Source organism: Bos javanicus, chromosome 10, assembly GCF_032452875.1.
Source record: "Bos javanicus breed banteng chromosome 10, ARS-OSU_banteng_1.0, whole genome shotgun sequence".
Lineage (NCBI taxonomy): Eukaryota > Metazoa > Chordata > Mammalia > Artiodactyla > Bovidae > Bos > Bos javanicus.
In genome coordinates, this window is record NC_083877.1 from 61,631,541 (window position 1) to 61,745,993 (window position 114,453).

A 114,453-nucleotide genomic window follows, 5' to 3' on the forward strand; every position below is an offset into this window, starting at 1 on the left:
AGGACTGAAGAGAGAGGGTTAACCCAGGCCTGAGTTAAGTCCAAAGGTGTCAGATTCAGAATACAGATATCCTGCTTCTTACGCTTTGCCGTTTCCCTTTTCCCTTCCTAGTCATCCTTCTGAGGCCAGAGTCTGACTTGAAATCCTAATCTTGAACCCCAGCTTTAAACAACCTGCAAATGAGTGAGGCACCTGATTGAAATTTTCAGGCTCACATCTGATAACACCACTGCAGTGTGATTTTAGTGACTGAAAGGAAAAAACAAGACCAGAGCAAACGAATTTGAGTGCTTTTATTTCAGGTTGACTTTTTCCCCCTTCTATTTTTTATCAGTTACAATAAACAGTCACAATATGTCAGGGAAAAATAATCAACGCATCCATCAGAAAAAAATTTTGGTAGTTTTTAATATGATTAAGTATTGTATGAATACTAACAAATTAAAAAAAATCAATACTTATATATTCCAAATTTGCAAATTTTTCTACATCAAATTTTAATTATCTTTTAACTCTCTACAATCATTATATAAAGTAACTAAAAATATGATTCAGGATATATTTCTTTATAACAGTTTGAAAATGTGTGATATTGGGTTTCCAATTAGACATCTATGAAGACTTCATCTATGCTAACCACTTAATTAGAAAAAATATTCAAAGTAATAAAATGTCTAAATATTTAGTAGGGAAAGCAATTAAAATTTATATATTAAGAACAGAATATATTGCATATTTAATCAGAATATATTTTGCTTCCTCTTTCAGCTAATATATTTTTCAGTCAGCCCCAAATTGAAGCTGTATGTTGTCAGCAATTGCTCAGATCACTCTCAGTATATAATCTGTTATATTAAATAACCTTACTTAGGTAAGTGTTTTAAACATTGTGGAGACTCAGGTTACCTCTTAAAGTTTTTAGTTATTGATTTTCAAATCTTCTTTGTGAGTGTAAGCTTCTCAGAAGGCCAAGTATAATCATGTTTCCTGCCCAGTTGGTCTTTTCCTTTGATAACCACCCATGGTTACTATACCAGCCTGTCAATAAGCATTTAATGAGAAACTGCTGTGGGGCTGAGGCCACTACCAGGCCCTAGAAGCAAATAAAAGATTAGGTGTGCCTGGAAAAGCTTACGATAAGTTGCGTTTTCACGGGCGTAGTAAGGCAGCATATGTTTGCTTAATTTTCATGTTTTTAAATAACATTGACAAGATGTTTTTCTAGGGGTAGCATTGGCTTTGACACCCCCTTAAACTGATTAAAAAAATAGTTCCCATTAAGTAATAATTTAAAAATGGCAAAATTTACTTGGAAGCCTATAGGATAGTCTTCTAGGTTTGAATATCCACAGATCACATTTACAACATAAAGTACTGGAACTTGTTTCCTAATTATTCATACTGTGTTCTAATCCTTTATCTTTAAGGATAAAGATCTTTTAAGAGTAAAATGTCAGGACATTTTTGTGATTTCCTCTAACTAGTAAGACAGGAGGGAGGTTCTTCGTGAGGATTTCCAACCAAGCCATGTACAACCAATCTGATATAGATCCTTTTCTTGCCACTGGAAGGCTCCTGACAGCATGCAAGAAAAATAAAGAACAAACATGACAATTAGTACCAACATAACATCATTAGCTATCTGAGCTATATAATAACAAGTAGCCTAAACCTTATATATGCCTCCTCCACAAAATGAAAGCACTGAAATTATTTTGAATATAGATGTTAAACTGAGATGTTTCTCAGATAATACAAATATTTACAAACCAGAAAAATAGGCCTGGACATTGTAATAGAATAGAAAGTGTGAAAAAAAGTAAAAGTGTTAGTGGCTCAGTCATGTCTGACTCTTTGCCACCCTGTGGACTGAGGCCTGCCAGGCTCCTCTGTCCATGGAATTCTTCAGGCAAGAACACTGGAGTGGGCTGCCATTCCCTTCTCCAGGGGATAGTCCCGACCCAGGGATCAAACCTGGGACTCCTGCATTGCAGGCAGATTCTTTACCATCTGAGCCACTAGGGAAGCCCATTAGAATAGAGGCAAAGCATAAATAGATTTTCACTCTTTAAATAAAAAATGTGATCAACCAATACCTCTCCCCGTTTTTCTAGGGGTGGGGGAAGGATTTTTGCTAATATTTTAGAGCTCTTATTATATTTGGGAGAAATAGCTATTTGGGCTCTATCACCCAACTCAGGAGACCAGTCTATCTCTTAGATGAATGGTCTTCCAGTGTAGACCTTGCTTGAAGACATACTTACCCTTGTACCTAGGAGTTAGATCATGAGATATAAATGTGAAATTGCTGGTTTTCTTGTTTAGCAATGAATCTTTAGATAAGCATTCTTATTTCCAGCAGGTATGCCCCTAATATTTGTGGGGTGGAGGACAAAGAGTGGAAATGGAAAAGCCCACTCTTTTTTCTCCTGCCCTGGCCTCTTCCCACATGGTAAGGAGCCTTGAGAACATGCCATGGACTCCACATCTCAGGAGCAGCTATCCAGGGAAGGGGCCTGTGAACCTTGACCAACTTGGGGCTTAATTGGCAGGGAATTCCAGGGTCAGATTCCTAGACAGAGGTCTAGACAGGGAATGAGGGTTCTAGGTGTCGTGTGTCCTGGCCCTTTGGGTGGAGCATGTCTGGAGTAAAGTCCATATGGAGCCCTCTAAAGCCCGTGGGCCCCATTGTCTTAGGGTGGTATTTATTTTCCCACATGTTCCAAATTTAACTTTTCCACCCGAATAGTTTTGGGCTTTTATATTGATTAACCCATGTACCTGAGATTTCTCTGTAACAGTCTTAAATGTCTGCAATGATACTTACAGGACTATGAGATTAGCAGCTCTTGAGTGCTCCTGTAAGAGTTCGTTCAGTCGAACTTGGCGGTAACTCTGTGGACAACATTCAGATTTTGTTGAGGGCGGTTTCTCAGAATTATGAATGAGAATTTACCTTTTTTCCTCTAATTAGAGACAAGTAGGAAAGCCTCATTTAAAAAAAAAACAAAAAAAAAACCTTTTCATTCAGGTTTGGAAACTTAGTGTTTTAGAAACTTGTGGAAAATATTAGAAATATAAAGAATAAGACCACTGTGTTATGTTGTAAGTTGCTAAGTCATGTCCAACTCTTTGTGACCCCATGGACTGCAGCATGCCAGGCTCCTCTGTTCATGGGATTTCCCAGGCAAGAATTCTGGAGTGGGTTGCCATTTCCTTCTCCAAGGGATCTTCCCGACCCAGGGATTGAACCTATGTCTCCTGCTTTGGCAGGTGCATTCTTTGCCACTGAGCCACCTGGGAAGCCCCATTGAGGTATAGTGGCTTATTAAATTCTAGAAAGAAAAAACAAGCAAGCAACATGGATAACAGTAAAAAGATGAGAATGGCCAGTGCTGGGAACAGGTTTGCTGTGGAAGAAACCTAACCTAATCTTGATACTAATTTGGTACGCTAAACACACAGATTATACCCTAGTCTAATCTTTCTTTAAACTCTGATTTTTACCAGCACAGGAGACTGGTTTCAATGAAAGAGTCACCAAAAGACTCATTTGGAAAAATAACTACATTAACTATTTTGTAGTGATGAGAGTAATATTTATTATCACATTTCACCGGTTCAGAAGCCAAAGCTTAGATAAGTGATTTGCTCAATTATATGAAAAGCTTTTGTTAGAGCTGGGCACTTTGTCACACAGAGTTTATGATTCTTAGCTCAGTATTTTTTCTACTAAATTTGAAAGGTTTTTAATATCTCCTGCTCTAATCTGTTCCAACTTCAGCTCCTAATATGGCTTATTTAAATTTTGTAATTTAGAGCTTCTTGAGGTCCTTTTCTTTGAATGTCTAATCCAATTCAGATGTTAATTCTTCTGCCTTATTCTTATATCCTTGCCCTCTTCATCATCCTCACTGTTGCAACTTCATTCAGTTCAAGCCAGATGCAGGTAACTCCCGTCTTATTGTGTTCTCTAGAAAAGCTCACCATTTCACATCCATCCTACAAGACGTTCCAGATCCAACTTGCATATTCAGTGTTCCAGTTACAGATTTTCTCAGATCCCTATGTAAGTTTTTATAGCTATATCAGGTTAAAATTCTTTTTATTGTGTCAAACTGTGAGCAATCTATATTTACTTTGCATATGTATTGACTGAAATTATTTTAGTCTGATGGGTCTGTCTCCTTTTCTATAAAATTAAATTGGAAAGAAGACTTCGCAATATGTATCAACAGCCTGTTTTCAACTTAAAACACTTGATTTTATACTAAAAAATGAAAGCAGTTTTCTAAATCCTCACATTCACTAATATGATTCAAAAAGGACTTGAAATATGCAGAAACCCTAGATCGCGAATAAGTGAAATTCTATAATAGATACATTACTTCTTGATCTTTAAATCAACCACTGTTTTCTTTTTCAGCTAGTTAGATAGCAAAGTAAAGATTAAGAAAGAAAAGTCCTTACCTTTTCCTTGACTGCCTCCAGTTCTGCATCTGTAATTTTCCACGGAGTTTCTCTCTTTAATTTCTCAGCAGTTGTTAAATCTTTGCAGCTTTCATGGAGACGATATGGTTCAATCATTTCTTCAAAGACTTTCCAGCTGAAATTGGAATTATAAAAGAGGCCTCACAGTGGGAAACTAACTCATTATTTCACAGATACTCCAGGTGTGACTGGGTACGCTGGCTGCAGAATCAGAGCTGAATGTCATGCAAATCTTCTAAGAATTATCTTTGCAGGAGACTGTGAGTAAAACCATGGCTATCATAGTGCTTCCCTACCCAAGGAAAGACCTTAAGGGGTATGAGGCCTTGATAGCCTACTAGGTATTATTAATAAATCCTCAATATAAACACACAAACACATAAATGGTAATTACTCTGCAATTACACGTTCTACATAGTATAGTCAAAGGCACAGTTTTAACATAGACACTTTAGCCCATAAATGAGTTTCCATTTGCTTATTTACAGGTTCTATGGGAGATGTTCATGAATTAATGTAGGAGATGAACCAGCATCCCTGAGAGTTAGATAGGGTTGCCCTCCTCACCTTTAGCCCACATGGCAGCTCCCACCTTATGGCAGGAGGCTGTGGGTAGGTCGGAGAATAGTAAGTGAGTGAGTTTAATGGCTATAGAACAATCTGAATGTTTGCTGTAAATAATGCTGCCTTTGTCCTTCTGCTGTCTGATGTTGCTGCCTGAGATGTTCAAATGGCTATTGTTCAGGTGCACATTAGAGGAAAGAACAAAAATCAATAACATTTTAAAATCTGAGGCCATTTTAGAGCAATTAAGAAAAAATCATTGACTAGAAAATTAGGAGCAGTACCTCAGAACTGTAGAACATTTTAAAAATTGCTGAAAAATCTCATTCTTGTCTATCATAAGAATCTCATAAGATTTATTTTTAAATGATAGCACAAAACAAACATAATTTATAGGAGTAGTTGTCTTCCCTGTGCTACTATAAGATGATCTCAAATATAAATAGTTTTCTTTGGTTTTATATATCGTGGCTTACTTAAAACTTAATAACTTTGGAATGAGTGATAATTAGAATTAATGTGCTTTTAGGTTAAGGAATTAAAGCATGAAGCAATGATTTCAGTTTCCCAGATGGTGCAAGTGGTAAAGAATCTACCTGCCAATGCAGAGATGTAACAGACGTGGGTTCGATTCCCTGGGTTGGGAAGATCCCCTGGTGGAGAGCATGGCAACCCACTCCAATATTCTTGCCTGGAGAATCCCATGGACAGAGGAGCCTGGAGGGCTCCAATCCACAGGGTCACAAAGAGTCAGACATGACTAAAGTGACTTAAGTGAAAGTGAAAGTTAAGTCGCTCAGTCATGTCCGACTCTTTGCGACCCCATGTACTGTAGCCTACCAGGCTTCTCTGTCCATGGGATTCTCCAGGCAAGAGTACTGGAGTGGGGTGCCATTTCCTTCTCCAGGGGATCTTCCCAACCCAGGGATCGAACCCAGGTCTCCTGCATTCTGGGCAGACGCTTTAACCTCTGAGCCACCAGGGAAGTAAAGTGACTTAGCACAATGATTTCAGTGGTCTCATCAGTTTTCCTGATTTAGGACTTGCAGATGAAAGTACAGAGATTACTAAGGAGTAGTTTGTTCCCACCAGTGTGCTGCTGTTAACAGATTGAAGAGATACTTAATGCAGTAGATTTCTGATGCTTTGACTTATTCAGAATGGTAGACAACGAGTAGGAAAGAATAAGACTGATATGCCCAATTATTGTTTCAACCATGTTTTTTATCTGCTATTTCTCCCAACAGTGCTGTGCTTTTAGAGACCTTGGTGGTCATCAGTGCAGAGGTGCTGGTCTAGGAGAGAAGAGCCTGGGTTCTTGCTCCAGTTCTTCCATTGTCCTCCTTGACCTGGATAACCTAGCCTATAACAGGGGTAACAATGGCTGCTCAGAGCTGGTGTGATACTGATGCGAGTGTTAGTAGGATGATTTGGATGGCCATGCTCTGAAAAGTATGCAGTGCCCTTACAAGCAAGACATTCATTTTACTCAACAACCATGGGACTGAGGTTAGCAGTTGACGGTTTCTCTGTTTAAGCTTTACATACAGTTATTTTGATGAGGGATAAGAGTTTTATTTGCCTCTCAGTCCAGGTGCTTTTTGGAAAGACCACTTCAAAAATAGTTTCCTAAGAAATGGAAAGTGGAATAAAGATTGTTTGCTTGTCCCCCCAGGCATCCATACTACGTTTCTCCATTGTAGTTTGGATGAGAATGACTCTATCCTCAATATCAGCCAGTCAGCACAATTCTATCCCTTTTTCCAGTCAGATTGGCTAAGCTGGGCACATAAGCCAGGCAAGCTTGATCTAGCATTTCACTGACTGCAATGAGTGGCTCATAGCTTGGTGGTCCAAAGGTCTTTTTAGATTTCTATTTTGAGTCTCTATTAAATCTGCTCATTCTTATTGTTACAGTTGTTATTTAGTTGCTCAGTTGTATTTGACTGTAGCCTGCCAGGCTCCTCTGTCCATAGGATTTCCCAGGCAAGAATACTGGAGTGGGTTGCCATTTCCTTCTCCAGGGGATCTTCTTGACCCAGGGATCAAACCTGAGTCTCTTGCACCTCCTCCATTGGCAGGTGGATTCTTTACCGCTGAGAAACTAGGGAAGCCCATGATCATTCTTATTATATCTTAAAATTGATTCTAGAATAGTTTAAGTATTCAGCTCAGTTCAGTTCAGTCCAGTCACTCGGTCGTGTCCGACTCTTTGCGACCCCATGAATTGCAGCATGCCAGGCCTCCCTGTCCATCACCAACTCCTGGAGTTCACTCAGACTCACTTGAGAATGAATTCAATTAAAAAAATTTACTTATAGCTTTCCTGCCTTTCCCATCCTCGTTCCTCATAATAACAAGGTTAAACTGCATAAAAATTTCCCCTAAAATTCATATAAAATTTCTTCTCACACATTAATGTATTTGTTGTTTTTGTGATCACACTAGCATATTTAAACTAAATTATCTAGTTAATTGCTTCCAGTTTCTCTTTGATTTCTGTTTAATGATTGCTGTCTTTTTGGCCTATGACTTTTAATTCAGTCTATACAATAAAAAAGAATTTAGCCACAAGAGCTTTTCAGTTTCCCCGGCCCAATTGTTTTCTCATTAACTTAGCTTTTTCCTCCCTTCACCCTTACTCTACTGTATTTATAGATAACGTTTCTATGATAGAATGTCTCCATCAAGATTTACTCATGTTTTATGAGTAGTTGAAAGCTCTATTAAAAGCAGCTGAAGGACATTTAACATTAGCCTCCAACATGGAAATCATTGATGGTGAACTATTGCTAACATTGTGTGAAAAAGAGTGACCAAGGAAGAACAGCAATCAGGAGATGGTTGTTAATGGTAGACCAGGGCTGTCTAGCCATAAGGCCCCTGTGAAAGCTGAAGTTGAGCCAGGGTTGTAAGGTTTGAGCCCTGGGCCTGGGGTTGCATCAGGCCACTGAAGAGTTCTGTTTCTCTTATTAAACCACTCCGAGGATTTGCCTTTTAAAAATTATCACAAAGGTTCCAGGTGTGGTCAAGTGTGAAAGTGTTAGTCACTCAGTCATGTCCGATTCTTTGCAATGCCATCAACTGTACTTGCCAGGCTCCTCTGGCCATGGAGTTCTCCAGGCAAGAATACTGGAGTGGGTATCCATTCCTTTCTCCAGGGGATCTTACCTACCCAGGGGTGGAACTTGCGTCTCCTGCATTGCAGATGGATTCTTTACCATCTGAGTCACCAGGGAAGTGGCCATTTGTGAGATTTACTGAATGACCAGTCTCTGTTCTAAAACTTATCTTCAAATACTGGAAAAGGCATCGCCAGCATCAGACATGTGGCTGTTTTATGAAGTAACATGGCATCAGTTACAGCCGAAACTGAAAAGAGAAGGATGGTACTTCTAGCACACCTCTTCTTGGTCACCTTCTGTCTTCACATCAGGATACATTAACTACAGTTATTCTGCTAAGAATGTTCTTTTTCCTTGCATCTTCCCCAACACCTTGATATATCACAGAGAAAATCTCCAGAACTGTGAAAATGAATTAATTTTTTTTTCCTGAGAAAGGGAAATAGATCTCTTCATTGTAGGATGCAGAGCATATGTAATCAACACCAAGTCAGAATGGTGTCTAAAGTCAAATTTAGAGACCAGGACAAAAGTACAAATGCCTTGGTCCTTTGTTTCTTATGACCGTGCATAGAGTTTTCTCCTTGAGAAGAGGAAACCATGGAACAAAGGTCAGGGGTACGAAGATGAAGCACATCTAGGCTGTGATGGACACTCAAAGAAGGAAGAGGCATGGTTAGAGATGCAGCAACATCCTCCGTGATAGAACAGAAAGGATGGGTATACAGGTGACCATGGCTGCTGGGCAGAGACTAGTACAAAACAGAGGGAAGGATACAGGGACTTGGGTAGAAAAAATCATATTGATGGGTAAAGAGGCAAAGGATATAGAAACAAATTAATCAGCAAGCGCAGACAGTCCTTAGCTGCTGCTAAGACAAATACCAGCAAGAAGAATTCAGTTACAAGAAGCAGGTGACTGACTGATCTGTGGCCAGCATTGAGCCAGGGCTTATAGAGAATCCCAGTTCAGTAGGGGACACTGTGACTACACTCTCGTTGTCGTTCAGTTGCTAAGTCATGTCTGATTCTTTGTGACCCCCATGGACTGCAGCACGTCAGGCTTCCCTGTCCTTCATTATCTCCAGAGTTTGCTCAAACTCATGTTGGTGATGCTGTCTAAGCATCTCATCTTCTGTTGCCCCCTTCTCCTCCTCAACTATGCTCTAGACAACAGTAAACAGTCCCGTATTGGCAGAGAGCTGGCAGGCTGTGGTCTGGTGCTAAGTGGCACATACTGGGGAATCATTGTACCTGCTGTGTTATAGAAGAGAATGTGTTTCCTCCAATTAGAGCTATCAGATGAGCCTGTTTGATCACATTCCTGCAAGTGCCAAGGGGCAATGACTTAGGAGTTAAAATTCTTCAAATGAAATGTGCAAGGCTACCAGAGGTTACTGCATGACAACTTAGTTCATATAAAAATCTTAATTCCATTTACCAAGGAGAATGGTAAATCTGTTCTTAACTTTTCTTAACTTTATAACTGTAGAAATATAGGAATGAAAGGCATTAGTGGTATTTATGATGTAAGGAAATATTACATCATAATAATCCAGGTCAGCCCTGTCAATCCTAGCTTTCTTATTTCAGTTAAGACATTTTGTAAAGCTGTTTTAACTGACGCATAGCCTTAGAGGAATCATGAATACCCTCAAATGACATGAGGTTCAAGGTTGCCATTTTGTCAATAAGAATGCATCTTAAATCTGGATAATTTTCAGTTAGTTACTAAGTTCATCTGGGATAACAGTGAATCAGAAGAAGGATAGAGCAAGAAGGTTTGAGGAATGTGGAGTTGCAACTCATCAAGAACTACAGGAGGAAGGAGAAATGGTGATCAACAGGAATGAGAAGAGGTCTGAGTCTAGCAAGGACCTATGCCATACTGAGACCTTTGTATCTCCTGTTTCCACCCTTGGGGAACCATGCCACACCAAATCAAATGTACTAAACTGCATACAGATGCAACACTAAACATGATTTTGAACTGTAAACAATTGAAAATATTTTATAATTGTGAAGTCATTGCTCTAAATATTTTAATTTATGATCTGTTGTAATTTCCAGACAATCTTCTTATACCTCTGGGAACTCCTGTGAAGATCTAACCTACAAATTGTTTTCAAATACCATGGACTTCACAAATTTAAAAATTAATGAGGTTAAAGTGATGCTGTTTTGAAGGCATTTAAACAATTATTTCAATTTTTTTTTTCATTTTAAAATTTTGGAACCAATACCTTTCCTTGCCAGGCTTCAGATAGTTTTAGAAATCCCCTTTGGAAAAAAAAAAAAAAGAAATCCCCTTTGGGGGCTCTCATAGGCTTCCCATTCAGAATGCCCCACCAGTAACTTTAAATAATGTAAACTTACCCTGACTGCTCAGGTCAGAATTTTCTGAGCCTATGCTTCCTGCTACTGTTACCACCATAGAAAGCATAACGCGAAAGGCAATTCTAAAATGCTAACTAAACGATGTTTCCGCAGTTGTTCTTCTCAAGCTCATCTTCACCTTAAAAACTTTTCCTTCCGTTAGAACCTGATAGCTCTGTGTCATGATTATTTAAAATCCCCTTTTATGTCATCCTATCAGGAAGTCACAGCAGTAAACTCGTAACATTTTAACCTTCTAATAATCAACACAAAAGAGGGGAGAGTTTACCATGGATAAACTGCATCTGGTTAAATATTCCATACCTTTCTTTGTTTGGCTTAACGTTGATGTCACCAATGACATGGATGTCTGCAAATTTTATCCTAAATTTGCTCAGAAGGGAAGCCATTCTGAAAATACAAGACAGAAATGCCTCATCATTGAATATTTAACTATTTTCAATCAAAGAGTTTTGTGTTTAAGACATCAAAAGCAATCATGTCTTATTTCAGCTTAGCTTTTGGACAAAGGCTTTGGTTAGTATTTGATTTCCACTGTAGCACTTGATGAATATGGATAAATGTGGACCAGATTATTCTACCAAAGGCAAAGAGAAATTTCTGTAGGTGCAGTCACTGGAAACAGCAAACCCAGCTCTGCATTCATGTTTCAGGGAAAAGGTTGTGGCACTGTCCACTCTTCCTTATCATTTGGGAAAAAGAGAACAAGTCTCAATACTTATTGATGATTGCTGATAATGTTTATAGAGTTACTGACAATCTACTGACAAACCAATAATTATTATATATTATATCATTGTAGATTAAAAGTTTTTCCCGCTAGCAACTGAACATTTTGATATAATTTCAAAGTTACAAAACATTATAAGAATAGTGTAAAGAAAGCTCAGATTCACCAGTTGTTTATGTTTTGCCCCATTTGATTTGTCATTCTCTTTTTCTCTGTCTACATCTCTCTATATTGTTTTTGCTTGCTGGCTTTCTACATCCTACTTATCTGCCATTTTAAAGTAAGTTACACATATCAGTCCCCTTTACCTCTAAGTACTTCAGTGAATATTTCCTAAGAGCAAGGACATTCATTCTCTTTTATAAACAGAGTACAGTTTCTGAAATCAAGAAATTTAACATGGATGCCCTGCTACTATCTTATCCACCAACCTTTTTCAAATTTCATCACTTGTCTCAATAAGGTACAGAGGCTTTAAGAAAATATAAATTATTGTAGACCTCATGTTAGTTTCCATTTTACTATAATTTTCTTTAAGAGGAATTAGATATATATAATAACTTTCTAAGAAGGGGGAGACAATGTGAAAAAATGACTAAGAGCTGAAGAATTGATTCTTTTAAACTGTGGTATTGAAGAAGACTCTTGAGAGTCCCTTGGACTGCAAGGAGATCCAACCAGTCCATTAAAGGAGATCAGTCCTGGGTGTTCTTTGGAAGGACTGATGCTAAAGCTGAAACCCCAATACTTTGGGCACCTGATGTGAAGAGCTGACTCATTGGAAAAGACCCTGATGCCGGGACAGATTAAAGGCAGGAGGAGAAGGGGACGGCAGAGGATGAGATGGTTGGATGGCATCACTCACTTGATGGGCATGAGTTTGAGCAAGCTTTGGGAGTTGGTGTTGGACAGGGAAGCCTGGCACACGGTAGCCCATGGGGTCGCAGAGTCGGACACGACTGAGCGACTGAACTGAACTGAACTGAAGAGCCAGTCATTATTTTGTGATTTCTGGAAGTAGCCATTCCAGGAAGGGCTAGGACTTAGGCATGCCATGAGGGACTACGGGCTGCCAAAAGTCATTCTCTGGATTTCCTCCAGAGATCTTTGGATGCACCACACTCTTGGCATGCTTGTTGCTCTCACAACTAGAGATCAACTCTCCATGACTAAATAAATAAGAAAGGAACAGACTTAGCACCATGGGACTTGGCTTATTTATTTATTTTAATCAGAAGAGTTACCAACAGTCACCCATTTAAACACTTTCAAACTACAAGTGAGAAACTTGGGGAGGACCCAGACAGGTACAGTAACTGTTGCAAAGCCCTGCGTCTTGTCAGTGGCAGAGCTGGGGCTTGGACAGGGTGCCATCTCTGTTCTCTTCTAAGTGTGCGAGGCTAGAGGGACTGCCTCGAATTAACAGGTTTGACTCTCCCAGAAGAAACTGGACAGAATTTGGACACAGATGCCTTCAGGCTCTTCCTTTCTTGGATGCATTTACTAGTCAGAAGAAAATAAACATTATACAAGATAATGATGCTCTCACTGAAGACTTGAGAAGGGCTTCCATGCCAAATGCTTGTTGAAAGCATTTGTGGAAGGGGATAGAAGGACTTGAAGACAATGATTAGAAAAATTACGCAGATAATTTATTGACAGAAGCCAAGCAAGCCTAAGGCCTAGCGTGGTGACTTTTTGTCTTTAAATTTATTGTGCCTCAAAGACGCTTAAAGTTTTTTTAAAATTAAAGCATTCAAGCAACAAACATCAAAAACGCTTCAACACAAGTGATAAATTACTTACGCAATTTTTTCTTCTTCAATGCGATTGATCTTCCCTCCAACATAGATTCTTAATTTACAGTCTTTCCATTTTTTTCTGAGAGTCAAGATATAGGGGATAAGGAGTATTAACCCTGAAAAAAAGAGTAAATTATGACAGAAAGGATGAGCATATCCAATTGAAAGGAAATGAATAGCTTTATATATGTATTCATTCCCACACTCATAGCTCCTAAATAATTTAAATCTTTAGAGAACACGGAAATGTTATTCTTTAACTGATACCGTTTTCATATACCTTCCCATGCAGTTTGTTAAATTTATCAACAAGAAATTCTGCTCTCTAGTGTATATTCTGGAATTTTTTACCTCCATCATCAAACAACCACCAAACATCAATTGTGCCTTTTCCCTGCTTCTTTTTAAATTGGGTGCTGGCCTCCACCAGTTTCTGGTTGAACTCCCCAACGTGCATTGACTGGATTGTGTTAATGCTGCAATCTGTAATGAAAGAGAAAGTAGTACATCCATTTGTCTTTTGAGGAAAGAAACAAAATAACTTGCCAATAAATCTATTCAGGAAAATAGAAGAAGGATCATGACTTTGTGTTTTTTATACTTATGGGAAAATAGTGAGCCCTATTCTCCACAAAAGAAAATATAAAGGTCAAATCCCACAGTAATTTAGATCACCTTCCATAGTTCAGAGAAATTTGATATTGATCTTATGATTACCATTTTTATTATAGAGTAGTGAATTTTTTCAGATCCTTAGTAATCTGTCTCAGTGCAGAATTATTATTTAGACATGTAGCAATGCTAAATTATCTGATACAAAACCCTAAATATCCTCATTTTCTTAAATTTCATATATAACTCAGGTTACAATATCAGATGTACTTAAAAGTATTAATAGAACATGTAGTTATTGGTTTTCTAGAGATAACCAAAGAATCAGAAGTATTCCTTCGCTAGACAATATGTTCATTTGAGCACAGTTTTGGTACGAATTCCAGAAATGTCTGGATTATAAAGGTTGCTAGGGACCTTGAGCATCTCAACTCTCCATGACCCTTTGGTCCTAACATGGACCTGGCTTACTCTTCTGCTTTCTTTTCCTGGCATCTTGTGAGTCTAAGGTAAAGCCACTTGAGCTATTTGAATCTCTGCGAATGAGATGAAAAAGCCAGGAAATATGGATTAAAATTACCTCTTCTTGAGTTACAGTTAAGGGTGTACATAAAGTACTTAAAAATATTTTAATGCTATTTCCGCCCTAACATGGACACAGTGAAAGTGTACCAGGGAAGTAGGGCAGTGTTTACCAGAACCCTCATTCCTATTCGCCAGTAGGTATTTCTTTGCTACACCCTATGTATTATTTCTCATTTCCACATCTTTGAAAGTTGTGACTTCATTGCTCTATTTCAAAGCGGTAGTGTCAGCATCGTGCTTAGAGCAGAGCTGACAGCCTCGTTAGAGCTTCCTCTCTGATCTAAGAGGGTCTCAGGATGCTTTGTTCTGTCTTTTGCTGTTTCCAAGGTGGAGCTGGTCAGTTCTGAAGCAATTATCTCATATTGTTTCTATCTCAGGACTGCTAAAGGAGGAAGTAAATATCTTTACCAAGTGGACCAAACTCTGCCGCTACTTACAAGCAGATCAGAGCATCCAGAGGACTCCTGTATGAGTGCCTGGAGGCCGAGCTGGTCCTGATCTAGAACTCCAAAGAGTCCTCAACTGACAAAAGCCCAGAGCACTAAAGGGGCCTACTATCAGAGCTGTGCTTGAAAATTTAGGCATTGAAACAAAACATAATTTTGCTTTTCTGAACAATGAGACTTGTTGACTTTCAGAGATGTATGTTTTTGCTAAAAGTATTGTCATGCAGAAATGGGGTTCCAGAATAAATAAGTTCCACTTTCACTAATAAGGACCTTATTACTTCTCTCCTCCCCAACAGCTAGAGAAGAGTATGGGCTATGACTTCTACATTTTCCATTGCTTCTCAGGTTGTACTGTTGCACAGAGCAGATTCAATGGGTAGTTAATTCTTCTCATGACTACATCAAACAATTGAAAAGGAAAGATGATAGTAGTTAGCATCCAGAGGGTCTCATTCTAATATTTATACCTGGAAAGAGACTTGATGTACCTCCAACTTAAGATTCAAACACATCATTTTTCTAGAAAATGTCATTTTAAGGAAGGTAATACCTAGTAGGTTCTCCCCTAGGCAATCAAATATTTCTGGCACCCAAGGGTACCTCTAAGTATTTGAAGGGGAGAAATGTTTGGTTTTCTCATAATGCTATGTAGATATACAAAAATGTTGTATTACAGGTTAAATTTGGTCCTTGGGTCATAGTAGGAAAATAAGAAAACTGAACCAAACCTCTTCCAGAGTAAAGAGATGGCCTCTTTGAAAGATTGGGTCCTATCAACCTAGACCAGCAGCCTGCTAAGTCTCAATTTGGATCTTGCTACTTGACTTGGAGACCTTGCCAAAGAAGTAATATTTCCTGGGCTTTACACCAGTGAAGGACTTCGTGAACTACAGGACTATTTGTGCGTGAAAGAAATGAACCTTAACATTCTAATTTTCTACCAGCAGAGGTCGCTATGGACCTCATGAAAAAACTGTTTCTGCAAAGAGAGCAATTTTCAAAAAAAAAATCAGTCATTTGAATCACCTATTTATAAAACTAATAACAAGATCTCATTCTGTGGTCCTCCATTCCTGGGATGTACACTGAACATTCAGAGATAAGTGTACCATCTAGCCAAAATCTGCAGGTAATTAGTGTCTATGAAGTTCCAAGTCCAGCATTCTGGCTTGTGATAAAGATGGTTTTGAAATTAGAATTCTACCTGGATCCCTTTCTTGCCTGTACCAGTCGACTTTCAGTCTCCTGAAATGTCTGCAAGGTGTGTGTGTGTATAGATAAACCAGTTTCGGTATTAGGTCATGAATTTCTATCCCCTTTACATCTTAACTTAGAACTTTTTTTTTTTTTTGCTTCTTATGGCATTCAATCTGCTTACCCACTATATATCTTAGAAACTAAATATTATTTTAAAACAGAGAGTTTTTATGGTAAGATGTTACAAAGGGGTGAATGTTGTTAATAAGTGACAATAGCTTCTACCTTTTAGCCATACTGTCTTCTCTAAGGAAATGTCTTTTAGTCCTTACCTACACACAATGCCTCCAGTATCTTAGATATTGACTACTGACCCCTGAAGATTCATTTTGGCTCATTTTGTAACTTTTCTTGTAAATCTTAAAAGCACTTACCTTTCTTAGGAGTTGGCTTAGTAATGTTCAGCTTGCCAGCTTTTTTAAACAAGCCTCGGATGCCTCCATTTCCTTCTTCACTTTCATTGTCTTTGATGGTGGCTTCCAAAGCCAGCCGCTCCTGTTCTAATTTCTCTAATTCCTCTGATGAAAGAAGACAAAAATCACTTACTTAACTCGGGACAACAAAGTTTCCAGAAACGGTCTTATTAATGATTTCAATATTGAAAATGGTGTGACTACGCAATTAAATGATTATTTATGCATAATATGATTTTTCTGAATGGTTTTTTAGAAGTAACACATATCAATAAATTGTATTCAGAAAGTAACAACTAGCTCAGAAAACTGGCTCTGTTAAGTTATAATACATGAGGACACTGAGTTTTTTATTTGTGAGGGCAAAGGAGGAGGATTATTTAATGCCATCTTTATTTACTACTGGCAAAACAAGATACCAGATCCACTGTATGTAAGATCTTGTACACTGAAAGCTACTGATTTACTGATCTGAGCTACCAGATATTTTACAACTAGGAGTAACAAAATTACAGAAGTATGCTGGGTGTATATCAGACACACAACAGTGCCTCCTGAATTGAAACATGAAACTAGAGAATAAGAATTAAAGAAAGAGAACCAGATCTGATAATAAACTTACAGTGAAAAATATTTACCACCACCAAGTCTTTCCAATAAGTAAAATACTTTCTAGAGTGAGTGACCAAAGCAAAAGAAATAAAAGCTGACATTTCTGTGCACCTGTCAGAGTCCACATTACTAAAAAGGGCCTCATGACACTTGAGTCTGCAATAAGAGTCAAGCTGTATAAAATGTCCTGTCCAGGATTTAGACCCGTTCTCTAAGCTTTGATGTTGGGTCTGGATGCCTTTTGTCTTTCTTGGATTCTGATGGTGACAGAAAGTTCCTAGCTGCTAGGTAATGCATTGCATCCCTTGCTGGCCTCAACCTGCATGGATCAGGGCAGTCATATGACTGTGTTAAAGACTGATGGACATTCTTGCTTACAGTGGTAAGGTAAGAGTCTTGTCAGATCCCTTCATCTTCTTGCCTGCTGAGAACAGAACCTTAGAAAATGAGCTAGGTTTGGAGGAAGAGTAGAAAACCTAGATTCAGTGTTACAAAACACTGGAAGGGCTTCTGTAAATGTCAACCCTTGGAGCCCATTGCCTTTTCTTTCTGGGAAGTGAAGCTATACAAACTCTAGATTTATCAATTATGTACTAACTAAATCTGTCAGGACAGTCACATCCCTAGACGGTGCTGTTATTCAGCTACACAGAATTGTCTGGCCCCTTTCCAGGTCCCTGCGATTAATCTTTTGCCAGTGGCATGAGATTTAAGGTCAAATCATCCATGTGATTTCCCCAAAGCTTCAAAGGTTCTCAAGATCAGCAGCTATAGAAAATCTAAGAAATTAGATGAATGGCATTAAAGCTTAGACAAGAGTTGCTTACGCCTGACTTTCGAAAGGTGAACACACGCTGTGTTGCACTGGCGTCCTAACCAATTACAGCTCTGCTGCTGGCTTCATGTGACATTGGGCAAGTCACTTACTTTTCCTATGCCTCTGATTTCCTATCTGTGAAATGGAAAATCATAACCCCTCGCCTTTCCCACTCCCTAGCTTTGCAAAAAGAATAAGCAACAAGCCCTGCATGGTGCTTTGTTGCTCCTTAGAGAACAAAGCAATGAGTACATTTCTATAGGCGGTGTATTTATGCAACTTCTAGAAATGGGCTTAGGCATGCAAAGCATATCAAGGACTTTGAGAAGCCTGGGAGTTATTTTAGAAGTTAATTATTATTGTACTTTCTTCGGGTGCCAGGGTCTATGCTGCATATTATTCATTCCCAAACAACTCTGAGAAAGCTACTATTATTATCCTCATTTTGTAGGTGCAGAAACTGAGGCTCAGAAAGTTTAGGTAATTTGTCTGATGTCACCCAGCAAATCACAGGGTTCCAGTGCAAAGGAGTCTGCTGCTGCTGCTAAGTTGCTTCAGTCGTGTCTGACTCTGTGCGACCCCGTAGATGGCAGCCCACCAGGCTCCCCCATCCCTGGGATTCTCTAGGCAAGAACACTGGAGTGGGTTGCCATTTCCTTCTCCAATGCATGAAAGTGAAAAGTGAAAGTGAAGTCGCTCAGTCGTGTCCAACTTGTAGCGACCCCATGGACTGCAGCCTACCAGGCTCCTCCATCCCTGGGATTTTCCAGGCAAGAGTACTGGAGTGGGGTGCCATTGTCTTCTCCGCAAAGGAGTCTGCTTGACTCCAAATTCTGCATGCTATGCAATGTGAAGACCTTCTGCTGTTGGCTTCTTGCTATTATTTCAGAGTTGTTTTATTAACCTCCACTCTTTATCCTTAGATGAACCTAAACACTCAGGTACATGGTGTAATGCCAAGCTAATTCCCCAAAACTCTGGTCTCCTCCAAATTGCCATTTTAAATAGAAGACCCTAAGGATACAGGTACATATGGCAGGCTGCCCCAGAGCAGCAGCTTCACTGTCCTGGGTGATGGGCCCCCAACTGTCGCCCACTCTGTGGGGTATTGCAAGGGGTCGGCTGTAGGGTAACCTATTCTTTGCAGTCATCTGGAAGGCAAGTATTTGCTGAGCTCCTCTAGGGGCAACTGCAAAGTTTGCACTGGAGAGAGGATTCTTTTCCTTTTCTTTTCTTGGCAGGCTCCAGCATACCCTGTGATTAGCCACTAGTTGCCATGTTTTTTTGTCCTCTAATTTGGACAAAGGAAGGGAAAAATAAATTCTCCTTTGTAAAGGGTTCGGCTGGCTAAGTGAACCGGGAGCTGCTCCAATAATGTGCTCGGAAAGTATGTGCAAAGCCCATCCTGGACAGAGCAAACTGCAAAATCCCAGGCCTGCGAGACAAAACCAGACTTTGTGTGAGCAAGTCAGATTCAGCAGTTTCCTCAAAGACAACAGAGACAGAGGTTGACAGAATCCATTCTAAAGGCTAAAGTCTGCCTGCTTGGACATCTTGGACTTTCAGATCCACACAGTGGTCACTCAAAGTGATTTTGCAAACTCTTATTAAAGTTAATTCTTAATTATGCACTTTGTAGGTGATCTAAGGCCTCCTTCTGTGCACTCCCTCCTTTTCTCTTTTCAGTGCTAAGTAGAAGTGACGTTTTGATTATCTTTTCTCCTGCATTATCTATGTGGCCCACCGCTTGCCTCTGTTTGCATGCGAAATCACGAGTAGAGTTTGCCAAAACATTTCTTTCAACTGGAGCACTGGCTAGCTGACTTGTAAAAGTGTGCCTTTAATCACCGGAGAGATAAGGCAAGGGAATAGGAGTGGATAGATGTGATGATTGCCATAAGGCTGCCTGAAAATTACTCGTTTCATCACCGCTACCATGACCACCACCACAACCATGACATTGTGATACTCAGGATTCACAGTGCTCTTTCCAATAGTGCCTGATTTCATCCCAGCATGAGTACTAGGATGAAAGCAGAGCTAGTAACATTCTCCCCATTCCCCCCTCCCCCATTTTACTGTGATGGAAACTTGGGTTTAGAGAGTTCAAGTGATTTGATCGAGGTTGCACAGCTGGTGACCCCCGTCTTCTGTTTCCAATTCTAGTGTTCATCCCTCTACTGTCCTTCATCAGTAATCTGCTCTGACTTCCAATATCTCCCTGATGAAGCAATACCCAGTCTGCATGTTTTGAAAAAAAAAACCATCCTCAAATTTCTCAGTCAAGAAATTTCTATAACATTTCATATTTTAATAATATTCTTCTTCAAACTTTATTCCACTGACTAAACTATGTGGCATGGAATAGAGTTTTAAGATACGTGTCTATTGTAACCCCACTAATTTGTAAACTCCTGGAGGGTAGCTTATGTCAGATTTCATTTCCACCACTTATTGAGAGTTTACTTTGTGTGAAGTACAATGCCAAACACTGTGCAGCCATCATATCCTTTAATCCAAAACAACAAACCTGTGAGGTAGGTATTACGGTTATTCCCATTAGAGTAACTGAATTTGAATCCAGACCTATCTGATTCCAAAGCCTATGCTTAGGCTTCCCAGACTCCTGCTCAAACATTCTTAGATGTGTTCATGCCTCACTAGTGCCCATCACCGCAATCACTCAAGAATATTTTGCTGAAATAAAAGAACAGGTCAATTCTGTTTCATGTGGTGGGATACACTTGACAAAGTTATCTCTATAAAGGAACAAAAACAAGTGAAGAGCTGTCAGGGGTGGGGTGTGTATAGCGTGTATGCATGGAGGGTGTTGGTATAAAAGACAACGTTTGAAAGAAGGAGAGTTCATGCCTTGTACAGAGTTACAAGAAGAGGGGCTGAGAGCAGCTAACAGTACAGATCAGGCTGGCACATGACAGAGGCAGGGCATGTGGGATTAACCCTAAGGATGAGAGATGAGGAAAGGGCTCCCTACCCTGGAACTGGCCACCCCCTGGGCACTGGTACGACTAGGAATCTTGCGTACTAGATAGTTTCATATTATATCATATTTACAAAGCCATACTGCTCGGGAGAGAGAGTAAGAGCCTGCATTTCTCTCATGCCAAGATTAAGAGAATCCCTGGGGTTCTAATGATGGGGGAGAAAAGTATAGACTTTCAGGATCTATCCGTTGAGCGAGAGTTTCTGACCAAGGCTTCCTACATACCCCCAAACAGTTCTCACAGGAAGAACAAAGAGTGAAGCCTGAGCTGTAACCTCATGCAAATGCCAAAACCACTTGAACAGTAGTTGGTTTATTTTCAAGTGCTTTATAAATTGATTATATAGTAACCAACTGCAGTGACTATTTTGAAATTCAATTTAGTTGTCAAGATTGCCTCGAATGGTCTATTTCCAGTCTTTTTTTTTCCCCCTCTTTTAACATGTCTTTTAGAAATAGGCAGGATTCTACAATTGAAATTCAGTCTGAATCTTCAGGATAGAGAGTAGTCAATTACCTGACAACAAAAGAGCGAGCAGGGAAACCCACTGAGGAGTTGCGTACCCTCTGACTTCACAGCATCCTTTTTCTTTATTAATTATTAAATTATGATTCTTTCTTGGTCAATCAACTCAAAGCTGTAAATGCTCACATGAATCAGTGTGCCGTACCCGAGGTGAAGTTTAGCTGAATTGAAGGCAGGAAGCAATCCTGCTGTGGTCGCCTTCCAATCAAGTGATTATTTACTACACTGCCATCTGTCTTTATTTTGCTAAGCCACTCCATCAGACACAGCAGAATCCTCACGCTCCAAGATGGTCATAAATCGTGCAGTACTTCCACGGAACACTTGACCGCAATATATTGCGAATCACGTCTCATCACCTTATTTCCTACCAGTACAATTTGGACTCTATGTTGTAGTTGGCAACTTGCTAAATACCCCTGGGAAGTGAGCAATATGAAATATTGCATTTTTTTGTGTGTTGTCAGGCAATAAATTAACTTCTTAAGAGAAACTATCAGCCATCAGTATTGGATGAGTTGCTGCAGTATACAAGTTATAATGCTATGAACATCAATCTTATTTACATAAAAAATTATTCTCCTCACATAAGCCTGTGACACAGTATAGAAATAATTGTCATTAGCTGGTAAATTACCTATAAAGTTGATTTCTATTCACTGCTTTATTAACTACACTATATGAGCACTCTGAATTGCTAATATTTCCTTTAAATTATAATCTGTGATGACACCGTGGTGTTGGTGTTGGAAAAGCTATGATGATAATCATTAACATATTGTAATGCAATACTTAAGATTTATCAGGCTCTTATTAAGCCCTGTATTACAGTATAATACAATGAAATGAAAGCTTATTTCTTCCAATTCAAAATCTAATATGAAGGTTGTGGCATAAATTACATAAACTTCAAAACAATGCATAGAAATGTGGGGTGAAGTTAATTTCTATCATTATGCCGCTGTTTTTCTGCAGGTTTATGTATTTGTGTAATGTTGTTTTGGTTTACTCTAGATAATTGGTACTTATAATTATTTTATTAGCATCCTACTGCATTTTTACTTCCTAAGAAGCAAAAATATTTCAAACATCAAAGTTGATATAAATCAGATAATTCCCTTGGGAAATTAAAAGGGGATGCAGTTCACTGCCAGGATTCTTTCAGAAATATACAGAATTTGCTGGCTATATTGCTTTATAGAACTAAATTGACAGGGCATTTTGGCAGATGGAGCAGTGAGGGGTGGGAGCCGCATCACATCTTTCAGCCTGAAGAGATCAACATACAAAGCAAATGTGTAATTTAATACAAATTATAGTTTGCATTCTTATTTTTTAGATGGAAAAACAGGACAACTCAAAAGGCAGGAAAATTAAACTAAAATGTAGAAGTTAATAAACCAGGTCTCTTAGTATTAGGTTCTTGTGATTGTCCTCAGCGTCATGTTTATCTTACCATAGTCAAACAGCCCCTACGCTGGGTTTTTTAAGGAACGGATAGAAACAGCTTTGTTCCATTCCTACCTCTCAGATTTCACCACTGCTTCTCGTTATGTAAGTCATTGTCCTCTAGTTCTCCTCTTTTAAAAGGTAGAATAGAGGCTTCAAATAGACACAGGTTTGAATCTTAGCTCTACCAATTACCGGTGCTGTGAATCTTAGTTAAGCCTCAGTTTTATTAGCTGTAAAATGGGGACAATGATCGTATTTGCCTGATAGGGGAGTTGGTGTGATAACTGTTATAATACATGTGAACATGAAGCATAATACATGGCACATAGTAAGTGCTCGGAAGTGTTAGCTATTATTGCTATTAATGCATTACATTCTATTAGGAAGGAATATGAATTAATCATGACTACCACATAGAATTAGTATATCTGACCTGAAGATGTAAAAGGTCCATGAAAAAGGAAAAGGACATAAAAAGGAAGGCTGAAGGCATGAAAGATAACCTTAACACAACAATTTTACATAGAATGGATTCTACTCTGAGTTTTAAAGTTCTTCATGCAGAATTATAGAGTATACATATCAGATACTGATTCTCCATCTTATAAAAATGCTTGATTTCTAATTTCTTCTTCTTTCTCTTGCTCCCTTGCAACAAAAGAATTGTTACATCATAAAATTCACCTGATTCACTCATGGTCCCTTCTATTAGGATAACACAGAGGTGAGATGGCAAAAAAAAAAAAAAAGACTCTGAACCCATCAGCCACTTGCACTCTCAAATCTCTTGCAGGCTTTTCATTTCTGTGACCCTACCCAGCAAAACCCCGATCCTCTCAACCCCAGAGATCAAATGTCACTAGAGAAAAAGCAGACAACTAGCAAAATTACTCCAGCTTCACAGAGAGAATTGAGAATATTGTGAATGATCTTCCTCAGTTTACCACTCCTGCAAATCCACATAACTCTTCATCAATCCTCACTTCTTTTACTCCAATTTTAGAAGATGAAGCAGTTTTCTTCTGTGTCACACCAACTCTTCCATCCATTCCCTTCCTTTGATTCTTCCTGCTCCTCCAGGATCTTATTCCATGGCCATCTCTTTCTTTGCCCTCATCTTCACTCTCTCCTACTCTCTAGAACCCATTTCTTTTTTTCACCTAGAAACAAACACTTCTCCTATTCTAAGGTCTATATAGACCTCCTCAACCTTATTCTTCTCCTCGGCTCCTAAAGTGGGCCATATCCACATTCTCTGCTTCATCATCTCGCATTCTCTCCCTAACCCACTGCACTCTGGATCCTGTCAACACTGCTCTACAGACATTGTTCTAAGATTGTCTGTGCCATGTCAATTATATTTCCTTTGCAGTTTACTGGTATTTATGCTGATGGTTCACATTCTGAGCACTCTGCTCCCATGACTTCCATGACAAGACAGACTCCTGGTGCCTTTTTGTCTCTGGCCACTCCTGCCTTGGTCTTCCTTTGGGACCTTTGTCTTGTGCCTTGGGGCTCTCAACTCTTACACACTTTTTGCGTTGTATTTTCCAGTGTCACAGTTTCAATTATCATCTTAATTCTGATGTTCCTTGTATTCGTTTGGTAGAGCTGCCATGATATATACCATATATATATGGGCAGAACACAACTGAAATTTATTTTCTCACAGTTCTAGAAAATAACACCAAGGTCAAGGTGTTGGCAGGGTTGGTTCATTCTGCGGCCTCTCTGGTTTGCAGATGGCCATCTTTTCCTTTTGACTTCATGTGATCTTTCCTGTGTGCTTGTCAGTGTCCTAATCTCTTTTCATGAGGACTCCATTCACATGGGATTAGGACCCAACCAGGGACCTCATTTTACCTTACCTATTTGATTAAAGATGCTGTCTCCAAATATAGCCACATTCTGAGGTTAGGACTTACAACATACAAATTCTGGGGGTATATAATTTGACCCAAAACATCTAAATCAACATCTCCAGTTCAGATTTGTTCTTTCAGCCTGGGACTATCTAACTGCCTATTGGACATTTCCAGTAGGATTTCCCGTAGGACATCTCTTCATTACACCTACTACTCTTCCTCGTGTGGTTCCCATTTCCACTAATAGCACCACCATTCATTGCCAGCCAAGGAATCAAGGAATCTTTTTCCACTTGTCCCTCTCTCACATCCCACACCTCCTATCAAACCCAAAAGTCTGCTTTTTGTACCTCCGAAGTACACTGTCCTTTTCTCTCCATCCCCTGAGAGGGGCTGCTCTAGTCCAGGCTGTCACCTGCTCTGACTTTGATTATGAAAATCTTTTTGATTTATATTTCTGTCTCTGGTCTAGTCCTCTTCAAGTCCACCCTCCATGTAACTGAAAGAGTAGGAGATCTAAGACTCAAATTTCACCATATTACTCCCTCCCTTCAAATCTCTTCGGCGGTTCCTCATTGTCCATAGAATATGGTCCATGCTTTTTAATATGGCAAATGAGCCTTTTGAAATGAGGATCTTTTATCACAAGCCTTATATTTCACTATGATCTGCTTCAGTAATATGAATGTGCTTTCGGTTATCCATATTCCTCATTCCTCCATAGTCTCATACCTTTGCTAATGCTCTCCTCTTTGCCAAGAATGCTGTTGTTCAAATTCTCATTGTTCTCTCTCCAACCATTGCCAAGTTAGCTCCTACTTGGCCAGAAAGCCTTCCTGGAGTTAAGTGCCCCTTTTCCCTTTTCCATAGTACCCTATTAATATACCTATTATCACACTAACAGTGCACCCATTTCCCTTACAAGGCTATGAATCCTTGTCGATACAGACTCTTAGTAGTCTTAGTCTGCCCAGCGCTGCAGTATACACCATACCTGGCACACAAGAGGTTACCCCCAAATATCCTCCTGTTGTAGTGTCATCTTGTCAGTGGACTCCATTGTGAAGTTCAGCTAAAGAGTGAGTCAAGGGTCAGGGCCCTATCCTAGTGTTTTACTGACTCTTTAGATGTGTCCTTCACTTTACACACAAGAGGGTATATTTATACTCTAAGATTTAACAAGGAGTTTCTGGAATCCTCTACAGGGAAAAAGCAGAATCACTAATCTGAATTAGTGTTTCTGTCCCTGACTTAGATTAGTGATTCACAGCATGATACATTCAGGCTCATTTCCATATGAGCTACAAACCTGATCATAGACTCTAAAACAAAATACATGGGTTTCCAAGGAAATAATTAGTCTTCATTTTTTGAAACATCTTGCAAAAATTAATTTGGCAGTTTACTTCACCAAAAGTACTTATTTTTAGTGATACTAGGTTTGTGGTTTTGTGATGAGAAGACTGATAACTGCCCTGAATTATTCTATATTTCTGGTGAGCCAGACAAACACCGCTTATGTTAACAATGAGAAAAACACAGGGAAAGGGTACACAGCTCGTGTCAGGGCAAGAACGCTGTCCTGACAAGAGCTCTGTTGTTAGCAGGTTTTGTCTGTGCTGGGCTCTGCACTATCCCCTCGCACCTAGAATGATGCCAGGCGGGAAGGAGGTGCTCAATGAATATCTTCTTGGTGAATAAAGAAAGTACGTACCTTGTACCTGAAGAACCTGGGAGATGTCAAACCCTTGGCTGATTCTGACTATGACAACACCAATCTCAAAATCAAATGCATCGCTGAAAGTAGAAACAAAACGGTTAGCGATTTAAATGACTCACTTAGCCCTCAAGATTTGGACCCATACTAAACTTCTATGGATTTTAATGTAATTAAACTACAAAAATTTACTTTTGAACATAGCCAAGAGTTGATGCTTTTTCTGTTCGTTTGTTTTCCCTTTATGTCTTTTAAAAATGTATTCTGAGGAAAGGTAACTAACTCTTATTCAAACAATACTATCAACTAGAATTTTAAGATTAGAATTTTGATTATTTAAAATATTTCATTCTTTTCTAATGTAAACAAAGCTATCATTGAACAGAAGTTTCAAGGCCACAAAGACCCTTTGAAATTATCAGCCAGACTACGTACCCATTGAGGGGGAATCCTACAACATTTTTGACAGCAAGTTCCAACTTAAAAATGTCTCCAGTTCCTCTAAGCAACTTTCATTATTGACTTTAGAGAGACCATTTGAAGTAACACCTTTTCAGAGCAACTGTGTCCTGTTGAAGTTAGCTATTGTATCTTCTCTAAACTCAACCCAATGGAATTAGACTATCTAGAAAGGAAAGAAACACTAGCTCTTTTATCTCCATCCTAATAAAATACTTTTTCCCTCCCCTTAAATATCGAGCAGACCAACTGGTACTTTGAGTTCATTTGAAATATTCTCCTTGGGAGTTCCTTTGTTTAATCTTTTATGGATCTGAAAGCCAAAGAGACTTTTCATTTGGTCACCCTTTCCCAGAAACTATGGAGATACGCAAAAAAAAGTCTCTTGCCAAAGTAAACCTGAATTTTCAAATAGTAATATAAATAAGTTCAGTATTTATTATTCAGTATAGTAAGAATATCCATTCAGAATTTGAACCATAAGTGAACTTCACTTAAAATAATAGATCCATTCTAGCAAAAGTTCCACAAAGTAATATCCTGATAAATCCTGTTTCTAAGTGTCCTTGATTATAAAAAGTGGACAGTGTGTTCCACAAAAGGTATCTGAATTCTGTGTTAGGCAAAATTATCCAGGACCAGGATACTAGTATAATGACAAAGGTCCTTAAAAGTAAAATTTGGAAGCAGAGGATGAGGTCAGAGCAATGTCGTGGGAGAAGGACATGACCCATCAAAAGCTGTAAAGATGGAGACAGAGGCTATGAGCAGTGGGAAGCCTCTAGAACCTAGAAAAGGCAAGGCTAGGAATTCTGTCCTAGAACCTCCAGAAGGGAAAACAGCCCAGGGAGTTGGTATAAGACTGTTTTTGTTTTAATCGAAGTATAGTTGATTTACAATGTTGTGTTAGTTTTCAGTGTATAGCAAAGTGATTCAGTTATATATTGATATTCTTTTCCATTAGAGATCCAACCAGTCCATTCTAAAGGAGATCAGTCCTGGGTGTTCATTGGAGGGACTGATGTTGAAGCTGAAACTCCAATACTTGGCCACCTGATGTGGAGAGCTAAGTCATTTGAAAAGACCCTGATGCTAGGAAAGATTGAGGGCAGGAGGAGAAGGGGACAATAGAGGATGAGATGCCTGGATGGCATCACCGACTTGATGGACATGGGTTTGGGTGGACTCCGGGAGTTGGTGATGGACAGGGAGGCCTGGTGTGCTGTGGTTCATGGGGTCGCAAAGAGTCGGACACGACTGAGCGACTGAACCAAACTGTTAGTTTATTACAGGATATTAAATATAGTTTCCTACGCTATACAGTGGGACCATGTTGTTTATTTTATATATAGTAGTTTGTACCTACTAATACCAAACTCCTAATTCATCTCTCCCCTACCTCCTTTTTCTCTGGTAACCTTAAGTTTATTTTCTAAGTCTGTGAGTCTGTCTGTTTTGTAAATATGTCCATTTGTATCATTTTAGATTCCACAAAAAAGTGATATCATATGGTATTTTTCTTTCTCTTTTGGACAGTCAGACTTTTAACCTACACTTTTGTAAGCTAACACATTTGTGTTGTTTTAAGCCACTAACTTTGAGGTAATTTGTTATGACAGCCCATGAAAACGAATACAGAGTGTAATTAAAATTAAATCATACTTATGAATATTATGAAATTGAAAATCTTTTACTCAAACAAAATGGTATCAATAAAATACTATACTACTGTAGTGATACCCCTTTATGTTAATAATAATACTGTGCTTTAAGTCATTAAAAAAACAAAATGAAAAAGTTAGAGAAATACAAAATGGATATCTGACTGTCTTCCTTCTGTATTGACCCCATTTGCTGTGGTAATAAAATCACTTCACTTTATCAAGCCAGCTAAGTTTTATACTAGTACAAACTGATCCACCTTAACACTAACTTTTATTACCAATTATTAATTTGTATAAAAGCCAGGAGTCTCCCTAGCTTAATATTACTGGGTTTGATTATTTTGGTAATTTGAAATTTTAGAATATTTCAGATGGTAGGGGGGGTTGGAAGATGAACTCAGATAATTTTATATATCATTATGGACTCTTTGACTGAAGAATCACATATTTTTTCCTTTTTATTCCACCCCTCTTTGTTCCTAAAGATGAGGATGAAACCTTACTAAAGAATCAGGATAACAGAGTGTGGATCTAGTCCATTTCTAAGAATGTCTGGTCAGCAACTAACTGTGATTTTAAATATATCAAAAAGCTGTTTGCTAAGCCTGGCAAAATTCTGTCCCTGATCACCTGGTTTAGCTCTAACCTACTGACCTTAGAGTACCAGTTGGAGCCAGATAGCAGCACATGGCATCCAGATGTCATATGTTTAGGGAACACAGTTCAGGAGGATGCATTTAATACGTGGGTTCCCCACCTTAGGAGGACTGTTAAACGATTGTTTGATCAGTAATGCATATAATTTCAGAAGATGAAAATTATTTTCTTGTATTTCTTTTTAATAGAACTAATATGGGGATATTTTGTTGTGTTCCCTAAATCTCCCCCAAATAATGGTAAATGTGATGCTCATTCTAGGAGAGGCCGGAAGACAGAGCCTGGTATAAGAAGCACTGGGTATATACCTGCTTTGAAGGGGAAAGGAATTTTTTCCTGTGTATTATGGAATCCTAAGTGCAGTCAGACTTCTTGGCATGTTCTCTACCCTGTGGTATGAAATCAGACAGAGGAAATATTCCACTTTCTGAGCTATTGACACAAAAGATGGCATTAGGCCTAGCTAATATCACCCTCCTTGAGACAAAGCTGGTTAAGTATTTTCAAGCCTGGAAGAGAAGCTCAATTTTCTAGAATTGTCACTGAGGACACCCTGAGTTGTTCTGTATGGATAGTATTTGTCTTCTCTTACTTAAAAGAAGGAACCAAGCCAGGTAAAATTTTGGGTATACATGTGCTTTTGAAGGTTGCATAGCATTGTGTTTGTTAGTTTAAACTTTGAACTTGGTTGGTCTTGGGTCAGAATTCTAGGTCTCTTGTAAAACTTGTCATTTTCTGCCTTTTACTTAATTTTTAATGTCTATGTCTCTACTCATAAAATAGAACAGTAATAGTCCTTACTTCAAAGGCTTCTTGTGAGAATTAAGTGGGATAATTCACGTTAAGGACATTAGCCTTGGTGCCAACTAGTCTTTTAAGGATTAGCATTATTATCCCTATCCCACGACTTCTTCCATTTTTAGATATTAGATGTCACGTGCATTTTAAACTCACTTTTTGCCCATAAACTAACCTTTACCTGTCAGAGGCACCTGCCATGTGGATCCTTGTATCACAAAGGGAGAAGTGAGGCTCGAGATAAGATCACTGAGTTGAGCACACCAGCCAACCCAAGATTCCAACTGTTTTGAAAAAGCAATTCCTTCCTTACCTAATTGTCCTCTCCTTTTAGTCCTGTAAATAGGTTTTAAGATTGTAACTCTTTATATTTACCTTTTTCTCTGACACTGAATTTCCGTCCCCCCCCTCACCCCCCACCTCTGATGACACGATTCCCTCAAGTTTTAATACTGGCAGTGTTTTTCCACTTTGCTAAAGAGTTCAGAGTACCAGGGGAACATCATCTTCTTGGGCAATTTATTCTGTACAACAGAGTCAGTTATGTACTGCCCTGGTTAGTGCTTTACAAACAAGAGCGCGTCTTGAAAGCCATCACTTACTGTATGATTCCCACATAGTTTTCAATCTCTGTCAGGGGAGCCTTCCTCCAGTTTTTTTTATATCCAATCACCAGAGTGTTTGGTTTCATTCTTCCTAAGCCCGAGGCCTAAACAGAGGAGATAAACACATGGGCAATTCTTACCAGACCAGGAAGCTACCTCTGCAAATGAAAAATAATGTCCAAAAGAGCACTGAAGTAATGTTCTGAAGATTAGATTACATTTTAGTGCATGTCCTTCATGCCCGTACCCAAGCATAAAATAGAAAGATTAGTTCTAAATCATCTCAGCCATAAATGGATTTTAGATGACAGAAATGTAGCTTTTCTAAATTAGCAGTCATTTGCATTTCTTCTGATACACTCATTAAAATGGTTCAATAATTTAAAATCAAGTGAGGGCTGGCTTAACTGTTGGCATGCGTGTTGTAACTTAGTGGTTCAAAGCTCATTTCCACCTGCTATATCCATAATGTCATTAGCAATAAAATCCATGTTTGGAAAATTCCTATATAGAAGAATCACTGAAACTTCTACTTACATTTTTTATTGAAGAATAACTGAGCTATGTTTCCAGAATCTAATCCTCTTACATGACGGTATCATTAATAGCCATCTTCCATACCAGAAGTTTCATTCCCCCCATTAGATGACAGGATATGGCTTCCAGTTAATTAAATTTAATCGGGCAATATTGCTGAGCACCTATTCATTGCAAAGTGCTATGTTAGGTGCTGTGAGAGAGCAGGGAGACACAGTCTTTGGCCTGAAGGAGTTTAGAGTAAGATTGAGGTGACAGATACATACAAATAATTACATACAAATCATTAATGTGCAAAGGCAGTAAGAAATCACATGGACGTGTAAGGGAAAATTTCCTGAATGGTTTCTTGGGAGAGCTGACATTTGTTTTGGATCTGGCAGTTTGGTTAGATGTTGCCAAGTGAAAGTAAGGGGAGCAGCGGAAGTGAAGGAAGAATATTCTGGGTCATGGGAATAGTGGCACAAGTGACAAAAGTGGGACATTGAAGGGACAGCAGCAAGTGAAAAAAAGATAGGCACTGAGAGAGGGTTCCTGGAATAAGCTTTGCCTCCTCCTCATTTCGTGTGTTGTCCTTGGAAATGTACAGGTAGCAGAACAGCTCCTTAGAGCTGTCATCTGGCCCTTGGCATGGCAGTATGGATGTAGTGTTTTCCATGACTATGATTTGAGGACATGGCCATTCATATCATAATTTTTTAGATGCAAAGAAGGTTTTATTCAAAATGGTATAGTTGTCAGTGCTTCCTTTAATACTACGCTGTCCTGACCTTTTTGACATGACCTTTCTTATTCTGTTTTTCTCTGAAGAAATTCATGTCAAGTTTTTTGGTTTTTTTTTTTTGCAATTTCTTCTGGATTAATAGGTGAATTGTTTTACATGCCAGTGTCTTCCCTCTTCATGTTCTTATTCTGTATTTGTTGTCTCATTCCTAGTTGAGATTCTTATTATTTTACTAACCTTCCATGATAATTTTGCATTAAATGTGTAACCTTCCCAACTCATTTAACCCAAAAGCTACTGAAAAATAACTTGCTACTGAAAGGGAAATCAGCATCTTGCAATGACATCTATTTCCAGTTTATCAAATTAGTAACGTGAAAAGAGGCTCATTGGTATTCAGAAGAAGGTAATAGGTTTTTCAGAAATGGTTTCTGTATATGTACAGCTACTTTGTTCTTTGGGGATACTAGAGACAGGAATGCAGCAAAAACTCTTATTCTCCAAAATATTACAATTTAATTCATGTGTTTTCTTTCTGGCCTGTAAACCCATCAGTGTTAACTGGATGCAATCCTGAATTTTGACACTCCTGTAGATGGCAATTCTGAAAGCTAAATATATCATTTAGTATATGTACAATCAGGTTTTTCCAACAATATTGAAGTCCAAATTATTAGAAAGCCAAGCCCTGCACTTTCTGAGGTTCTCCTGGATTGTTTTAGAATTCTCTGGCACTTTAAACTTAGAAAATCAGAACTAGGGAAAGATTCTATGTATTATAAAAGGAGAGGAAAGAATAAGGGAGAAAAGATGGAAGAACTGTGAGCTTTAGTGTTAAACCACAGAGATTATTACATTTTATTTAACATTCTGGAAATAATTAAGGAGGAGAGGGAGATTTTATGCCCAGATCACCAGACATTTATTTAGTCCAGTCTTGCAGCTGCTCTCACACTATTTGCAAAAGAAAAAAGTAAAAGAATGCCTGACTTGAGCCTCGCTATATGCAGTATGAGATGTAAAAATAGTTTGAAGTTTTAATAGGATCTTGAATGTCGTCAACTATCAGAACAAATTTGCATTTCAATAAGTATGAGACAGAATATATGCTGTTGGCCAAAGGCAACCTCATTTTCCATTTCCAGTGTATCACTCATAGTTCACTGTAATAGAACCTCTCTGCTTCTGTTTTAGCTCTGCCTATCCCCAGGAATTCAAAATGAATTCCTTAACCATCTGTATTGATCTCTGATGCTCATCTGCCTAACTGGACAGTTCCATTTGGGAGCTTCATTACCACGGAGTGCTAATTGTCTTTAGCCTCTGTACTTATTCCCTCAATGCCAGCCTTACCTGAAGGAGACTTCGGACACCATCCCTGAAACAATCTGCTGCCACTGCTGCATAAAACGCCTTGATTTTGTTCTTTATAAGCCAGGCCTGCTTTTTTGCCATGCCACTGTTCATCTCTTTAACACACAGCTTGCGTGGTCCCTGTATGACACAATGAAATATTGGTTAGAAGCCCTGCTATTATACATCGCACTGCTGTTATTTTCTTTTTTTTTTTCCCCTTTTCAATGCTTTATTTGATCAACATATTAGAACAAATACATTTTCCTTGAATGATACTAGGTGAATAATTTGAGAATATAATGAAAAGAAATATAAAATCTGGAAAACTTTTCAATGTACAGAATAAAGCTACAATTTTTGCTTGATAATTGAACTTTATATGTGGGTAACACATGAACTTTTTATTCTCTAAAGGACAAAAATAGCCAGCAATGCCTTGTTGGGTTAAGAAATGGGAAAGAGGGGAAAACACCTCACTAAACAGGCTTCACAGACACTCAACCTTCTGGAAAGAATCTGGGCTGCTCACGTTACTCACTTTCCATGCAGAATGTCTAGATGTATTAGCACCAGCTTAATTAACTGCCTCATGTCAAATGAAAGAAAGAGCTGATGGCAGATGAGAAAAAATACAGAAAATGTGATTGATGAGGTTCAGGATAAATACACCATCAACATTTGACTCAATAGCAAGAGCCAGGGACTTCCTTGGTGATCCAGTGGCTAAGACTCTGCCTTCCAATGCAGGGGGCTGGTTCAGTCCCTTGTTGGGAAACTAAGATCCTACAGGCTGTGCGGTATGATAAAAAAATTTTTATGTACATTATGTACATTCACATTTATGAATACCAAGGAAGCCTCAGCTAGAGCCCAGTTTCAAGAAATGTGACAGTACTCTTGGGAGCCAAAATGTGGTGAGTTGCAGATCCTAGCAGGAACAATTACATCTTGATAATTCTATCAGGCCCATTCTTTGTTTTTTTGATGTGGAGAAGACACCCTTGTATCACTTTTCTCTGTGTAATATTGACATTGTGTGTGCTCAGTCACTAGTCATGTCTGACTTTTTGTGACCCTATGGACTGTCGCCCACCAGGCTCCTCGGTCCATGGGGATTCTCCAGGCAAGAATACTGGGATGGGTTGCCATGCCCTCCTTCAGGGGATCTTCCTGCGCCAGGAATCAAACCCACGTCTCTTATGTCTCCTGCATTGGCAGGCAGGTTCTTTACCTTTAGCGCCACCTGGGAAGCCCAATGTAGACATATTCCTACTCAAATTAACATTTGCCATTACTCAATAAAGTTAGTGGAAATAGATGTTCACATACCTATGGCATAGGAAGAACAGGAGAGATTAAGAGAGAAGGAGGCAGGTGTTGTGGTGGTAGATGAAGCATTTTAAAATTTCAAGATCTGAGTTCTGGAAACTCATTTTAATTAAAGTTTCTGTTGTTTCTCCTTCCTTAGAGGTCCAAGCTAGTTTTATTCTTTGCATGTTTCAAGTCAACCCCAAGAGTATTTCTGATTATCTACCATGTGCCTGACAAGGGTACAAATCTACTATTTTCCTGAAAAATCCTTTCAGTTGATGGAAATATTTTATTGGATTGTTTTAGATTTCTTACTAACCACCTCAGATCTTGGTAAAATGCACTGAGTAGAACTGAAACAGGGCTGAAGATTCTGCGTTTCTAACAAACTCCCAGATGACACTGATGCTGCTCATCCTCAGACCATTCTTGGAGTCATAGTCTTAGAAGGTCTTGGATTAGAGAGAAAAGGCTTGGTATGTTTGAAAAAGATACCAGGTTTTTGATCAGATATAACTGGGTTCATTTGGCCACTCTGGAGGTAATTAAAGATGTCTGAGCTTTGATACACTACTCCAGAAACAGGGATCAAATAGCTATCCTGCAAGGTCATTTCAAATAGTCATGATAAAGTATCTGGAATGACGTCTGGAATGTTGTAAGTTCTCATCCAAAGTTGATTTTTATTATGTTAAATAAGTGCTCACAATCTCAATTAAGTCCCAGACCTAAGTTCACCGGTGTTCTACAATAGAGCTGAAAGAGCGCTGAACTGGGAGCAGAGTGTATGGCTTGGATCTGGCTCTGAAACTGACTAGCCGATACCCTGGGTGTGCCCTTTGTTTTCTCTTGATTTGGGCTCTACACTGGTAGCTCAGACAGTAAAGAATCTGCCTGTGATGCAGGAGACCGGAGTTCAATCCTGCATCTCTAGGGGATCTTCCTAGTGGGCTGGGCTGATCCCCTGGAGAAGGGAATGGCTACCACTTCAGTATTCTTGCCTGGAGAATTTTATGGACAGAGGAGCCTGGCAGGCTACAGTCCATGGGGTTGCAAAGAGCTGGACACGACTGAGTAACTAACACTTTCACTTTACTTTCACTTTTATAAGAATAAGAAAATTGTCTAGGCCATCACTGTTCAGTATGATTAGCCCTTATCCACATGTTGCTATGGAGCGTTTGAAATCTGGCTGGTCCACATTTGGCAAAACTAATACAATTATGTAAAGTTTAAAAAAAAAAAAAAAAGATGTAATGGAAATGTAAAACATTCACTGGATTTTGAAGCCTTAGTATATTAAAAAAAAAAAAAGGAATGTAAAATGTCTCATTAATGTTTTTATATACATTGAATGTTGAAATAATGATCTGGATGCATTACATTTACCTGTTTCTTTTTACTTTTCTTGATTGGCTACTAGAAATTTTTAAATTACATTTGTGGCACATATTACATTTCTATTATATAACACTAGATGTAATTTGGGGTCACTTCCATTTTAGTATTCTATTTAAATTGGGTCAGATTCTTTTTGTACATATTTTTACTAGAATGCTTTCTAGAACATAACAACATATTAAAGCAGTTTGGATAACTTACTTTACAGTTAAATAATAAGAACTTCCAGTGAAGATGGAGAAGTTACATAGGAAGGGTAGTTATTAAACCAGAAGACCTAGCCTGGGGAAAGATATGTCATTACAGATCAAATTTTGCTCAGGATCCTGTCAATGCATTTCAACCACTAGTACTTCTTGGGATTCTAGACACCATCAATGGCAAAAGAAAGAAGAAATATTTTCTTCAGGGAAGCTGAATGGTAACAATAACCATGAGATAGAAGAATAACCAACAGCTAGGAAAGGTATCAGACCATTGGCATATTGAGTTCACAATGACTTTGAACCTCTGGGGAAACTGGCATTTATTTAAATAAATATAGCTTAATGTATATCTATTAGTAATAAAAAAATCCAGATTAAACATTGATTGTGACGGAGAGATTTACTTTAATGCCTAAATTTGCCGTATTGAGAAGTTATAAAAATATTTCATGCAGAGACTCTGTTTGCTAAAAGCAATTACATTATCCTTGTAGCACACTTATTAATGTGAGGCAAGGCTATAATACAGACATAGTATGGAAAAAGTGAGCTAACAAAAAGGTAAGACATGTTGGAATCTAATTTTTCAACATTCAAATACATCAATAGTTACAAAAAATGGATTTTATCACCCAATTAAAATATTATAGAGATTAGCTCAGTTAGGAGTCAAAATATGAGTATATAAGTTAATTCAGGATTTGAACAAAGAAGCTCTTAAAATTTTGTATATATTATGACTTTGTCGTTGATAGAGAAAGGGTTAAAGGAATTCTAATTATTTAGTCTGGAGAATAAATTCATGTGACACTACTTCAAATAGATGTATATTATGAAAAAGAATTTGCAAAGGATTTCCAATATTACTGGGCTCAAATACAGAAATTTGAGTCAAATGTGGAGTTCTTTCCAACTCTTGTATTTTAAAACATCAAGGATCTTTTTGCTCTGTCTTTGCTTTCATTGCCTCTCTGGCTGGAACTATGGGAAAGAAAAATTTTCCCTTTCTGATTTGGTGTATATTTTAACTCGTCATGATCCTAGTGCCCACTTACAGGTCACTTCATTCTCCCTGTATTTTGTCATGTCATTATTTTATTAATATCGTTACAGAAACTCAATGACTAATAAAGAATATGTGCATCTAAAAAAAAGCTTTTTCCCTTTGATGGAGGTGAAAGTTGAGATTAAAAGGATGATGATAGAAGAAAAAATGATAATTTTAGTTTTCCATGCTTATCTATGCTTGAACTGCCCTCCATAAGCCACAGAGTTGGGTTATCTTCCCTTGACAAGAGAAGAGATTCTTTGAATTCAAAGAGAGTTTTAGGTTTTATTAAGATATTTTGTAAATTTTATGAAAAAAAAAGAGAAAGGGTAACAGGGTGAAAACTTGTTAAAAGGGGATCTACGTAAGGAAGTTGGTCCAATGTTATTCCTTTTCTTTACAGTGAGAAGAGAGAACAGGACAATCAGGTTTAAAGAATATAATGAGCAGGCAAACATTAATCAAAATAGATCTACATCTTTGTATACATAGGTGAAATGACTAGAAGAACACCAATCAAAGTCAGATAACATTGCCTTTTCAGAGGAAGAGAGCCATGAGGCTGAGTGGCTATAAAGGGGACTTTAGCTTGATCGGTAATGTTTTATTTTATTTAAAAAGTGAGTGGAAGCATCTAAGAAAAAGGTTAACTGTTGTTAATTAGAGAAGTAGTATACAGGTGTTGTTTTACTGACTATAGTTTCTTCATATGAAATTGTCAGTGTTCAATGACTTTCAACACACAAAAAAGTAAATTTCATGTATTTAAGCTAATATTTTTCTTAATGCTTCAAAATGAAAAATAAAAGCAAGCTTTACAAAATCTTTAGTTTTCAGCCAAAACAATACAGTGTACTTAATAAAAGATGCCAGTAAACTTGAAAGCCCTTTGCAGTCTTAAGAGAAACAAAATATAGAAAAGAGGCAAGTGTTGCATTTTTGGCAATAATGTCTTTATCTGATGAGCATGTTAAATCCCAGATCAATTTGGTCTCCTTTCCATCTTTAATGTATATTTGTCTTTTATTTGTTTTAGTAAAAAAAAAAAAAAAACCTGCCTTTAAATGTAAAACTAAGAAGTATATGAGTAAGTGACAGCTATGCCTAGAAACAGCATGCCTTCTCACATGATGAGCTGTGTGATTTTTAAACTGAATAGTATACTCGGAGAATTGATGGTGGTGGTGGTTTAGTCACTAAGTAGTGTCCAACTCTTGTGACCCCAGAGACTGTAGCCCATCAGGTTCCTCTGTCCATAGGATTTCCCAGGCAACAATACTGGAGTGGTTTGCCATTTCCTTCTCCAGGGAATCTTCCTGAATCAGGGATTGAACCCATGTCTTCGGCTTGCAGGCAGATTCATTACTGCTGAGCCACCAAAAGGGCTCAATAGTTGTGGAATATGGACTTAGTTGCTCTACTCTTCCATTTGTCAGGGGTCAAAACCATGTCTCCTGGCGTTGGCAGGCACATTCTTTTACCACTGAGCCACCAGGGAAGCCCCACTCAGAGAATTAAGGGTACATGAATCCAAACTAAGCTATCTGCAATGATTACTATCTCTCCAGCTACTATAAATAAATGAGGAAACTGACTGACAAAGAAAGGCAGTGTTTTTTTATGCCGCTGAACATATGGTACAATTAGTGGAAATCACAACCCTTGACTTCATATTTGCCTGTTGCTAAATGTACTGAGGAGAAGGCAATGGCACCCCACTCCATTACTCTTGCCTGGAAAATCCCATGGACGGAGGAGCCTGGTAGGCTGCAGTCCATGGGATCGCTAAGAGTCGGACACGACTGAGCGACTTCACTTTCACTTTTCTCTTTTCATGCACTGGAAAAGGAAATGGCAACTCACTCCAGTATTCTTGCCTGGAGAATCCCAGGGACGACGGAGCCTGGTGGGCTGCTGTCTATGGGGTCGCACAGAGTCGGACACGCTGAAGCGACTCAGCATAGCATAGCATAGCAAACGCACTGAAGATGGCTACACTCAGAAACATGAGGTGATGCTCGAAGGTGGAATCCTACCTCTAGTCTTCGTGTGGTGAAAGGAGTGAAGCACACAAGAAAAAGAAAATCACACATATTGAATAGAAAGCCTCCTGGGATATATCACTAACTTATTATAAGGTAATCCAAAGGAGAAAAATAGACATTATTTTAAGTAACCAAGCCAGATTCCTTAAAAAATATCCCCCAGTTTGTCCTGATGAAGGGTCCCTCTTCTGAAATCTTTAAGTTTTGTAGAAAAAGGCAAGAGGTAGGCAGAAGCTCTGACGGGTGAGTGGAACATTAGTTGAATAGTTGGAAGGCTACTGGACTTGGGACCCAGCAAAAGTATAATTCTTAATTTCAATTTCAGCAGTTTTGAGGGCTACAACATCTAGTCCCTTTAAAAATGCCTGTCTGCAGGATATGGCAGCTGGGGGGCATGTGTTTTCCCACTACCCACCAACAATGAAATGCCTATGAGCTCCTCGTCTTGCCCCTTACTGGGAGGAGCAGATGACAAGTAATTGGAGGTCAGCAGAGGGATGGAGCACAGAGCCTGCTGCCCTGTGACTCGTTGGGAGGGAGTGCGCATCTAACTGTTCAACTTGATCAAGTTGCTGAATAACTAGAAGTCCAAGATCCAATCCAATGTTTGGACCTGGTTTCACTAAGAGAGGGTATTTTAGGTTTCTGTGGAGGAAGGTATATTTTCAGAATGAAAATGGCAACAATTGTATATCAAAAATATCCCATGATAATAATACCAACAATAACAAATAAAATTAATTGAGCATTTACTGTTTGACAGACTCTGAGCTGAATGCTAGAAAGCTTATCTTCCAGAATTCTCATGACCCTGTAACAAACACAGGTGCTGTCACCATCATTATTATTCCCATTTTATACCTGAGAAAAATTAAGGCGTAGGGAGGTTAAATTGTGTGCCCAAGGGAATCCCAGCTAATAGGTGGCAAAACAGTGATTTAGAACTTAACTGAGTGTCTCAAAAGTCCATGAGCATGAGCTTTCTAGAGTTAAAATTTAAATTGTTATCTCTCAACCTCATTGTTACCATTTAACCTTTTCCACAAGGTCGGCCAAATCACCAATCACCACGTCTTGGAGAAAAAAAAATGTCATGTTGACTTTCCCTACATCCCTTTCCATCTGTTTCTTTGTAAAGATGATTGAGGACTGAGCATGAGTTGAAAAATGCTGACAGCATCTGCAGTCTCAGGAGCTCACAGAAAGTAACTAACTGAAAAGTCATTAACTGATACAGTGACTATTTTCTGTCCCAAAGAGAATCTTAGCACCTGGGAGCAAGGCTCTTGGGCCTTACTCAGAGAGTAAGTACAGTAATGTAGGAAGTAGTCTAATACACATGTCAAGCAACCAGGGCCATTAGAGGAACAGGCTTAAGTACCTGTCTCACATGAAATGTTATTCCAGAACCATACTCTTTTATTATAGTTAAAGCAGCAAAGGGTTAATTTGAAGTGATATCTCTTAAAAAGACCTTGTGTCCCTTGCCAATATATGACTGTTTATACTCTCAGTTCATTTCTCCACTCCTCCTAGAGATATTTTATTGGCTTGCTAAACTAAATTTTCTCTAAATTACTAGAGAACAAAAATACCCCAAATTGCATATTTCACCAAAACTGGCTTTGGTATTATATTGGCCAAAATGAAATCCACTAATCCAGGGCACCAAAGTTGATAATATGGAAGTAGGGTGCTTGATGAGATTTTCTAAAATCCTCTGGAGTCCCTGTTGGTCATTATTGAACCTGTCAATCTTATGTAGTCAGTAGGATTCCCTCTACCCTCTATGGGATAATTACATTGAGTTATATTGTTTGAGTTACTATCATATAAACACTGAGGAAAGAGAATATGATCGACCAGCTTGCTTCATATTGCATTTAGAGCATTGCCAAGTGTTAAAAGATGCTTAAGTGCTGGTCACAATGACATGTGGTGAATTAACCCCTGCATCATGGGACAGTCGACTGACCTCAGCTAGGTTACACAGCTTCCTGGCCACCCTATTCCCTGACAAGTATTGGAAGTTTAGGGAGTGGTATCCAACTCTAAGGGCTCAGCTTCCTGGTGGCTCAGCTGGTAAAGAATCCACCTGAAATGCAGGAGACATGAGTTTGATCCCTGGCTCAGGAAGATCTCTGAGAAAGAAATGGCAACCCACTCCAGTATTCTTGCCTAGAAAATTCCATGGACAAGAGGAGCCTGGCAGCTACAGTCCATATGGTCGCAAAGACCTGGACCAATATCCCGACTCTGCCACTTCCTTGTCCTGTGACCCTGTGCATAATTAAATTTTCCTGAATCTCACTTTTCTAATCAGTGTAATGAAAATGGGGCTTCTTTCCCTTTCTTCCTCACTAGACTGTTATGTAGACTGAAATAAGAAAAACTGTAGGAAAATACTTTGAAGAATAGGTAAGTATGATCATAATACATGGACACTGCTGAGGATTTTGAGTGGTGTGTGTGCATGACCCAGAGAGAGAGGAACAGGGAGACACACACACAGTGTGTGCAAGAGAGCACACTGTGAGAATACAAGTAGAAGTAGGCTCATTTGGAGGACTTAGACTTATTATTTTGTTAAAATATTAATGCTTTCTTCTCACTTTAGAGAGCAGTGATAGTGACTGGTCAATAATTACTGTTAAGTGTTTAGCATCTACTTTGAATACCTCCTGGAAACAACACCAGTAAGTTATTCTTAGTCTACCACATACTTCCTGAACAAAAAGGAACTCATTCAGCTTTGAATGTTTATCTAAGGCATGGAAAACTTGGTTTAACTCCCTAGGTATCTGTAGTATCATCAAGTTTATTCAAATATTTAATCTAAATTCTACCTGCTTTCATTTAAGGCCATAGCGTCTGGCTCTTCCTCATCAGTTAATCTACATAATAGTGCTCTCTAGCTCATTCTATCCTTTCATATTTCTGAGAATGGTTATCACCCCCCAAATATTTTCATTTTATTTATGAGCTGGCTCTCTTTTTCTTGACTCAAAGGCCATCAATGGGAAGTATTATCATTTTTAGTTGGTCTCCTGTGAAATCTGAAACACATTTTATCCACTTATTTAAGTTCAGGATCAAGGGCCCCTGCTAGTCCTTGGTATATGAATGAAGGAAAGGGGTCCTGTTCTAAACTGCATTACCATTCTCCTATCACTGCACATACCTGCTGGGCTCCCCTAAGGCAACACAAATGAGCCAGTAGGAAAAGGCACCTTCAAGGGATGAAGTGGCTCTTACCACAAAGACTTCACAGCAGATGCAAAGGCCACTGTTCTTGGTAAAGGCATGAGTTATATCCAAGAGAGCAGGTCTTGTCATGGGTCCCCCTGTTAAAACAATGCACTGGGGCCTGAAAATGGAGAAGAGAAGATGTGAGAGTTGATCATGACAAGAAACCTGTGAGTCCAGAACCACCCCCAGTGGAATGGGCTGGTACAGAAAGCTTGGCAAGATGGGGCAACCACTCTCCTAAATATCTCTTGAGTTTCTCACTAGAAGTCCTTTTTTTATTCTTCTTTTTAAAAAAGAAGTATTTATTTATTTGACTGCATCAGGTCTTAGTTGCAGCTCATGGTATCTTTGTTTCAGCATGTGGGATCTTTCACTGTGGCACACGGGTTCAGCTCATGGGCTTAGTTGCTCCCCCAACATGTGGGATCTTAGTTCCCTGACCAGGGATCAAACCCGCGCCCCCTGTGGTGCAAAGTGGATTCCTAACCACTGGACCACCAGGGAAGTCCCTCACTAGAAGACTTGAATCATCGTGATTTCCTGCCAATCTTGCCAAATTTGTATTTTTAGTTTAGTTAGTGATAGTAAGCATGTAAAGTAAGGAAAAGGTCCTTACTGTCCCCCTGTCTTTTTCCTCTGAACATGACCCTATCCCAAATCCTCAGTACAACCTGTCCTTCTCCAACCAGTATATTCATATTATTTTCCTTCACCCTCCGTGCAAAGCTTGTGTTTTGAAGTTCCACTTAAGATATAACCAAAGAAGAGCTTAAAGTACAACTTCTCCTAAGGGAATTCAGTAAGCCACAAAGCCTTAATCTATATGGAGACAGAAACAACAATTAAAGTGTGTGGGGATTTGGGGACATCTCTCTGAAATCATGTCACTGAGATCCCCTCTCTATTTGTACATGGAAGGGGAAAGCCAGCACTAGGAGAATTTAGAGTTGGGGGTGGGCATAGCTCAGAGTGGAAGAGGAGAAGCGCTCATTCACAGGAGGTGCTGTTGTGAAAATGTGGCAGTTTTGTAAGATTACCTATCTACGAATGTACCCCTAAAGCGTATCAATGTGCATTTGTCTCCCATAGAGGGAAGCTGCTTCCAATGGGAAATGACACCAGGATGCTTGAGAAACCAATTTTACCTGAAGTTTTTCACATGGTCTTCCACTGTGGTTAGTTCTAGAGCATTGTCTAAAGCGCTCACGTAGGAAAGAGCCTGCGTGGAGGAGCCCCAGTTCACATCTGTGGACAAAGGAGAATTTGACATAAAAGCACTGAGCTTCCCTCTGTATACTGTGAATATTTTTATAAGCCATTCCCTTCTTTGATTTTCCTTGGCTATGTCAGCAGTGACAAATGCCCAAATGAGAGAAACATAATGTAATATTTCCTAGAAAGTGTGTCCTTCTATGAATCCTTGTGAATTCTTAGAAGTGAGACCTCTTTTTCCAGCTGAGGATCAGACTCTAGTGTTGCAGCCTGAGAAAACTTACTCAGTGGAAGAGGCTGTGTTACAACCACACTGCAGAATTGTCAGCCCCTAAATAAATCCAAGAGTTCTTCACAAATTCTTAAATTGAAAAGAAAAGAGGCATTTCTGCATACATAGAGAGTATGTAGCAGTCTTTATATTTTGAATAATGAAACTGAATAACTTGGGAATTCTTACTTCTGGATGTCCATGAAGAGGATCAATCTTTAGCAAGCATTTTAGTTTGATGTGTTAAGGACCCAATCTTCATAATAAGAGAGGAAAATACTACCCTGCCCTGACTTAAAAAATAAAGTGTTAGATGAATCCTCTACATTTTATAAGAAGTCCCTGATGGGAATGCATAGATTCACCCTAGATGGCAGACAGAGCCATCTCCCCAGTCTTGCTCAGAACAATAAGGAAAATGATGAGAGATAATTATCTGGGGATAAAGCAGATTAATATTGATTAAGTATTTACTATGCATCAGGAATTTAGCATACCTTAAGTTATTTCATTCTTACAAGAACCCTATAAATCAACTGGATATTTATATGCAAAAAAATCAACCTTGAGCCATTCCTCACACACCATATACAAAAATTATCTCAAAATGATGAGATATAAATAAAAAATCTAAAGCATTAAAACTTTTAGAAATAGTTTGTAACTTTGAATTAGCGAAAGAGATTAGAAGCAAAAAAAAACACACACCATAAAACATGAAAAATCAGACTTTAGAGGAATTAAGAATATCTGCTATTCAAAACAAACTGTAAGGAAATTAAAAAACAAGTTACAGACCTGTAGAAAACATTTACAAAAGATGTACTGTGAAAGGGTTTGTATCCTGAATATACAGAGGTCTTACAAATGAATAATAAGAAAACAACTCAAAAAATTTAAACAGACACTTGACAAAAGAAGATATGTGGATGACAAATAATATGTTCAACATCATTAGTCATTGGGAAAAATTGCAAACCAAAGCACAATAAGATAGTACATTATATCTTTAGTATACTACATAATTAGAATTTTTTTTTAAAAGAAATCAACTGACAATAATATGTGCTGCCTAGGATGTGGAACAACTGAGACATACATTTATTGCTGTTAGGAATGGAAAATGATGCTGCTACTTTAGAAAATAGTTTGGCTGTTAATTATAAAGTTATGTGTACCTTGTAATCATAAATTCCACTCCTAGAGAAATGAAAATATAGGTCTACATAAAGCCCTGTGTGTGAATATTTACAGCAGCTTTAGATATAATCACTAGATATAAATACAATTAGATATACCAGGTTAGACATAATTCTTCAATTAGTGAATATATTAAAAAAATCGAGATATATTCATATAATGGAATACTACTCAACAACAAAAAGGAACAAACTACTCATACATGTAACAACATGGATGAATCTGAAAACCTCATGTTAAGTGAAAGCAAGTATATATAAAGGCTACGTCCTCTATGGTTCTACATAACACTCTGGGAAAGGCAAAGGTATAGGAACAGAAATCAGAAAAGCTGTAACTAGGGGCTAAGTTGAGGGGAAGAAATTGACTGCACAGAATCTTTTAGCCATGATGGAAATGTCCTCTCTTTTTTAAAAAAGATTTATTTATTTTATTTTTTTGGCTGTGGTGAGTCTTCATTGCCACGCACAGGCTTTCTCTAGTTGTGGCAAGTGGGGGCCACTTTCTGTTGCAGTGCATGGGCTTCTAATTGTGGTGGCTTCTCTTTGGATCTGCTGGCTCTAGGCACTCAGGCTTCACTAGTTGCAGCACGTGGGTTCAGTAGCTGTGGCTCCTGGGCTCTAGAGCCTAGGTTCAGTGGTGGTGGCATATGAGCTTAGCTGCTCCGCGGCATGTGGAATTTTCCTGGACCAGTGATCAAACCGCTGTCCCTTACATTGCAAGGCACATTTTTAACCACTGGACCACCAATTCAGTTCAGTTCAGTTCAGTCACTAAGTCATGTCTGACTCTTTGTGACCCCATGAACCGCAGCACGCCAGGCCTCCCTGTCCATCACCAACTCCCGGAGTTCACCCAAACTCATGTCCATTGAGTCAGTGATGCCATCCAACCATTTCATCCTCTGTCATCCCCTTCTTCTCCTGCCTTCAATCTTTCGCAGTATCAGGGTCTTTTCAAGTGAGTCAGCTCTTCACATCAGGTGGCCAAAGTATTGGAGTTTTAGCTTCAACATCAGTCCTTCCAATGAACACCCAGGACTGATCTCCTTTAGGATGGACTTGTTGGATCTCCTTGCAGTCCAAGGGACTCTCAAGAGTCTTCTCCAACACCACAGTTCAAAAGCATCAATTCTTCGGTACTCAGCTTTCTTCACAGTCCAACTCTCACATTCATACATGACCACTGAAAAAACCATAGCCTTGACTAGATGGACCTTTGTTGACAAAGTAATGTCTCTGCTTTTTAATATGCTGTCCAGGTTGGTCATAACTTTCCTTCCAAGGAGTAAGGAACTTTTAATTTCATGGCTGCAATCACCATCTGCAGTGATTTTGGAGCCCCCAAAAATAAAGTCAGCCACTATTTCCCCATCTATTTGTCATGAAATGATGGGACCGGATGCCATGATCTTAGTTTTCTGAACGTTGAGCTTTAAGCCAACTTTTTCTCTCTCCTCTTTCACTTTCAAGAGGCTCTTTAGTTCTTCTTCACTTTCTGCCATAAGAGTGGTGTCATCTGCATATCTGAGGTTATTGATATTTCTCCCCGCAATCTTGATTCCAGCTTGTGCTTCATCCAGCCCAGCGTTTCTCATGATGTACTTTGCATATAAGTTAAATAAGCAGGGTAACAATATACTGCCTTGACGTACTCCTTTTCCTATTTGGAACCAGTCTGTTGTTCCATGTTCAGTTCTAACTGTTGCTTCCTGATCTGCATACAGATTTCTCAGGATGCAGGTCAGGTCTGGTATTCCCATTTCTTTAAGAATTTTCCATAGTTTGTTGTGATCCACACAAAAGCTTTGGCATAGTCAATAAAGCAGAAATAGATGTTTTTCTAGAACTCTCCTGCTTTTTCAAGGATCCAGCGGATGTTGGCAATTTGATCTCTGGTTCCTCTGCCTTTTCTAAAACCAGCTTGAACGTCAGGAAGTTCACGGTCCACGTATTGCTGAAGCCTGGCTTGGAGAATTTTGAGCAGTGCTTTACTAGCGTGTGAGATGAGTGCAATTGTGTGGTAGTTTGAGCATTCTTTGGCATTGCCTTTCTTTGGGATTGGAATGAAAACTGACCTTTTCTAGTCCTGTGGCTACTGCTAAGTTTTCCAAATTTGCTGACATATTGAGTGCCACCAGGGAAGCTCTCTGTCCTCTATTTTGATTGTGGTGGTAGTTACAAGACTGTAAATTTGTTAAAACCTATAGACTGTACACTACAGGGGGTTAATATTAATATACATAAATTATGTGAACGTACTGTGTGTGGAAATACTTGGTATACTGGGTACCAAGCCTTGTGTTGAGAACCTTAGGAGTCTTTGTCTCTCTTGAGTCCCTTCATGGCCCATTGAGGTTGATACCACTAAGCCCCATTTAGCAGAGAAAGAAATGGCAACCCACTCCAGTATTCTTGCCTGGAGAATCCCATGGACAAAGGAGCCTGGCAAGCTACAGTCCATGGTGTTGCAAGAGTCGGACATGACTTAGTAACTAAACCACCACCACCATACCTGTATTACAAATACCATACAGTAATAAAGAAAAACAACAAAACCAAGCTCTTCAAAATAGTTACTACCTTCTCTTTTCTATTATACTTGTGTAGGAAGGGTCAGGAGCATGTGAGGGTGGCCGAGGGCCTGTCTGGCCCCTGAGACTGGACCGCCGAATACTGTACTCCTTAATCTCTAGCTTCTCTAAGTGTCAATCCCTTTCACTGGGTCTAAAGATAACATCTGAAGTCCAGATCCAACTGAATGATCAACAGCACCTTCTTGCTGCTCCAGATTCTTTAGCATGACATTTAGGTGTCTTGTTTACCTGGCCCGACCTACTCACCATCCAAGGCTCACCTCAGGCCCCTTCTCATCACCTGAGGACTCCATCATGCTAAAGGCCTTTGGGTATGCTGCGCTTAGTCACTCAGTTGTGTCTGACTCTTTGCAACCCCATGGACTGTAGCCCACCACGTCTCTCTGTTCATAAGCCTTGGCAATCCTTAAATATGCCTGATACTTGCACGCTTCCTAACTTTACTCACACTCTTTTCTTCTGCTTACAGTAGCCATCCCTGGCTCCATCTGATTAACCAACCCCTAGTCTCTTGCCCTTTTTTTTTTTTTTTTTAAGTAGAGTATTTGTTCATTCAACAGATATTTATAAGTACTTACTGAGTGACTGACCCTGGGAATAGAAGCCATGAACCGGGGAAGTTTTCTTGGACAACGCTAATCACAGTTAGAGCTTCCCTGGTGGTAAAGAATCTGTATGCAATGCAGGAGACTCTGGGTTGGGAATATGCCCTGGAGAAGGAAATGGCTACCCACGCCAGTATTTCTTCCTGGATAATTCCATGGACAGAAGAGCCAGGTGGGCTACAGTCTATGGGGTGGCAAGGAGTCAGACTTGATTTAGACTAACAATAATCACGGTTAGTCACTTCCTCTCCTTTCCTCAGTAACTTGTTCATGTCACTCTCACGGTTCTTGCTATACTGTTATATAGTTAATTGCTTATATGTGAGTCTGTGCTTCTTGAGGACAGGGATTATACCTCATTTATCAGATATAGAAGGACTATATCAGTGGAAAGCTTATGGGGTTTGGTATCAAAACACTCCCATTAAAATATCAGCTGCTTCACATCCTGATGGTCACCTCAGTGAGTGATCACTTCTTTGAACTCAAGTTTCTTCATCTCTGAAATGTGACCAATAACACCTAACATACAGCACTATTGTGAGAATTAAATGGTACACAGTATACAATAGGTGTTCAACAAGGGTAACTATTGTATTATCATATTACATTATATTATTAATATCTGCCATACACATGGCCCACCTAAACACAGGAGGTGCCATATAAACATGTGTTGAGTGAATGGATAGTTAGAGAGTGCTTAGGAGACCCTCTCTGTACAGTCCTTCTTATCCTACCTGGCTTCTTGTAAGTCACGTATATATAGAGGAAGAACTCAATGACGTAGGTGATGACAGCTGCCCACCAGTTGATGACAAACATGACCGCACAGCACAAAACGGCTCCAAAGAGAGACACCCACATGTTGTAAATACCATATGCAGGTCTCCATCCTGAAATTAAAAAAAAAATCTATGTGCACAAGAAAAATTTCCGCACTATACCATCATAACATTGTGTAGTTTTAGACTATAGGTAACATGGTTTTTTTTTCCCCTAGCATAAAAAATCAGAACTTTTAGGTCAAGTTCCTAACTCTGTTATTAGTTTTCTGTGTCTTGGTCCCTGGCTTATGAAGATGTAATCACACCAAAAAGTAATGCTGTGAAATGTAGGAAATGTGTCACTGGTGGTTCTTCTACACTTCCTACATGCCAGGATTTCTTCCCAAACAACGAACCCCTAAGCATCTGGTATCCATGTCATCAAGAATTGAAAGGAGGCAGGAGAGATGGAAAGAGTGGGGAACATCAGGGCAAGGGGACACCTTAGTGGCTCAAGAAAGAGGAGGTTAAGATAACGGGCTTTTTCCTGCGGAGAAGGCAGAGCAGCCATCAAATATCATCCGCTACTTCATGCTGGCTCTTCTTTTACCCTAAGAGGATCATGCTTGCCCTTTCAGAAATAATAATCTATGGCAAAAGAGGGAGACATTTTTCTGCAATGGCTTTTTAAACCTGATACACTAATATATCATGCATTTTGCAATGAAAATATACAGTGAGAAATATTTTCATACATGCATGGGGGGTTACTGTGTTCTATTAGTTCCCTGAATTGAAAGAAGCTGGGAGACAGTACAATCAGGGTAAAGAAGCTGTGACTTGAAGGGCACATTTGGTCTGTGGGTAAAGAATCCACCTGCCAGTGGAGAAGACGCGGGAGATGCAGGTTTGATCCCTGAGTCGAGAAGATCCCCTGGAGAAGGAAATGGCAACTCACTCCAGTATTCTTGCCTGGGAAATCTCAAGGACAGAGAAGCCTTGCGGGCTATGGTTCATGGAATTGCAAAGAGTTGAACACTACTGAGTGTCCACACTCACACACAAAGTATATTTTTAAATTTGGAGTTGCCAAAATACAACAGAGCTTTCTTTCTTCAGAAGCAATTTCCAAAATGGCCACAAGATGGAAATCACACTACAATAACATCACTGGAAATGCATTTATTTTTCTCTGTCTGTGTGTGGGTATTTGTGTGTCAGAGAGAGAAAGAGAGAGGAGAAAGAGAGGGAAGGAGAAAGAGAGGGAAGGAGAAAGAGAGAGTCATCTTTTGGGTTTGGTATCCAAGTTATCTCTGTGCTTTTCTAGGCTTCCCCTTTTCCCGCTTCCTCTTTCCTCATTCCTTTCCATTCTTACCCCTGCCAACCTCTATTACTTCACTGTGTTTTTAAAAAAGGAACACAACATGGCATGGAAGCACACATTTCTGGGATCTGTCATCTTCACTGACTAGAACCTCCTGTTCTCTGCTTAAAACAAGGCAACAAAACAGAAACAAAAATTCTTCTGTAATCTTCTGGAGCCTAGTGGCCTTGAGTAGATGAAGGCTCCCCTTCCATCTGTATTTTGGCAGGAGGTTTTCCTAAGGAGGTTTGAGTTCCTGGCATACCCTAAAACGTGAAGATGTGTTTATATCCTTAACAAAAGTCCTGGTAGTGAAGAATTTTCTACTCTCTTCTGATGGAAAGGCGAAAAAATTCGAATGGCCAGTGGAAGCAGAGAAGAGGTGAGAGGTGACAAAGACAGGGGGAGGCTCTTTGGTGTGAAATTTCGCACCACTTTAAACAACAGTCTGAGGGGTGCAGGGGTGTCACCAGCTTCAGTGTGAATCGGCACTGACTGCACTCAGCAGGTAATTATGGGAACTACTCATCCTTCTCTTCTGCACCGTGGGCAGAAAACAAATTGACAGTAAGAAAGTTTCAAATATATACATTCATTCCACTTCTGTGGTCACTTTCACCCTGGAAATAAATAGTGGTGTTTTTCTACTGCTGCAATAAATGTGGTTTCTCTTGCAATGAATAATTTATTGCCGCAGGAGAAAATTGACTTTACGGTTGGTCAAAAAGGCCGTTGCTCAAATGATTCTTTTTCTATTTCAGAAGTCGCCCCCCAACTCACCAAAAGAAAGTGAATTACACTGCCCACTAGGATATAAGGAAACATATAAACACAGATTCAGTGGTTTTCACTGACTTATTTCATCTTGTTGAGACGAACGAAGTGGTTTGCTTTGGTTTATTTTAGTTTTGAAAAGTCAACTTACCTGGAGATTTGGCATAAGAGGCATGAAAGCAGGAGAAATTAATAAGTGCATATGAGGCCAGGAAAAAATTGGAGATGATGGGAGCGATGGTGTTCAGTTCCGCTGTGAAGGAAGCAGAATTGAGTATGTACATATGAGTGATGAGACCAGGGGCTGAACAGCTGTTACAGTCTGGAAGTTTGACTTTATTTGGAAATTGAAACCATAGCTAGCATCTGTCAAAGTTTAAGAAGGTTGTGATTTTTTTTTGGGTCTGCACTCATTTGAAATGTATTTTCAGCCAAAGTTTCTGTAAAGTAAGAAACAAGAAAACTCACCAATAAAATAGACAATCAAGATCTCTACCCACAGAAAATTCAAGTGGAAGTGGATAGAAAGTTTGGAAACCAGATGACAAAATTCCCTGTAGCTATTGCAGAGGTACCAAATCCAGGGCTCTTTATCTGCTTTGTATACCATCAAAGGGTTTCTTAAGTGCTTCAGTATTAAAGAATCCGCCTGCCAATGCAGGAGATGTGGGTTTGATCCCTGGGTCAGGAAGATCCATTAGAGAAGAAAATGGCAACCCACACCGGTATTCTTGCCTGGGAAATCACATGGACAGAGGAGCCTGGTGGGCTACAGTCCATGGGGTTGAAAAAAGTTGGATACGACTTAGTGACTGAGCATGCATAGAATCAAAATGTTCTAAAGGGTGACAGGTTAGTTAAATACCTGTACATCAGAACCATCTAACAGGATATATCTCTGCATATACCCAGCTTGCTCTCTCTGACTTTCAGAATTTTTGTTAGTCATTCCTACTTTTCTATATCTCTAGAGAGTTTTACCTCTGAAGGTTTGCTGAAAAAAAGTTTTACCTCACTAGGTAAATATCCAGTATGGTTAAATCCTAGCTGGGATGTTTACTCTATGATATAAAAAATAATTTAGAGATGTTCTCATTTATCTGAAGATCAGACAGCTATCACCTTCAGTGAAGAAGATGCAGGTGGAAGCTGGGTGTGACTGTAGAACATGGATGCCAGCAAGAATGTAGGCAAAAATAGCTGTCGCAAAGCTGGCACCATGAAGCTAAGCTACTGGGTTCTGAAAGAGTGACATTTAAGACTATTATTTAATGTATACAATTTTTAAAATCTGGGGCTATTTGATCACTTAACTGAAGTCTAGGACAATAATTGAAGTCTTAAAGTTTAAATTATAATTGAAACATATATACACATAATTACTTTTTCATTTTTAAAAAATCTAACAAACATAGATTAAAAAAAAATTAACCAAAAAGTGATTATGTGTAGACATGGAGAGTCATATGTTCCCCTCTTCAACCTTGTGGAAATCTTATGAGGATGTGTGAATTATAGTCACTTCCTGAGTTTATGGGATGAGGAGAAGCCCTCGTTGTTCAGCACTACTGCTGAATCTGACTCTGCCTGTCTATGCATAGTTACTGTCATCCTTGCCTTCTGCTCACCTGCAATGGTGGTACCTTAAGGAGGAGTGAGGAATGTGCAGGCTAACTTTGAGGTGTGTGTCTCTTTGAGATTATGTAGCTGTTTCTATATTGCTTAGGGAGAAAGAGCCAAGGTAAGTGGTTCTCAAATATTAGTGGTCTATGAATTTCGGGAACTTGTAAAAATTCGGATTCTTTATCACCAGAGATTCTAGCTGTGGGATTGGGTGTGACCCATCCACAATTTTCCAGATCCACAGGTGACCACATTTTGTGGTCAGCAGACCACATTTTGAGAATAGACATTTCAGCTCTCCTGCTGGCGGCCAGAAGATGTAAGGACAGGTGGCAGCTGGAGGCAATGTGGGATTAGACAGTATCAGGCAGGTCAGAGGAAGGAGTCAGTTGCATTTGGTTGGATGGATTTCCAACATTCAGATTCAAAGAAGAGATTAAAGTCTGAAGCCCACCTCAAGTCCTCCAAGGCCCTCCACACACAAGGATTTCTCATTTCCTTCTTAGATTGCAATATTCCCAAATGCAGTATTAGACATACAACAGATACTTTCTCAAGGTCACAGGAAAACCCTATGAGTAATCGGAAGAATTTGTTGGCTTTCAGTAAGAATAAGAAAACTACAAACCAATAAGAATGAACGCCATGGCTATAACAAAAGTGAGAAAGTATCCTCTAAGGGGCTCATTGTTCTTCCCATATCCCTTTGCAAAGAACTGCAGAGCTTTGTAGATGTTGTCCTTGCACAGAGCCTAATGGAAAAGAGGAGAAATTCGTCATTTATATCTATGCAGGGTCATTTTCCCTGGGCTATTCAAACAAGAAGATTTGGGGAAAAGACAAAGTGATACACAATATGAACACAAGTTAACACTGCAGTTTATCATTCTTTATATTATTTGAATCGATCTCGACTATGTGGCAGACATAGCTTCGGAGCCAGATGCAAACATTAAACTGTTTCAGAAAATGATGGAAAATGATCACCGGTGAGAGCGGATATCTCAGGGGGAGGGAGAAGCACGTGCTCTTATGCCTATGTCACCTGAAACACTTTGGGCGCGCTGACGAGGGAGGCCAGGGCCGAGGAGAGTGTTGCAGAAAAGATCCCAGCAGTGATGAGGGGGCCAAACCCTGACACCATGCTCATGACCTTGAGGAGAGAGGTTCAAGTAAGGAAACTCATTCAACAGAGTTAAAACAAAAATTTGAGCCAAATTTTAATGCAAATGCTTCCCTTTCCACTTTCTGGGGTTTCGAATCTCTTTCGTAAGCTAATTGCTTCTAATCAGATGTTTTCCCCCCTGCTTCATTCTGAGTTCTTAATAGTTGTTTTTTTCAAAATGGAAGTGCCTTTGTTGTTGCTGTTTTTGGATAAAAGGAACAAATGCTCACCACAATATGTCCAGAAGATACTGGAAAGAATAAACAAGGAAATTATTTCAAGAATTTTTATATTTTTCCCCTCTGTCCTTTCTGGACATCTGTTTCTTGGTCAATGGGAAATTCTATCCAGCAGAAAGTGGTATTTTAATAAAGTCTGGGGAGGAACTCAGCTGTTTACCAATCTTTTTAAAAGGCATTAGCCTTTCTTGTTCTTCCTGCACATAGAAGCTTTTCAAATCTTTGCTTTTCCTGTGCTCATTAAACATAAGTTTAGGTCTGAGACATGATGAGATTCTATCAATTTAAGTCATGTTTGTAATAATGACTTCAGCTGAGTTAATTTCTCTTTGTTGGTTATTAAAATAGATGAATGAAGCCTTCACAACAAATTTGCTTCTCCTTCTGCTCCCCAATCATTCAGGCAAATTAATATGTTTTAAGTTCCATAGTCTCACCAACTTCCCTGGTTCCTTTCCCCCTCACTCTTTTTCCCCTTCTGCCACTCACAATTCCCCGCTTGGCCTTGTCCTCCACACACTCCAGGACCATCACAGAGGCTTTTCCTGAGTGAAGCCCAGGCATGAAATGTGTTCCAAGTGCTAACTAATCAAAGTCTCTCCATCTGCCCACCAGGAAATCTTACACGATTGATTGGAAGATGCATAATGGCGGGCAGTAATCTTTCCCTGGGTGATGCAATTCATACAACTGCCTGTTCTCTCACCACCACAGTGAGTGTAACCACATAATGAATGCCTATAGGACTCCCTTTCCTCCCACACAAATTATTCCTTGCTGAATTAGAATCAGTCGATAACCAATCTGTTGGAGAGTCAGAAGTTTCATTACACATGATGTTCTAAAAAATGGAAGCAATAGCAGTAAACGTTATTAATTTTTGAAGTTCAAACCTGGAAATTGTTCATCAGCCCATACTGACATGGTTCATGTTGACATCTTGAGAAGTCGTAGCCTAACCCACAGGCTGCTGAACCATTGCAGTTCATCCCAGAAATGATGGTGTCATTCATGCTCCCAGTGGCATCTCGGACCACACAAGCCCCTGGGAAAACAACAAGGTCTGTCATTTCTTTACTTGAAGGGTTCAGATATCCCCCAAAGACTCAAGCAGAAAAGAATCTTCCTGCAATGCAGGAGACTCAGGAGACGTGGGTTTGACCCTGGGTTGGGAAGATCTGCTGGAGGAGGAAATGGCAACCCACTCCAGTACTGTTGCCTGGAAAATTCCATGGTCAGAGGAACCTGGTGGGCTAACAGTCCATAGGGTCACAAAGGGTCAGACACGACTGAGCATGCACACACGTTTTTCTTCTGAAAACATACTTAGTTTAATTTGACCTATCCTGTCTTCATGGTCAATATTTCCTCTGACGTGACACCTGAAAGTTCCCATCCTCTGAGGCCTGGGAGCGGCCCCTATCTCTAAGGTGTCCTTGGGTGGTTAAAGTCCTAGCTTTCTGCCTGCCTCTGTAAGATGCTTGGGATTGAGACTTCTTTCCTTTTGGAAGTACACATAGCAGTGCTTTCTTTGCACGTAATATTTATTCAATTCAGATTTCCAGGTTAATGCTACTGATTGGGAGCTTTTCAGATAGAAGGATTTATTTCCTCATCTGTGAGAGAACCAAGGGATGACATTATTGAATACTAGTAATTAAGAGAGCTGAGCTCTTATTTTCAACTAATGGTATTCTTTGTATAATTTCTTAAACCATTATAATTTTACTTTTTATAAAATTTCAATGGTTTAAATGATACAGAAACTATTTGGGGATAAAATGTTAAGATTTCCTAGGTAATATGTGCATGCATGCTAAGTCCCTTCAGTCATGTCTGACTCTGTACGACCCCATGGACTGTAGCCCACCAGGCTCCTCTGTCCGTGGCATTCTCCAGAATTCTCCAAGAATACTGGAGTGGGTTGCCGTATCCTCCTCCAGGGGATCTTCCTGACCCAGGGATCCAATCTGTTCTTATCTCTCCTTTACCACTAGAGCCACATGGGAAGCCCTTCCCAGGTACTATTCATGGTCAAACTGCTATATCAAGTATTTATCTCAGTGTATTATTTTTGTACCTTTGAGTTAATTTCTGTTATTTTCTATAACAAACATCCTATGAACATCTTTGTGCATACAATTTTTCTTCTGTAATTCGAAGTATTTCTTTAGGATAGATTCCTCAAAATGGAGTTGTGTGCATTTTAAAGATTCTTGACATATATATTTTAATTACTGATTTTTCTTCTGAATTTTTCTAACTGTATTCTCTGCCATTATGTATTTGACAGGATTACTGAGATATGAATATAGCTGTGAAATATATATATAAATTTTTCTGAACTACTTTAAGGGTAAATACTTTACAAACTAAATGCCAATCAATGAAACTGTTCATTTTGCTTTTCAGTCTCCAGCCAGATGAGTTCTCATTCCTTGCTAGTTATTTTAAGAGACATTCCAGTAATAGATATTAATGGGAACTCTCAATTATAGAGTTCATACTCTTTGAATTTATACCCTTTGAATCAAGGAAAGACTTAAAACTTACTGAATCCTTTAGTTGAAAGAGTCATTTAAAATGATCAGTGCAGGAACCCTTTCTATATAGCCCTGAGAAGTGGCCTACCAACCTCTACTTAGATACCTGAAATTGCGAGTGTTGGTTGGTTACTAAGCAAAACTATCCAGTCCAGATTTTACCTCTTTGCACTGTTCATTTTGCTGAGCTGACTTTTAAAAATCTTGTGGTTTCACTTCTGCATAATCAAACTCCCCAAATTCCCATGAAGCCATGAGCTATTATTTGCACTAATGACAGGCCAGGGACCTCAGAATATCCTTTTCTTATCCTGAGAAAAATATAGAAGCACATGTTTTTCTACCCATCAGAAACCAATAAATGAGAAGAATCTCTGAAGTCAGGCCTATACCTTTATTTATCCCTTCCTTTTTACTTTGTAGGAGAAAGAAAAACCATTTGTGAAATTTAGGTAATTTCAATGTCATTTAAAAAGTATTGATTTCCTAAAGCATTGGAATAATATCCCTTGATTTGTAACTAAACTTGGCAATGTCACAATAGAGTTAACAACATTATCCAATTTCTGGAAATAAGAGGCAGTGAGAGAAGAAAGAATCTAAGTTAATTGTTTTGCTTTTTTTTCCCCAAAGAATCCAACTCAGAACATATGTACTATCTCAATTTCCTTTCTAGTAAGCAGAGGACAACCAGAATGTCCCCTTTTAAATGGCCAGATGGGATTCCACAGTGGTCCAGCCTGGGGCTGTATTCATAGGTGTGCACAGAAAAATTTTCTTCTCTGAATGTTTCACATTCCTTCCTCTCCAGTAATGGCACAAGCCGGAGGTGACCCCCAACCAGGAGGAGGTGTGGCTGCAGGCAGCAGGTGGAACAAAAGTCAGTTTAAGAACAGCAGGCAAATTCACATATTTTCTGCTCACTGAGCAATGTGGGGGCTGGCCGCCCACACTGCTGGCAGCTGGGTCTCGTTCTGATTGCCTGCCAGTTGGTGACGGTGACATTTCCACATTAGGGACAGCAGTGCAAGGAGGAGTCACAGTCATTCATTCTATATCTTTCATACTTTTCTAAGGGTTTTGTCATGGTTGTTTTTTCGTTTGTTTTGTTCTGTTTTGGACTCGTATTCTGTCCCTCACCGGCCTCCTAAAGGCAGGGGAGGAGGTTGCTAGAAGTGGTGGCTTCCCTGGCAGTGGAATTATTACCTGCAGCAGCAAAAAATTCGCTTTTGTGTTCAGGTAGAATGAAAGTGAAAGTAAAGTTGCTCAGTCGTGTCTGACTCTTTGCAACCCCATGGACTGTAGCCTACCAGGCTCCTCTATCCATGGGATTTTTCAGGCAAGAATACTGGAGTGGGTTGCCATTTCCTACTCCAAGAGATCTTCCTGACCCAGGGATTGAACCCAGGTTTCCTGCATCGTAGGCAGATGCTTTACCATCTGAGCCACCAAGGAAGTACCAGAGACACCTGTGGTTACACCTTAATTGCATTCAAACTCCTAGAGGACCCAACAAGGGAATTAAAATTGTTGTCTATTAAAAAATTTTCAACTTATGTTCCATGGAAAGCCATGAAACATAAAACTTGACATGAAAAGCAACTGGATCCCTTGTAATTCTGGCATTCTGACACCAGAGACAACATAACTTACCCACGCAAATGGCGACTCCTAAGTAGGCGACAGTGGTGATGAAGATGGCCAGCATGGTTCCTTTGGGGATGGCATCTTGGGGATCCTTTGAAAAAATAATGTAGAGGAACAAGGAGATTGAGTGGAATAAGAAACAGATATCACTTGGAGTTAGTTCTGTATTTTCAAAATTTTAGGCTACCCTTCCTGGGGCAAGTTCTAAAGAGAAAAAAATCAAGCAAATGGCAAAGAGCTGAGGTCCAGTTCTTTTTGGACAAAGACAAGGTGTTTAGAGTGAATAAAGAAATCTGTCGAACTTTGTGCTGAACAGAAGAGACCTGTAACTGACCAGGAGGGAGTTTTTACAGAAAAGTAGGCTAGTTAGTTCACTCACTAATACCTCTTTCTGTCCCTCCCCTTAATCTCCTGTGAATTTCATGCTGGTGTATGGACCATAGAGTACTGAGGGGGTGGGGTAACATATCAATGTAACATATCTGGTACATTGGCGATATATCTCTGTGTGTATTTGTTTTGTACTAAGCTTGCTGCTGCTGTACTAAGCTTAGCTTTAAAAGATCACTTTTGACTGAGCAAAAAGGATGATCTGCTACATTCACCAATCCCTCAAACTCCTCATTTGAAATCTAGTTCAGGAATAACTGCAATGAGAGATATTTAATTTCCATAGGCAAGCATAAAGAAAGAGGCAAATTTAAGCTTATACCAGAAAATGGGCTTTTCTTTTGCCCATAAATGTATATAAATTCACTGAGCTGAGCTCACATCATATATAATATACCATTTTATATCCTATTTTGGGGGTTGAATCGTATCATAATCAATTTCCAAGCAGCATAACTTCTCTATAATAGAGTTCAACTTAACAGGGATTATTAAGTAGAGATTTCAATGTATTCATTACCTATAAGACAGTGCTGGCATAGAGTAGGAGTCAGTAAATACTGAACTGAAGAAAGCACCATCCCAGTAGGCATCAGTTCCCCCTCCAGAGGACATGAGACTCATTGATACAAGTGAGCAATCAATGCAGTCAAAGTCTGAGTTCTGTGTTTCATTAACTTAAATCTGCTGATCAAATCCATCAGAAAAATCAACTCATGATGAATGCAGACTCAACCTGACAGCTGGAAATGTTAATTAAACCAAGTAAATCTGTCCCCACAGGGAAGTAAGCCAGCCCTGTGGAGCCATTCTGTAGTCATTCATTTCTTCCCACTCTTGTAGGAATATCTGTGCACAGGATTTGTCTGATATATACAACCTCTTCATTTAAAGCTACTGTCTCCAAAAGAGAATGTGTGCACTGAGTAGCACACAGAGGGAAAAAGAGGGCAACCATGGCTGAAATGAACCTCACTCAATATCCATTCATAGTATGTTTCAAATTTTCTTTCAGTGATGAAGGATTTCTTGAGCTCTCGGTGAAAATTGAAAAATTTATGTAAGTGGGAAGAAAGGAAATATATAAAAGGAAAAGAGGTATGAAGATGAACAGAAGTGTTATACCTAAAACACAAAGATCCCCTGGAGGAGAGCATGGCAACCCACTCCAGCATCCTTGCCTGGAGAATCCCATGGACAGAGATACTGGTGGGCTACAATCCATAGGGTCACAAAGAGTCGGACACGACTAAAGTGACTTAGCAAGCATCCACCCCACTCTACACATAAGATAAAATTTCCATGTAGCTGTAGATGTGCTACAAGCTCAAATTTTCCTTATTTAGGAGTTACTTGAGGGTCAAACTTGATGTGATATAAGTCGGGATGCCAATATCTTAATGTCTGGTCACATACTCACACTGCCTGTTCTGGCTACTTTTCCTCTAGTCAGGACGAGACTTAGATTCTTAGATTTCATTCCAAATGTTTATTTCCATCCTTCAAGCAGTAGCACAAAATCTCACCTTCCTTCACCTTTTTACATTAAATATCATATTTTTTCCCCCTTGGGACACAGTACAAGCAGTCTTACCAGGTTGCTGCTGGTTGCGTGTCAACCATATCCTAATCTTTCATCTCTGAAACTGCATCTTAACTCTCCTGATTAGATCTGTGTACCTTGAAAATCTTCTCCCACACACATATTTACAGACCATCAATAGTGTGTTAACAAGTAGAAGGTTCAGGATGGGAACCTTGTATAGCATCCCCTTGTGCCAGTTCTAATTAGCTGTCCCTATCAGCCTGAAGACCCTTGGAATCTTGAGAAGGATTCTGAGGTTGTGAGCAGAGGTAGTGTCTTGCATATCCCCACAATGTGCAAATAACATGTTTACTAACTTGAACTGAATTTATTATGCTCTAGTTTCACTCTCAGAAACAATTATTATCTATAAGTCCAGAACTTTGGTTGCCACATCCCAGCATGTGGTCATCTTTTAGTCCTTAACATGCTTGACCCCTCTGGCTTCTGATCATGTTAATTATCTCAATGCATCATCATCTCTTGATTTCCTTTCTCTTGGGTTCCACAGTCCCTTAGCTTTTTCTCTCTCTCTTTTTTTTAAAATTTATTTTTAATTATAGGTTAATGTAGTTACCCACTAGACATCTCCCCTCTGATGTCCTTCTTCCATTTTAACCCCAATGGCTAAATCTGAGCTTCAACATGGAATCAATTCAGTAGGTTGCAACTAGCATGAAAACAATACAGTAGAATAGAACTGATGTGAAAACATCAGAGGACATCATTTGTAATAAAGTGTTGAACTGTTTAGAAGAAATTTTTATACGTAGGCACTTGGTTGTGATATATAGTATTTCCTTACAGTTCAGTTCAGTTTAGTCGCTCAGTCGTGTCCGACTCTTTGCGACCCCATGAATTGCAGCACGCCAGGCCTCCCTGTCCATCACCAACTCCCGGAGTTCACTCAGACTCACGTCCATCGAGTCAGTGATGCCATCCAGCCATCTCATCCTCTGTCATCGTCCCCTTCTCCTCCTGCCCCCAATCCCTCCCAGCATCACAGTCTTTTCCAATGAGTCAACTCTTCACATGAGGTGGCCAAAGTACTGGAGTTTCAGCTTTAGCATCATTCCTTCCAAAGAAATCCCAGGGCTGATCTCCTTTAGAATGGACTGGTTGGATCTCCTTACAGTCCAAGGGACTCTCAACAGTCTTCTCCAACACCACAGTTCAAAAGCATTAATTCTTCGGTGCTCAGCTTTCTTCACAGTCCAACTCTCACATCCATACATGACCACAGGAAAAACAATAGCCTTGACTAGATGGACCTTTGTTGGCAAAGTAATGTCTCTGCTTTTGAATATGCTATCTAGGTTGGTCATAACTTTTCTTCCAAGGAGTAAGCATCTTTTAACTTCATGGCTGCAGTCACCATCTGCAGTGATTTTGGAGCCCAAAAAAATAAAGTCTGACACTGTTTCCACTGTTTGCCCATCTATTTGCCATGAAGTGATGTAGATCATAGTAAAAAAAAAAGAAAGAAAGAAAGAAAGAAAAAGCATCCTTTCCAGTTCCTTTCCTAACTCTAACAAAAGCTGACCTGTTTGATCCATTTTTCCTGCCATGGTCTTATCCAAACTGCATGCTTGAGAAGGATCAAGCAAGCTCTTCTTCACATCTTTGATGCCTGGTATAAGTAACAAGTGTTGGCTGAGTTGAACCGACTACTAATCAACAAATAATAAGAACTTAGGCGAAAGAAAGTACAATAGTCTTTGAATGTGTTCTTACAGTTTACCGAAATTTAAATCTGTGACCTCTGATATTTTTCCAACTCTAAGAAACCAGAAGCTCAACGTCCAGTTAAATTTTGTTAAGCAGCACTACTTACTTACTTCATTATGAAGTTACTTAATTTTTCTGAGCCTCAGCATACTCATTTTTATGTTCCATCTCTGCTGAAGAATTTATCATGGCATTGTAGTCCTTAATATAACAAATGTGAATGCCTTTGTTCATTGACTCAATAAATATTTATTGGAGCTTTGCTAGCTCCAAGGACACAGCACTGAACAAAACCAAAGGCAAAGTCCCCACTTTTACGGACTTATATTATAGGGCAAACATCTCTCATTCAGGCCCCTTCAACAGCCTTTCTCCTAACCTTGTAAGGATGCTCAGCCTATCAGGGCTTCTCCACTTGAATCATGAGAGACTCCTTCCTGTTCCCACAATTTTCCCTTGCCTGTCTGTCCTTTTGTCTTCTCTGCCTGGAATACCCTTACATTTCCTGATTGTTGTCAGTAACCAGCTTTTGCTTTTACTTACTGCTTAAAAGTTTCTTCATTGCAAATATTGTTCCTAATGTAATTATTTCTTCTTTATTTTTACTTCATAATCTACTTGGACAATGCATTCAGTTTGCATATATATATATGTACAGATATCTCCCCTGATAACTTGCAAATATTTCTAGTGTTCCAAAGTTGATTGCAAATTTGTTGCGGTAAAACCTGTGTTTCCTATTTTTTTTCATGTGTGGTAGAGATTATTTATTGTCCTTTAATATCCATTCTCACCTTCCTCATTTTAGTACTGTTGCTGTTGTTGCTGAATCACTAAATTGTGTCTGACTCTTTTGTGAGGCTTTTGTGAGGAGCTTGCCAGGCTCCTCTGTCCATGGGATTCTCCAGGCAAGAATACTGGAGTGGGTTGCCATTGCCTTCTCCAAGGGATCTTCCCAACCCAGGGATCAAACCTGTGTCTCCTGCATTGCAGGTGGATTCTTTACCACTGAACCACCAGGGAAGCCTATCTTTTAATATTGGAACTCCCTAAAATAATACTGCTGCTGCTGCTGCTTCTGCTAAGTCACGTCAGTTGTGTCCAACTCTGTGTGACCCCATAGACGGCAGCCCAATAGGCTCCTCTGTCCCTGGGATTCTCCAGGCAAGAATATCTGGGCACATGGCTGTCCAAATAGACATTACATTTCCCAGTCTTCCTTGCAAGGAAGGAAGGTAAAGTCACAGAGGGGGCCTCTCCAGTGGCTCAGCTTACTGAATAAGACGTTTGGAAGAACTATCAGGAATAGGAAAATTTGGCAGTAAAATTTGTCATTAAGAGAGAGAACTTTTTAAGTAACTAGGAAACCTTGAAGAAATCTTACAGCTTTGAAATCTATAGAGAAACACGGTCACTGTTGATGACTGTAACTCCCTGTCCTGCCCAACTGCACCATTGCTTCTTAGAATTACAAAGCAGAGGAAATAACATACCTCCAAATCTCCCGAGATATTGGCACCAGCAAGGATCCCAGTTGCTGCTGGGAAAAAAATGGCAAAGACAGAGAAGAAGCCTTCACCTTTTGTGAAGCTTGGCCCAAAATTTTCTGCAAATATTGATGCTGCAACACAAATAATGAGAAAATTATTATGTAGACTTTCTTCACTGGCCGGAAATAAAGTTACCTTTGGCTTCTGTAGCCCTAAATGCAAACGTGTTCCTATAATCTAAATGGAATGAGCTTGAAGATATTGGTATAATCTTGATGAACCTCATGTTAATATTTGCCAGGTATCAAAATACATGCCACAAGGTTTTAAATCTCTAGAATATACTCTGGAAAGTCAATAATTTTCATGAAAATGGAGACCCATGTTGTCTGATTTCTTTGAATCTAGAAGACTAAAAAAGAAGGAAACAAAATTTTCTCATGATTGAACTGGCATACTCACAAATATACTGCATCATATTGCCCTACACACATACAACTACATTCTCACATGTATATATACCTTAGTCAGCATATTGCTTTACTACACCTTTTTTTTTGAATTGTAGAACCTTGTGGATGAAGCCACCTTACAGTTTTGATACTAATGTTCTAACCTTCCTGACCTTTGTCACTAGAGACTGGATCTTAGATCCTTATATCAAATTCTCATGTATAAGAATTCTCATATACAGTGAGGAGCTTTGGTCATAAAATAAAAATACACCACAGGTTGTGACCAAGTTATTTAAATGAAATGGAAACAATCTAGAAAAAAAGAAAAACACAAGGGAAAACAAAGAAAGAAAAGGAAGGAAGAAAAATGTAAACAAAAGAATCTAGGGAAGCGCAAAAATAAGAAAAAAAATCGAAAACATCAAAAAATTTATGGCAGGAGCTGGAGAAAGGGAAAAGAAGCACAAGGAAAAGGATATGCATATCAAGCAAGACAATCTTTACAAAGAAAAAGAATCGGGAAGAAAGAAGTGATGTGATATAAGAAGGGAACAAAAAGTGACAACCAGGTAAATATTGACGGGAAATATAAAAAACCTCAGCCGTGGATTCTTGAGTATGCTAGGGTGGAAAGCTAGGAAAGAGGGGATAGGCGGACTAGAATAGAAGAGAGAAGGAAATGTTTATGCCTTGATCACAGCTGCTATGTTAATAGTTCCTACAGTCTTTTCTGTTTGAAAACCTGACGGTGATGCTCAACTAGATAATGTCATAAGAAAGCACGGTACAAAAATGACTAGCAGGATGAAAAAATGTCTGTGTTTGATTTTGGTGCTCCCAGTGGTTGGGCACATTGTCTGAGCTGTGTTCCCTTTTTTGCACAGACACCCCTACTGTTCGACAGAGACAACGTGTGCAACAGTTTAAGGTCTTTTTTTTGTTTGTTTCAGATAAGGCTTTATTGGGGCCCCAGCTGCAGCAGAGGGGAGCCAGAACAAATAACAGGTTCTCTTGTTGCCTGGCTCCCTGAGCAGGGGTAAGCTTGTTTCTTTTATGGAGTGAGGGTAGGGAGTGTGTCCAGAGGTTGGACCAGAGGGCTGGGCTTAGGTGTTTTGCCCACCTCTGAGGTAATATTGTGTGCAGGGGGCATGTGCTTTTGCTTTTAATCCCCTACTTTTGCTCTAGACTTTTCAAAAGTGGCAGATGATTTTTTTGGTCTCTTTGTATCTTTTGTCTATAATTTTGCCCCAACTGCGCATGTACATGGTTATTTTTAGTCCAAAAATATATAGTTTCTTTATATTTTGCTGCTTAAGGAGAGGTTTATTTTTTAGGTTCCAGCACTTTAAGGTTTTCAAAGCATTTTAACATCTGCTATCTTACTTGCTTTTCAACATCGCTTTAGGAAGTTGCTATTATTATTCCCACCTTGGCAGGAAAATCTGAGACAAACAGTGTTAGGTGACCTGTCTAGCTGGCAAGCAGCAAGGTTGAGACTCACTCTGGCTCTCCTGACTAAAACCTGAGAATATTCCCTGGGCCTCCAGTGGCCAGGGCAGGGGTTATGGGGATGGTGATGGGGGCGGGCAAAGAAGAAGCTTTTATTGCAAAGCAAGCTATTTGACACACATACCTTGGTAATTAAAGAAACCTCTGGCCCTTTTCTCATTGTTGGATGGAATGACAGTTCCAATGAAGAAGTTTGCAATAGCAATGAGAAGAATGATCAGAAGAATCACTTGAGCCTGGAATGACAAAGTAACAGGAGGTCAAATTAGATTTATTCAATGACCTTTTTACATAGTTATAAAAGTTGTAAATGTCCACTGAATAAAGACCCTATCTAATAATTCCGGTTAAGATTCTACTTTCCAGTGTAGGTAATAAAGGTGTTCTTATAAAATGGCATCTTAATAAGCCTTATTTGGCCTAAGAATAGATGTTACATTTTCAACAGGTGCATGGCTTCTGAGGTAGTGCAGCGGTAAAGAATCCACCTGCCAATGAAGGAAACATAAGAGATGTGGGTTCAGTCCTTGGGTTGGGAAGATCCCCTGCAGGAGGAACTGGCAACCCACTCCAGTATTCTTAACTGGAAAATCCCATGGACGGAGGAGCCTGGTGGGTTATAGTCCATGGGGTTCGCAAAAGAGTCAGACACGTCAGCAACTAAACACGCATGCATGCATGTGCTTGGGCACTTGAAGGTGATATTTCAAGAGCATTCTAAGTATTAAGCGGGTAACTTAGTGCAGCGTCCCTAGGAATGTAAATGGAGCCAAAAGATATAACACTGACAGAGTTGTCTTCTTTCCTCGGCAGAGCTCCTATGGATTCTTCCCCTTCCTGGGACTAACTGCAGGAGTATGAGAACACAGAATGAGGCACAGAATTCCCAGGATGCCTAGTGCACTTGAGGTCGAGCGATCATACCCGTGTGTGCTCAGCACAAGCTGTCTCCAAGGCTGACCAGCCAAATCATCTGTTCTTTAGTCCCTCTGACATTTCAAGGTGTTTACTGGCTTGGCTCTTTCCCTCAGCTGGACATGCACTTCTCCCTACATTTTGCAAACCTATGTCTTCACAGAGGCTTTCTTGCCCACTGAATCTAAACAGTAACAGCTAATGTTTAGTGAGGGCTTACAGTACAACAGATGCAGTTTTAACTTTACCAATATCCTTTCAGGTAAATAATAACCGCCCACAACTGTATGAAGTAGGTAATACTGCTATCATCATTTTAAGGATAAAAAATACTGAGGGATAGAGAGGTTAAGTAATTTACCAGAGGTCGTATAGACATAAACCAGGTTCAAATCCACTCTAACTACAGAGCTAGAGCTCTAAATTCTACCTTCTACTGTCATGAAACTACATTGCCTCCCTCAGGGAATAGTCTAACGTATGTTCCCCCTGCTATATTCTATCTCAGTGCCCTGTTTATTTCCTTTATAGCACTTCACAGTTTACCATTCTATATTTACTTTTTTATTACTCATCTCCCCGTAGACCATATGCTCAGCTATGGCAAGGATTGTGCCTGTGTGGGTCACACTGAAAATCCAGTGCCTAGCAGAATACCCAGCACATGATAAGCACTTCATCAGTTTTTGTTTAATGTGTGAATGCATAACCCACAAATAAACACCATGTAAGAATGTTTCCTATTGCATTATATAAAATGGGAGGTTTGGGCTCTCTTTCCATTTCTGGTGACCACTTGAGGTCTAGTTACTGCACCTAGGAACATAAGAACCTAGGAGTTTCGATTGTACTAGTCACTGTAGTGAGTTACAAAGCAAGCAAAAGACATTCTCCCCACCATTCAGAAATTTACTAACTGGTATACTAATCACTGAGTGACTTCCTTATTGGCTCAGATGGTGAAGAATCTTCCTGCCAATGCAGAGACACGTGTTCTATCCATGGGTCGGAAAGATCCCCTGGAGAAGGAAATGGCTACCCACTCCAGTATTCTTGCCTCAAGAATCATGGACAGAGGAGCCTGGCAGGCTACAGTCCATGGGGTCACAAAGAGTCAGACATGACTTAGTGGCTAGACGACAACATACTAATCATTAAATCCAGATATTCTCTAGTTCCAGGGCCTCTGGTACCCTTAGATTTGCTGCTAGAGTACGGGATTTCAGAAGGAAATGACAGTTTCTGCCTCTGTTATCTTCTCCCAACACACTTGTCATATCTTGTGGATGTCAGTGTTCACAGTCAGCTAGGAAGGGGATACCAGGGAAATGAGGAAAAGACACAGGCCTGCAGTATGTACTATTGCTATGACCACAAGGGGTCTGTGCATGAAGATGGCAGCAATCTTGTTGGCTATGTCACTGTGACTACAGAACAAAGGACAAAATATAGGCCTGATCACACGAGCTATGTCTTACTACTGCCTGGACTTTGTGCTTTGAGGACTTGTTGTTCCACTGAGCACTGACCAGGCTCCTTTTACCATAGAAAGTAATAATAGCAATTCCTTTTGAATATGGAGTTCCTTCTATTCCTGCAGTTTGTTCAGGAAGCTGACTAGCAGTTGTTGGTAATATCATTTTGAGAAACTAACCTTTGCTTCCCATTCCATTCCAGCTACTGAAATTCCTAAAAGAATCACCACTGTGATGGAGCCTATGATCCGGATGTCATTGGTTGGATCCACCATCATCGAATCAGTCTCCTGGAACAACAACAAAAAATCCCCCCTAAATAGTTAGAAGTTTTTTTTTTTTTTTTTGGTCTGTATGTGTTATTGTAGCATTTAACAGTAAAAAGAGATACTATGCCCTGCTGTCTGGGGATAATAGAAAAATGAAGTGCTCATAAATTTGAGAAGATAAAACATCTAGCATTACTTTTTCCTGTAATAATAAGCCTTTGATAGCCAAGGTTAGGAGTTAAAACTTTTAGAGATCCATTCTAGGCACAGCTTTTGAAACTATTGTAGCACTAAGTAAAATTATGGGTATGTACACTTTTCACATTTTGTTTCAGGAGAACAACCAGTTATTTTTGTGTGTCAAGGGGAATCCTAGAGAGATGAAAATGAGTGGTCTCCAATGTGAATATCAAAAAATAAGTGCTACTCAATTAAAGAACAAACTATGAACTATACAATCCACTCATTTACTCATCTGATTTTCAAACAGAAGTACTATTACCTACTGAATTCAGTATCCGCTATCACTCCCACGGAAGGAGGACTGGAAGCTAGCTCATATACTAGTTAATGAATGTGCTCACATACATACCATCCGGATGGAGCACCTGTGCTAAAAAATGCCCAGTTTCCTACAGTGAGTCCTAATGTTTGAACTTTCTTTCCCTTTGGACATCTGTAACCATAATAGTAATATTGATGCTGACAATAATGCTCACTGTTTATCTTTTCTTTCATGTTTTACCCTGTATTTCATGTCGATTATTTCAGTTGATCTGTACCACATTTATATGAAAGACATAGGACAATATTATTAACCCATATTATGGATTTGAAAAGCAAGGTCCAGATGAACAAAAGGGCTGGTCCAAAATCTGTCAGCTGGTAAGTGTGAGAGCCAGGACTCTAAGAAGTTCTGATGCCAACTATATTCAGCTTCCACATTCTGCACAATAAATCTGTTTCCTCTCATCTTGCCATAATGATATCCTCTGGTGCCCTGGAAAAGCAAATTAAACTGAATTATCTTGCTTAGATGAAGAGAACAAAAGCTTTTAATTACCTTAAGAAGATCTACCACAGTCTCAGCAAATCCCACAACATACATAGCAACAGCCACTGCATTGGCAAAAGCAAAGATCAAGCCTATAGATCCACCGAACTCAGGCCCTAAGCTTCTGGAAATAAGATAGTAGGCCCCACCTGAAACAAGAAATGAACATGTTTTATACTGACGAACTGCTAAAGGATTTAGTTTATATGACCAAATAATTTTGACTGTCTGAGAACATTTAAAATACTAACTATTCTAATTTTTTATTTTAATAAAAATATTACAAATCCTAGTAATTTTAGAAATCGTGTGTCAACTTAATGAATAACTTAGCCCTTCTTTGAATTCTGTGTATAATCTACAATAGAACTATCTTGACTAAATAAAATCTATCCAAACCCATAGTACACAAATGCTACAAATAAGAATACAGCAAAATTTTCTTTCAAATTCTTTGTCTTTTGAAAATATAAAATTATTTGTCTCTAACTTCATTGGAGAGTTCAGATTAATAATTTCATATCTGAAATTTCCAGAAACGGGCAGGCACAGGCAGAAAATGAAGTAGGTAAAGTTTATCAGTGTCATTCAAGCTTCATTTCTGGTATAATTTTTGGTGTATATTTATTACATCAAAATTGATAACTATATAGTGCTATGTATTATCCACTTTATACATCAGACTTAGTTTTGACGATTTTAGCTCAAGAAAGCAAGGTTGTCCCCAAATACCCATATGTGAATGGGGTTGGCAAGTGGGAAGTAACATGCAGAGAACTTAGGATGATTGCTTCTCTCTTGGACTTTGAAAAGGAAGTTCTACACATGGCTGTGTCCTTCTGGGTATGAGAAAGACTGAGCCAGAATGGCTAATCACCTTGAGAGTTCTGAAAGAAAGTTCTGAGTTCTGAAAGCAAAAATAAATAGTTGTTGAAAGGCCTAGGTGACTGGATGTTATCACAGACCATGTGAGTTCATGACTTCCTGTCCTGAACTATTGGTAAAAGAATGACACTGAACACACAGAGAGTCAAAACTCTCTCTCACTGACACCTTTTCACTGTTTCCTCCCTAGTAACTCCTTTGGGTGAAGGGGCAACACCTTCTCTAAAAATGTAAATTTTTATTTGGGTTGGGCAAATCCTCATTATTTCCATTGTCCTGATTACATTAAGTACATTAGCAGCCAATTACTAGACTTGGTCGAGGAAGAAAGGAAATTTGAAGAACAATGACAAACTTTACTCACTCATTCCCAGCCCAGGCCCATATGTTCCTGGATGATTTGAAAGTAACCCTTTGTTTTTTTTCTTTTTGAGAATCTTCTGAAGCCTGTTGGCCAATGGCAGCATAGCGTTGGGGTGAACTCTGAGGGCTCACTGAATGTCAGGCGTGTCAGCTGGGATGCTCAAGAAGACCCCTTCTAAGAGGGCCTGGGGAAGAGCCAGCAGGCCTCATCCAAGGCACAAAGAAACCATTTATTTCACTTTAACACATGCTTTCTTTCTAGACACCTGGTCATTCTCTGCTTTATAAACATGATCAATCACAGGAAGTCGGCCCAAAAAATCTTTTCTGGAGATCTCTTAATTTTAGGTGAAAAGAATCAGGCCTTGCTATTTAAATTTTGGATTATTTTGTTTTGTTTGAATCCTTTGGGAACTAATTATCAACGTACAAATTTTACTTCCAACATTAAAACAACCCTAGACATCACTACATAATCAAAGCTTATAGTCACAAGTGCATGGATTGGCTTACCTCCTCTTACCACTCCATTTGTGCAAATAGCGGACATAGAAATACCTGTAAGTGTTGTCACTACCACACTCAGGCCGATGATGATGACTCCAAGACCTGAAAAATCCCCCAAGAAAGGTGTTTGGCTCCAGGACTTCAAGAAGTCACCAGTAAGTACTTCAGGAGGCAGCAGTTTGAACCTTGTCAAGGAATGATCTGTCTCCCCATGAAAAACCTGAAATGTTCTAAAAGATCCCATTGCATCCAGGTATAGGAAGGTCTAGAAGGTACCTGAAATGTACTAAACTTTAAAACCGAAGCTGTGTTGAGGAATCGGTTTTCAAGAAACACCAGCTGGAGTTGTGCAGTAGCCTGAAAAGTAAAGCATTTACCCAAGGAGTTTGTGCATATGGACTCCATGACCTGCAATGTGCCAGAGAGGACCGTTAGACAATAGACCATAGCTGACCAGAGTAGACGGGGGCTATATGGACAGTACCTTATGTTTTCTTCTGGGTCCAACTTCAAGAACATCAAGCTACTTTCTTGTTCCCACCAAAAAGAAGTAAAGTATAATAAAAAGTTTTTGCCTACCCGTAGCAAGCGTTGAGAATATTTAGATATCTTAGAAATTTTACCTCCACGAACAAACCCGTTAGTTGCTATTGCAGAAGTTGACAACCCAGTAATAGAAGTGACCATGGTGGAAAGAAGAATTATGAGAACTCCAAGACCTGTTAGCAATGAAAGACAGAAGATATCACATTTTACTCTTCTTCCTTGGATTCCCTATTGCTGCAAACTATACTGCTTTGAATTTCAGTTTTCACATCCAAGCCTTTGGGCCCCAGTGGAGTTCCTTCTCGCTAAAGAGAAACTGGTTTGCCTGGTATAAAGATCAAGTCAGAGAACTGCTCATTATGATGAAGGATGGTCTCCAAAAGTAAACAATCTAAACTGCGGCCCTGGAAAGAAAAAGTTGACTTATGCTGGTGTCCTGGGAGAGAAGTTACCCTGGCTGTGAAAAGAGAAAACATAACATTTGACCTTCTCTTTTGCTTGAGAGGAACCTGAATGAGAAAGCTGGGGTTTTGACAAAGGTTAAATCCTTCTCCATTTTTCTTGCATCTCTCTTACCTGGCAGGGTAAAAAAAGGGAAAAAATGGAACCAACTTGGATTACCTTTGAAAACACTTCAGAAATGTCAGTGGTGAACTCTTTGAGCCTGTGTTGCCTTTACCTTACAAATGATCTTGCAGGTCACAAGTTTAATTACCTCCTCTGACATATCCATTTGTAGCAATAGCAGAGGTGGATAAACCAGTGATACCAGTCACTGTCACGGCTAAGCCGATGATAATCACACCAAGACCTCAGTTGAGAAAGGAAAAACAAAGGCAATTAAATGGTGGAATAATCTACTTAGATTGTTTACAAAAAAAGTCAGCAAGTCTAGAGTGAACACCAAAGGATCACATCTGAGTTTAACAAGTTGGTCTGGAAGCCACCACAGAGGAAACGCTCAGGTTTTAAGTTTTCTGCCCATGGTAGCACAGATCCAAGAAACACAAGTCCTAAGATGTGCAGTACAAAGTTGCACCTAACTAAGCAACTATGGCTGGTCAAAATTTAATGTGAACCTCACTATTTATGAAGTTCTAGATACTCAGAAACATAATAATTGGTCTGAACAATCCCAAGCTCTTAATATTATTAGTACAGGGTAAATGTTCAACTATCTTTTTATGTATATTTGATTGTGTAGGAGTGGAAAATCATATATATTAATAGTGTAGAAAATTGTTCATCTGGCAGATGAATAAAGTAGAAAGAATCAAATCAAACTGCATTTACTTATTGGCTATGTGAACTCTGATAAGTTACCTATTTTCTGAGCCAGAGATGGCAATGAAATTAGAAAGAACGTGTGTAAAGTGGCCATGTATGAAGAAAGCAGCAGCACGTGTAAAGGCAGAATGCATGTGTAAAATCGCATAGTGCATACAACACAGTACATAATCAAAGGTGCTGCTTTTTAATCATATCCACAGCAGTCATAGCAGTTACTGTTTATTAAAAGCCAAGTATATATCCAGCTGTGTTAGACAGTATGTGAAATGCAGTGAAAAATAAAAATGAAAAAAAGCTGCCCTCAAGGATCTTATGGTGCAGAATCATTTACTGTGAGAGGGAGAAAATAGACCAGAATTCAGAGGAAGGCAAGGCTGTTCTCAGTTTCAGGGAATTCACAGCCAGGACACTGAAGGACAGCAGAATATGCTGTTGCCAAATTTGCCACGTTAGCATAAGGATTACTCTGAGCTAAAGACAACTGAAAAGAAGCAGATATCTCCCCTTATTTGCCTAAAGGCAGGACATAAATTTGTAAAGGTGTCTCCTTTTCCCTTTCTCCTGGGTATAGTTATCAGCTAGAGACTGGAGACAGCTGGAAATGGTACTAGAGGAATCTACATAGACTTTACTAACTGGGCCTTATCTTCCACTAGTTCTCCCCCATATTTGCCTTTCCACAATGTGCCACTCTAGACAGTCAGTCTTTCCCTTTGTCTTGTTATTTCTCTAAAAATGTGTTGTTCTTTTGCTCAGATGCTTGTATAAGACCAAATTCTAACCACCCCTTTGAGTTACTCATCACTGAGGATTCCCATTTATAGGCACAATGGATACACATGTTAATAAACTTCTGATTATTTTTCTCTTATTAATCCGTATGTTGTCAGTCTAATTTACAGGGCACTAGCCAATGAGCCTAAGATGAGTAGAGGGAAAATTGTAACTTCTTCCCCTTCATTGAAGGCTTCCCTCATAGCACAGTTGGTAAAGAATCCACCTGCAATGCAGGGGACCCTGGTTCAATTCCTGAGTTGGGAAGATCCCCTGGAGAAGGGATAGGCTACCCATTCCAGTATTCTTGGGCTTCCCTTGTGGCTCAGCTGGTAAAGAATCTGTCTGCAATGTGGGAGACCTGGGTTTGATCCCTGGGTTGGGAAGATCCCCTGGAGAAGGGAAAGGCTACCCACTCCAGTGTTCTGGCCTGGAGAATTCCATGGACTGTGTAGTCCATGGGGTTGCAAAGAGTCAGACAGGACTGAGCCACTTTCACTTTCATCCCTCCATTATCTTTCTCAATGGACCAGTCCTGTAGAAACTATCAGTCATGTCCAACTCTTTTGCAGCATCATGGACTGTAGCCTGCCAGGCTCCTCTGACCATGGGATTTTCTAGGCAAGAATACGGGAGTGGGTTGCCATGCCCTCCTCCAGTGGATCTTCCTGACTCAGGGATTGAACCCGCTTCTTCTGCATCATCCTGCATTGCAGGTGGATTCTTTACTGCTGAGCCAGGAGATCAATCTTAAATTCAGGGAGAAATTATAGGCTCACAGGCACTGAAATCATGCTGGCTGCAGCCAGAATGTGCTTGCCTGCGCCTGTTTGGTGTGTTCCCTGACATAAAGTGAATGCTTCATAATTGTTGTTGGTAGGCTCTTTTGTTCCAAGGATGTAAGAGGGGCAGTCAGCTAAGGGGCTGTGATCTTTCTGGCCATGCCCTAGACATAGGGGACATGGAGGGAGGTTAAGAACAAAAATGGGAATGAAGTATTGGAAGCTGGCTCTTTTGACACCTTCAGTTATATACTGGTTCTAGCTGAAGTTTCTAGGCTCTTTTACAGTTTAAAGTGCAGTAGGGAGAGGCTAAGTTGGGCATGAGATGCAAACTTAAGACTATTGGTTTGGCCCCTAGAGTTTATCTTAAACACTTGGTGTTGTAAGAAATGATTGCACTAAATTCTGTGTATCTTTTACAGGGATCCTGTGATGAGCATTGCTTCTATATCGCTGTGCAGTTTCAGGTCTGTGTGCCACTAAAGATGGTTTCCTTTTATTTTTTTGCTCATTAACTCTTGATGTTGTTTCATAGCAAATGTTTAGCTTACCCCCGCAACTGGACTGAATCATATAGCTTGCATTTCATGATATTAAAACTAGTCCGACTTTTAGTATTTTCCTACCTTTATATTCACTTTGCCTTTATTTCTGAACAATTCTTAATTTATCCTTTTGCATTGTGTATAATTCTGTAAACTACTTAGAATTAAACAGCAAGGGATTTGCATACATCTCACAATCAAATATAAAATCCCAGGGTAAAAGCAACTTAGAAAACATCAGGTTCATCCTCAAACTTGGGTCCTTGAACCACCTGCTTCAGGAAATGCCTGCGGTGCATATTTAAAATGCCCAGACTCACTGACTTTCCAAGTGAATCCCAGGACTCTGCAGTGTTGTAACTAACTTCCCGGGTAATTCTTATGCACCCTTCAGTCTGAAGATTATTGAGCTATCCTCAGCCTATCTCAATTTGTGTCTGCCTGTTAAGGAAGATTCTTAGGCTTTATCTTCAAAGAATTGATTGGGAAACAATTAATCCAGCTCCCTAATTTTTAGACGAAAAAGTGAAATACACAGAATATAAATGACTTGCTTCAGTCTCATCTGCTTTTCACACCCTTCTTCCTTACTCGATGGTTAAGTTTATTGGATACTACATGCCCCAGCCAAAGTGGTCAAGACAGAGAACAAGTAGATGGCATTATCAGCTCATTCTAGCGTATACTTTTGGGGACAAGGCAGCCAAAACTTATGGCCCCAGAATGGTTACCCAAGGACTATAGCTGCCATTACTCCTGGCTACAGCTTCATTCTGACTTTGTTTCCAGAGTCTGAGCTTGAAAGTGTATTCAGATTTCTTCCCCAAGCTCCTCTTAAAGCAAGAAGGGAGTACGGACTCGTTTGTTTTCTTTCCCAATAAAAAGAACACAAATGGGACCCAGACAGTGATTTAATCAACTCATTCAGTTTTAAGACCGTAGCAAAGTCAAGTAAAACTGAGTAAGGTTGATAGTTAAGTTTCTACTACTCACTAAAGTCTATTTTCTCAGAGTAAAGAAAAACCAAAAACCTCCATTTATGGAAAAACCCACTGGACATCCATTTAGGTAGAACTCTACTCTCTTCTGAAGTTAGACTTGACTACTTAAACAAAAGATCTTTATTGAAACAATATTGATATCTGAAAGTATAATACACAGTTTAGCACAAGATAAAATTCTTCATATTCTGCAATTTTGCGATAATCATGAAGCTGGATTGACTGGGAAGAATAATGTGAGATCTGATTAAAGTTCAGATTATTGCCCAAACATATGGGTTTCAAATAAACTGCATTCAAAACAATCACTCTTGCCCTGGGCCACACTCACACCTCCAAACAAAGTATTGTTTCCTGATGATCTCAATAAGTTACTAAACTGCCCTTAAAAAAACTAATTTTGCATGAAACCCTGGAGCAACAACTTGGCAATATTAAGATGCAGATTTTCCATGGAACAGCATAGACTTATTTTGGACCTGAGGCTGTAAGTGTTCATTTGATATGCATCATAAAGCCAGCAAGCAGCCTTTTGTCAGGCACCCAGCAGTTGCCAAACATGCAATAAGGAAAAACTATGGGAACTGGTTCCAACTCTTTCTTTCTCATGTTAAGTTTCTGGTGATTCTGAATCTGTTTTGAGGAGTGAAGGCAGTAAATAATGACCAAGTACCTTTTTTATGTGAATTGAGACACATTTTGGAGTAGAATCTGAAAGCACATCTGAACTTCCATTTTATTGATACTCATGATTTTTAGCTATGCACCCCCCAAAGTGAATATATAATGTATTTTCCATATATAGAGAACACCATTAATTTTTGTCACATTGAATCAGAAACTTCAATAATATTCAAATAAATTTTCATATAAATTTAAGTAATATAGTCTCAATAAAAATATTTTCCATCAAAAACAGTACTTTAAGTGGAATATAATATCTAAAAACATTAAGCACTCAAAATCATTTCAACATCATACTCTTTCCATTTAGAAAAATTAGCAATAGTTATTATCTTATTTATTTTATTATCTATTATTTAAACTTCTATCTGGGAATACTTCTTTAACCTTTGTTTTCTTACTGCTTGTACCTGAAAGTAACACAATTCCTTTTTTTTTGGAAATTCAGCATTTTTATTAGTCAAGTCACATTTTCCCCAGTTTTCCTACAAGGTATTTTTGTCCAGGGAAGTTTTGCCAATAATCATAAAGGGGGATACTCTGATGAATGCCGGTATGTCGCCAAACATGAATATATTATTTAAAACGGATGAATCTGTATATGCCTGTACACCTAAAACTCTATGAAAAGATGAAATATTTACTTGAGCATTTATCTGGCTGGCAAGCTGGAAAATTCCAGCCTCCCAGAGGTTAACCCTTTACCTTTCCTCCCTGACAAACATTGACAGAGAGGCAAAGTCAAAGAGCCCAAGTGTAGATTAATTCTGTGACCTTCATCTCACATTCAGCATTAAAGGTGAAAACCAGTTGCTTGCTGAGTTTTTAATTTACATTGAAAAGTATGTCGTGGGTGGTGGGGGGAGTGCTTACCGATTCCAGCTTCTCCAACAATCCAGGAGAGGCGAATGAAGAGCATGACACCCCAGATATTCAGCATACATCGTACCTGTGGGTTGAAGGAGCATGAAAAAGGGCGTGAGACGTGACAGTGGGACAACACCCAGGCATCACTGCAACTCTTGTTTTCAGGCCTTGTTAGCACGTAATCCAGTAGGACATTGAACAGACAGCTTTCATTTGTAAATAGAGGAAGTTTCTTACCAGCACACCTTTCACCCATCCAAACTTCACAGCGCCAGCTTGATCTTCTCCCTTGTTTTCAGCTTGTTCATCTCCAGGTGTCCCTTCACCGTTAGCAACCACATCAGCTGAACCTGGGGCCACTGATACATTCTACATTTTTACGGACAGCGAAAACATGATATCTGGTCAACACGCAGTTCCAGAAAACTTCCAAAGGCAAATCAAAATAGTTGACATAAAGCGTGTGTCAAAAAAGGAAACATTCTAGTCATTTTAATAATATGATTATTTTTTGCCCCGGGAGATGATGTGTTCGTTCTGCGGGTGATTTTAGGCACCACTGAGACTGCAAGGGTGGTAAAGGAAACTGGGCAGTTCTTCTACTGGTGAGAATATTACCTTAGGGAGAATGATCAGAGTTGGACAGATTTCGAATACAAAAATATGGAAAGAAGGAAGAGGGGGTGCCAGGCAGGAAAGAAAGATTTATCAAGAGTGAATGAGGGGTGGGGACTTTGCTGGTGGCACAATGGTTAGGACTCCGTACTTCCAATGCAGGAGGCACAGTTTTGATCCCTGGCTGGGAAACTGAGACCCCACATACTGTGGGGTGTGGGCAAAAAATGCAAAAAAAAAAGTGAATGAGTCTTTTATGAGGCGAAGTAAGACAAAAGTTAACATTCCTTACTAATGCAATGTTTGGCCTTCTTTCCATTAACCTCCCTGGGCTTCATTTTATCCATCTGAAATAATGATAACAAAAATTCTCCACTCATGTCAGAATATCTTTAAGAAGATTCAATAAAGGAACACATAGAAGTGTTTTGTCTTTTTTTTTTTTTTTTTTAGGTTTAGAGTTTTCTTCAAAGGTGCAAAAAGTGTATGACTACAAAAATGCTACTCCTGTAGGGGAATTTTCTTCCAGATTTGATATACCTTTGCCTGAGAATTGTTGGATGTGAAATAGTATTGTACAGAAGGTGAGAAGTCTCCCTACTGACTTCTAGAAAACTAGTAGAAATAAGTAGTAGTAAGTCCTATAAAAAAAGATCAGAACCTTTACTTACTTTTTTTTCCCCCACTGTGGCCTAATTTTGAAAAAAGATCTTCCCTGTCAGTTGAATAGTTTCGAGAAGGAAATAGCTATGTTTCTTTTAAGTTAAGAACAACTCTCTAGCCTTTCTTTTAGATTTGGCTGAATAATTTCGGGTGTGCCCACTTAATTTAGCCTGTCTAGCACTTCACCGACTGAGCTCCCCAAAAGCAATCTTCCCCAGTAAGGATTTTGAAATTATTAGGGAAGACTTTTAGATTCAGCAGTTGATTATGGTATTAAAGAACAACTTTATAAGGACTTTATTTGGGAACAACTGAAGCTCTTGTTCTTGCCATGCTCAAGGGTTCTTGCTTCTTTGGGCTTTAGAAGGCAATGGCACCCACTCTAGTACTCTTGCCTGGGAAATCCCATGAACAGAGGAGCCTGGTAGGCTGCAGTCCATGGGGTCGCTAAGAGTCAGACATGACTGAGTGACTTCACTTTCACTTTTCACTTTCATGCATTGGAGAAGGAAATGGCAACCCACTCCAGTGTTCTTGCCTGGAGAATCCCAGGGATGGGGGAGCCTGGTGGGCTGCCGTCTATGGGATCGCACAGAGTCGGACATGACTGAAGCAAGTTAGCAGCAGCAGCAGCAGTACCATTAGCATGGGAAAGTCCCCTGGAGGAGGACATGGCAACACACTCCAGTATTCTTGCCTGGAGACTCCCATGGACAGAGGAGCCTGATGGGCTGCAGTCCATAGGGTTGCAAAGAGTTGGACACCGCTGAAGTGACTTAGGACATACCATTAGCAGCTCCTCCATCCATGGGATTTTCCAGGCAAGAGTACTGGAGTGGGTTGCCATTGCCTTCTCCAATACCCATTGTAAGATGACCCTAATCTGGGCTGTTTAGTCAAGTGATTTTGACCTTTTGTCTCTTTCTAGAAGTCCTTTAAGCAAGGATTTCTCCCAATTTTGTTCTCTATAAGACTTTTTTCATGACACTATTATGCCACTTTGATAACCAATGTAATACGTGATAGGAGTTATTGTATGTGAACTGAACTGGAGGAGATGTGAGTTACTTCTTAATCCAAATCAAGGACCTGCCATAGAGCAGGCCATTGATAAACAGTACTGAATCCATAAAGTGGACTTGAAGGCTACCCAATCTCTACCACTTAAGAGCAGAGAAACTCATCTCTTATCCATTCTTGCCTCTTGTTTCTTTTTTCTTCTTTCCCTATTGGGTATTCCATTTCTCACTATTTCCTCTGTGCAGGCCACATTAAATAAGAGATAGAAAGGGAATGTTTCACAAGTAAGATTATCTTATTCTTTTCTGACAGCATTAGGAAAAAACTGAAAGTGATAGTTAAAATTATTTCTGAATTATTTGAGAAATATTCTCATTGTGAGCATACTCAATCCCTACTTAACAAATAATTGAAACTGACACTATATACTCATATCAGTATAAAGTATGGATAAACAAAGGCCATAGAAACAGGCTGAGCTGGGCAGAAATTGGTGATCTATATCAACCACAAATGTAAGACATGCATGTAATTAAAAAAATTTTAGTAGCTAGTTCAAAAAAAAGTTAAAAAAAGAATTTAGTAAAGTAATTTGGGTTCAGATATGGATCCTTACATTTAAAAATATATTTAGTTTTTGTAGAATATTTTATGTTCCATATCAGCAATATAGATATTCATTAGCAGTAAGGGCACCCCATCTTATAGGAGAGAGCTCAACCACAGAATGTCTTAATAATATACTGTACTTAATAGATCTGTATAAAATACTATCATTTCAGCACTAATCATTATAAAAATATTAACAAAATATTTTATATTCTTTTTTTCCATACCATGTCTCTGAATCCAGTGTGTATTTCACAATGATAGCACATCTCAGTTTGTGCTAACCACTTTTCAAGTGCTCAATAGCCGCATGTGGCTAGAGCTATTATATTGGATCTCACATGTCTATACAACACAGTCAATTTCAGATGGATGAAATACTTGAAGTTGTTCTCCAGTCAATTAAAAATTCTATTTTTTTTTTGAAAGGATTCTACACTTGTAAGGCAGCTGAGTAGGTCAAATGTAAATTTTATTTTGTGTAACTGGAAAAATCAATGAGAGTGAGGACTTGAGGAATGTGTTAAAATATTCATGAATGTTGAAGAGATTATTTGGTTAGGAGATTCATTTATTTGACTTGATATGAGAAAACTTTCAAATTGTCAATATCCTAGTTAATAAGATCCCATGGCCAGACCATCAGCAGCTACTCAGTCAGGGAGAAAGCAATTTCCTTTTTCTGGGTTAATTAGGGAGCCCATGAGACAGAACCTTAGTCACTCACTTTTTAAAGGCAATCTTGGGACTAAAATCCATGTTTCCTGATTAAACTTGAACTTGAGGGTTTGGTCCAGGAAATTGCTCTGCTCTTCTATGAATTCTAATGGTAACTCTGACCCTTAGATCTGGATTAGACTACCAATTATTGTTTAAAAAAAAAAAAAAAGGCATTTACAAAGTAGGCTAAAGTGTAAATAAAATATCTAAAATTTCTTCTTAAATGAACATTTTTATCTGATGGATGCCCTTCTGGTCACAGTTTAACAGTTCTTCAATTTATCACTAGGACATTACAATGTGCAACAAAAATAATATTCTATGAAGTCATGTCAAGGAAATAATTATATAAAAAAATTAGTAAGCAGTTATCTTCTAAGTTATTCGAAATTTGGGTCACTGTAGGATCTATAACTCTCTCTTAGGTATGTTCTACCTGCTAGAGTCTCAAAGTTTTAAATATACTTATACCACAGTGGGGAAAAATCCCTTGAATGTATATTTATTCCATGGATAATAAAGGTCTGACAGCAAATTCTTAAGTAGAATCCATTTCCATTCCTTGCTGTCATGCGGAAACTGAAAAATCTTTGTCCCATACAAACTGGGAGACTCAGAATCTAGTTTGGCTACACAATTAATTCAGTGCTTGTCCTCCAGCAAGTTATTTAACCTTTCCTGGATACTGCCAATGAGGTTAAATCCAATGGGTTTTCTAAAAATCTTACTTTGAAGTAGTTTACTCTAAGGCAAAATCATTTTTCTGTTTGCCGTCTTCGTCTTCTAACATGGCAGAGCAAAACCTGGTTTCACTCTTTAATAAATGCCTCCTTTGTAAGGCCAAACAGCAATTATAAATTAACTTATCATCAAAGTATGGAATAGCACTTCAGTTCGAGGATTTGTAGGACTTCATGGCTGTGAGCTATAACAGCGGGCTGGCAGACTCCTGGCTGGTGCACGTTCTTGGGACCAAAGTCTCAAAGACTCAAAGTTTTATGATTGCTGCCTGAAACCAGTTTTTTCCTCCATACTTTGAATTAATTTGTTTGTTCACACTCCATTACCGTAAATGATGACCCACAACCTTTAATAAATGCATTTTAAATTACACAGCTTTAGGGAATGATTATTTATTTACCAAGAGTTTTACCTGTGTGTTAAGTATTCAGAAAAGGTAAAGGGAAGAAAGAAAGAAAGAAAGAAAGAAAGACCATTTGATAAAAGACTTTCCCCCCTCCAATATTGATAAACTAGTAAAGATTCAATCACATGTGGTTTAAGTAAATTGCTACTAGATTTTTATAGATGATTAAAGATTGAATTATTTTATTTAGTATAAAATACGTGATTTTTTCAGACCTCCAAAAAATGACAAATGGCTTTCTAGCTATTATCAAAGAAGAAAAATCAGTATATATACTTTTAATATTTATTAAATGTTTTTCAGTGTGCATTTTACTTTTTAAATAAAACTTAAAAATTATCTGGTATAAAAATTACCATGACCATCATTAATAATCATTTACTAAGTTTGTACTCATTATAAGCAGTGTGCTAGACTTTGTCTGCATATAAACTGTAATATTTATAAGCATCCTGCAAAATCAATTGATATTATATAACTTGTAGGCAAAGGAGAAGGGGGGTGGTAGAGGATAAGCTGCTTGGATAACATCACCAACTCAGTGGACATAAGTTTGAGCAAACTTGGGGAGACAGGGGAGGACAGAAGAGCCTGGTGTGCTACAGTTCAGGGGTCTCAAAGAGTCAGACACAACTTAGCGACTGAGCAACAACAACTTGTACAGTACTGTGAGTAAGGGATGAAGTAATTTTTCTCTACTTTTAACCAGAGTTTTCAGAAGTCTGTAATTCATGGCCATCAGTATAGGCATTTAGCTCTTTACTACACAGAAAATGAAAAGGATTTCTGCACTATGATATCAAATCATTGGGATTACAATTTCTGTCAATATCTATCACTCCTGGAGTTCTATTTAAGATAGAGACTTAAAATAATGTCTTTCAAGCCTATTTTTCATTTTACCTACTAGGACAAGCTTATTATGTAATTTTTTTCCAACTTGGAAGCTATAATCAGGATTTGTACAAAATCCAACTGATTTCTGACTAAGTATGTTCTGCCATTTAGTATGAATGTACCATTCCTATATGGCTTTTAAAAGCATGATTAGGGATCAAAAAAATCTCTCTTAACTTATACTATGTCAGTTACTTTCTACTTTTAAATTATTTAAGTAAACACTAAAAGTTATTTTTTTGCATACAAAATCAGTGACACATCTGAGTATATTTATATAACATTTGTTCTAGTGATCATTTCTATTTGTGATTTGAAGAACTACCATAAAGTTGTCAAGGACCACGAGAAGGTGACAGCATATTTACTTTATACTGCAAGTCTTCATGTTTTATTTGGGAGGTGGGAGGAAAGCAGGGGGAATAGCAGAATCAAATTCACTAGCAAGGAGGAAATGAATTGAAGAAGGCCCAGACTGTTAATGTCTGAAGGACAGCACAGAAGTGGAACACATGGAACAGGTGTTCACAAGTTCAGCAACACCAGAATGGCCCTTGCTGTGTGAATGTACCCATTGTAGATTTGCTGATTATATTCAGATTCTGCTTCCAATTTGGTTATGTGCATAGTTCTTCATGATTTAATCAAACTGAAGTCCCCTAGATGAGGGTCTTCAGCAATGGCTTAGCGGTAAAAATTGACTTGCAATGCAGGAGACACAGGAGATGTGGATTTGATCCCTGGGTCAAGAAGATCTCCTGGAGGAGGAAATGGCAGCCCACTCCAGTATTCTTGTCTGGAGAATCCCATGAACAGAGAAGCCTGGCGGGCTTCTGTGCATAGAGTTGCAAATCGTCAGACAGGACTGAAGCAACTGAGCACTCACCTTAGATGAGGATCAAGTTCACAAAAAGAATAACTATACTGGTTCAGAATGATTATTCAGGGCATTGAGACTAAATCTAATTTTTAAAGTATTTAATTTGCCATTCCTTCATATCTGAGGAAAAATACTACAAGTTAAAGCCCTTAGTCTCATCTTTTCAAAAATAATATTTCAGACAGTCATCAAAACTGTCAAATGCAGCTGTGACATTTCTCCTGTTCAGTTATTCAGACAGTTTTCTAACAATAGTGCCCTCAGAGCTTTTCTCCCCTTATATAAATATTTATGTAAACCATGGCTTTGGAAATTATAAATCAGCCACTTTCCTCTCTATGGAATATCAGTCCTAAGAACACTGTGAATTTACACCATTTCGCTTTTAATAGGGGCTTTCTTGGTAGATCAGCCTGTAAAGAATTTGCCTGCAATGCAGGGGACCCTGGTTCAATTCCTGGGTTGGGAAGACCCCCTGGAGAACGGACAGGCTACCCACTCCTGTGGCTTAGACGGTAAAGAATCCACCTGAAATGTCGGAGACCTGGGTTCAATCCCTGGGTTGGGAAGATCCCCTGGAGGAGGGCATGACAACCTACTCCAGTATTCTTGCCTGGAGAATCCCAGGAGTTAAAATTTTCATTTCTTTTGTTGTAAGTTGGAGAAGGGAGTGAGAATATTAAAATTTTGATCCCAATTGTAACAAAGTATGCAGCTTTAAAAATTATCATGTGTAATGAGGTAGGGAACAGTGGAATAAAATTTCAAGTCTGCTCGTTTTACTTCTTCAGGATAAATCAAAATCTCTTTATAATGTTCTAAATTTCTTTCTGCACTTCCCATGTCTCAAACTCCTTGTGCCCCTTCTTTCAACCTTCTTTTCCCTCTTTTCCTTCTCCTTTTTCTTTCTTCTCCTTTCCCCTTCTCTCACATAGAAAAGGAAAATGACACCTTAGTCTGATTGGAGCTTCAAATTGCCTGGCTTCTTAACAGTTTTTCCTCAGGGCTGCCATTTTGTCCAAAACCACTACAGTGCTAATGTCTTTTGATTAAAGCACCAAATATCCCAAATTAGATCTAAACCTTATGTCTATAAGTAAAGCAGCCATTTAGCAGAATGTTGGTAATATAGTACACCGCACAAGTACGGTCTGGTGGGGAGAGGGGTAAAGAGACAGGGCATAGCTCTTTCTCTGCATGTTGCTCAGTCTCCAGAGTTAGGACCCAGGGTCCAGGATCCTGAGCAGCCAAGGGGAATTGGTTATAGAGAGCGATTTTCCTGAGGTAAGAAAGATGAGCAGAAACTAAGGGCAGCTTTCCACCTTTATTAGAATTGTATTAGCAGTATTCCTAGAATCCCTGGAGTAGACAATCATTTAATTTAAAAAAGGTTGAATGAATGAATGAATATGAAAAGAATTGTTTCAGCCATTTTTTTCTCCTTACCTTAAACCCTAGGCAAAAATAGAGTGCATTTAGATATGAGACAAATAATTATTCTTCATAGTAGTTAATGATATCACATAAAGAGTGCTATTCATTCCAAACTATGTTCCAGATGAGCAGGAAAATAAAGTGCATCGATATATTTTAGAACAAGTTACAGAAGAAGAAATCTATTAAGCTTACATGCTTTGCTAAAGATTAGAAAAAGTGCTGCCTCATGCTTCTAACAGCTTGGCCATATTCCTTAAATAATGAAAAGTTTAGCCACTTCTGCTGCTTCTTTAGTAAAGTTTAATTTAGTTACTTTTATATGCTTAAGTGCCTGCAGGAACCTTGGGCAAGGTTTTGAAGAGGAAGTGATAAAGTGCTGAATCATATACATGTCTTCTCTCTCTTTAAAGAATATAAAAAATACCCATATGCTCTAAAGTCTATTTGCACAGTATTCACTACAGCAGGCACCAGTGATTCCTTTTTTTTTTTTTTAAACAACTGTTGTGGAGGCATTAATACCAATGTGAAACCAGCTTAGTATTCAGTTTGACATGCTTAACCAAGTGTGAATTGAATAGACAATAACTGTAAACAAGATCCCACATATTGCCTAACTTTCAGAATTCATTTTTTAGTTCTCTTTCCCAGCTAGTAAACGTTTGTGAAACACTTTTTGTGTATCTTCTGTTAATCGGGAACTAGGAACAGTTGTATGAGTAAGATGGACAGCTTGCCATAGAATTCTTCATTGGACACTTTTACATTTATAAGGTTCGTATGGAGCAGGGAATCACCTGAAGGAATAAGCAGGATACTTGTCTGTACCCTTAAGCTTACCTTTGCAAGTTGCTCGTGAATGTCCAGCAGGCTGGGTCGGTTGACCTTGGGCCCGCTAACACTGCCGGTGTTGCGATAGTACTCGATCTTGGGCACAGCATCCACAGTGTTGTGGCCAAAGGTTTGTAGGTAGTATGTGTTTGTGTGAGAATCGTAAGCGTGAAAACTGGCATCTGTTTTAGCCGTTTCTCCAGTTTGGAGGAAATTGTCGTAGCACTCCTGATTCCCAGGCCTAAAGCTGATTCTAAATCTGTTCTGACCTTCATCCCCAAAAGAGGTTTCCTCATAATGTGGAGGATCAGCATTGTCATTCATAGCCGCACTGCTCTCATGGCTCTCATTTATGACATTAACTTGAAAGCGATTGGTATTACTGGGCGTGGAATCCAGAAATACATTGGAAGAGTTGCTCAGTGACATCTTCCAAATAGATTTTTCACTAAGCTGACTATTTTACGGTTGTTTAAAAAAATGTGTAGATTTGCTCTCCAAAACAGACACTGAAGTGCTACATTAGGGAGCTCTTGACTTTTGTCCTAGAACAACGCAACAAATAGATTCTTGATATATTGTCTCCTATACAATCTTCAGAATGTTCTTCAAAGCTGTCATTAAAAGAGAAAATTAATCTTGTTCCAGGTAACATACATATATTTAAGTAGGGTTGAGGTATGAGGGAACAGTTTTCTTTCATAAGACTTAACAACTTTAAATTCATTTCCTTAAAAATGACCTGTCTATGAACCTGGTAGCTCAGACAGTAAAGAATCTGCCTGCAAGTTCTGCAGGAGATTTGGGTTCCATCCCTGGGTGGGGAAGTTCCCCTGGAGAAGGGAATGGCTACCCACTTTAGTACTCTTGCCTGGAGAATTCCATGGACAGAGGAGCCTTGTGGGCTACAGTACCTGGGGTCGCAAAGAGTCGGACATGACTGAGTGATTAACACTTACACTTAGGAACTTTAGTTACCTAAGCAATTAAATCCTGTAATAAATAACTGGGGACGTGCTTCAGCAAACAGAATTTCCAATGGAGTCATTAAAATGCCACCTGCGTTTCTAGTATTTGCTTGTACTTAATGCAGGTGGATTCAATATGACTTTAGAAAAGATGAAATTCTACCAAACAAATTGAGTGAAGACTAATGAGAATATTTTCAGCCTGAAACACAGTACATTGGCAGTACTAAATGTGGAAACTGGAAAGTATATTATGATTGATATTAACACATATTACATCATGAGTAAATTTCTAAAATATTTCTAGAATTTCTAAAGACAAGGTCCTGTAGGGTTATAAAAATATATCCTGTCAAGATGTCTCTGAATTCTTGGATCTTTTACTAGTCTTCAAAATATTTCATTTGTTCATACATTTGTTTGTTTAACAAATGTTATTATGGAATCTTTAAAAAACAGGAGTATTCAGGGTAAGGAAATACATCTTAGTCCTTAATAAAGTTATATGCTATATTTAGGCAGAATAATTATGCTCTACTGATTCCCTTTAATGAAATATTCTCAATTTTTGAGAGGTTTTTATTTGACTGTGAGATAGATAGACTACATAATCATTTTCACAATCCACAATATAATCCCATTTTAGAATGTTCTTTCATTAGAATAATACCTGTATTGATATCCTAAAATTTGGCTTTTCAAAGAAAATTCAACAAAGATAGATAAATACAAAAAACAAACAAACAAAAAAAACCTTGCTTCTCCCCAGCAGCTATTTCTTTGAATTAAAGGAAAAAAAAAAATCTCAGCTTCAACTCCAAGTAATAATTCCTGGGGAAATAATAAGTGAAGCTATTATTTCTTTAGTTTTTATGGAACCTCTCACTTATCTTCATAGCCCTTGACATCCTCCCTTTTACTCCTCAGAATCCACTTTACAGCATAATTTTAAATATACTTTTTACCCTGCCCAGAAATATTTACCTTACCACCTGGGAGCCTTCTTCTCAGGAATCATAGCCTTCAGCATCACCCAGGCATATATGAACCACTTAGCTCTCACTCCCCGCCCCCACTGCCCCAAACATTAGGTTTCTTCTTATTGGCTAAAATCTTCCTTGAAAAAGACGACCAAGCAATGATTGGCCTGAAATAATACCACCCAGCCATTAGCACAGAAGAACCTTGAGTTCTACATCAACTTGTAACCAGGAGTAAACCATTAATCCCTTTAGACAGGAAGACAAATAGTTTCTTTAATTCATGAATTGCTCAACAGCAATCATCCAACAAAATATGAACCGTGCTTCAGTTGTTTGAGGTTAGATAAATAGAATCTTATCTCATTTCACATGATTCCTAGTGACCTCCTATTTTTCAGGATTTGCAGCAAAATATAGGCCTCCAAACATAATGTCTATACTTTGCAACTAGAAAATGGTATTTGAGATGATTTTATCTTGTGTATGGTAGATATTATCTTGATTCTTCTCTTCATGGGAAATGAGCAGATAGAATATGATCAATGACTTATTATTGACAATTATTTCTACTTAATGGGGAAAGCTCTTTTAAGCAGGAATCAAACTATGGGTAAGTTTTTCAGTGGCACTGCTAAATGACCTTTTTAACCTCCACCTGGCAAAACATTTTTTTTTTTCTCAAATCAAAACTGGGTTTTGAGTTTTGTTGCAGGAAAGGTTTTGCTCAAATCTGTGAGGTGGTGCTTATTAAGACAGCACAAAGAGTTCCTCCATGCAGGTTCTGTCATTGGTTTTCGATCAGGATGATTGAAGGAGTCCTCCTCATGTTTTATTAGAAACAATTCCGGTGATTTCCAGTTGTCTGAGCAGCACACTTGTGGTGTGATACAGAGAGCAGGAGAAAGTCTCTGAAGTCAGTGCGCTTGATCTACATCCTGGTCCTGTCCCTTCCTGTCTATGTGAACTCTGCAAGTTAGTCAGCCTCATTGTACCTTAACTTCCTCACCTGTAAAGTGCAGTTGTGAACAATACTGTATTGTAGACTTAATGTTAGAGTTAAATAAGTTTGTGTAGAACATTAATGTGCTAATTTCAGAAAACACCAGCTTGCACTTGGTGTTTTCTTTTACTATTTTGACAATACTTAGAATTCACTGATGACTTTTGCAGTCACATCCAAGGGTCTGAGGTAAATCATTAGAGGTTGGGATAGGTACTATGTCTATTAAAATAGGAGGAATGGTAGGTGAACAGATATCAGATTGTACAAAGAGGTCTACAGGTACCTATGTAAAATGCCTTAGAGGCTCTTAGATAAATGTCATGTTAATAAGTCAGGCTAATGTCATGAGACTGTATCAGAAATTGAGACAGAATTACATGGAAGATAAAGACCTATAACTCATTTTGCTCTTAAAGGCCACTGGTGCAAGGCATTTATCTGTTCCACAAAGGGTTCTGACTTCCCATATAATAGACAAAGGGAGTAGTTGCATTTCAGACTCAGCTGAGTGAAGCCAGCTGTTTAGATCAGCTAAAATGAGGCTGGGACCCAAAATAAGTCCTATTCACTCACCCTGGACAGGGGTTATGAACTTACCTGCAGTATTTCTGCCACCTCTGGCCTCCCTTTCCTTCAACTGTTCCCTTAACTCCAGCCCTCTTTGAGGAGCCCATCTATTTATTCCTCAACCTTTTTCCTCTACCAAAGACTATGACTGCCTCTGATAGCCATCAATTTCCTTTTTTCTTGCTGACTAACTACTTGACTACAGTGTAGTGTGAATTGGTTTTGGTTTTAGTCTTACATCAACTAGACACTTTCACTCAAAGCCTTTTATCTCTAACTGTGAAATGAAAGTCTTTGTTCTCCATTAAGGGGATTCAGCCATTCTGGAGCAGATGGGAGATGGTTTAGGGGATATGGATGAAATTACACCATCCATAAAGCCAACCTGGAAAGGCCTTTCAGACAGGTAGGTAAGGTAACAGGGGAAAACTGTCTAGAGGTCCTCTCTGTCTTTTTTCTTGTCCTCCTTGCCAGGGCTCTTGGGAATTGGCATCTACGGGATAATCTGACTATGACATTGAACATCTATTCCTAAAAGGATTAGAATTTCATGAAATTTCCAGGAGCTCCATGCTGTAACCATCTTTTATATCATATTGTTTTTGGCTCTGAAAATACAGAGCCAAATATTTCCTTCTAACATTTCCTTCCCATAGCTTTCCCCCCACCCCAAAAGGCACAAAATAGTCTAAGGCACAAAATAACCCTGAATGAAGGTGAATGAAGACACTTTTGGTGAAAAGAATTTCTCTTTAGTAGGATTAGAAATAATATAATGCTAAGGCAGGTTTGATAATATCTGAAAAGTTTATGGGTATTGAATATTCAGAAACAATGCTCATACTTTACAAAGTTTTTTATCTTTGGTTTTTGGAGTCTTTTTCCTTGTTGAAATAAAGATCTGTCCTTGTTAACATAACAAATCTAGTCACCAAAATGAAAGGTCTTGTTGGGTGCCTTCCTTGGGAGACAAATGGAGTATCTGATACTTGGGGACATATCTTAGTGAGTACTTCAAAAGTCTGGGTCACTAAGGAGATGACTAGGATCATGGACATTTATAGATTTCAGTGTGTCCAGCGGACTTGGCTCAGTGACCTGTTCTGGACCAAATTACTAACTGGATACAAAGTATCCTAGGTTGACACTCCAGTACATACTGGGATTCAAAGACTCTCCTTAAGGTGTGAGTTTGGTTCAGAAAATCTATAGCCAGCACAGATGTGTTCTAAATCTACTAGGAGATGAAAAGTGTCAGGGATTCTCACTGAAAAAGCTGATTTTGGAGTGCCATAGACCTGGGCAATAATCATATTATGAAATAGGCAAGAAGAAGTGTTGAGGACAGTGAATGTACAGCATGATATCTATAAACAATGACTATGATTTCGAGGATAGTTTAATTTCTAATACAATCATTCCATTGCTTGGTGACCTTTGAAAGTTACTTAATCTCTCTGAGCTTCAGTTCCTCATCTGTAAAATTGAAATAATAAAATAGAAATAGTAGTACCAAACTCAAAGGACTGATCAGAGTATCAAGTTGCATAATAAATGGAAAGAACTTAATTTAGTCCTTACTTTCAGTACGTATTAATCCTTTTTTTTTTTTTGGTGTGTATGGCAGGTCTGTATTCTCAAGTGACACAAATATTTTTGCATTATTTATCTCCTGGTGCATTCCTCCATTCATTTACAATAGATAGAATTTTGTAGTTGGAAATAATTTAGAATTATGTAATTTTATTTTTAATTTATCAAATGAAGAGAATGAATACCGGGGAGGTTGAATAACTTAACATCTAACCATTGCTTCTTAAGGTTTGATAATCTCTTTAACAATTACCAATAAGGATAATAAATAATGATGGCAAGGTATATTTAAACAGTGTTTTCTGGTTTTCAAATTACTTTCCCACTCATTATAAGTCATTTGGTCCTCCCATAATTCCTGCAAAACATGTAAAATAGTTTTCTTTATCCTTGTTTTACAGCTGTGGGACTTAAGTTCCCATTGGATAACTTTTTAGGTCATAATGCTTGTTCTTGGCTAGACAAATATTAGAATTAAAATCTCAGAGTTTGGGCTCCTAAACTGAAGAACTTTTCATGACATCTTAAATCTTTATTCATCTCAGTTCCCTGAGTTTCCAGGTATATTTGTAGAGTTCACAAGGCACTAGAATTAAAAAGGTTGTTAAAAAGTCTCTGGATAACCTCCTCGCTGAACTTAACAGAGATGAGATGACTTGGCCAAGGTTGACAGCTATAATGGTGGCAGAATGGAGCCTGGACTTCTTATTTCCACTAGGTCACAATGAAAACTCCTTTTGTAATTTTATTTATAAAAGGGGAGGGGAAGGGAGTATCACTATGATCCCAAGCTAGGGAATTTTATTGCAAGAGATTCTAGAAAAAGAAGAAATAAAAGGGTCAAATCATGGTATTTTGGAATCTTTATGGCCTGCGGTTACTTGTAAGGTTTGTGTGAACATTGTTGACCTATGGCTATTTTTAGGAAATATATATTCTGTTTATTCTTTGGAGTGAAGGACCCTTATCTTTGACACCTAATTCTCTAAAGCAAGGGAGCCAGAGTGAGTATAGCGAGGGTGTCTGGGTGTTGCATAGGAGCAGATGCAGGGCTTCCCTGGTGGCTCAGACAGTAAAGCATCTGCCTGCAATGTGGGAGACCAGGGTTTGATCCCTGAGTTGAGAAGATCCCCTGGAGAAGGAAATGGCAACCCACTCCAGTAATCTTGCCTGGAAAATTCCATGGATGGAGGAGCCTGGTAGGTGACAGTCCATGGGATCACAAAGAGTCGGAGATGACTGAGCAACTTCACTTACTTACTTACTTACTTACTTACTTATTCATTAGAAAACTCAGTGTGAGGACAGAGGAAAGTGAAAAATCCCAACAGTGGTTTATTAACCACACACATTTATTGAATTTAGTGAGTGAAATTAGCTTCTTCCAGCACACTGAAGGAAATTACAGTTGTGTCCATCATGTGTTCCAGCAGTATAACCCTAAAAACTGTAAAGCTGGAACATTCAGGCAAGTGCATATTCAAATGTCCCTTTATCAAACTCTTCTACTTCATCTTCCCATGTAGAGGAAGGCATGCTACTATATGGGTCTAACAGGATTTTGAAGCATCTGATAATAAGAAGTCCCAAGAAGATACACAAAATCCCAACAAAAGCGAAGCCAGTTTTCTGCTCCAGAGTCAATGAGAAAGCTGACACTTCGTTGACACTCATCTTAGCTGAAGTGTTGCCACAGTAGGTACTACTCATAATTCACTGTCACATCATTTTGGGTCTTCAGAATTCCTGCTGAAGTCACCTCTTGGCCTAGATACAAAATTGGACTCACTTTAGTTTTATCCATATAAAGCATTAGACAGGTAATTTTTAAAATAAAATATGATATTTTTCAAACTCTCTTGACTTAACTCACAAAAGATATTTGAAAATATCATCAGATATGGATCAGGATCAAATTAGCATTGGAGATGCTACTTTTACTGTAGTAATTACAGAATTGTCTTCATGGACACATAAAACTATACCTGTATACACTAAATATAAAATCAAGTATAAAGGGGAATAGTCAAATTATTAACCCTGAAAGCTTTTGATTCATTGCGAGATGGTTGTCATTACTTCTTTGACCCAAGTTGTCATCTAATTTTCATTTCATTTTTGCGTGTATCAATAAAGTCATAATAAATTATAGGTATAAGCTGATCAAGCTCTCTAAAGTCCATGCTTTAAGGTCTATCTCCAATGCCATTTTTTCTGATAGATTATGATCCTTTTAGGTAGGTGTAATATCTTCATTCTTTTTTACCCCCTTAGCTTTTAGACTTATATTCTTATAGTTTCTTTTCCACTACCGCTTTATACACTAAATGCTAATTTTTTAAAGAGAGAAATTGTGTTTTTAAAATTACATTAAAAAGAGCAATACCTAACATAGCGGCTTGCAAGTTACAACGCCGAAGTAGCCATGGATGATTAATCATCTCCCCAACTCCTCCATTATCTCTCACACCCTAATTAGACATAAAATCCAGGTTAAACAGCATGCTTTCTATGAAATTCAGCTGCAAGTCTAGCTCCCCAGACTCCTTGCCGACCAGATTCCCATTCTCTCTAAGCTCCTACTATATTGAGATTCTAACACTACAGCAAAAGTGTTCAGAATTTGTGTGTTGAATTGAAGCAAAATAGACCTTTCCATTTGATGTCTTAAAGTTAATTAAATTAATCAATTAAAATTAAGATTAGTTAATTAAATCAAATGGTTACTAACCCATAGCTGCCCTTCTTGAGAATTGTAACCAAAAGCTTGTCATCCAATAACTGAAAATGATAGACTGCTAGTGTTTTTGTCTTTTTTGTTGCTTCTTTTGATAATTTTAAAGATTGTATTTATTAAAATGACTGACCCTTCAGGGTTTTTTGGATTGAATTTTCAGAAAACAACTGAGGCAGAACAAGAAATTGGAGCTAAGGAGTGGAAAAAATGAGTAATTATTAAGAACAAGACTTACAGCTTTCAAACTTGTTCACCCACTTATGCAATAATTAATATCAAACAGTATTTATTTTATAATGGTTTGCATTACAAAATAGCTCTGTCTTCAAATCCTAAGTGTCAGAAATAATCAATAGGTTCTGTGACATGCTGGTTATTAGACTTTTCTGTTCAACAGAAGGAAAAATATGTTTCAACCATATTTATGTAATTTCTTTCTACCATTTTTCTGCATTAATAATTAAGTATACTGAATATATTTTAAGAAGATTTCAGATCACTTAAGTGGTCTTTTCTGAAGATTGAACTCTTTTTATACTATTTATCCTATAGAAGGTAGGGGAGACTGAACTGAATATCTATGACCTAGGTATTAACCAGAACTTTTTTTCTGACCAAAATTTTAATTTTATTGCTTTGTCAATTAAAAGTCATTTGCTTAGATTCATAATCATTTGCTTAGATTCATACATCCTCTGGTTCATTTATTTAATGGGTGGACAAACTGAAAAGGAGTCTGCTTCTACATGGAGATGCTGGATCAATCATTTGGCTGATTCAATCAAGTAACTAATTGAATTATTTCTTCACTGGAGTCCTGACCTTGCTAGGGTATACCATTTGACTGTCTCCTGGGACACTGGGTAAGAAGAGGCAATAAACGTGGTTTGCTGAAGGGCTTAGTAAACGGACTTCCTTCAACGAAGGGCTTGTTGCCCAGCACCTGGGAGTGCTACCAGCAGATAATCCTCAGCTGGTAGTTCCTCTCCTTGATAGCAGAGAGCTGCCTCACCCAAGGTCACTTCGCTTCCAACAGCAGACAACTAATAATAATTGATTAATGTGAGAATATAAGGGCCTGGCCGTCTTGGCTTAAAGGGTCACGATTCTGAAGAACCATTCTAGCTTTATATTTCATTAAGGAATAAGCTGAGGCTGTTGTTGTTTAATTACAGCTCAGATCCTGCCCACTCCTGCTTAACTCCCCACTTTTCCACAGGTATTGAGCCCAAGGGCAATACTTAGTAAGCATTTTGCACATTAATCTCTGTCTCAGAGTCTGGTTTCTGAGGAACCTAGCCTGAAACACTTGGTCTCACAAAAGTTAAAACATCTGAGCAGTTTTAATGATCTGTACATTTTTCGGCTAGGTCATCTCACCACCATGCAGAAACAGCCTAAACTGAGTATAGTTATGATATTAGCTAAATTTATTTATGTGTTTTTAAAAATCATTAAGAGGCCAAACTGACTTCCTTATTTGAAAGTTTATTTAAAATTTGGATTATTAGGGAAATAGAATCGACATGATTTAGTTGATACAAATATCATGGCAATAGAGTTAGTAGTCTCCCGTGATATTTTTTTGGGGGAAGCTGGTGAGATATGCCTGGATAATATTATTTTTATGTAGATTTATAGTTCACTGAAGTATCCTAATAAAAATTGTGTTCTGTAATCACAGAGACCGCTCTCTAACATAGTATCACAAAGGTCTAACTCTACATCCTCTTCAGTGTTTTTTGAACAGTAGCTTGAAGATATTAAAGTGATGATTATTAAATTTGACACAAAGCTGGGCCAAAAACTATAAGTTAACTTATAGACTCAAGATTCAAGGCAATTCTGATGACTGGAATTCTGGATGGAAACTTGAACATAAAATTTAATAGAAAAAAATTTAATAAAAACCCTTCTAAAGTCCCATATTTAAGTGAGAGGGAGAGAGATACATGAAACTTAGATTGGGGACACTTGACTGGGAAGTTCATGTGAACAGATGTTTTATTAATATCTGAAAAGGAAGAACTTGGACCTTTATATTCATCTTAAAATTCTACCTTACACCAAAGATAAAAACAAAATACAAGCTAAGGAGAACACCTCAAAGGGCAGTATTCAAATACTGAAAAAAAAGTCTGACCATTGCTGCAGGCAATGTGTTCACACAAACAAATAAGTTAAAAGTTAAGCAATTGCCTAACAGAATGTGCAGAAAATAGATTCTCTTGGGAATTTAAGCCATATATATATATATATATATACACACACATACATACATACATACATACATACATATATATATATAGTAGCTAAAATATCAGTATTTTCTGGCCTAAATTTTTCAAATATTTGCCTAACTTGTCTTATTTCAACACCAAATCTAATGTTTTTGAGAATATACTACTAAGCATGCTGAGCTTTGTACCTTTCAGTCAATTATAGAGTATAATATGATATAAAAGTAATCAAATATTATTAAAAATCAATAGAAGTGTTCAGATACAGCACTGATTTGTTTGTAATTAATAAGGTATCCAAAATCACTCAATTGTGGATAAAAAATACATTTCTTTCACTTTCTCTAATCCCTGGAACTGAAGTAAAAAAAAAAAAAAATTAGCAGCCTCTGTAAAACAAACATGTTAATGCCTACCTCAAAGGGAAACATCATCTTAATATCCTGTTTATAGGGAAATAGAAAATGAAAGAAATATGGGAGAAGTTTAGATCATGAAGCTACAAAGCTGTAAATAACAAAGCTTCATGAGAAAAAAAATTTGAGAATAAAGAAATGAATTTTTAGAAAAAGAGCAGAATGTAAAGTTATGTGGTAAAACTTATTTTAGATATGCTCTGCCACAAAAAAATGGGTCATATTATCAACATTGTACAGTTTAAATATCAGAGTCTATGTGTGTTATGATTAACATATTTCAGTATATTTCTACAATACTTCTGCACATGATAAAATATTGCCTCAAGCCATATTGACTAGAATAAATGTTGAGGTATTTTAGAAATGAGAAAATTAGTTGAAAGCATATCATTCCTTTCATGGCAATTGCCAGAAACTGGGATTTCTAAGTTCTGATGAGTCATGGGATTGGGCCAAGGGTATACCTGTAGTTATCAGTAGGCCCAAATCTCACTGAATTGTTTTGTTGCTGGTAACCAATAAGCAAGCTAACATGTCTTTCTATGACTAGCCATGCAAATAATACTATTGTGAGTAGTCAAGGAAAGATAATAGTATTTTTACACTTGATTCATGAATGTTATGTGTGATGTTTTTTCTTCTGTGAAATAAGTTTACTGACTGGAGATATACAAATTCACTTTTAATTCAATTTTATAGTCATTTAATCACCCAACAATGTGCAACTGCAGAAACCAAAATTGAAAAGCATGTGCCCATTAATAAAAGAATCTCCTATATCTTATTTCAATCAACAGGTTTTTTCCCCCTCCGGTTTACTCATCTATTAATGATATTCCAAACAATAAATCTAAAATAACAACTATTATAGTGGAATATAGTGTTCTAGGTAAAAAGTATTTTGATCACTAGATATAATCATCTCTAATGCTAATGATATGAACATTCATAATTTAATGAAATGAGACATACAGGAAAACCCTTGCTTAAAAATAATGAATTCTCCCATATACACATATATATACACCCCTTCAAATATCAAAATTATTAACCCCATTAAAAGATGGAAAAGAAGCCTTACTGAGGCCACATCTGCAAAGAACTGGTTGATAATTTGGAACAGAATATGTTGGAGTCAAAGAAAACCTTAAATTACAAACCCAGATGTCTTCATGATGAAGTGCATACATTCCAGGCCTTCCCAGGGATCCAAAACCTTGAGATATGCTAGAATCAACCTCCCCCCAACCTTTCAGATTTCAACCTTAAGAGAATTTCCCTTTTAAGAGAATCTTTGAATGGCTCCTCAAGGACTCTGACATTCCTTTTTTTTTCCTCCCCAAAGCACTGGAAACCTGGTCCAAAAATTCTCAAAATTCTCTTACTAGAGAAACCTAGTCTGTCAATACCATTCTGTCTCCAGTTCTCTTTGAACATATTAAATTGAAGAAACATAGAAACCACCTATAAAGCATTATGGAAGAATCATCAGCAAGCTGACTGGACACATACAACACATCTGCTTTTTTTTTTTTTTTTTCCATTTCTTTTTGTCAGCTGCAGCAGCAGAAACATTAGGGCTCTTTCTCCTTTAGAATTTGAACTCGGCAGACCTGCAGACTCCTTCCTCCCTCCCCTCTCCCCATCTCTTCTCCTGCTCTCTAGCTTCAGAAATACAAGAAAAGCAGACATGCTACTTCTCGTCTGGAGCTGCATTGGAATCCTGTCAGTTAATGCGGAGGGTAGGGGGAGAAAGTTACTTCGCAGGCAGAGATGTCTCACCTTCCATGCTTGTTGCCATGGAGATGAAATCCAGCGAGTAGATTTAAGGGTTGGCACGTTTGTCTGTGTTCGCTGATCGGTTCAATAACAATGTAAAAGGCGTGTCCTGGGGACCTCCGTGGAGTCACAGTACCGCGGTTAGCGCTTTCCTGGCCTACGTGTGTAAATAGATCTGTCTGTGATGGACAGAAGACGTGGGCGCCCGCGAAGTGCGTGTGCGCGCGCGAGTGTATTAGCAGGAAAATGTGCACGGATTTCTTCGATGTGGCAGTGTGTAAATATTTGCGCGCGCGTGTGCGCGTTTGTGAGGGCGTCTGACCGTTTGTGTACGTGAGAGAGAAGAGGTGGGAAGTGAGGGGGTGGGGGAAGGAAATCGGCTACTGCAGCAACAGGCTCTGTCTAGTCCTCAGCTCTTAAAAAAGCGGCTCATTCTCACTTGTATCACACTTTGCAGGTTAGCAATCCTTCATCACCAATAAGTCTTTCTAAGGCAATGGGGATTTTCCTTAATTTATTATTAAAAATCCTTGTTTTCCTCTCCTCTCTGCATTAGTAGCTGTGCCGCGGGCATTTTGCTCTGCTCGGTGACCTCAGCCTCAGTCGAGGAGTAGGCACTAAATTCTTACGTCTTCTCATCATATAAAGGAAAGACGTGAGTGAAGGGTGTATGGGTTTAACTGGGGACTGCATATGTCATCTGGAGTTATTTCCCCCTATCCTTCGCTTTTCCTAAGCAAACCCAACAGAATCCTCTTCTCTTAGGAGTAGGTGCCTAGGCGCTGTCCGTAGTGCTGAAACACTGCGTTGCTGCTAAGTCACTTCAGTCGTGTCCGACTCTGAGCGACCCCATAGACGGCAGCCCACAAGGCTCCTCCTTCCCCAGGATTCTCCAGGCAAGAACACTGCGTAGTACAAGCTATTAATAGAAGACATAAAGCGAAGAATCCTTAGATAAAGCCCGCATAGGGAGAGGGAGAGGGTGGGATGATTTGGGAGAATGGCATTGAAACATATATAGTATCATATATGAAACGAGTTGCCAGTCCAGGTTCGATGCACGATACTGGATGCCTGGGGCTGGTGCACTGGGACGACCCAGAGGGATGGTATGGGGAGGGAGGAGGGAGGAGGGTTCAGGATGGGGAACACATGTGTACCTATGGCTGATTCATTTTGGTATATGGCAAAACCAATACAATATTGTAAAGTTAAAAAATTAAATTAAATTAAAAAAAAAAAAAGATAAAGCCCACATAAAGCAGAGAGGCTCATTTTGCAAACAGCATTGAATGTATATAAATCAAACTCAAACAACATTGAAAGCAAAACAAACAAGGCAACAAACAAAACCCCCTCTCCCTTCATCCTTATTTAGGGCTCTTCGCATTCTCCAGGCTCAGTTATAAAGCCCCAATTCTATTTATCTTTGGATAAATATTCAGGGGCTTCCCTGATGGCTGAGCTGGGAATATCCCCTGGATAAGGGTATGACAACCCACTCCAGTATTCTTGCCTGGAGAATTTCATGGAGAGAGGAGCCTGGTGGGCTATAGTCCATGGGACACAAAGAGCTGGACATGACTAACACAGTTAGTTGGAGCGACTAACACAACAACACAGTATATTCAGAACCTACAAGTTGCAAACTTTTGTAGATTCCTTAAAAACTAAATTATTAACCTATTCAGTGACTGGGGAAAGTGTGGTGCAGAATTGGGTCATTGTTCATGTAAAAAAAAAGCTGAAAACAAGTGTGTTCTAATTGAAAATAAAATGAAGACAAATTTCGTGTTCATTTATACTATTTACTAAACTATAAAATTCCATGGTCTTAACAAAAAGTCTAATGTATAACTGTGAGTTCATACAAAACTATACTAAAAAGAAGTTAAGTCTTTTTCATTTGAAACTATTAAATGCCCTATAATACAGGCCCACCAAGGAGGAGAGTGGAAGAAGTATCTACTTCCAGGAACATGTTCATTGCCATGGTTTTACTGACTCTTTTTTTAAAGCTTGCTAAAGGCCACATCATTTTTTGGTATTATATGGTATAGCAGTGCTCTTGAAATTTAATGTGCATATGAATCTCCCAGGGATCTTATTAAAATGAAGATTCTCATTCAGTAAGTGTGAGATTGGGTCTCAGATTCTGAATTTCTAACAACATCTCAGGTGATTCCATAGGTTGCTAGTCTCAGGACTACACTTCTAGTAACAAGGTTCTAGAGATAGTATATTCTGGCCATGCAGTCACTCATAGAGTATGGAAAAGGAGGTCATTTTCTTTCCACAATTTTTCTATGTATGTTTCTAGATTATTGCAATAATATTCTATTCAAAGAAGTTCAGAGATTAACTATTTTGTTTGCACAATATTAACAAATTTTATGAATTTATCATTTGATTGATTTTGGCATGGTCCATCTAGTCAAGGCTATGGTTTTTCCAGTGGTCATGTATGGATGTGAAAGTTGGACTGTGAAGAAAGCTGAGCACCGAAGAATTGATGCTTTTGAACTGTGGTATTGGAGAAGACTCTTGAGAGTCCCTTGGACTGCAAAGAGATCCACCCAGTCCATTCTAAAGGAGATCAGTCCTGGGTGTCCTTTGGAAGGAATGATGCTAAAGCTGAAACTCCAGTACTTTGGCCACCTCATGCGAAGAGTTGACTCATTGGAAAAGACTCTGATGCTGGGAGGGATTGGGGGCAGGAGAAAAAGGGGACGACAGAGGATGAGATGGCTGGATGGCATCACTGACTCGATGGACGTGAGTCTGTGTGACCTCCGGGAGTTGGTGATGGACAGGGAGGCCTGGCATGCTGCGATTCATGGGGTCGCAAAGAGTCGGACACGACTGAGCGACTGAACTGAACTGAACTGAGACACATGCTACAGTTTACTCAATTCTCTATTTCCATACTATGATCTACAATCACCCATTCTCTTTGCAAGTCAAGCTTAAGAAAATAGAAGCAAATTATATGACTCTACTACTGATGTTTGGGCCTCACTGCAAGAATTTGTTACCATGATTGGAGACTTCAACTTTTCATTTTATGACTTTAAATCTGGTTCCATAGTGAACGCTCATGATACTGATTTGCAAAATCTGTTCATTACAGATCTAATTTTCACTCATTTTAGAAAGTAGAAGAGGACCATTGTTTCATAGACCATTTGAGTGAAATCTGATCTGTCATATCATTGACATAATATACTTATGCTTGGATTTTGAAGGTTCCTCTGAATGATTTTCTGTTTTTTTTTTTTTTTAAATCCATACCTACATCAGTTGTGCAGTGCTTTCAGTTAATGCTTTTGAACTGATGCCAAAGGAAAGTTTTGACTATAAATCAGGTTCCTTGGTATTAATTGGTACATGACCTTGACCTTTAACAAGCTGTATGAACAGTGGTGATGTTTTGAAAAGTCTGCAAAATGGCTCATTCTGGAAAGCATAAAAGGATTAAATATCAATTAGGTTCCACATCCTTTGCCAAGTGCTGGGATACAAATGAGATCTTTTGCAAAACAACATAGCAGGTTATGTGAAGTTCCATGAAGTACAGAAATTAATAATTTATGTTTTATTCTCCATTACCAAGGAAGTGATGAAAAATAGCGAAATATAAAATCCAGAATAGCTGTATTTCAGGTCCTTGCCAATGTTTGTTGCCCAATTTTTATTTCAAAATTGTTTAAAGATAGGAAATGAATGCTTTTCTAAAACACACATGGTTTCTGGATTGTCTCTGATTTATTTTCAGAGCAATCCAAATTATTAGAAAGGTAAATATGTGGATGAAATCATTTAGATTTCCTTCCAAAAGAATTACATTTACTATGCTTTGACTTTACACTTTCAGTTTATATACAAGTACTCCACATAAAGCAATCTTCAGCTTATACAATCCACTCTATGCTTGCTATGAGGTTGTTGCTAAAGATTTGCCTAACACATTCTGTACTATTTCTTATATGACATACCTCTGAAAGCATTTCTTTCAAGACCAATTTCATGAATTGAACTCTCATACCCCTCCTCTTAAATCATCTCAAGGTAAGTGATGTGACCTCTTCTTATATACAATGTATATCATGTAGCTGATCACATGTGCCTTTTCCTTTAGTTACCAAGGATGTCAGGGTCAAATTAACAGCTAAAAATGAGTAACTGTATAAGACCTTAAGGCTTTTATATTTATGTTCTTTCTTTATTGACTACTGCACTTTTCTTTGCTCAGATGCTGATGTATTATTTTCTTTCAATTATCTGTTTTAATGTGTGTCTACATCTGAATGTTCTTATGGAATCAGAAATGGAGTAAATAAACTAAAAAATAAGTAAATAAGTAAATTTATTTCTCTACTTTTTAGCAAAAATGTTGAGTATTAGGTGAATATATATGGTTGTCAACATAAACTTGTTTTTAACAAGATACTAAAATATAATAAATGATTATCTAGTTAGCTATGCAGAGGAAGATCTAATTTATTATGCTTGTTAAGCTAGTAGAAGAAAATTTCTCTTTAACTATAGATCAGCTTTATTTCGAAACATATTGTTTCCCCATTTCTTCTTCTATTCTTCTAAATAGTGTCCTTTGTATGACTTTTTCTTTGTATGACTTTGTAGGACTTTTTCTTATGTCAGAGAGCAGGTTTATTAATTATCTATCTTGTCAGAAGATGTGGTAACTATAGAAATGTAAAGAATATGACATCCCCGCTCTAATGAATATATTTGAGAATGAAGGTGTCACTAAGGAACTGAAAGCAAAAATTTTCTCTAACAAGCCAGCTCAGGATTCTTTTCAGAGGAAAATTTTGTTGCTATGAATGCTTGTCACCCTGGTTCCAGCTGACTTCTTGCTCTCAAGTTTTCTATAATGGTATCCTCTCTTGACCTTATTAGGTCAACATGTTACCTTCAGCTTTTCATGGAAATCTATATCTTGTCTGGCTTAAGTTTGTTTATTCTTCTGAGTTAAAATGTTTGAAAGTAGCTCTGCTTTTTCTTTTAAAAAAAAAGTTGCCATTTATTCAAATATTGGATACTACAACTTTCAAATGCAAAACTTTAAAAAATGTATTGAGGACAAATGTAAATTATCTTTTTGTTATAAATGTTAAACATCAATTCAATGCTTACTTAGCTTTAGATGGTATTAGATAATTAATTATGTCCAAAAGTCACCTGTTTGTTTTTTAAAAGTATTCTTATTTGGATTGTCATTTTTAGGTACCTATGGCTTATTTTCTACATAAAGAGTTTCAATCTTTTTGGAGGGTTAAGAATGCTTTTGAAATTTCAGTAGGAAATCTATGCCCTCATACACTTGCAGATAATTTTGCTCACAATTCGCAGCATTCATGGACTCTTGGAAGTCCATTTTTATAAATCCCAAAGTAATACAAGGAGTGATTTTTAAATTTCTGCTATAAATAAATGGTCTGTAGTCTCATTCTCAGTTTTGCGACTAAGTACTGATTGTCTTAAAGTCCTGTATTTTTTAAACTGCCCTATTAATTTTCAATTTTCCTTCCTTGGAATTCTTCCTCCAGGTCATCTTACCATCTGATCTCTACAGAGTAGCTAATGCTGAATATGCTGAAATAGGATTAGAGAGTATTGTAATAGGATGATTAAATTTGATTAGAAAACGACTGTGGGATTTTTGTCAACAGTGAAGAAATTATCTAAGTAAGTGGAATCATAAGTGAATTGAGCATGATGATACTTCTGTGTAGATAATGATCTAATGCTGGTCTATTTAATGAGTCCCATTGAAAATGAGATGGTATGTTTTGCTGGTAAACTGTTCTGCAAAGAAAAATACATTAAATGTGTCAGTTCAGAGTGAACTTTTTAAATGAAGTTTCATTTAACTGGTTTCAATTTTAAGGCCCATAAGCCTTAAATCATTTCATTTAAACTGCACTTCAAGTCTTTTCTATATTTACTGTTGAATCTTAACAAATATGATAAGGTACCTTGGGCACAATCCCCATGAATGTGTGATCCATAACCACAGTATAATGTTTAATTGGCTCAAGTTATCTTGCTGGGTTAAAGAAACAGAGAAATAGAATCAGTTTATTCTGCTACAGTGTATGTTTCTGTAATATGCATCAATTAATTGACAAATAGGGATGCCAAAAGAATGTGAAAATCAATTGGTTTATACAAGATTTTCCCTAAAACATTAGTGTTTTGACTACTTGGTAAAGGAATTTGATGCTAAATCTATTAACACAGCTAATGCAATAAGCTTGAAGGAAAGCAATCCTATACACACTACCCATTCACTCCTCCTTCTTCCTCTTTGTTCAGTTCAGCCATATGCTCTGTCTTGAACATGCAGAGTGATTTCCTGATCTTTGTGTGTTTGCCTTTGTTTTCATAATTTACCCTTTCCTTATGTTTTTTCATCATTCTCTCTTAACTAAAAAAATTTTGGTGAAGTTCTAGATACATTGTCATGTATATTTTAGCTTGTATTTTTAACTGTGCTCATATTTTCATTAGGTTTGTAAATGTTTTTGTAGTGTTTATGTGAAGCTGCATGAGTTTTACATAGATTTTTCTCCAACATGATATTTTTTTCCTAAATTTTGCCAATTATTTTTTCACTGAATAAACTTTATTTTGTAGATTAGTTTTAGGATTATATAAAATCAATCAGAAAGTACTGAAAGTTCCTCTCTCTTTTGTCCTTACTCCACAGTTTCATCTGGTATTAATATCTTGCATTAGTGTGGTACATTTATTACAGTTGATGAACCAATACTGACACGTTATTACTAAGGTCTATAGTTTACATTAGAGTTAACTCTTTATGTTGTACATTTCTACATGTTTCACCAAATGCATGTCATGTATCCAGCATTATAGCATCTTAAAAAAAGTTTCATTTCTCTAAATACTCCTTGAGCTCCTTTTACTCATTCTCCTCCTTTCCCTAACCCACCAGGTTAACCCCTGGAAACCATTGTCTCTATTGCTTTGTCTGCAGAATGTGTGTATGGAGTCATACGCACTCTGTTACCTTTTTCAGACTGGCTTTTTTGATTTAACAATAAGCATTTAACTTTCTTTCATGATGTTTTACGGCTTGGTAGCTCATTTCTTTTTATCACTTAATAACATTCCATTGGATGGATATACCATAGTTTGTTTAGCCATTCACCTATTGAAGGACATCTTAGTTGCTTCCAATTTTTGGAAATTAAAAGTAAAGGTGTTTTAAACATCACTTGCAAGTTTTTGTATGAACATAATTTTTCAACTAATTTTGGTAAATAACTAAGAGTGTGATTTCTGGATTGTATATGGTAAGGGCATGTTTAGCTTTGTAAAAAGGTAACATGCTGTCTTTCAAAGTAGCTATACCATTTTATGTTTCCACCAGCAATAAAGTAGAATTCCTGTTGCTTGCTATTCCTCATCAGCATTTGGTATTGTCAGTGTTTTGGATTTTAGCATCCTAATGGCTATGCAGTGATATCTCCCTGCCATTTTCATTTTCAATTCTCTTATGACAAAAGATGTTGAATATCTTATGCTGATTTTCCATTTGTATATCTTCTTTGATGAGATGTCTGTTCAGATAGTTTCTGACTTTTTAATTTGGTAGTTTGTTTTCTCATCATTGAGTTTTAAGAGTTCTTTGTATAGTTTGGAAATATGGCCTTTACTAGATACATGTTTTGCAAAGATTTTATCCTTGTCTGAGTCTGTCTTTTCATTTTCGTAAGTTGCCAGGTATTTTTAGGAATGATTTTATAGAACATGAGTTTTTGTTTTCAGAAATGCATGGTTAAATAAGAAACATTTGTATACTTCATCTCAGATTTGTAAAACCAAGGTAGCCAAACTGAACTCATATTTCTCATAAGCAAAGCTAAACTGAATGAGTATTTAGTAAGACTGAAAAAGCCTATGATACTATGTAAAAGTTGGTATAAAATAAGTTGAAGCTAGTGGCAATGTATAAAATAATACTTAAAACTATGAAGATTTTAAGGAGGAAGTATAAAGCTAATGGTTTGAGAATTAACTTACATATTTTTTACATAGTATTCTCTATACACAGTAATTCTTTTTTTTTACACAGTAATTCTTATATAACTATCCCAAGACTTTAGATGATGCTCAAAGCAATAAACATTAGGGAAGAATAAGGTCTGAGTTTTCAGAAAGGTTTTGGACAGAACGTCTATCCTGGGACTGTAAGAACATCTGTCCTCACAGTACTACCATACATCCTTAGTAATCTGAAGGAAACTCTGGGAACTCACAATTGAGATGTGTTAATGGAGCAAAAAGTATAACATAAATTACAAGTTTCTTTTTTTTAAATACACTTAAACTTATTTAGAGGTGCAGCGATTCCTATCTCTAATGGACACAATGAATGAATGGATGAATAAACAAATAAATATAGTCTCTCCTTTGTTTTGGGATATCTCAGAACATATACTAAATAGCTTAGACACTGTGCCAAATATTATTTATTGATACTCAGCATTATCTTCACCTTTCTAAGCTCCCTTGTATAAGACATTTCTCAGACTCTGCTAATTCTAACCTAAATTCAACATACGAGAAGCTCAGGTATAAAATTTAAAGGGAGGGACAGAGAAACCACTAGTCTCAGCAACAGTAACTTTGTAGGTATCAGCAAATGGCAGATGAGATGTTATACCAGCAGCTTCAGGGCATAAGGAAGTTCTGAGACTTACCTGCTGTTACATGAAACAAAGATAATTAGTGGCGGTTCCCATGATTCCTGCCCTGCTTTATTTTTCAAACCCTAGCAATAGTTCCTGGACCTTTGCTCCATCAATCGCACTAATTATTGTGTAAACCTCTCTGTCTTTGTGCATTAGATCTACATGAAATGCCTACAGCTGGATTGAAAGCTTTTATTTCTTTTCCTGACTGAGTACTGAATAAAGAAAGAAGTAAAATCATGGAAATACACCTAATCAACTCTGTTTATATACATCAATATGTTTACAGTTATGCATATAGACATATATATTTTTAGCATGTTTAAACAGTTTGTGAATTGAAATATAATGACATGAAATCACTTCAGCCTACCAGTCTGTAATACATCATGAAAAATATATTACATTTGTATACTACTGAAAAAGTATTGTTTCTAACAGAGTAAGCTCATATGCAGCTATAAGGAAAAGTATAACCCTTGTTATAAAGGGTTGCAAAAGGGTAGAATTTTTGGATTCTGTTCCATTTCATGAAACTGTAGTAATAGAAACCCAATGCAAGGCATAAAGGGAATGGAGGTTCTTTTTCTCCCCAAGCAAGAAGTTTGTATATAGGCAGTCTAAGGCTTATACACTGGCTCTGCGAGGTCCTATTTTTGTATATAGGGATACAAAAATAGGTCCTAAGTTTGCATATAGGCAGCCTAGGGCTTATACACTGGCTCTGTGAGGTCAGGCTTCTATTTTTTCTGATTTGCCATCTTTAGCTGTGGCTCTTGTCCTCAAACCTGTTACGTCATGGTTTCAGAGGGATACTCCACCATCTTGCCTCACAGGAAAGCAGGGAGGCAAATAACTTACTAGGAAAGATTCTTCTAGCAATCCAAGTGTATTTATCCTTACAACTTCTTAGAGTTGTGTCCTATGACCACTCCCAGTATTTTAGTTGGGCATATTGCTACTAGACAAAATTGTGATTCTGTCAGTAAAAATAAAAAAGAGGGAGACTGATATCAGGCAGGAAACTTGTACTGTTCTACAGTAGACAGCAAAGGAACAAATAAAAACCAATGTAAAGGATGTCCTCAAGAAAAAGAAAAAAATAAAGCTGTGTTTGTGTGACCACACTATAGACTACTGAAGCAAACTGGTTTTTACAAAAAAACCTTTTGACTATCATGATTAAGTTTAGCTGTGCTTAATAGAAAGACTCCAAATAGTAGCATATTAATCAGGATAGAAGATTTCCTCCAACTGAAAACAAGCTTGAGGTAGGACTATGAAGGTTGTTCATGGTGGCTTCATGGTGTCATCAGAGACCCTAATTCTATTTTCCTGTTCTAGCAACTTCAGTACTTAGCTTTCAGTCATAAGCTCACTTCATGGTTCATCATGGTTACCACTGCTACAGACATCATTTGTCCATTCCAAGCAGCAGCGAGAGGAGACAAGAGAGGACAAAAGGGCCACTCTTCCAGTTAAGTCAGTCCCTTCTAAGGAGCCTCCTCCTCAGTCCTCACAACATTTCTGCTCATATCTTAATAGCCAGAATATAGATGTGTGGCCACGCACAGTGGCAAGTGAAGCTAGGGAATGTGGACTTCTATATTCACAATCCGGAGAAGGCAATGGCACCCCACTCCAGTACTCTTGCCTGGAAAATCCCAGGGACGGAGGAGCCTGGTAGGCTTCAGTCCATGGGGTTGCTAGGAGTCGGACACGACTGAGCGACTTCACTTTCACTTTTCACTTTCATGCATTGGAGAAGGAAATGGCAACCCACTCCACTGTTCTTGCCTGGAGAATTCCAGGGACTGGGGAGCCTGGTGGGCTGCCGTCTATGGGGTCACACACAGTCGGACACGACTGAAGCTACTTAGCAGCAGCAGCAGCATATTCACAATCATCTTAAATAAATTTCTATTATCAAATAAGAGGGATATGGATTATGTTAGTTGTTAAGTCTATCATTACCATTTACAGCAGCAGTGCCCAGCCTTTTTGGCACCTGGGACAATTTTTCACGAATAGGGGAGGGAGGGGGTGGTTTGGGAGGTAATGTGAGTGATAGGGAGTGATGGGGTGGGGCAGATGAAGCTTTGTTCCTTCACATGCACTCACTTCCTGCTGTGGGGCTGGGTTCCTACCAGGCTGAGGACTGCTATCTGTCCAAGTCTCTGGGGTTGGTACCTCTGATTTATAGGATTATATTCAAATATGCATGACAGTGTGTGGATTAGACCTTATTAGTTAACACTTTAAGAAATGTATTGCCCCTTCTAAATGTGGTAACTAAACATTGAGAATGACCTTGCTAAAAAGGGCAATTAAGTTAAAAACAATGTTTGCTACACAATAATCATTTTCATGAATACTCCTTGAGCTAGAATGCCAAATTTGGAATAGTTAAAAATATTACCACATGATATCCATAGCTTTGGACAGAGGAAACCTAATTCATGGATTTACTGAAGAGGAGGGAGTAGCTATGCCTATAGGAAGGAAAGTAGGGCAGAATCCTTAGAAATTTGCTCTTCTGATCTTTCTTTTAATGGAGTTACTGGAATGAGATTGAGGAAAAGGCATGGTGATTTAAGGAATTAGAAAGAAACTGACACAATATTGTAAAGCAATTTTCCTCCAAAAAAAAAAAAAGAAAAGACAATAAAAAAAATTGAGACTCAAGTAAGTATCCAGGAATTAAAGGAGTGTTTAGTCTTCAAAGGAGAAAACTGTCCCAATATTGCTTACAAAAATCAAAAGTAAATCTGTTAATGGGCAATGAGCCTAGCATTGTAAAGTGGAAAAATGAAACAATTATTAAAGGAATTCAAGCAACACTGTTGGTATTATCTGAATTATTTGAATAATTGAGGTGAAAGTGTAATTCCTGCCTGGATTACTCAGATAATTGACTTAATTCTAGACTTCTCTTAACTACTTGAAAACTTTCTTAAGTATGTAATTTTAGAATGATAAATGCTAAAAAAGACTCCTAAGTTACACAAAGGAATAGGAGAAGAAGAGAAGAAAAAAAGAGAAAAAGAGTAAGCAGTTAATTGTCAGAATAAATCTATTCTTTCAAGTGATAATAACCAATATCCACTTTTTCATCACAGAATGAACTTTTATGGTGAAAAAGTGAACTATATATGTATTTCAAATATAACCTGCAGTATTTTTTAGTTATAAATTCCTTTCTTAGTTTTAGTTTTCTAAAGTTGGGAAACAGTGGCTTCAAATTCAGCCATTTAGTTTTGTAAAGTCAAGTAAACTGACTTGAAAAACATACTATTTCTTTGACTTCATATTCTTGGTCTTTGCCTTCAGTAAGAGAAGTGAGGTCGCTCAGTCATGTCTGACTCTTTGCGACCCCATGAACTGTAGCCCACCAGGCTTCTCCGTCCATGGACTCTCCAGGCAAGAATACTGGAGTGGGTTACCATTTCCTTCTCCAGGGGATCTTCCCGACCCAGGGATTGAACCCGGGTCTCCCACATTGGAGGCAGACGCTCTAACCTCTGAGCCTAAAGCCAAATTAAAAGAATGTTAGTGGCTACTCCATTCTCTTCTTTGGTAGCAGAACCATAGGCAATGAGCTCAGTTGCCAACCTCCCTTACAGATGGGTGTGTCATGTTGTTACCAAGTCCAAGCTCACTCTGCTTGCCACAGGATAGGTGTTGAGGCAAGGAAGAGACTTTAATCAGGGAGCCAGCAGACCACTCTTGCCTGGAAAATCCCATGGATGGAGGAGCCTGGTAGGCTGCAGTCCATGGGGTCGCTAAGAGTCGACACAACTGAGCGACTTCACTTTCATTTTTCACTTTCATGCGTTGGAGAAGGAAATGGCAACCCACTCCAGTGTTCTTGCCTGGAGAATCCCAGGGACGGGGAGCCTGGTGGGCTGCTGTCTGTGGGGCTGCACAGAGTCAGACATGACTGAAGTGACTTAGCAGCAGTAGCAGCAGTGGCTACTCCATTCTCTTCTTTGGTAGCAGAACCATAGGCAGTGAGCCCAGTTGCCAACCTCCCTTACAGATGGCTGTGTCATGTTGTTACCAAGTCCAAGCTCGCTCTGCTTGCCACAGGATAGGTGTTGAGGCAAGGAAGAGACTTTAATCAGGAAGCCAGCAGACCAACAAGATGGCAGGCTAGTGCCTCAAAATAACCATCTTCTTGGGGTCTGGATGCCAGGTTGTTTTATAGATGAGAGAGAAAGAAGCAATGAGGAATTAAAGTCAAAAGCAGAATAGAGAGGGAGATGCAGTGGGGAAGTAAAGTGAAAAAGTCCTCAGTCTTGCAAAACATCTCCAAGGGAATGTCCAGCCTTGAGAAAATGTTAGCCTTCAGGAGAAAAGGAAAGATATACCCATTTGAATGCAGAGTTCCAAAGAATAGCAAGGAGAGATAAAAAAAAGCCTACCTCAGTGATCAATGCAAAGAAACAGGAAAATAATAGAATGGGAAAGGCTAGAGATCTCTTCAAGAAAATAGAGATACCAAAGGAACATTTCATGTAAAAATGGGCACAATAAAGGACAGAAATGGTATGGACCTAACAGAAGCAGAAGATATTCAGAAGAGATGGCAAGAATACACAGAACTGTACAAAAAAGATCTTCATGACCAAGATGATAACGATGGTGTGATCACTCACCTAGAGCCAGACATCCTGGAATGTGAAGTTAAGTGGGCCTTAGGAAGCATCACTACGAACAAAGCTAGTGGAGGTGATGGAATTCCAGTTGAGCTATTTCAAATCCTGAAAGATGATGCTGTGAAAGTGCTGAACTCAATATGCCAGAAAATTTGGAAAACTCAGCAGTGGCCACAGGACTGGAAGAGGTCAGTTTTTGTTCCAATCCCAAAGAAAGGCAATGCCAAAGAATGCTCAAACTACCGCACAGTTGCACTCATTTCACACGCTAGCAAAGTAATGCTCAAAATTCTCCCTCCAAGACAGGCTTAAACAGTACATGAACCGTGAACTTCCAGATGTTCAAACTGGTTTTAGAAAAGGCAGTTGAACCAGAGATCAAATTGCCAACATCCATTGGATCATCGAAAAAGCAAGATTGTTCCAGAAAAACATCTACTTCTGCTTTACTGACTATGCCAAAGCCTTTGACTCTATGGATCACAACAAACTGGAAAATTCTTAAAGAGATTTCCTGATCACCTGATCTGCCTCATGAGAAACCTATATGCAGGTCAGGAAGCAACAGTTAGAACTGGACATGGAACAACAGGCTGGTTCCAAATGGGGAAGGGAGTACGTCAAGGCTGTATATTGTCACCCTGCTTATTTAACTTATATGCAGAGAACATCATGCAAAATGCCAGACTGGTTGAAGCACAAGCTGGAATCAAGATTGCCCGGAGAAATATCAATAACCTCAGATATGCAGATGACACCACACTTATGGCAGAAAGTGAAGAAGAACTAAAGAGCTTCTTGATGAAAGTGAAAGAGGACAGTGAACAAGTTGGCTTAAAACAACATTCAGAAAACTAAGATCATGGCATCTGGTCCCATCATTTCATGGCAAATAGATGGGGAAACAATGGAAACAGTGTCAGACTTTATTTTCTCCAAAATCACTGCAGATGGTGACTGCAGCCATGAAATTAAAAGACACTTGCTCCTTGGAAGAAAAATCATGACCAATCTAGACAGCAAGTTAAAAAGTAGAGACATTACTTTGCCAACAAATGTCTGTCTAGTCAAAGCTATGGTTTTTCCAGTAGTCATGTACGGATGTGAGAGTTGGACTATAAAGAAAGCTGAGTGCCGAAGAATTGATGCTTTTGAACTGTGTGTTGGAGAAGACTCTTGAGAGTCCCTTGGACTGTGAGGGTATTCAACCAGTCTATCCTAAAGGAGATCAGTCCTGAATATACATTGGAAAGACTGATGCTCAAGCTGAAACTCCAATACTTTGGCCACCTGATGTGAAGAACTGACTCATTGGAAAAGACCCTGATGCTGGGAAAGATTGAAGACGGGAGGAGAAGGGGACAACAGAGGATGAGACGGTTGGATGGCATCACCAACTTGATGGACTTGAGCGTGAGCACGCTCCAGGAATTGGTGATGGACAGGGAAGCCTGGCATGCTACGGTCCATGGGGTTGCAAAGAGTCGGACATGACCGAGCAACTGAACTGAACCGAATCTCTTCTATTCACAGGTGAGAAGGGACAAACTATCTCTCCATGAGCTGAACAAAGGCACATTAGTTTAACAGGGGGGCAGGGTCCTCCAGACAAGCCATTGAGTATGATTATAATAATAAAAGCAAGTCATAGAAACAGTTTCCAACATGGAGTCAGAATTGGCTTCCTCCCTGCAATAATGTGACTAAGTTTTGACCTGTGAGTGGGAAGTGTTGTGTGAGACTTCTGAATAGGAGCCTTCTTTTCTGAACAGCTTCTTGCCTTCAGTACAGACAAAATGCCTAAATCTCCAGTAGCCAGCTTGGGCCCTAGGGTGATCTTTAAAATGTTCACCACACACTAGGGTGGTGAAAGGTCAAGACAGAAGAAACCTGTTCAGTTCAGTTCAGTTCAGTTGCTCAGTTTTGTCCGACTCTTTGCGACCCCATGGACTGCAGCACACCAGGCCTCCCTGTCCATCACCAACTCCTGGAGCTTGCTCAAACTCATGTCCATAGAGTTGGTGATGCTATCCAACCATCGCATCCTCTGTCATCCCCTTTTCATCCTGCCTTCAATCTTTCTCAGATTCAGGGTCTTTTCCAATGAGTCTGTTCTTCGCATCAAGTGGCCAAAGTATTGGAGTTTCAGCTTGAACATCAGTCCTTCCGATGAATATTCAGGACTGATTTCATTTAGAATTGACTGGTTAGATCTCCTTGCAGTCCAAGAGACTCTCAAAAGTCTTCTCCAACACAACAGTTTAAAGGCATCAATTTCTCAGAAGAAACCTGAGTCCATGATAATTGTGGAGCAACTATACCTGCTCTGGGATGCCTTCCTCTATA

The 114,453-nt window shown here is 38.6% G+C and overlaps 2 protein-coding genes across 6 annotated transcripts; both read right to left on the minus strand.

Annotated features, from left to right (window-relative positions):
* Nucleotides 1–278: 278 nt before the first annotated feature.
* On the minus strand, nt 279–88,470 carry SLC12A1 (solute carrier family 12 member 1). Of its 4 annotated transcripts, none has more exons than XM_061428851.1 (28): nt 88,369–88,470; nt 86,426–86,961; nt 77,835–77,966; nt 77,604–77,679; nt 71,732–71,827; nt 71,115–71,210; nt 69,363–69,502; nt 68,210–68,320; nt 65,765–65,876; nt 63,680–63,807; nt 58,490–58,574; nt 55,187–55,338; nt 53,935–54,042; nt 53,518–53,641; nt 51,418–51,519; nt 49,103–49,258; nt 43,624–43,723; nt 42,485–42,596; nt 33,216–33,356; nt 30,599–30,705; nt 26,416–26,498; nt 16,387–16,530; nt 13,461–13,592; nt 13,114–13,225; nt 10,881–10,967; nt 4,471–4,606; nt 2,828–2,895; nt 279–1,575 (listed from the first exon to the last, which is right to left on the minus strand). In XM_061428851.1, exons 2-28 carry the CDS (start codon nt 86,843–86,845, stop codon nt 1,440–1,442), a joined length of 3,396 nt encoding a protein of 1,131 aa, XP_061284835.1. In that variant the 5' UTR covers nt 86,846–86,961; nt 88,369–88,470; the 3' UTR covers nt 279–1,439. The 4 variants fall into 4 exon arrangements, with proteins under 4 accessions (XP_061284835.1, XP_061284836.1, XP_061284837.1 ...); XM_061428852.1 differs by having other exon boundaries at nt 86,426–87,030; nt 88,369–88,423; XM_061428853.1 differs by lacking the exon at nt 71,732–71,827.
* Nucleotides 88,471–92,863: 4,393 nt separating this feature from the next.
* CTXN2 (cortexin 2) lies at nt 92,864–99,629 on the minus strand. 2 transcript variants are annotated; one of them, XM_061428855.1, is made up of 2 exons: nt 98,709–99,629; nt 92,864–93,297 (listed from the first exon to the last, which is right to left on the minus strand). In XM_061428855.1, exon 2 carries the CDS (start codon nt 93,238–93,240, stop codon nt 92,995–92,997), a length of 246 nt encoding a protein of 81 aa, XP_061284839.1. In that variant the 5' UTR covers nt 93,241–93,297; nt 98,709–99,629; the 3' UTR covers nt 92,864–92,994. The 2 variants fall into 2 exon arrangements, with proteins under 2 accessions (XP_061284839.1, XP_061284840.1); XM_061428856.1 differs by lacking the exon at nt 98,709–99,629 and adding an exon at nt 93,917–94,005.
* Nucleotides 99,630–114,453: the final 14,824 nt, after the last annotated feature.

Coding starts and splice junctions, on each gene's coding strand:
- SLC12A1 (XM_061428851.1), bottom strand. CDS start 86,845: ATGTCACTGAGCAACTCTTCCAATGTATTTCTGGATTCCACGCCCAGT. Junction 49,259..51,417: donor CTCTTATGCCAAATCTCCAG/GTAAGTTGACTT, acceptor TTTTAATTTCAG/GATGGAGACCTGCATATGGT. Junction 4,607..10,880: donor GTTAAGCCAAACAAAGAAAG/GTATGGAATATT, acceptor TTCCAATTTCAG/CTGGAAAGTCTTTGAAGAAA.
- CTXN2 (XM_061428855.1), bottom strand. CDS start 93,240: ATGAGTAGTACCTACTGTGGCAACACTTCAGCTAAGATGAGTGTCAAC.